This window comes from Salvelinus namaycush, chromosome 17, assembly GCF_016432855.1.
Source record: "Salvelinus namaycush isolate Seneca chromosome 17, SaNama_1.0, whole genome shotgun sequence".
NCBI lineage: Eukaryota > Metazoa > Chordata > Actinopteri > Salmoniformes > Salmonidae > Salvelinus > Salvelinus namaycush.
The window spans coordinates 23,942,397-24,086,575 of record NC_052323.1 but is presented as its reverse complement, the minus strand read 5'-3'; the positions used below and the strand labels follow the sequence as shown (position 1 = coordinate 24,086,575).

Here is a 144,179-nt window from a genome sequence, read left to right as displayed (position 1 = left end):
AGCAAGTGGAGTGTGGATGGGGGGAATAGGCATAGCAAGTGGAGTGTGGATGGGGGGAATATGCATAGCAAGTGGAGTGTGGATGGGGGGAATAGGCATAGCAAGTGTGAATGGGGGAATAGGCATAGCAAGTGGAGTGTGGATGGGGGGAATAGGTATAGCAAGTGTGAATGGGGGAATAGGCATAGCAAGTGGAGTGTGGATGGAGGGAATAGGCATAGCAAGTGGAGTGTGGATGGGGGGAATAGGCATAGCAAGTGGAGTGTGGATGGGGGGAATAGGCATAGCAAGTGTAGTGTGGATGGGGGGAATAGGCATAGCAAGTGTAGTGTGGATGGGGGGAATAGGCATAGCAAGTGTAGTGTGGATGGGGGGAATAGGCAGAGCAAGTGTAGTGTGGATGGGGGGAATAGGCAGAGCAAGTGTAGTGTGGATGGGGGGAATAGGCATAGCAAGTGTAGTGTGGATGGGGGGAATAGGCAGAGCAAGTGTAGTGTGGATGGGGGGAATAGGCATAGCAAGTGTAGTGTGGATGGGGGGAATAGGCATAGCAAGTGTGAATGGGGGAATAGGCATAGCAAGTGTAGTGTGGATCGTAAAGACATGTTTGAAGAAAGAGTACGTTGCAAACAAAATATTCATTTTGAAGTTTCACAAGCCTTTGTCCAGCAGTTCTGCATAATGTTCATTTTTGGTACTCCTGTGTTTTTGAGAAATGTTTGTCCCTCTAGAATTGCCCAAGAACCACGAGCATCACTTTGATCAGTAATGAGGACGTGACAATGAAGTGTCTGACTTTCCTCTTGTCTGCTATTGTTCATGTGCAGATTCTCTGGATAAATTAATCTTTTAATCTTTTCAATCTTTTTGTCTCCTTTATAAGAGAAGAGAGACTTAAAACAACGTTCACGTTCCATTAGAAGTCCAAACAAGATGGAAAACTTGTTTCAGTTAATATGAACTTGTTTCAGTTAATCAGCATGATTTCAGAATTCAGCTACTTTTTATTTCTAATGTTGATATAATGGTCTCCCTTTACCAGGCCGTATCTGGGTATGAGTATAGCTTTGCAATTACCCCTTTTAGTTAGTTTGTTACACAAACATAGGAATCATTCCCCGGCGCCTTGGCTATCGGGCGTCAGTTTGATCAGCAGGACGCTGTGTTGAAAGTGATAGCTTGTGTCAACGGGGATGAAGGCTTGTTTTTACATTCTTCTGACCTGAGCGCATTTCAAAACGTTCTCTATACCCACGTACCATTCACTGTAATCATTCTCAATTCATTTCAACTGCAGACGTTTGCGTTCTTCAGAGATTTACCATAGTTTATGAGGGTATGTCAGCCAGCGTGGCAAAGACATTCTCCTTGAGTGGAAACTCTGTGTTGATGTGGTTTGTAGCTTCCACTGTGTGATTTGTAAGATCTAAGTGATACTCCTTCAGGATGTGCTATACATGTCTGGGAGAGGGATGAAAGCTGTCATATGGTGGAAAGTCAATTAGTTAGGCTTTATAAACATGTTGTACCAAGTTAAGCACAAACCACAAAGTAGAGTTCACTCAGCCCTCATCTCCTCCTCTTAATAATGTATGGAATAGTCGAATGATGTAGAACAGTAAAAAGTATAAGTTAGTGTTTTGCTGTAAACGTTTATTTGTCAAAGGGACACTGTCAGCAGGAACCTCGACACAGTGAAAGATGACAGGTTTTTTAACCTAAGGCTTCAGTTTTTGGCTGACTGTTGACTTTGTAGTATGGGTTGCATAAGGTAGTCTCACATTCCACAAAGGGTTTTATAGTACAGTGTAGTACAGACTGTTTATCTGTGTTTTGTCCATGCACATAAAATAAGTGTAAACAATCTGTAAAAGTGTTTTGGCAGTGTTTTGGGCTTTTGTTTGTTGTTTGGCAGGCTGCAGTTTGTATCAATATGATTTGTAATAATATCCATGTCCTGTATATTACCCATCTTCTTAACCTTATGTTAGATGTAGGGGGATGTCAATATATGTTCCCTGCTTCTCTAAACTAACTTTCATTTCTCCGTAACAGGAACCTCAAACCTGAACCCCATTGCTTTTACGGAGCCTTTATATGTTGAAATGATTTGGACGGAACTGGAGAGAGGGAGTTCAAAGTGCAAGAGCGGGAGTGTCGGTTTCAAAGGGAGCGTGGGGCGATCGATATGTGAGATATGTTAATTCTGTAAAGCCCCGTCCTGGCCTTGATGTTTGCTAGAGTTACACTGAAGCAGCTGGGATGATGAGCGGGAGAGTAGAAGAGAAGAGACAGAGACACACGTCGCAGGCAGCGACCACCTCCGAAGACAACTGTGAATCTCCTAATTTCACTTCCCCTCAGATATGTCTCAGGAGGGCTGCTCTTACAACTCAAAGAATAAAAAGTTAAACTGAACAAAAGCATAGCTAGAGACTAAATGAAATCGAGATAGACCTGTGTGGACATAAGTGTGTCCCTTCCCCATGTGCACTGTCCTCTTTGGTGTTAGTGAGAGGCTCCTGTAAGACAGACAGACAGACAGGCATGTGAGGTGGAATCCAGTCGGTTCCCTCCTTGAAGTGAATCCATGTGGGACCTGCCTGGACAGATCATCTTAATGTGAGGGGGTTGGATCAGTCCATCATCCTAATGTGAGGGGGTTGGATCAGTCCATCATCCTAATGTGAGGGGGTTGGATCAGTCCATCATCCTAATGTGAGGGGGTTGGATCAGTCCATCATCATAATGTGAGGGGGTTGGATCAGTCCATCATCCTAATGTGAGGGGGTTGGATCAGTCCATCATCCTAATGTGAGGGGGTTGGATAAGTCCATCATCCTAATGTGAGGGGGTTGGATCAGTCCATCATCCTAATGTGAGGGGGTTGGATAAGTCCATCATCCTAATGTGAGGGGGTTGGATCAGTCCATCATCCTAATGTGAGGGGGTTGGATCAGTCCATCATCCTAATGTGAGGGGGTTGGATAAGTCCATCATCCTAATGTGAGGGGGTTGGATCAGTCCATCATCCTAATGTGAGGGGGTTGGATCAGTCCATCATCCTAATGTGAGGGGGTTGGATCAGTCCATCATCCTAATTTGGGGGGGGTTCAGCGTTCCATTGTATCTTCTCCAGTCCACCCATAAACCCATTTTAGGCAAATATTTGGTTTTCATACGTGACCCTGAGTAAATGAAGTGTTAACATGATATGAAGCAGCCCCTGCACACAGGCATGAGGGAAATGTGCTTTCCAAGTGAGGCAGAAACCAAGGTTTGAACAGTGAACAAAAAAAGTCATTTTAGTACGGATATACACAGAACATGATACTAACTGCAGGTTTCAGAACTTATAAAATGCATCGCACTTGACATTTATGAGCAACTGGATGGACCACTTGTACTCAGATATGTTATTTTAGTGAATGTTGACATTATATTTGTACTTAGTAATGTTCATGCTCCAAGGATCTGTTCTTTATATTCATTTTCAAAATGTTCATCTCAACAATCAACCGCACCATCAATTCCAAATTGTTCAGCAGAGTACGATAGCGTTCCATTACCATTTAAAGATACATTAAAGTAATAGACAGAGAAACTTAACAGTAACCCTGGTATAGCACATTTCAATAGTGAATAGGAATCGGTTTGCAATGTTTCATGACAAAAGATCCATCACATTAAACATTAATCATACTGTGTATTTGAACTATGATAAAGAATAAATCCATCCAAAACCACAAATTCCTATAATTTGGAGTGTTAAATATGTGCAAACAATATTTTTTGTCATTATAATAAGGTTGGTAGCAACATTGTGGAAATCAGTTGCAGCTCAAGTTGACCACAAAAGCCACAATGCAATACCCTCTCTATGGGCTGGCTAGCTAGCTAGCAAACTATCAAACATAGCTACACAAAATAATACCAAAGTCAATATCAGCATGTGAAGTAGCTAGCTAGCTGTAAAATGGCCTAAACAAACTGCACTCAGTTTAGGAGTCTACAATCTCACCATGGTCAACCTGCAGATCTATGTGCCTCGCAGAATGGAGTCTGACATTCGCAACGGCCATGCAATGCACCCTGGACTGAAAAGGCAGACGAATAGGAGAAATGTGGTAGACCCTCTGTTAAATTACAAATTTATCTAGGTAGGAGTATAGCAAAAAATATGATCAATGGCTCATTCGAGAGAAGACAACCTCCCGCGTTATGACATCGGCCAGTATTGACACCTGACATGTATGATAGAGGTTTTCGCGATCTGAAAGTCGTATTCTTATTAACTTCAAGTGTAGTGAGAGCAGCTTTATCGCAATGCAAATACCAGACGAAATTGGAAAGTGTTTAGCCATCTTAACCAGTGGTTCCCTACCTTTATCAGTTACTGTACAACCAACTGAATGTTGCTCTGCCCGGAGTACCACTGAAGTACCCCCTTGTGCATTTTACCAGTAGGTCTATGGTCTCATGAGTCTTCTCAAGTACCCCCTGTGGATAGGCCATGTATCCCCCAGGGGTCCTAGTACGCCTGGTTGGAACCGCTGATCTACACTACTATAGGTGGATTTCTTCCTCTCACTAATACCAGGAGACTGAATGATGCCTAATCAGACATTACCTCCCCCTAGTGGTTATACCTGCTGCTTCTCTCTTCCACACACAGAGCAACCCTCCAACACTGCCAGGTATAGAAACCACAAGCCCAAAGTGGTTCTGACAGGGTATGTCAGGGAGACACTGACCAGTGGCCTAGTTTTACAGAGTATGCACGGCACACCAAAAACAGCTTCCATTCTCTTACCATAAGTGGAACAACAAAAGGATATTTTTCTCCAGAGAATGACAGTCAAGGACAGTATGTGTGTGTGTCCCAGCTGTGTGTGCTGAACACGGCGGCCCACGGGACTCTGTACACACTGGAACCTGAGGTGCAGCAGGTCCTCTTTCCTTCCCCTCACACAGGTGACCACAGTTAGACTACAGAGCCCGTTGATGGCAGGAGATCAAACCGACGTGAGGAAGTACAGAGCTCTGCTTGGAGTTACAAAAACACACACACACGTAAGCTGTGTTTTTCTTTTGTCTGAAAGATCGCAGTAGAAATCACTGAAATACTTGTCTGTTAGTGTTGACTTTGAACATAGAGAGCTGAATCTGTTGCTGAACTGCTCGGTTTGTTTCTGAATTTAGAAGGGACATATACTGTGGTGTTTTAGGGGGTCCGAATGACTTCTTATAATAGCAGGTGTTTATCTTGGGGTCCCTAACAGTCTAAGTAAGGAAAAGTGTTAGCTATTGCTTAAATTCCCATTCCTGACTGAACCACTGCCATGTTGAACTAGACTGGCTCTCAGAATGTTTCTCCAGATACTGATGTAGGTACATCTGTATCATGTTGTTTTGATTAAATGGAACCCATCCCCAACCTATCTGTTTCACATTCATATGCTTTTTTAAATACATTGCATTCTGGACAATGGACTTATCATACCAACATTGCGCTATTTCTTGCTAGTGCTGTAGCTGTTCATTTGTTGACAAACCCCTTAGACATCGACCTACGTGTCAGTTGGCAGCTCCTGGCTGTTGCAGGGGAGCTTCAGAGCAGCTGGGTCCAGACTCATAGGACAGTGGTACTGGGTCCAGACTCATATGACAGTGGTACTGGGTCCAGACTCATAGGACAGTGGTACTGGGTCCAGACTCATAGGACAGTGGTACTGGGTCTAGACTCATAGGACAGTGGTACTGGGTCCAGACTCATATGACAGTGGTACTGGGTCCAGACTCATATGACAGTGGTACTGGGTCTAGACTCATAGGACAGTGGTACTGGGTCCAGACTCATATGACAGTGGTACTGGGTCCAGACTCATAGGACAGTGGTACTGGGTCCAGACTCATATGACAGTGGTACTGGGTCCAGACTCATAGGACAGTGGTACTGGGTCCAGACTCATAGGACAGTGGTACTGGGTCCAGACTCATAGAATAGTGGGTCCAGAACAGATAGACCAGGAGTCAGACCAGAAGGCCAGATTGTGGCTAGTTTTGACCCTCGGACTCTCCTGGTGCTGAGGTCCCAGAGAACCCTGGACTGAGGCAGGAAGTCGCGTGGTCCAAGTCGTTCCCCCCTCTGTGCCGGTAATCCCTAAAAGAGAAGAGGAAATGCTTAATGCCGGGTCAGTCCTCTGCTCGACAGAATAAGGCCTCCCTAAATCTGCCCTGCAATTCCTCACCGTGGACCCCTGCCAGAGAGCAAGGCATCCTGGGTAATCGGCACATGCAGATGGATTACCTTATGGAATGGTCTGAAAGCTGGAAACTATTCACAGAACAATTCACAGTTTAAGCATGTTCATATTTGTTCATATAGCTCAGAAATTGCAATGCGTAATCACATTTAGTAAATAGTATTAGTCATAAACGTTGTTGCCTTGGCTCAGTCTAAAATAACTTTCAAAGGAGCAACTATTAGGTGGACAGCTTAGTGAAAAAGAATGTTTAAAAAGATTCACTCTAGTTTCATGTCTCTTTCATGTTGAAGACACTCGCTCTACAAAAAGGGAGATGGAAAGGATTTGTGGAGGGCCTCTGCGAATTGAGTTCTTAGGCAATGCAAGCCAAGCATACATAGTCTGGCCATTAAAACCAATTAAAACTCACACACTCAGGAAATGTTGTGAAATGTCAACATCTTAATAGCGCCGAATCAGTAATGTTTAATGAACTTTGAAAATGTTAAAAATGTTTGACTGTAAATATCCTCAACAGGTTAATCTGTCAGCCTCTCTGTGTTATTCATTCCTTTGTACGGGTGCAGTGGCACTAGGTAATGTAGTAACGCCACTGCTCGTAAATCTCCCCCTCCGTTTAGAGACAGTCGTTAATACAGACCTGTGTAACAGCACCAAATGGTAATGGTTTCCATAAGCTAGGCCCTGGAATTGTGTAAATCAGATTCTCAAGAGAGCTGGGGGTGAAGGCTGTAGCTAGCATTGCACACTGTCAATCCTCTGGAGCTAAGTCTTTGTGTGTGGAGCTGGAATAACAGTCCCTCTCGGGTTTCACACACTAGTTTCTGCTCAAAAAGCAGAGAAGATGACAGAGTAATTAGCGTGGTTTTGGGAGAAATATTATTTGTTTAGATCTGGGTGTTTAGTTTGGGGTAATATTCTGTCCAACCATTTTATTATCTGGCCTTGTACATCAATCTAAAACATGTTGTTCTGAGGGGTTCAAGCCACAATTGAACTGTGAAGAGTTAGGCTTGGCCAGTGAATAAGAGAGGACAGTAGACACTGACCCACCCACCCTCTCGCTACCAGACTAGACTGTCCAGACTGAGATCCAATGTCTCTGAATAAAAATGACTGAAGGACATGACCCTGTTGGAAAACAGAGGCCTACACTAACACTGGACTCAGGGATTCATATTTCGGAGGACTGAGCACCGTGCCCTCCAGAGCTGCCGCCTAGCTACTCTGCAGACATTAAAACAAATACACTGTGGGGTTACACAAACAGGCCTGTCACAGGGCACCCAGTCAGTGAATGTGTGAAATGTAGCACGCTGTTGTGCCATTTTCCCCAGAAGAAAGGGGAAAGGGAGTTTGTTTTATTGAGAAACCTGACTCCCCTTATACTGCATGTCTTTGTTTGACTTTCTATGAATCAGGAAGAGTTTTTGATGGGCGGGCCGCAACGGGTGAAGGCAGATTTTCTGCAGCCATGCTGTTTAGATATACTGTATATCAGAAGGCTAATGGAGGGTATATTACTGTAATTACTGTAGGACATGGAGGGTATATTACTGTTGTGCATGGAGGGTATATTCATGTACTTACTGTCGAACATGGAGTGTATATTACTGTAATTACTGTAGAACATGTTGGGTATATTACTGCAGGACATGGAGGGTATATTGCTGTAATTACTGTAGAACATGGAGGATATTTTACTGTAATTACTGTAGGACATGGAGGGTATTATGGTAATTACTGTAGGACATGTTGGGTATATTACTGTAGAACATGGAGGGTATATTACTGTAGGACATGGAGGGTATATTGCTATAATTACTGTAGAACATGGAGAATATTTTACTGTAATTACTGTAGGACATGGAGGGTATATTACTGTAGGACATGGAGGGTATACTACTGTAATTACTGTAGGATGTGGAGGGTATATTCCTGTAATTACTGTCGGACATGGAGGGTATATTACTGTAATTACTGTAGGACATGGAGGATATATTACTGTAATTACTGTAGGGCATGGAGGGTATACTACTGTAATTACTGTAGGATTTGGAGGGTATATTACTGTAATTACTGTCGGACATGGAGTGTATATTACTGTAATTAGCAGTGGCTTCTTCCTTGCTGAGCGGCCTTTGAGGTTATGTCGATATAGGACTCATTTTACTGTGGATATAGATACTTTTGTACCTGTTTCCTCCGGCATCTTCACAAGATCATTTGCTGTTGTTCTGGGATTGATTTGCACTTTTCGCACCAAAGTACGTTCATCTCTAGGAGACAGAATGCGTCTCCTTCCTGAGCGGTATGACGGCTGCGTGGTCCCATGGTGTTTATACTTGTATATGGGTGTGGTTCTCAATCAGAAGCAGCTGTCTATCGTTGTCTCTGATTGAGAACCATACTTAGGTAGCCTTTTCCCACCTGTGTTTTGTGGGTAGTTGTTTTCTGTCTTTGCGTCTGTACCAGACAGGACTGTTTCATTTCGTTCATTCTCTTTGTTATTTTGTTTAGTGTTCTGTTTTAATAAATTAACATGAACACTTACCACGCTGCGCTTTGGTCCGATGATTCCTCATCTTCAGACGACGAACGTTACAGAACTACCCACCACCAACGGACCAAGCAGAGTGGTATGGAGGAGCAGAGGGTTCAGGACTCCTGGACTTGGGAGGAGATATTGGACGGTAAGGGACCCTGGAGACAGGCTGGGGAATATCACTGCCCAAAAGAAGAACTGGAGGCGGCGAAAGCTGAGCGCGGCGATATGAGGCAAGGCAGCGCAGCAGGCACGAGAGGCAGCCCCCCCAAGGGCACACGGGGAGATTGGCAGAGTCAGGCGATAGACCTGAGCCAACTCCCCATGCTTACCGAAAGCAGCGTGATACTGGTCAGGCACCGTGTTATGCGGTTAAGCGCACGGTGTCTCCAGTGTGCGCTCATAGCCCGGAGTGCTATATGCCAGCCCCCCGCAAGTGCCATGCGAGAGTGGGCATCCAACCAGGGCGGATTGTGCCAGCTCAGCGCGTTTGGTCTCCGGTGCGCCGTTTCGGCCCAGGGTATCCTGCGCCGGCTCTGCGTACTGTGTCTCCGGGGCGCTGGGAGGGTGCAGTTCGTCCTATGCCTGCGCTCCGCCCGTGCCGGGCGAAAGTGGGCATTGAGCCTAAGGGAGAGGTGTGAGTGTTAAGCACCAGATCTCCAGTGCTCCCCCACAGCCCGGGTTCGACCTGTGCCTGCACTCTGGAGGGGCCGGGCTAAAGTGGGCTTTCAGCCTGGAGGAGTGGTGCGAAGGCTGCGCACCAGGGCTCCAGTGCTCCCCCACAGCCCGGTTCATCCGGTGCCTCCTCTACGCACCAGGCCTCCTGTAGGTCTCCCCAGCCTGGTGGGCCCTGTGGCAGCCCCACGCACCAGGCTGTCTCTGCGTCTCCTCCCTCCAGAGTCGCTCTCCAGTCCGGACCCTCCAGCGACGCCCTTCAGTCTGGACCCTCCAGCGACGCCCTCCTGTCCGGAGCTGCCAGAGTCGCCCTCCTGTCCGGAGCCGCCAGAGTCGCCCTCCTGTCCGGAGCCGCCAGAGTCGCCCTCCTGTCCGGAGCAGCCAGAGTCGCCCTCCTGTCCGGAGCCGCCAGAGTCGCCCTCCTGTCCGGAGCCGCCAGAGTCGCCCTCCTGTCCGGAGCCGCCAGAGTCGCCCTCCTGTCCGGAGCCGCCAGAGTCGCCCTCCTGTCCGGAGCCGCCAGAGTCGCCCTCCTGTCCGGAGCCGCCAAAGTCGCCCTCCTGTCCGGAGCCGCCAGAGTCGCCCTCCTGTCCGGAGCCGCCAAAGTCGCCCTCCTGTCCGGAGCCGCCAGAGTCGCCCTCCTGTCCGGAGCCGCCAGAGTCGCCCTCCTGTCCGGAGCCGCCAGAGTCGCCCTCCTGTCCGGAGCCGCCAGAGTCGCCCTCCTGTCCGGAGCTGCCAGAGTCGCCCCCCTGTCCGGGGCCTGCTGCGAGGGTCCCCAGTCTGGGGTCGGCGGCGAGGGTCCCCGCTCAAGAGGCACCACCTAAGTGGGCCAAGCCTAAGGTGGAGCGGGGTCCACGTCCCGCACCAGAGCCGCCACCACGGATAGATGCCCACCCAGACCCTCCCCTATAGGTTTAGGTTTTGCGGCCGGAGTCCGCACCTTTGGGGGGGGGGGGGGGGGGTACTGTCACGCCCTGACCTTAGAGATCCTTTTTATGTCTCTATTTTGGTTTGGTCAGGGCGTGAGTTGGGGTGGGCATTCTATGTTTTGTGTTCTATGTTTTCTATTTCTGTGTGTTTGGCCGGGTGTGGTTCTCAATCAGAGGCAGCTGTCTATCGTTGTCTCTGATTGAGAACCATACTTAGGTAGCCTTTTCCCACCTGTGTTTTGTGGGTAGTTGTTTTGTGTCTGTACCAGACAGGACTGTTTCGTTTCGTTCATTCTCTTTGTTATTTTGTTTAGTGTTCTGTTTTAATAAATTAACAGGAACACTTACCACGCTGCGCTTTGGTCCGATGATTCCTCATCTTCAGACGACGAACGTTACACTCCCCCTCTTTCTCTTTCCTCTTCCTCTCATTTCCTATATTCTCTTCTCTTCCTCTCTCTTCCTATCCTCTTCCTCTCTCCTCTTCCTCTTTCCTCTTCCTCTCATAACCTATTTTCTCTTCCTCTCTCTTCCTCTCTTCTTCCTCTCTCCTCGTCCTCTTTCTCTCCTTTCTTCTCTTCCTCTCCTCCTCTTCCTCTCTACTTTTCCTCTCCTCTCTTCTCCCCTTCCTCTCTCCTCTTTCTCCCTTCTTTCCCTCTCTTCCTCCACTCCCCTCCTCTCTTCTATTCCCCACACCTTTTCACCTCTTCCTCTCCCCTCCTCCCCTCCTCTCCTCTCATTTGGAGGCCCAGTACTGTAAGAGTGCTTAACCATGTATTCTTTGAGATCAAACTGTCCTGCCGCCGGCTTCAAAGAACTGCCAGCTCTGAACATGCCGGTCATGTGTTGGAGTTGGAGGGAGGAGCAGGGGAGAGCGTGGTGTAAGCAGAATACCATCCAGCAACTCAGGTTACCAGTTCGTCAGATACAACCATCCAGCACTGCACAAAAAGAGCCAACAGGATGCTGTCTTCATTTTCTTCTATTTGCATTTAAAATATATTCTCAGTCCAAATGGCTGAATTCAAAGACGTTGGCTCCAAATCAATGCATGTGGCACCCGCAGGTGGTCCAAGACTGTTCTTGGCTCGCTCTTTTCACAAGCATCAGATTTTTCTTCAGCGCAGGCCAGCCAGGCCAATATTAGCACATATAGCCACTGAGAATAGATCAGTCACTTATCAGTTTTGACAAGTTGGCATTGGTTTACCCAGTCCTACCTGATGTAACGTCTGATTCTTGCATCTCTGATGAACGGCTCCTCAGAATATATCCACATCTTGAAGTGGTTTCATGACGTTCAGTATGGCCGATCTGTTTAGCATTGACTCATAATTGTTAGTCCATCACTCTGTGTCTCCTGGAGTGAGGAGGGGGGTGGCAAAGCCTTGAGCAGGACCAGTCACAGAGATGATCTGTGGTCTTCATCATCCCATGTTACTTCAGGCTGGATTCTGGTTCTGGCCTAATCCCACTACTACATCCACAGACACATTAGAGCATATTGGATCACTGCTAGAGCTGTGAATTATAAAACTGTTTTATCACTGGGAGGATGTTATTTCCCACTGACACTGATGCTATGCTAACTCTATCTGTCTGTCTGTCTCTCTCTCTCTTTCTGTAGAGGACGCCAGCACTGGGAGGGACGGAGCAGGAACAGCGGGAGACCCAGAATACCCCACTGACCTCTCAGGGAAACTGGGTAAGACACTGAGCACTGTCTCCCTCTCTCTGACGTTTATCTCTGGTTTCATCTGACCCTAGATCATTTAGAAAACATGGCATTGTCTTAGTGATGGGTATGGTGTGGCCCAGTCTCTAGAGGGGGGGTGTAGTTCTAGTGTGTCTGGCCACACCTGGCACCACTCTGCCCTGTGTGTGCTGCCCTGGCACCCCCCCCCCCCCCCCCCCCTCACCAGCAGGGTGCTGTTTGCTTGGGTAATTACCTCTGTCAGGCCAGAGAGCAGGCTATTTGAATGAAGTGTGATTGGGGAAATATTCCATCCTCTCCCCTCTCTCTCTGTTGGCTGCCCCCTTTGACCAGTCGTATCAAACTGGAGTCCACTATTGTATTTTCTTTTCTCATGTTGACCCTGCCTCGACACAGTTCAGATACAACTGCTGAGTGAAACTTTAAAGGGGAAAGTGTTGGTTTTGTCAACGTGACCCTTGGCGGGTTATGTTATGCTGAATAGTGCCGCCACACCAGAAATACTGTTTGACCCCAAATGGAAGCCCCACAACATACCCTTAATATTTATTTGTTCAGTGTTAGAAAAATAACGTTGTCAAACAAACATACTCAACCTTAATTATTTTCAAAGTCCTCCAGCGTGATTCATTGCGATATTTAATAGCTGTCTGGTGTGCATTGTGCATACCATTATAAACTGATCCTGTGAAGTTTATCCTTTTTCTCAACAACACTATTTCGTAAACAACCCTTTCTTTGATCGCAGTCCGACCACGCTTCACGCAGCCAGCCAAGATGAGGAAGCGCGTGATCGCCCGGCCGGTGGGCAGCTCAGTACGGCTGAAGTGCACGGCCAGCGGGAACCCTCGTCCGAACATCGTGTGGCTGAAGGACAACAAGCCGCTGACCCCTGAGGAGGTGGGCGAGGGCCGTAAGAAGAAGTGGACCCTGAGTCTGAAGAATCTGACCCCTGAGAACAGCGGGAAGTACACCTGCCATGTCTCCAACCGGGCTGGAGAGATCAACGCCACATACAAAGTGGAAGTCATCCGTAAGTTTGGTCACTTACTTACAGTATAGATGTATTGTTTTTTGGTTGATTTATAAGCTTGGGTCATTGTTGAAGTTTGATTAGCATTGAGGGTAAGGGGGATACCTAGTCAGTTGTACAACTGAATGCCTTCAACTGAAATGTGTCTTCTGCTTTTAACCCAACCCCTCTGAATCAGAGAGGTGCAGGGGGCTGCCTCAATCGACATCCACATCTTCAGCGCCCGGGGAACAGTGGGTTAACTGCCTTGCTCAGGGGCAGAATGACAGATTTTTACCTTGTCAGCTCGGGGATTCGATCCAGCAACCTTTCGGTTACTGACCCAACACTCTAACCACTAGGCTACCATCTAGGGTTAGAGTAGGGTATTAATACAGGGGGTTGAGTTTGAAGGTTGGGTACTAACTCTAGTTTACTGGTCAGATTGGTTTATAGTTGAGTTTTGAGGATGGGGTTTGGGTTTAGGTAGGTAATGGTTGGTTGAGTGTTGTGAGGTTGGGTTAATCCTGGGCTGATGTGGTATGGTGAGCCTCAGCCTCCCTCTCTCTCTCCTCTTGACCATCTGCTTAGCATTATATCCCAGCTGTGTGCTGACTACAAAAACACATGTTTCTACCAAACCCAGAAGCGGAGAGGAGGAAGCGAATAAAACTTGTGCTTGCTTGTGTCAAATGTGGCATTTTCTCCCTCAACCTCAGCCTATTCTAGCCACAGCACAGAGAACGAGAGGAAAGCGCTGAACATGGTAATAACTTTTCTGTTCATTTGAATAGTATGAATACGCTCTATACATTTCTTTCCCGTTATAGAGCGGACAAATTCCAAGCCTATCCTGACCGGCACCCATCCGGTGAACACCACGGTGGACTACGGCGGTACAACCTCATTCCAGTGTAAGGTCCGCAGTGACGTCAAGCCGGTGATTCAGTGGCTGAAGAGGGTGGAGCCGGGGGACGAGAACAAGTACAACTCCACCATCGAGGTGGGCGACCATGGCTTTGTAGTGCTGCCCACGGGAGAGGTGTGGTCCAGGCCAGACGGCTCCTACCTCAACAAGCTGCTCATCACCCGCGCCAAGGAGGAGGACGCTGGGATGTACATCTGTCTGGGTGCCAACACCATGGGTTACAGCTTCCGCAGTGCTTACCTCACTGTCCTGCCAGGTGAGTGGAACACCCTGTTACAACTATATAACACCGTGCTTAACCATAACATCCGGTTACAACCATATTATAACACCCTGTTTAACCATAACACCATGTTACCACCATATTATAACACCCTGTTTAACCATAACACCCTGTTACAACTATATAACACCGTGCTTAACCATAACATCCGGTTACAACCATATTATAACACCCTGTTTACCCATAACACCCTGTTACAACTATATTATAACACCCTGTTTAACCATAACACCCTGTTACAACTATATTATAACACCCTGTTTAACCATAACACCATGTTACCACCATATTATAACACCCTGTTTAACCATAACACCCTGTTACAACTATATAACACTGTGCTTAACCATAACATCCGGTTACAACCATATTATAACACCCTGTTTAACCATAACACCATGTTACCACCATATTATAACACCCTGTTTAACCATAACACCCTGTTACAACTATATAACACTGTGCTTAACCATAACATCCGGTTACAACCATATTATAACACCCTGTTTACCCATAACACCCTGTTACAACTATATTATAACACCCTGTTTAAACATAACACCCTGTTACAACTATATTATAACACCCTGTTTAACCATAACACCCTGTTTAACCATAACACCCTGTTACAACTATATTATAACACCCTGTTTAAACATAACACCCTGTTACAACTATATTATAACACCCTGTTTAACCATAACACCCTGTTTAACCATAACACCCTGTTACAACTATATTATAACACCCTGTTTAACCATAACACCCTGTTACAACTATATTATAACACCCTGTTTAACCATAACACCCTGTTACAACTATATAACACCGTGCTTAACCATAACATCCGGTTACAACCATATTATAACACCCTGTTTAACCATAACACCCTGTTACAACTATATAACACCGTGCTTAACCATAACATCCGGTTACAACCATATTATAACACCCTGTTTAACCATAACACCATGTTACCACCATATTATAACACCCTGTTTAACCATAACACCATGTTACCACCATATTATAACACCCTGTTTAACCATAACACCATGTTACAACCATATTATAACACCCTGTTTAACCATAACACCATGTTACCAGCATATTATAACACCCTGTTTACCCATAACACCCTGTTACCACCATATTATAACACCCTGTTTAACCATAACACCCTGTTAAAACCATATTATAACACCCTGTTTAACCATAACACCCTGTTAAAACCATATTATAACACCCTGTTTAACCATAACACCATGTTACCACCATATTATAACACCCTGTTTACCCATAACACCATGTTACCACCATATTATAACACCCTGTTTAACCATAACACCATGTTACCACCATATTATAACACCCTGTTTACCCATAACACCATGTTACAACCATATTATAACACCCTGTTTACCCATAACACCATGTTACCACCATATTATAACACCCTGTTTACCCATAACACCATGTTACAACCATATTATAACACCCTGTTTAACCATAACACCATGTTACAACCATATTATAACACCCTGTTTAACCATAACACCATGTTACCACCATATTATAACACCCTGTTTAACCATAACACCCTGTTACAACCATATTATAACACCCTGTTTAACCATAACACCATGTTACCACCATATTATAACACCCTGTTTAACCATAACACCATGTTACAACCATATTATAACACCCTGTTTAACCATAACACCATGTTACAACCATATTATAACACCCTGTTTACCCATAACACCCTGTTACCACCATATTATAACATCCTGTTTACCCATAACTCCCTGTTACAACCATGTAACATCCTGTCACATTCACAACCAAACAACATGTGATGCACCCATCATCCACAACTGTTAAACTGAAGTTGTTTTAATAATGGTTATATTTTCTACTGTATGTATTCTCCATCAGGTTTTAATAGTGACTTTTGACCAAGCTGCTCATAACTCCCCATATTTCCTCTTCTCTCCCCTCCAGACCCAAAGCCTCACCACACTCCCATCCCCACAGCTACCTCCCCCAGCCTGCCCTGGCCTGTGATCATCGGCCTCCCAGCCGGGTTGGTGTTCATCCTGGGTACTGTCCTGCTGTGGTTCTGTCAGTCCAAACGCCACTGCTCCTCTGGAGGTGTGGTCACCACCCAGGCCCTGACCGCCTCACAGCGCCCGCCCCCCCGGGTACCAGCCTGCCCACCCAGCGGGGACAAAGACTGCCTGAGCTACTACATGACCCAGCAGCAGCAGCTCCTCCTGGCCCAGGGAGGCAGCGGTCTGGCGGTCCCTAAAGTCTACCCAAAGATCTACACAGACATCCACACACACACCCACTCACACATGGATGGGAAAGTGCACCAACACCAGCATATCCACTACCAATGTTAGCTGCCACTGTCCCGACAGGCCCTCATGTCTGCAGTGTTGGGTCAGCTCCCACCACCTCCCCTCCACATGCCCAGTCCTGCTTTCCTCCTAAAGACCCAGCCAAACAGTCTGAGCTGGGGTGCTGCACACAAACCCTCTTACTGCTAAATAATGTACTGTAGTGAAGGCCCTGGGGAACATGGACATAGTCAGGACAGATAGCACCCTCCATGAGGTACAGAATAAGGGACATGGAAATGCGGTTCAGGAATCCCACATGAACTAATGTGAGTCCAAATGGAGCAATATTTCACACAGAACCCCACTCTGCAGAGAGATGGCAACATTTGTTTCTCTAGTCTGGTTCAATCTGCACAAACTCACAGTGACTGAAATTAGTGAATGTATAGAGTTAGCTCTGTCTCATTTGAGAGTCTTTACTCTGTAGGAAAATAACAGCATTTCCTGCAACACCTCTCTGGCCTTCATGTGCAGTGACTGTGGAAGGGTCTAAGAGGATTATGTATATTAGCTCCACATTTTTGTCAGATGCACAGCCTCAGCAAGCACCAAAAGGAATACGGTGCAATGTAAAATGTTCACAGATTTTATGGATTGCCGTTGGATTGAATCAGAATCCAAATGTGCCTTCACATCCTGAGAAGGTCAGAAGCAGGTCAACCAACAGAGACACAGCGGATTGAGTCAACAAAGATTGCATGTATTTTGTTTCTCAAAAAGGTTTTGTTCAAGGAAAAGGACCTGCAAAGCATTACAGTCTTTTGTCTGTTGTATGTGTACGTGAATGGAAAATTATTTATGGGTAATAGGAAATGGTATGAAATCGTGTAAAGAACGTTAGAATTCCTAAGGCCGATCATATTGTCACTATCCTAAAAAAGATCCTAGATACTGAAATATTCAGAATTACAGCAACGCATACAATACTGTGTTCTTCTCGTTATTACTTGGGTTTTACAGGTCACTGACATGTGGGCGTCATGGTCAGTGGTACTGTTGGGCTGATACAAACCGCAGGGGCACCCAATCACAAAAGGACTTGTTCAACTTTTGAATTCTCAGGTGGCCATCTTTCTTTTTGTCTCTTGTTCTTTGGGTGTGTATTGGGTATAACTCTGACCACTAAATGAAACTGTGGAATATGTCTTTGACTGCTCATGTAATGGAACCCTTTTCAAGCTTTGAGAAGAGAAACGGAAAGCTTCCCAAAAATATGTATGATTGCAGCATTGTCTGTGAAAAGTGTCCTCAAACTGATTGTTCAGTTCTGTGTTTTACCCCAGTATTTGTTGTGTCAAAGCTAATGGACTGCCAGATTAAGAATTCATGCACTTATTCCAAGTATGTTGATCAAAGTAGTGTTAAAGTTCATCTATTACTTTCAGCCTTTTGGGGGGAAATCTAGAATCATGGAATATCCCCTGTTGAATTGACCTACAAATTGAAATCCTAAGTAATTGTCTAGACTCAAAAATAGATATATATTTATACACAGTGCATTCTGAAAGTATTCAGACCCCTTGACTTTTTCCACAATTTGTTACATTACAGCATTTGTCTAAAAATCGTTTTTCCCCTCAATCTACGCACAATACCCCATAATGACATAGCAAAAACAGGTTTTAAACATTATTGCACATGTATACTTTATCATTTTTTATATCACATTTACATAAGTATTCAGACCCTTTACTCAGTACTTTGTTGAAGCACCTTTGGCAGTGATTACAGCCTTGAGTGTTCTTGGGTGTGACGCTACAAGCTTGGCACAACTGTATTTGGGGAGTTTCTCCCATTCTTCTCTGCAGATCCTCTCAAACTCTGTCAGGTTTAATGGGGAGCGTTGCTGCACAGCTATTTTCAGGTCTCTCCAGAGATGTTCAAACGGGTTCAAGTCTGGGTTCTGGCTGGCTGTGTGCTTAGGTTTGTTGCCCTGTTGGAAGCGGAACCTTCGCCCAAGGATCTCTCTGTACTTTGCTCAGTTCATCTTTCCCTCGATCCTGACTAGTCTTCCAGTCCCTGCCGCTGAAAAACATCCCCACAGCATGGTGCTGCCACCACCGTGCTTCACAGTAGGGATGGTGCCAGGTTTCCTCCAAACGTGACACTTGGGATTCAGGCTAAAGAGTTCAATCTTGGTTTCATCAGACCAGAGAATCTTGTTTCTCATGGTCTGAGAGTCCTTTAAGTGCCTGTTGGCAAACTCCAAGCGGGCTGTCATGTGCCTTTTACTGAGGAGTGGTTTCTGTCTGGCCATTACCATAAAGGCCTGATTGGTGGAATGCTGCAGAGATGGTTGTCCTTCTGGAAGGTTATCCCATCTCCACAGAGGAACTCTGGAGCTCTGTCAGAGTGACCATCAGGTTCTTGGTCACCTCCCTTACCAAGGCCCTTCTCCCCTGTTTGCTCAGTTTTGCCAGGCGGCCATCTCTAGGAATAATCTTGGTGGTTCCAAACTTCTTCCATTTAAAAATGATGGAGGCCACTGTGTTCTTGGGGACCTTCAATGATGCAGACATTTTTTGGTACCCTTCCCCAGATCTGTGCCTTGACACAATCCTGTCTCAGAGCTCTACGGAGAATTTATTCGACCTCATGGCTTGGTTTTTGCTCTGACATGCACTGTCAACTGTGGGACCTTATATAGACAGGTGTGTGCCTTTCCAAATCATGTCCAATCAATTGAATTTACCACAGGTGGACACCAATCAAGTTGTAGAAACATCTCAAGGATGGTCAATGGAAAACGGATGCACCTTAGCTCAATTTAGAGTCTCATATCAAAGGATCTGAACACTTATGTAAATAAGGTATTTCTGTGTTTTGTTTTTAATAAATTTGCAAAAATTTCTAGAAACCTGTTTTCGCTTTGTCATTATGGGTTATTGTGTGTAGATTGATGAGGGAAAAAATGTATTTAATCCATTTTAGAATAAGGCTGTAACATAACGAAATGTGGAAAAGGTCAAGGGGTTTGAATACCTTCCGAATGCATATACACAGTTCTGTGAAAAAGTCCCCCCCCCCTCTCTAATTTTCTCTACTTTTGCATATTTTTGATACTGAATGTTATCAGATCTTCAACCAAATCCTCATGTTAGATAAAGGAAACCTGAGTGAACAAATAACACAACAATGACTTAGTTATTTCATAAACAAAGTTATGCAACACCCAATGCCCCTGTGTGAAAAAGTAATTGCCCCCTTACACTCAATAACTGGTTGTACCACCTTTAGCTGCAATGACCACAACCAAACACTTCCTGTAGTTGTTGATCAGTCTCTCACGTCACTGTGGAGGAATTCTGTCCCACTCTTCCATGCAGAACTGCTTTAACTCAGCGACATTTCTGGGTTTTCAGGCATGAACTGCTCGTTTCAAGTCCTGCGACAACATCTCAATTGGGATTAGGTCTGGACTTTGACTAGGCCATTTCAAAACTTTTTGGACATTTTCATGTAGACTTGATTGTGTGTTTTGGATCATTGTCTTGCTGCATGACCCAGCTGTGCTTCAGCTCACAGACGAATGGCCTAACATTCACCTGTAGAATTCTCTGATACAGAGCAGAATTGACGGTTCCTTATATTAAGGTACTTGCCTTACCGTCAATCCAGGCCCTGTGGCAACAAAGCATCCCAAACTATCACGCTACCACCACCATGCTTGGCTGTTGGTATAAGGTTCTTACTGTGGAATGCAGTGTTTGGTTTTCGCCAGGCATAATGGGACCCAGGTCGTTCACGAAATTATACTTTTGACTCATCTGTCCATAGAACATTCTTCCAAGAGTCTTGATGATCATCCAGGGGCTTTTTGGCAAACTTGAATCAACCTTTTGGACGAGATGAGTGTCATTATATCCGGCGAAAACCAACCACAATCAAGTGTACATGAAAATGGTTTAAAAGCAACAAATTTGAAGTTTTTGAATAGCCTAGTCAAAGTCCCGACAAATTCCAATTGAGATGTCTCAGAACTTGAAACGAGCAGTTCATGCTTGAAAAACCGTCAATGTTGCTGAGTTAAACCAGTTCTGCATGCTAGAGTGGGCCAAAATTCCTCCACAGCAATATGAGAGATTGATCAACAACTACAGGAAGCATTTGGTGGCAGTCATTGCAGGTAAAGGTCGCACAACCAGTTATTAAGTGTAAGGGGGCAATTCATTTTTCACACAGGTGAATTTGGGGAGGCAGGTAGCCTGCTGGTTAGAGCGTTGGGCCAGTAACCTGAAAGGTTGCTGGATCGAAACCCTGAGCTGACAAGGTAAAAATCTGTCGTTCTGCCCCTGCACAAGGCAGTTAGCCCACTGTTCCCCAGTAGGCTGTCATTGTAAATAAGAAATTGTTCTTAACTGACTTATGTAGTTAAATAAAATAATAAAAAATTTAGTGTTGCAATACTTTGTTAAATAGATCAAATAAGTGTCCATTTTTGGGGTATTTGTAAACTCAGGTTCCCTATTAGGTTTTGAAATCTGATTCAGTATTGAAAATATGCAAAAATAGAGAAAATCAGAAAGGGGGCAAATACTTTTTATTTATATATATTTATATATATATACACACACACACACACACACACACACAGTATATCAAAAGTCAAAAGTTTGGACACACCTACTCATTCAAGGGTTTTTCTTCATGTTTACTATTTTCTACATTTTAAAATAATAGTGAAGACATCAAAACTATAAATAACACATATGGAATCATCTAGTAACCAATAGAGTGTTAAACAAGTCAAAATATGTTTTAGATTTTAGATTCTTCAAAGTAGCCCCCCTTTGCCTTGATGACAGCTTTGCACACTCTTGGCAGTCTCAACCAGCTTCCCCTGGAATGCTTTTCCAACACTCTTGAAGGAGTTCCCACATATGCTGAGAACTTGTTGGCTGCTTTTCCTTCACTCTGCAGTCCAACTCATCCCAAACCATCTCAATTGGGTTGAGGTCGGGTGACTGTGGAAACCAGGTCATCTGATGCAGCACTCCATCACTCTCCTTCTTGGTCAATTAGCCCTTACACAGCCTGAAGGTGTGTTGGGTCATTGTCCTGTTGAAAAACAAATGATAGTCGCACTAAGCACAAACCAGATGGGATGGTGTATCGCTGCAGAATGCTGCTGTGGTAGCCATGCTGGTCAAGTTGCCTTGAATTCTAAATTAATCACCAACAGTGTCACCAGCAAAGCAACATCACACCACCTCCTCCATGCTTCACGGTGGGAACCACACATGCAGAGATCATCCGTTCACCTACTCTGCGTCTCACAAAGACACGGCTGTTAGAACCAAAAATCTCATATTTGGACTCATCAGACCAAAGGACATATTTCCACTCGTCTAATATCCATTTACCCCTTTTTTCTACCCAATTTTGTGGTATCCAATTGGTATTTACAGTCTTGTCTCATCGCTGCAACTCCCATACGGACTCGGGTGAGGCGACGGTCAAGAGCCATGCGTCCTCCGAAACACAACCCAACCAAGCCACACTGCTTCTTGACACAATGCCCACTTAACCCGGAAGCCAGCCGCACCAATGTGTCTGAGGAAACACCGTACACCTGGCGACCGTGTCAGAGTGCACTGTGCCCGGCCCGCCACAGGAGTTGCTAGTGCGCGATGGGACCAGGACATCCCTGCCGGCCAAACCCTTCCCTAACCCGGACGACGCTGGGCCAATTGTGCGCCTCCCCATGAGTTGCGGCAAGCTGCAAAAGAACCTGTACTCGAACCCAGAATCTCTAGTGGCACAGCTAGCACTGCGATGCAGTGCCTTAGACCACTGTGCCACACGGGAGGCCCCTTTGCTCATATTTCTTGGCCCAAGCAACTCTCTTCTTCGTATTGGTGTCCTTTAGCAGTGGTTTCTTTGCAGCAATTTGACCATGAAGGCCTGACTCACACAGTCTCCTCTGAACAGTTGATGTTAAGATGTGTCTGTTACTTGAACTCTGTGAAGCATTTTTTGGGGCTACAATTTCTGCTAATGAACTTATCCTCTGCAGCAGAGGTAACTCTGGGTCTTCTTTTCCTGTGGTGGTCCTCATGAGTGCCAGTTTCATCATAGCGTTTGATGGTTTTTGCAGCTGCACTTGAAGAAACTTTAAAAGTTCTTGAAATGTTACATATTGACAGACCTTCATGTGTTAAAGTAATGATGGACTGTCATGTCTCTTTGCTTATTTGAGCTGTTCTTGCTGTAATATGGACTTGGTCTTTTACCAAATAGGGCTATCTTCTGTATACCAACAATACTTGTCACAACACAACTGATTGGCTCAAAAGCAGAAATGTACTTTTAACAAGGCACACCTGTTAGTTGAAATGCATTCCAGGTGACTACCTCATGAAGCTGGTTGAGAGAATGCCAAGAGTGTGCAAAGCTGTCATCAAGGCAACGGGTTGCTTCTTTGAAGAATTTCAATAATAAAATATATTTAGATTTGTTGAAAAAAATGTTGGTTACTACATGATTCCATATGTGTTATTTAATAGTTTTGATGTCTTCACTATTATTCTACAATGTAGAAAATAGTACAAATAAATAACCCTTGAATGAGTAGGTGTGTTCAAACTTTTGACTGGTACTGTATATCAATGTCTACTTTAATTTAATTTCATAAACAATAATTATAATTTTTTTTCTTTGCAATTGGGCATTATGTAATTTTTTTAATTAAATAGTACCTCATCAGTGGATGACATTTTGTCTTATAGTTACAGTGTAAGCTATGTAGCAAACATGTGTCAAGTGTAAAATATTTATATGTGCCATTCAGATATTCAAAACATTATTGGTAAAGTTTCTTTAGGCAATCTTGTACAGTCTATTGTCTTTTAGGTTCAATATGATTTTTGTCACATGGAAACGTTTTAATCATTTTATCAACGTCATTAAAATGGTAGTTAATCTTTGCAATTTGTGTTTTATATGAAGCTGTGCAATGAATAGTGCTGTTTATGTGTACAATTCATGCATGCATGTCAAGTGACTTGTGTTATATAAAAATAATAGAGAACATCATAAAATCAGTCATCAACAAATAGTCTAGAGGGACAGGCCACAGACAGCCAAGAGGGACAGGCCACAGACAGCCAAGAGGGACAGGCAACAGACAGTCAAGAGGGACAGGCCACAAACAGCCTAGAGGGACAGGCCACAGACAGCCTAGAAGGATATGCCACCGACAGCCTAGAGGGATATGCCACCGACAGCCAAGAGGGACAGGCCACAGACAGCCTAGAGGGACAGGCCACAGACAGCCAAGAGGGACAGGCCACAGACAGCCAAGAGGGATATGCCACAGACAGCCTAGAGGGACAGGCCACAGACAGCCTAGAGGGACAGGCCACCAACAGCCAAGAGGGACAGGCCACTGACAGCCTAGAGGGACAGGCCACCGACAGCCAAGAGGGACAGGCCACAGACAGCCTAGAGGGACAGGCCACAGACAGCCAAGAGGGACAGGCCACAGACAGCCTAGAGGGACAGGCCACCGACAGCCAAGAGGGACAGGCCACAGACAGCCTAGAGGGACAGGCCACCGACAGCCAAGAGGGACAGGCCACAGACAGCCAAGAGGGACAGGCCACAAACAGCCTAGAGGGACAGGCCACAGACAGCCTAGAGGGACAGGCCACAGACAGCCTAGAGGGATATGCCACCGACAGCCAAGATGGACAGGCCACAGACAGCCTAGAGGGACAGGCCACAGACAGCCAAGAGGGACAGGCCACAGACAGCCAAGAGGGATGGGCCACAGACAGCCTAGAGGGACAGGCCACAGACAGCCTAGAGGGACAGGCCACAGACAGCCAAGAGGGACAGGCCACCAACAGCCAAGAGGGACAGGCCACAGACAGCCTAGAGGGACAGGCCACCGACAGCCAAGAGGGACAGGCCACAGACAGCCTAGATGGACAGGCCACAGACAGCCAAGAGGGACAGGCCACAGACAGCCTAGAGGGACAGGCCACCGACAGCCAAGAGGGACAGGCCACAGACAGCCTAGAGGGACAGGCCACCGACAGCCAAGAGGGACAGGCCACAGACAGCCAAGAGGGACAGGCCACAGACAGCCTAGAGGGACAGGCCACCGACAGCCAAGAGGGACAGGCCACCGACAGCAAAGAGGGATAGGCCACAGACAGCCAAGAGGGACAGGCCACAGACAGCCAAGAGGGACAGGCCACAGACAGCCTAGAGGGACAGGCCACAGACAGCTTAGACGAAAGGGACAGGCCACAGACAGCCTGGACTAGAGGGACAGGCCACAGACAGCCAAGAGGGACAGGCCACAGACAGCCTAGAGGGACAGGCCACAGACAGCCTAGAGGGACAGGCCACAGACAGCTTAGACGAAAGGGACAGGCCACAGACAGCCTGGACTAGAGGGACAGGCCACAGACAGCCTAGAGGGACAGGCCACAGACAGCCAAGAGGGACAGGCCACAGACAGCCTAGAGGGACAGGCCACCGACAGCCAAGAGGGACAGGCCACAGACAGCCTAGAGGGACAGGCCACCGACAGCCAAGAGGGACAGGCCACAGACAGCCAAGAGGGACAGGCCACAAACAGCCTAGAGGGACAGGCCACAGACAGCCTAGAGGGACAGGCCACAGACAGCCTAGAGGGATATGCCACCGACAGCCAAGATGAACAGGCCACAGACAGCCTAGAGGGACAGGCCACAGACAGCCAAGAGGGACAGGCCACAGACAGCCAAGAGGGATATGCCACAGACAGCCTAGAGGGACAGGCCACAGACAGCCTAGAGGGACAGGCCACAGACAGCCAAGAGGGACAGGCCACCAACAGCCAAGAGGGACAGGCCACAGACAGCCTAGAGGGACAGGCCACCGACAGCCAAGAGGGACAGGCCACAGACAGCCTAGAGGGACAGGCCACAGACAGCCAAGAGGGACAGGCCACAGACAGCCAAGAGGGACAGGCCACCGACAGCCAAGAGGGACAGGCCACAGACAGCCTAGAGGGACAGGCCACCGACAGCCAAGAGGAACAGGCCACAGACAGCCAAGAGGGACAGGCCACAAACAGCCTAGAGGGACAGGCCACAGACAGCCTAGAAGGATATGCCACCGACAGCCTAGAGGGATATGCCACCGACAGCCAAGAGGGACAGGCCACAGACAGCCTAGAGGGACAGGCCACAGACAGCCAAGAGGGACAGGCCACAGACAGCCAAGAGGGACAGGCCACAAACAGCCTAGAGGGACAGGCCACAGACAGCCTAGAGGGACAGGCCACAGACAGCCTAGAGGGATATGCCACCGACAGCCAAGAGGGACAGGCCACAGACAGCCTAGAGGGACAGGCCACAGACAGCCAAGAGGGACAGGCCACAGACAGCCAAGAGGGATATGCCACAGACAGCCTAGAGGGACAGGCCACAGACAGCCTAGAGGGACAGGCCACCAACAGCCAAGAGGGACAGGCCACTGACAGCCTAGAGGGACAGGCCACCGACAGCCAAGAGGGACAGGCCACAGACAGCCTAGAGGGACAGGCCACAGACAGCCAAGAGGGACAGGCCACAGACAGCCTAGAGGGACAGGCCACCGACAGCCAAGAGGGACAGGCCACAGACAGCCTAGAGGGACAGGCCACCGACAGCCAAGAGGGACAGGCCACAGACAGCCAAGAGGGACAGGCCACAAACAGCCTAGAGGGACAGGCCACAGACAGCCTAGAGGGACAGGCCACAGACAGCCTAGAGGGATATGCCACCGACAGCCAAGATGGACAGGCCACAGACAGCCTAGAGGGACAGGCCACAGACAGCCAAGAGGGACAGGCCACAGACAGCCAAGAGGGATGGGCCACAGACAGCCTAGAGGGACAGGCCACAGACAGCCTAGAGGGACAGGCCACAGACAGCCAAGAGGGACAGGCCACCAACAGCCAAGAGGGACAGGCCACAGACAGCCTAGAGGGACAGGCCACCGACAGCCAAGAGGGACAGGCCACAGACAGCCTAGATGGACAGGCCACAGACAGCCAAGAGGGACAGGCCACAGACAGCCTAGAGGGACAGGCCACCGACAGCCAAGAGGGACAGGCCACAGACAGCCTAGAGGGACAGGCCACCGACAGCCAAGAGGGACAGGCCACAGACAGCCAAGAGGGACAGGCCACAGACAGCCTAGAGGGACAGGCCACCGACAGCCAAGAGGGACAGGCCACCGACAGCAAAGAGGGATAGGCCACAGACAGCCAAGAGGGACAGGCCACAGACAGCCAAGAGGGACAGGCCACAGACAGCCTAGAGGGACAGGCCACAGACAGCTTAGACGAAAGGGACAGGCCACAGACAGCCTGGACTAGAGGGACAGGCCACAGACAGCCAAGAGGGACAGGCCACAGACAGCCTAGAGGGACAGGCCACAGACAGCCTAGAGGGACAGGCCACAGACAGCTTAGACGAAAGGGACAGGCCACAGACAGCCTGGACTAGAGGGACAGGCCACAGACAGCCTAGAGGGACAGGCCACAGACAGCCAAGAGGGACAGGCCACAGACAGCCTAGAGGGACAGGCCACCGACAGCCAAGAGGGACAGGCCACAGACAGCCTAGAGGGACAGGCCACCGACAGCCAAGAGGGACAGGCCACAGACAGCCAAGAGGGACAGGCCACAAACAGCCTAGAGGGACATGCCACAGACAGCCTAGAGGGACAGGCCACAGACAGCCTAGAGGGATATGCCACCGACAGCCAAGATGGACAGGCCACAGACAGCCTAGAGGGACAGGCCACAGACAGCCAAGAGGGACAGGCCACAGACAGCCAAGAGGGATATGCCACAGACAGCCTAGAGGGACAGGCCACAGACAGCCTAGAGGGACAGGCCACAGACAGCCAAGAGGGACAGGCCACCAACAGCCAAGAGGGACAGGCCACAGACAGCCTAGAGGGACAGGCCACCGACAGCCAAGAGGGACAGGCCACAGACAGCCTAGATGGACAGGCCACAGACAGCCAAGAGGGACAGGCCACAGACAGCCAAGAGGGACAGGCCACCGACAGCCAAGAGGGACAGGCCACAGACAGCCTAGAGGGACAGGCCACCGACAGCCAAGAGGGACAGGCCACAGACAGCCAAGAGGGACAGGCCACAGACAGCCTAGAGGGACAGGCCACCGACAGCCAAGAGGGACAGGCCACAGACAGCCAAGAGGGACAGGCCACAGACAGCCAAGAGGGACAGGCCACAGACAGCCAAGAGGGACAGGCCACAGGCAGCCTAGAGGGACAGGCCACAGACAGCTTAGACGAAAGGGACAGGCCACAGACAGCCTGGACTAGAGGGACAGGCCACAGACAGCCAAGAGGGACAGGCCACAGACAGCCTAGAGGGACAGGCCACAGACAGCCTAGAGGGACAGGCCACAGACAGCTTAGACGAAAGGGACAGGCCACAGACAGCCTGGACTAGAGGGACAGGCCACAGACAGCCAAGAGGGACAGGCCACAGACAGCCTATAGGGACAGGCCACCGACAGCCAAGAGGGACAGGCCACAGACAGCCAAGAGGGGCAGGCCACAGACAGCCTAGAGGGACAGGCCACAGACAGCTTAGACGAAAGGGACAGGCCACAGACAGCCTGGACTAGAGGGACAGGCCGCCGACAGCCAAGAGGGACAGGCCACAGACAGCCAAGAGGGACAGGCCACAGACAGCCAAGAGGGACAGGCCACAGACAGCCTAGAGGGACAGGCCACAGACAGCTTAGACGAAAGGGACAGGCCACAGACAGCCTGGACTAGAGGGACAGGCCACAGACAGCCAAGAGGGACAGGCCACAGACAGCCTAGAGGGACAGGCCACAGACAGCCTAGAGGGACAGGCCACAGATAGCCGGAGCAGACATATAACACATATTAGGAGATTAGAAACAAATAACTCTTAAGTACACAACATTTACACATGGGAATAGGGATCATTAAACACAAGTACATGTGCTATTTAAAATGCATGTTGCTGTTAAAAAGATAGGGGCAGTCAGAGCAACTAATTTAGCTGTCTGTCAGTGTTTTTGTTCTAGATGATAGATGAACAAGTCTTGCGTGCGGACTCAGGGTTGAGAAGCTCTCAGCGGAGTGATTGAAGCAGATGACACACACCTGTGCTGTTGACAGACATCGGTGTTGAGTTCACAGCTGCTCAATGAGGATGACAGGGTGAGGAGCAGGCATCAATGAGAATTGTCTCATTCTGGAACACTCAGTGACAGTATGTAGCCTCGCTAGTTCAGCCTTCAAAACAAGACTTTTGTTGATTGACAATAAAATATACATTTTGGATAATTGTGAATGGGGGCTTTAAATCCAAATCACTAATATATTGATACTATATATTAGTGATACACTATATATTAATACTAATGGTGGACATGCTTTAATTGTAATGTTTAAGAATCAATAGTGCTGAAAAAGAGAGTGTGTGAACCCTTGTACCAGATTATTGGGCACTTGTGCAACTACCAACTGTATTGTGATGATGGAAAAGTGTCCAGAGGTCTTTACTGGTGCTCACTGAAAGGAACCGTCAGATGAATGAAGTCGGCGTCCATGAAGGACACACCTGTGAATATCTGGCTGAGAATAATTCCCTCTGTTTGCATACCTCCGTCTTTTCAAATTGATATTCAAAACAACAAAACCACCATTTAAAACTGGAGAAATAAAAACCACACAAAAAAGCTAAAGAGGCTGTGGTTTCCCCCAGATGTTTACCGTGCTGGTGAAGAGAGGGGATGCAGAGTGAGAAAGGAAATCTTTGTGATGGGAAAGAGGCCAAGGCCTCTAAAGTCTGCCACGGAGCCGTGACAAAAGCAGCCTAATCTCAGGGTTGTCTTTCAGACTTTCTTTACACATCCTGCCAAGCTGTCTGACAGGAAAGGACTTCCACAGCCCGGCTGACATCACTCAAGCATGGGTTGGAGTCAGGGCCTTCAAAGGCCCTTCACATGCGGGATGTCTGTGTGTGACTAAGAGAACATGAGTGGGCCGGCCAGTACCACCCCACCCTTATCCTCTTTTTACTCATAGACCACCATAGAGGCTATTTCGACTCTCCCAAATGTATCAAATACACAATTTAGATCTTTATCCTTAAAAGCTGTATTCAAATTCATCCTAAAACACAAGTTGTATTCAAATTCACCCTTAAACAAAAGTTGTATTCAAATTCTCCCTTGAACAACCTCTTAAGGATCAGACCCTTTTTTTAAATTTTCACCTAAAATGACATACCCTAATCTAACTGCCTGTAGCTCAGGGATTGAAGCAAGGATATGCATGTACTTGACACCATTTGAAAAGAACACTTTGACGTTTGTGGAAATGTGAAATTAATGTAGGATAATATAACACATTATAGATATGGTAAAAGAAAATACAAAGAAAAAAACAACCTTTTTTGTATTTTTTTTGTACCATCATCTTTGAAACGCAAGAGAAAAGCCATAATGTACTATTCCAGCCCAGGCGCAATTTAGATTTTGGCCACTAGATGACAGCAGTGTATGTGCACATTTTTAGACTGATCTAATGAACTATTGCATTTCTGTTAAAAAATGTGTTTCGAGACTGCCCAAATGTGCCTTTTTGATATATATTTTTTAATTTCACCTTTTTTTAACTAGGCAAGCAAGTTAAGAACAAATTCTTATTTACAATGACGGCCTACCAAAAAGCTAAAGACCTCGGGGGCTGGGATTTAAAAAAATATATATATAACATATAAATATAGGACAAAACACACATCATGACAAGAGAGACAACACAACACTACGTAAAGAGAGACCTAAAACAACAACTTAGCAAGGCAGCAACACATGACAACACAGCATGGTAGTAACACAACATGACAACAACATGGTAGCAAAACAACATGGTAGCAGCACAAAACATGGTACAAACATTATTGGGCACAGACAACAGCACAAAGGGCAAGAAGGTAGAGACAACAATACATCACGCAAAGCAGCCACAACTGTCAGTAAAGTGTCCATAATTGAGTCTTTGAATGAAGAGATTGAGATAAAACTGTCCAGTTTGAGTGCCTAATTGGTTTATTAATAACCTTTCAAGTTCATAACTGTGCACTCTCCTCAAACAATGGCATGGTATTCTTTCACTGTAATAGCTACTGTAAATTGGACAGTGCAGTTAGATTAACAAGAATTTAAGCTTTTTGCCAATATCAGATATGTCTATGCCCTGGGAAGTGTTCTTGTTACTTACAACCTCATGCTAATCGCATTAGCCTACGTTAGCTCAACCGTCCCGTGAGGGACCCACCGATCCTGAAGTAGTTTTTAAAATAAAAGTTGTGTTGAAATCAGAGGCTGTCCATGGGAGTCTAGTGGATTATAGTGCGAGCCACTGACCACTGGTTCACATCACAGGTAGCTGGTGTCATGAAGACAACTGAGCCTGAAGCATATTTACCTGACGACTCATCCTGAATTGAGATTCACTGCTCTACTGATTTCTCTGTACATCATTGAGAAGAAACGTTAGTGGGCGTGGCGTTTGGACAGAGCAGTGTGGATGGGTAGCCAGGCAAGAACCATATCACTCTTCTACAGAACTTGAGACAACGTATTCTGAACAACAAGTGTGGGCAAAGAGAATCATTTATTTTTGAGATAAGTCTTTCTGTAATTATACCTGTCAACCACCTAAATTGTGGTTGACAAGAACAACATGCCTTGTGAGAATATCCAATTTAAGACTGGAGCATATTAAATGTAATTTCATTTTATCAAGCAGATGTATGCCTCTATGAGAGGACACACTGTGAGTGTTAAATAATTGTGCCCACCATTAGAAATTGTTTTATTTTCCTTGGTGAAGTGGCACGACTCATTTGTAAGCCCTGCAGCCATCCAGGAGAGAGAGAAAGCACTGATTTACATTTCTCTCTCTGCCTCTCTTTGACACAATGACAGCTTGCCCCAGGGCTGAATTTCACTCTCACTGGACCCCAAACAGGAAATTATACCAAATCCCAGTGAAGCACAGGAGTTCATGCACATTTCTCATATACAATAGTGTCTGTTCACACCTGATGCCTTTTAAATTGTGGTCATTCACAACCATGAAAAGCTACCGAAACGGCGCGTGTTGCTGTGGGCAACAGAGGAAACACAGATTATACAAAGATACCTGTCTGGACAGGCACATCACGACAAGCTACGCAACTGGGTTCTCCTTTTGCTCTCAGTAATGGTCACATGCTTACAGCTCTAATATTTATCTTTGTTATTTAACCGATTGGTTGAGTAAAATCTTGCAACTGTAGCCAGTGCTGTGGAAAAGAGAGAATTTGGCAGTGTTATGGGCTTGTTGTGAGGTTTATGGAATGGCCTGAAAACTGGTACCAAATTAGACAGGTCCAGATTATGACTCTTGACAGTATTGTCTTTGAGTCAGAAATGCCACTACACAGGGCCCAATGGGGTACAGCATGCCCACGTCTGTATTCTCTCGTTTTGGTAATCCAACTCTATGGTCTGACTTACACTTTCGACACACTCGTTTTCAACTCCTCTTTATTGCATGTCTCGTAATGAAGTGAATAATGTACTCTGTGCATCTCTACAACACAATTAAGGCATTGTTCAATCTCAGCTGAATATAAATTAAACACACGTGTCCATGAGGGGGATTCAGTGATGGGCTCATCAAGCTGTAGTCAGCCATGTGTAGGCCCTATGCCTACAGCCTTTAGATTGACGGTTTTTACAATGAAACGCTCCGCCGTGCCTGCTGTGTGGGAGCACATACATTCTGTTTCTGCTCTCGCTTGGCACAAGGGAAAACTCTTTGACTAATTTAGATTTAAAGCCATATTAGGAGTTTACCCATGGTTTAAATCCACACAGATTTAGCCCAGAAGCAAGAGGGGATAGGGTTTTGCCTAACCCAACATGATAGCCTGTTTTCTACCTCTGAGTGAGCTAACGATCACCAGGTGTGTGTGTGTGTGTGTGTGTATGTGTGTGTGTGTGTGTATTTATGCATGTGGTAGTGTGTGTAGGTGAAAGTATATCTGCCTGTGAGAATGCACATGTGTTGGGGGGGTCATATGTCCATGCAACATATGCATGTAATTATATGTGTTTATACAGTGCCTTCGGAAAGTATTCAGACCCCTTGACTTTTTCCAAATTTTGTTACGTTACAGCCTTATTCTAAAATGGATTAAAATAAGTTTAAAAAATCAGACAGACAATACCCCATAATGACAAAGCGAAAATTTTACCAAATTAAACAAATATAGAAAACAGAAATAGAGCTCAGGTTCATCCTGTTTCCACTGATCATCCTTGAGATGTTTATACAACTTGATTGGAGTCCACCTGTGGTAAATTCAATTGGACATGATTTGGAAAGGCACTCAACTGTCTATAAAAGGTTCCACAGTTGACAGTGCATGTCACAGCAAAAACAACACCATGAGCTCGAAGGAATTGTCCATAGAGCTCCGAGACAGGATTGTGTCGAGGCACAGATCTGGGGAAGGGTACCAAAAAAATTCTGCAGCATTTAAGGTCACCAAGAACACCGTACCCTCCATCATTCTTAAATGGAACAAGTTTGGAACCACCAAGACTCTTTCTAGAGCTGTCCGCCCGGCCAAACTGAACAATCGGGGGAGAAGGGCCTTTGTCAAGGATTGGCGAAGGTTCACCTTCCAACAGGACAACAACCCTAAGCACACAGCCAAGACAACGCAGGAGTGGCTTCGGGACAAGATTTGAACCCGATCGAACATCTCTGGTGAGACCTGAAAATAGCTGTGCAGCAACGCTCCCCATTCAACTTGACAGAGCTTGAGAGGATCTGCAGAGAAGAATGGGAGAAACTTCGTAAATACAGGTGTGCCAAGCTTGTAGCATCATACCCAAGAAGACTCAAGGCTGTAGTCGCTGCCAAAGGTGCTTCAACAGACTACTGAGTAAAGGGTCTGAATACTTATGTAAATGTGATATAAAAAAAATAAAAGTATACATGTGCAAAAATGTACATGTGCTATTACATTTTTTTAAATGATAAATTAGCACCATTTTTAAAAAAACCTATTTTTGCTTTATCGTTATGGGGTATTATGTATAGATTGATGAGGGGGGGGAAATTATTTAATCAATTTTAGAATAAGGCTGTAACTTAACAAAATGTGGAAAAAGTCAAGGGGTCTGAATACTTTCTGAATGCACTGTATGTGTACAGTGCAGAACACCGCTTGTGGCTCCACTGCACTCATCACAGGGGGCACAACACAGGGATTTAGCATGACTCATTTTGAGTGGAAAGTCAGCTGCAAATCAATGTGAATGGAATTTCCATTCCCTGAAATGTTATCAGAGTATAATTACTTTTTTGGGATTCCCTAATCATATTTCTCTATGTCCAAACTGAGAATAGGTGGTACTTTGAAATGTTCTGCCAAGGGACCTGTACATTAAAGTAATGTACAAATAGTTTTAGGCTGAATTCTAATAAGACAAACAAGGAGGGTCATTTTGGTTCATCGGCCCGCAGGAGACTTTGTTCTGCCAGGTTAGACCCATGTTCCCGCCATGCTTCCTGTGTTTCATCATGCTTCATTTGCGGCCCACAGCTGCCTGAGTTCACGTAAATGAATGAACGGTCCCCATCTCCCTCCACAGCTGTCTTCAGGGTGTCATCATTCCATGTCATCATGTCTGTTAAAAGCGTTAAGGAAACATTGAAACCACAGGAAATAATCATAGTGTGCTTCCAAGGTCTCCTCTATCTTTGTCCTGAAAGGTAGCAGGTCACTGGTAGCAGATGGCTGATTCAGAAGGGATTGGGAAGTGTAGCGTTCTGAGTCTAACTGCCCTCTTACTAAGGTGTTCCAATCCAACACTCACCCTGCAATCTACTTTTGCACGCAAACCACCGCTTTTGCCCTGTGCAAGTCTGTAAATCCTTAAAGTAGTTATGACAGCCAAAACCTGTGCTTGTAAGAAGTAATTTCCTGCCCTTGGGGCTCGAAGCAATCAAGAGGCCATGGAGGTTGTTCTAATCATGTGTCATATCTGCCATGTTAGACAAGCTATTTGAAGAAATAACACAATTATGTTGCCCACACCTCTTCACACGGTGCCTTTGTGATTAGTTGACCTTGAAAATGCCTCGGAGGGACAGGCAGGCAGCAGCAGGCCCCCCAGAGACAGCAGAGAAGAGAGTAGAGCTGGTCCTGTCCTGGGTGAGTCATGCTGGAGGCCAATGGAACGCTTGGCATTGTCTGGGACTCACTGTGGGTGTTAACTAATTGTACTGCAAATCACAACCTCTAAACATGCCAATCAGATGAGTGGTTTGTTAATGATTAATGACTCAGTGGTACAGAGGTTACAGTACAGGTTTTGTGATTTCAGTGTCTTATTGGTCAATTAATTATTGAGAGATCAATTTGATTGGTTTGTTAAATTTTATTTGTTACTGTGACAAGTAATACTGTAATACTGTATGTAATCCATTACAATGACAATATACACGCTACACTGCACACACAACCAACAGACCACAGCTTCCAAACTCTTCTTAACCCTGTGTGAAGGGGGCTCAATTTCTGAACAACACTTCCTATTCCACAGCTCATCTCTCCATGGTGGACAGTTCAACCATTGCCAGGTGATTTGATACTCTAGCTAAGTCACTCGTGGAGGGCATTGAAGTGGATCAGAGACGTCTCCTTGTGCCGTAGTGATGGCTGGCTTTTGGCGGTGTTACGGTGGAGGGCAGGTGACCCCCAGAGAGGACATGACCAGAGAAGACATGGAGGAGTGTCTGTAGGCTGACGGGGGCTTGAACACGGGCGTCTCCCACCCTGTGTTCCTACGATACGGCAAGTTAGGGGTCATCTGCAACTCCGCCAGGCGGCTGGGAGGACAGAAGGCAAGGCATCAAAGTTAATTTATTGTGTCATGGCACATTGGTGTATAAATGATTAAGTTATGATAATGACGTGAGTATAACAAGTTAGACCTGACAGTGGCCGAGCGAGCTGAGTGGTTGACTAGGGTGTTCTGATTGGTCGATCGATGGGGGACGGTACCTAAAGATGCAATATTTAGAATTCACACACCACAAGTTCAGCAACACCCTAAATATTGTATGCTAAAACTCAGATATAGTGCTTCCAGACTCATAGCCGAGTCTACAAACACAAACAAGAACGAAAAACCTTATTCAGATACAACAGACAGAAGTTGAATCCATTGAAGCATTGTGCTGTTACGTAAGCAGTGAACAGCTCCACAGGTATCTATCTGGCTGTCTGTGAGTAGAGCAGAGTAGAGTAGCAGACATACCCATCCGGCCGTCCTGTGGAGGGCTGATCAAGGACAACCTCTGGACACTTCCAGAGAGCTCCGGCTGTTCAGGGAGAAAAAAACATTTCCATTTGCACAAACATACGTCTCCATCATTAAAACCAGTTTCAGTCTGCCGTAGACCTCATCACTGGTATTAAACATCAAAGAATGATTTGGCGTCAGGGTATACATGGCTAGTATTCACTCTCAAAACGAAATAAGTATACTATTAATATGAACCGGAGACATATTTAGATACAAATAATCAAAATATTTGTCTCTGATTTTAACCATATTTGGTCAATTGAAAAGGTTCACATACTTTCCTAAACAGACCTCTGTTATCCACCTCCATGTTTTCTGCCCTGAGGGGAAATCACATAACATGACATGTCACATTTCATTCTCATAGAACCCGGGAAGAAAGATTATGGAAATGCTCACTCAGACATAGTGTTCACAAGCCTGCCCAGCTTATTCAGGTGAGACTGGTGTGGTACTGCAGGGCAAAGCCAAACAGCAGCTAGGGTGAATGAAGTCAGGATATACACAGTTTACATTGGAGGATCCCCTTTCTCCCCTGCAGCTCAGGGCTGTTGTGATAGAGGTCTGGAGCAAAGGGCCCCACAGAGAGCCCAGTAGACAGACACATGCTCTGTCTGTCAGCTAGACTAGTCTACAGCATGCTGACTATAAATCAAACCGGGTCAGGACGACCGCAGAACGCAGCACGTCATGTCATATTTTATGTCAAACCATCAGAAAACAGTTACACGATACATTAGCTTGTTCCTGGATATATACTATGTACTGGCATCTATGTTCATTTAGGCTAAATATTTGTAACCTTTAACTTAAGGGTTCACATTTTTTTGATATGTGTAGGCCTAATGCAGATTTCCTAAGATGTAATACTTACAGACTTGTAGTAGATGAGAAGCGAGAGAGGGACATGGGTGAGTTGAATGGTATCTGCATTTGATCTGATTTGATTTGATGTGAACGAGCATTGTGAGAACTACGGTTCAGCTGTGATGTAGAAGCTGCTTTTGCACTGTACAAAGAGAGAGAGAGGAATGTGATTAATCTCCAACCATGGTCATTAAGAGTTGGTCTGAATAAAAAATATGTTGATAACAAATGAGTCCCCTCCATGGTCTCATGTTTGAAAAACAAAGATGACAATAGTGACACCTGGTGAGTAGAAAGCAGTAACACACATAAAGATATTGATACCTTTGATGCTGACGAGTGCTCTCCAGCTTGGCAATATAGGCATTCTGCTCTGTAATTTTCCTGGTAAATATAAGAATGTTAAAGTCACACTAAGCAGTCGTTAATATGTGGTAGTGAATTCTGCTATGTGATGTCTAATGATTTACATTCTTACTTGGACATTTGCTGCATTTCTTGCTTCATCTTGAGTAAAACTTCTTCTAACTTTTCATTCTAAACGGGTTGAAAAATAAGGAGCACAGATGTTTCAGATTATAACACCAGAAGAGAGAGGCTACCATTAAACTCTTTGGTATTATTAAATAGTAGTAGAGGTACAACTAAATGTCCTCCAGCCTCACCCTCTGCTGGGAATGCGCCAACAACCTCTTTTGGTGCCTTGCCTGGAATAGTAACACCTAAAAGAGTAGATACATATGTTGTTTTTATACATGCAGTACAACCTTGAGGTGGTTAAAATGATCACTATAAATAGGCTAATATCTTATGTGCCTATCCTATTATGAGCATCAAGAGAAATACCTTGCTTATCTCTGTTAAGTGTTTGGTTGCTACAGAATTGATGTCAGAGAAGAGGGCCTTTACTTCTGCACTACTCTGTGAAAGTAAAGATTGTAAAGTTTAGGTTATCAAATAGATTTCTTTGTGAGCCTCGCCAGATAATCACATCTATAAGATACTGTATCACTGCTTACTTTGTCTGAGAGAGGAGTAACTTGACATTTTGCGTTACATATCATGCACTCCCCTTGATTGGCTGAAAGAAAATGTACAATGTGGTTATTGGAACAAGCACAATATTTTATACAGAATTATGCTTTCAAACTGCATGACGGTTTTTTGTGCGGCCAAATTGTTTCTGTAACATCAGACAACGACCAGCAGAGGTCCGTGTGTTCAAGTTTAGCCTGTGTATTCTAAAAAAGACAGAATTGCTGCAAACCGACAAGTAGGCTGAGCTTCATGGAGGAACATATATTTTATCATATAGCATCATACGTAAGGTAGTATGATATGTTGAACGTAATTAATTTAAAGATACATAACAGGGTACATTGGCACAATTAAATAGACAGACAAAACTTGCTACCTTTCTGAAAACACACGTTGCAGATGACATGACCACAGGTGGTAACAGCTAGTTTGCGGTCAGGACCCGGGAGGTTGAAGCAGGAGTTACAGCAGATCCAGTAAGACATTTTCTATAGCTAAGAGATTAACGTTAGCCAATGTTAGATAGTACAAAAATAACATAAAACTACGACATAGTTATAAATTCAGACATTCTATCTTCTTGCTTTTAAGTCGCAGAGATCAGCCAAAATAGATTGATGGCTACCAATTTGGACTATAAAGACGAACTAGCTAGCTAGCTAACGTTAGCTTGCGTGTTAACGCCCCCCCCCCCCCCCCCCCCCCCAAATAGCTAGCTACAGTAGCTTTTCTTACTTAGCTGCCCCAGAAACAGGTATCTACTAAAAAGTAAATTATATTTTACTGAAGAAAGGTCCACATCTGACTTACATGATGGAACTAGTTAGCAAACTCACAAAACTTTCCGTGTCGTTTTCTGGCTTTAGCAACTGTAGCAATTAACTAGCCCGGCTACCTTCTGATTTTCGGTTTGTTTGCATGTCAGATCGCTTTCTGATTGGCTGGCTACGTCATTATTTACATTTTGGTGCGTTCATTGGAGAAAACAACTTGGGATAGTTGTGTAAGATGAAACAAACACATTTTATGAATTCATACATTGTCTGTAGAAGGATGTACAGTAAAGTAGATGCCTCCTCAGCACTGATCTTAGTCTAGTTTGGAATAGCAGTTGACTCTAGTGGCCACTTTGCATTGTACTGCAAGACATCATTCCTGCTTTAAAGTTCTTATCAAACCAACTTCTTTGCAATCAGGAAGTCTTTCAGTCTTTTGATTTGCCAAAATCCAACTGATAGTTGAATGGAAGTCTACACAACAGCCCACCACAAAACTTTCCCATTGGTTTCTTCACTGATCTGGCAAAACGTCTCATCTAGTTCCTGTGAATATGAATAAAAGGACTGGTGAATAGTTCATTCTAGACTGTTAAAAGGACAGGCCTAGTAGCGCAACACAATATTTGTTGTTTTCATGTATTGTACTATAGGCCTAGTTCTGATCAAAATAATAGTCAGCTTTTTTCTGAAACTAGACATTTGGAAAATGACCCTTTTCATAACAAAGTGTGTTTGATTATTTCCTTGTGTTGATGTTTAGCATCTGGTCTCTTAGGGGGTTCAAGTTGTACTCCATGGTCTGAGCTTTGTCTTTGTGCCTCAGCACTGGGGTCAACATCAAAATGAATCCTCTGCATTGGAAATATCAGAACAATATTCAGATATGGTTGTGGAGCAACACAGTCCAGCAGACGCAGTGCATGGTGTGGAGGAACTCACAAGCCTGTCACCGGCGAAAATGGAAAACCTTAGATTTGAGTTGGACTGCATGCACAACCAATGTGGGCCAGAAGCGTGGGATGTGAATTAGAATTTTCCAAATCTGTAATATGTTTTTTAAATTAATATCTAGAAGGAAAATAAAAATGACATGGTGGTCTGGATCACAGTGATAGTGAGGCCAAGAGGAGGGGAGTTAGGGTTCTTTTTCCCAATACTCCAAAAGAAAATTACCTGAGAAAAACACAACACAGACAGCTGATATTCCACATGTTTTATTAATCTAATGTGCTTAAAATTGCTTTGGAGTAAGCCATTATTACAGAAAAAGTAGAGATGATTTTGCAAATTAAGCGTGCAAATACTACTAGAATACTACTGACTTGCCTAGTTAAATAAAGGTTAAATTAAAAATGTAATAGAATATCAAACAAATGCCATATGCCTCCTGGTTGACTTTATCATGATCTCTGCTAACCCAATTAACTTTTTTATTGGTTGACTTTATCATGATCTCTGCTAACCCAATGAACTTTTTAATTGGTTGACTTCATCATGATCTCTGCTAATCCATTGAACTTTTTAAATGGTTGACTTTATCATGATCTCTGCTAACCCAATTAACTTTTTAATTGGTTGACTTTATCATGATCTCTGCTAACCCAATGAACTTTTTAATTGGTTGACTTTATCATGATCTCTGCTAACCCAATTAACTTTTTAATTGGTTGACTTTATCATGATCTCTGCTAACCCAATTAACTTTTTAATTGGTTGACTTTATCATGATCTCTGCTAACCCAATGAACTTTTTAATTGGTTGACTTCATCATGATCTCTGCTAATCCATTGAACTTTTTAATTGGTTGACTTCATCATGATCTCTGCTAACCCATTGAACTTTTTAATTGGTTGACTTCATCATGATCTCTGCTAATCCATTGAACTTTTTAATTGGTTGACTTCATCATGATCTCTGCTAACTCATTGAACTTTTTAAATGGTTGACTTCATCATGATCTCTGCTAACTCATTGAACTTTTTAAATGGTTGACTTCATCATGATCTCTGCTAATCCATTGAACTTTTTAAATGGTTGACTTCATCATGATCTCTGCTAACTCATTTAACTTTTTAATTGGTTGACTTCATCATGATCTCTGCTAATCCATTGAACTTTTTAAATGGTTGACTTCATCATGATCTCTGCTAATCCATTGAACTTTTTAAATGGTTGACTTCATCATGATCTCTGCTAATCCATTGAACTTTTTAAACCACCTGCCCATAGAACTCACCTATCAACCATGCAGAACAATGTCCTCCTCTCCACCTGCCCATAGAACTGACCTGTGATCAGCATGTTACCTGGAATTTCCTTGATGAGGCACTTTTGCTAATATTCACCCAGATCAAAGTACATAGCAGCCATCAGTGCCAGGTAACACAGCACCCACAGCCCAATGCCCCTCACATTCATTTTCACACGCAGTATGTGACAAAGTTAAAGGAGTATAATGAGCCTTATGGTTGCTAGTGTGCAGGCGACAACTCTGGTGTGAGGAACTGACACCTGCTGTTGCTGCGACCGGCCATCCAAACTGCGTCTGAGTGGGTACCCAAGGTCAGCAGAGAAACTGATAAGCCTGACCAGTAGTAGAAGCCCACATGTACTGATAAAGAAACATGAGATTGTTCACTTATTAACTAGTGTGCACTGTACCATCATGAAACCTACACTCTTAGAAAAAATGGTTCCCAAAAGGGTTCTTCAGCTGTCCCCATAGGAAAACCCTTTAGGGTTCCATGTAGAATCCTCTGTGGAAAGTGTTCTACATGGAACCAAAAAGGGTTCTACCTGGAACCAAATGGGTTCTACCTGGAACCAAAAGGAGCTCTTCAAAGGGTTTTCCTATGGGGACAGCTGAAGAACCCTTTTAGGTTCTCGATAGCACCTTTTTCCCCTAAGATTGTACTCGCATAGTATCTGCAAAGACTGTCCTTCTACATCAAAAGCCAAGAATCTGTCTATTTTTCCTGTTACTTTTCCCAGTAATTTTCCATCATTTGTCATTGGTTTGAAATAAGACCAACACTTGAGAAACAAGCAGAAATATATGAAGCGAAAGGCACCAATGGCCCAGATGTAGGCAATGATTGCTATTTCTTGGAATTTTTCAGAGTCAGTCTATTTCTCAGGTTTTCGGTAGCTTAGGGGTTTTCTAGGGAAGAGCTCATTTGTACTACTTTGAAAGACAGTTTGTTATATCTTATCCTGCGACATGGCATGATGAAGTATGTCAGGTATGACTAATGAAAGCTTTGGCATAGATAGCAAACAACATCAATGAGTAACAAAGATTTTAATGACAGGGACACTCCTTTGAGATCGTTGTGTTTTGTAGGCCTATTTTATGCTGTGGTGTATGCTGTTGTGTAGCATGATGTATTTTGTTGATTGTATGAAATATTGTTGCTTTACATCAATTAAAAATAAAATTGCAATCAACTTACATGTATTTACAGTTTATTGGACTTACAAAGAACATACATACAGACAGACAAACATCAACAAAATTCGGTGTACTGTTTTTTAGAAGGAGGTACATTTTCTCAGAAAAGTACCCATTTTGCCATTTCTCTCTGATTTTGACAATATCTCAATAGCACGATCGAGTGTGAGATTTCTACTGCTTGATACTGTACAGTACAGGTCCAAACCCTGTAAATAAATATATTCTCTGTAGTAGAGATCATCATGGAAAAGAGTGCTTTATCTGTAAACACACATCTGGTCTATTGTAAGTAATGGAGCCTTCTATGAGGTTTTGGGGTTGACTGCCATATCGTCAGTGGTGTAAAGTACTTCAGTAAAAATACTTTAAAGTACTGGAGAAATTGTTGTAGGTTTTTGGGGGTGTCTGTACTTTACTTAACTATTTATATTTTTGACAACTTTTACTTTAACTTCACTACATTCCTAAAGAAAATATTGTACTTTTAATTCCATACATTTTCCCTGACAACCCAAAGTACTCCTTACATTTTGAATGATTAGCAGAACAGGAAAATTGTGAAATTCACACACATATCAAGAGAACACGTGGTCATCCCTACTGCCAATGTTCTGGCGGACTCACTAAACACAAATGCATCTTTTGTAAATAATGTCTGAGTGTTGGAGTTTGCCCCTGGCTGTCTGTAAATAATGTCTGAGTGTTGGAGTTTGCCCCTGGCTGTCTGTAAATAATGTCTGAGTGTTGGAGTTTGCCCCTGGCTGTCTGTAAATAATGTCTGAATGTTGGAGTTTGCCCCTGGCTGTCTGTAAATAATGTCTGAGTGTTGGAGTTTGCCCCTGGCTGTCTGTAAATAATGTCTGAGTGTTGGAGTTTGCCCCTGGCTGTCTGTAAATAATGTCTGAGTGTTGGAGTTTGCCCCTGGCTGTCTGTAAATAATGTCTGAGTGTTGGAGTTTGCCCCTGGCTGTCTGTAAATAATGTCTGAGTGTTGGAGTTTGCCCCTGGCTGTCTGTAAATAATGTCTGAGTGTTGGAGTTTGCCCCTGGCTGTCTGTAAATAATGTCTGAGTGTTGGAGTTTGCCCCTGGCTGTCTGTAAATAATGTCTGAGTGTTGGAGTTTGCCCCTGGCTGTCTGTAAATAATGTCTGAGTGTTGGAGTTTGCCCCTGGCTGTCTGTAAATAATGTCTGAGTGTTGGAGTTTGCCCCTGGCTGTCTGTAAATAATGTCTGAGTGTTGGAGTTTGCCCCTGGCTGTCTGTAAATAATGTCTGAGTGTTGGAGTTTGCCCCTGGCTGTCTGTAAATAATGTCTGAGTGTTGGAGTTTGCCCCTGGCTGTCTGTAAATAATGTCTGAGTGTTGGAGTTTGCCCCTGGCTGTCTGTAAATAATGTCTGAGTGTTGGAGTTTGCCCCTGGCTGTCTGTAAATAATGTCTGAGTGTTGGAGTTTGCCCCTGGCTGTCTGTAAATAATGTCTGAGTGTTGGAGTTTGCCCCTGGCTGTCTGTAAATAATGTCTGAGTGTTGGAGTTTGCCCCTGGCTGTCTGTAAATAATGTCTGAGTGTTGGAGTTTGCCCCTGGCTGTCTGTAAATAATGTCTGAGTGTTGGAGTTTGCCCCTGGCTGTCTGTAAATAATGTCTGAGTGTTGGAGTTTGCCCCTGGCTGTCTGTAAATAATGTCTGAGTGTTGGAGTTTGCCCCTGGCTGTCTGTAAATAATGTCTGAGTGTTGGAGTTTGCCCCTGGCTGTCTGTAAATAATGTCTGAGTGTTGGAGTTTGCCCCTGGCTGTCTGTAAATAATGTCTGAGTGTTGGAGTTTGCCCCTGGCTGTCTGTAAATAATGTCTGAGTGTTGGAGTTTGCCCCTGGCTGTCTGTAAATAATGTCTGAGTGTTGGAGTTTGCCCCTGGCTGTCTGTAAATAATGTCTGAGTGTTGGAGTTTGCCCCTGGCTGTCTGTAAATAATGTCTGAGTGTTGGAGTTTGCCCCTGGCTGTCTGTAAATAATGTCTGAGTGTTGGAGTTTGCCCCTGGCTGTCTGTAAATAATGTCTGAGTGTTGGAGTTTGCCCCTGGCTGTCTGTAAATAATGTCTGAGTGTTGGAGTTTGCCCCTGGCTGTCTGTAAATAATGTCTGAGTGTTGGAGTTTGCCCCTGGCTGTCTGTAAATAATGTCTGAGTGTTGGAGTTTGCCCCTGGCTGTCTGTAAATAATGTCTGAGTGTTGGAGTTTGCCCCTGGCTGTCTGTAAATAATGTCTGAGTGTTGGAGTTTGCCCCTGGCTGTCTGTAAATAATGTCTGAGTGTTGGAGTTTGCCCCTGGCTGTCTGTAAATAATGTCTGAGTGTTGGAGTTTGCCCCTGGCTAAAAACAAGAACATGGTGCCGACTTTTACTCAAGTAAAATTTTACTGGGTGACTTTCACTTTTACTTAAGTGACGTTCTATACTTTTACTCAAGTATGATGATTGGGTACTTTTTCCAACACTGCTGATCATCTGTAACAGGGGTGTTCAAATCTTACCCTGCAAGGTCTGAAGTATTGCTGGTTTTCTGTTCTACCTGATAATTAGTTGGCCCCACCTGGTGTCCCAGGTCTAAATCAGTCCTGGATTAGAGGGGAGGAATGAAGAAGAAGAAAAAAACAGTGTAACTGGCTTCCAGGTCCAGATTTGAATTTAAGAATGATTTTTCAGACTCATGGCTAGCTACCGCAGAAAACCCAATGACATAGGGAAACATTAATCACAAGGAAGAACTAAGGGCAAAGTTTCTAGACAACCTCTTCACTCCTCAGGCTTCACAATAATTGCATGTCTGTGACCCATTTATAAATCTTTCCCAGTCAGTGGTGGCTGGTGCCACTTTAAATTGAAGTACGGGCTCATAGTAATGGCTGGAATGGAATGGTATTACACTTGTTTCTAATGGTTAGATACTGTTCCATCTATTCCATTCCAGCCATTACTTTGAACCGTCCTCTCCTCACCAGCCTCCACTGTTCCCAGTGAATAGGCTAGGAAGCCCAGCGAGAAAAGGGTCAATTTCTACAGCTTGGGCTTCTCCAGTGGAGATGACGGACGCATCTTTCGTACTCTTTGTCGTCTTGCATGGCCTCTTCTTTTCTGTTTCGTACTCTTGCCGGCCAGTCATAAGCAGTTATCAGGGATACATTTGTTCTCCTCTTCCAGTGGGGGGCAGACTACCCCATTGTTTGCTGGTTGTAGGTGAATGTAGCGAGTTCTGTGGCGCACGCCTGAGTCTCCGCATTTGCCTTTGCACAGGCCCCAGGGTGACCATGCAGACACCTCACAGTCTAGAGGGGTGGAATCTAGTGGGAAGGACACCAGATATACTCTGTTAGTAATATGCATTAAGACATTATTTTAGCAATCCATAGAACACTTGAATTGCAAGAGACCAGAGACCTGTAACACATGCGCGTGCAGCAGTAGGGGTTGATATGATTTCAGTGACCCTTTCTCTAGCTAGGCTCTAGGGCCCCTCTGTGTGTGTGTGTGCGTGGTGGTCTGCTGGAGTTATAACATGCCACACAAGGATAAGGATAAGCCTTCAGGCATAGGTTAAAATGACTGATTTAGCTAAGCCACCCAACACCATTTCATACGAAAGGGGAAGACTTGATTTATTAATCAAGTTAATTTGCTCAATCAGAAAAAATTGTTATAGAATATTTCCAAGTGCTATGTCAAATATAGCTGTAATACTGTAGGAAACAGGACATTTTATGATTGTATAGAATATACAGGGTAACCAAATGTATTTCGTATGTATGCCAAAGTAAATCCCAATGTAAGGAAATTCTTTAAAATAAATGTTTTTATATATCCAAAGCTCGTAGCGGTACATTCCTGGCTACGGTTGCTAAATCTGGATGAACTTTTATTGAATAATTAAATTACAGAAACTTGACTTTGTATGTTTTAAACATCCTGTGGTTTGCCTAGCCCCCCTCCCCCCTCCCCCCCATGTTATGAGCCAGTAAAATGTTGATATCTATCACAGATTGAGGTTATTTTTTGGGAGAATTAGAGAAGCAGGAGGATGTAACGTGGAAATAAAAGCAAGGCTGGACTACTTGACATCAGTGCTGAGAGGCAGGAAATGTCCAATGCCTTTGACCTCCTTTATCCTGTGTGTTGCCTGGTTGCCATGGGCACAGAGGAACAGCTCTTGCTGACTCCAACTCAATGCTGGCGCACAACGGATCCGATTACCGCAAGGCTTTACTTTACTCTTTATGTTTTGCCAGATGGCCAGTGCCAATTCTTTGCTCTCTTCTTTCATTTTAATGGGGTTAAATTGAATAAATCTTGGTTCATAAGATGATGATTACGTTAAAAACAATAATTGATCAAGTTTTTTTCTATAAGAGAGGTAGGATTGCAGGATAGCAAGCGATAAATATTAGTTCACTGTATTTGTTTCTTAAATGTTTCTTGCTTACTTATGAGAGAGTCCTCAATCTCATTGCCAATCTCATTGCCAGTCTGGTTGAACTGGGTGGGCTCCATGGGTATGCTGAAGATCTGGTTGTTCTTGGTCTTTGTGAGGGTGACCTTGCCCATGGGTGGCAGATTCTTCAGACGGGGATAATAGAAAGAGTTGGCAGGATGGCTTGGAGAAGATGACGTTATCTGGAAAGGACAAAATCAAGTTGTGTTGTCAACAGCACTTCTGGTATTGATTACCGAAGTTGATATAGCATCATCAGTTACCTACAGCATGGACATGATGATCAACCATGGGCTCTTTTAGATGTACCTGTGTGACTTTGTCCTGAGGAATGGTCTCAAAGTTGGGAGAGGAGAAGGTGAAGCCACTGTCAGTGCCTGCATCGTAGGGGTACAGCTCCAGTGTGACACTCTCCTTCCACTGGTCTCCCTCACACAGGTCAAAGCTGTCCACTCCCAGGAACCAGTCTGGGCTGGGAACTATCCGCACTATGAAGGATAGCTGTAGAGAGAGGGGGAAGTAGGATGGGTTATGTGTGGATGTTTCTAGGAGTCCGTCTAACAGTAAACTCAAATTTAGTGCAGACACTCAAAGGATCAGCGGTCTTAATCTGCTCTTCATTATTCCGTACTCTCATCTTTACAGAGCTTTCCTCAACTACAGTTCCAACAGAGACTTCCAACAGTAAGAATAATTTTTTTTGCTGACATCTTTTATTGAATACCCCGAGGCCAATAATAAGAAACTGGTCCCAAATGCTGGTCCCTGAATGTTGTGTAAAAACATATATGTACAATACCGTTCAAAATTTTGGGGTCACTTAGAAATGTCCTTGTTTTTGAAAAAAAATCTAATTTTTTTGTCCATTAAAATAACATCAAATTTATCCGAAAAACAGTGTAGACATTGTTAATGTTGTAAATGACTATTGTAGCTAGAAACAGCAGATGTTTTAATGGAATATCTACATAGGCGTACAGAGGCCCATTATCAGCAACCATCACTCCTGTTTTCCAATGGCACGTTGTGTTAGCTAATCCAAGTTCATCATTTTAAAAGGCTAATTGATCATTAGAAAACCCTTTTGCAATTATCTTAGCACAGCTGAAAAGTGTTGTTCTGATTAAAGAAGCAATAAAACTGGCCTTCTTTAGACTAGTTGAGTATCTGGAGCATCAGCATTTGTGGGTTCGATTACAGGCTCAAAATGGCCAGAAACAAATAACCTTTTTCTGAAACTTGTCAGTCTATTCTTGTTCTGAGAAATTAAGGCTATTCCATGCGAGAAATTGCCAAGAAACTGACGATCTCGTACAACACTGTGTACTACTCCCTTCACAGAACAGCTCAAACTGTCTCTAACCAGAATAGAAAGATGAGTAGGAGGCCCCGGTGCACAACTGAGCAAGAGGACAAGATGCTGGCCTTCTAGGCAGAGTTCCTCTCTCCAGTGTCTGTGTTCTTTTGTCCATCTTAATCTTTTATTTTTATTGGCCAGTCTGAGATATGGCTTTTTCTTTGCAACTCTGCCTAGAATGCCAGCATCCCGGAGTCGCCTCTTCACTGTTGACTTTGAGACTGGTGTTTTGCGGGTTCTATTTAATGAAGCTGCCAGTTGAGGACTTGTGAGGCGTCTGTTTCTCAAACTAGACACTCTAATGTACGTGTCGTCTTGCTCAGTTGTGCACCGGGGCCTCCCACACCTCTTTCTATTCTGGTTAGAGCCAGTTTGCGCTGTTCTGTGAAGGGAGTAGTATACAGCGTTGTACGAGATCTTCAGTCTCTTCGAGACTACGCCAGAAATCAAGTATATTGTCATAGAGAGATTACTATGTAAAACCTACACCACATATTCTAAACCCTGTACCAACTTTTAATATAAAAGGTTTTTTTCAAGTAAATAGGTGCACATTCAGAGAGGTATATTAGATAGATGGACATTGAGAGAGGTATATTAGATAGATGGACATTGAGAGAGGTATATTAGATAGATGGACATTGAGAGAGGTATATTAGATAGATGGACATTGAGAGAGGTATATTAGATAGATGGACATTGAGAGAGGTATATTAGATAGATGGACATTGAGAGAGGTATATTAGATAGATGGACATTGAGAGAGGTATATTAGATAGATGGACATTGATAGAGGTATATTAGATAGATGGACATTGAGAGAGGTATATTAGATAGATGGACATTGAGAGAGGTATATTAGATAGATGGACATTGAGAGAGGTATATTAGATAGATGGACATTGAGAGAGGTATATTAGATAGATGGACATTGAGAGAGGTATATTAGATAGATGGACATTGAGAGAGGTATATTAGATAGATGGACATTGAGAGAGGTATATTAGATAGATGGACATTGAGAGAGGTATATTAGATAGATGGACATTGAGAGAGGTATATTAGATAGATGGACATTGAGAGAGGTATTTTAGATAGATGGACATTGAGAGAGGTATATTAGATAGATGGACATTGAGAGAGGTATATTAGATAGATGGACATTGAGAGAGGTATATTAGATAGATGGACATTGAGAGAGGTATATTAGATAGATGGACATTGAGAGAGGTATATTAGATAGATGGACATTGAGAGAGGTATTTTAGATAGATGGACATTGAGAGAGGTATATTAGATAGATGGACATTGAGAGAGGTATATTAGATAGATGGACATTGAGAGAGGTATATTAGATAGATGGACATTGAGAGAGGTATTTTAGATAGATATTGAATGCTCTGTGAAGATTGAGAAACTTACAAAAGAGTGCCTTGCAAAGACCTCGAACTCTGAGGTCATCTGGCCCGTTCCCCCAACCAAGGCCGGAGCAGAGAACAGTCCGTAGACACTCTGGATGCGTTCCCCAGCCGCCTCCACCTCCTTCATCAGAGTCCAGGCCTCACCCTTCTCAGAGAACTCCCTCACCCCGTTGCTTGCAAACTCATTCCGCTGCCAAATATGATAGTCTGAACTGTGGGTCACCCCTTGAATGGAAGAATTGCACATATTACATGGATTGTTTCCCCCAGTTTGTGTAGCTCTTAACTAGCAGCTCAGAATGTATTTAAAATGTCTGCTTTTCAGGCACACTGTAAACTAATAATAATGGATTGGATGCATATACCGCTTTTCCAGGTGCTCAAAGAGTTTTAAATTATAGGGAAAATCTGGAAATCTGCAATGCACGTCTACTACCATACATTTACCAGATGTCTATGTTTTATACATGAATATAGGAATCTACAGTATAGGATTACTATTACAGTATTAACAAAGGGAGTCAGATCACAGGCTAATAACAGTACATTTTATTTTATATATTTTTTGTCATTAAGCAGACGCTTTTATCCAAAGCGACTTAAAATATCAATTAGGGTTAAATGCTTTGCTCAAGGGCACATCGACAGATTTCTCACCTAGTCAGCTCGAGGATTCGAACCAGCAACCTTTCGGTTACTAGCCCAACGCTCTTAACTGCTAGGTTGCCTGCCGCCCAAAAAGTATTTCACTTACCAATGAGAGGGGACCACTGGGCAGGGGGGCGGTAGATTGGGTACTGCTTAGGGAAGGAGGTTTGGCTCCACATCCCTGTAAATGTCAGGCTGTACTTGGCAGTGGTGTCTGCCGTGCACACCGGGTCTATGGTCACAGGCATGGGGTGGACACTCCCAAGCAGGGTTAGGGTCAGGCTGGCTAGCCAGTGCACCACACTGCTAGTGCTGCTCACGTTCATGTCTCTTTCCATGCTTGTTACTGAGCTGGAAAAGAGATAGGGGAAGGAGGGGCATTTCAGGTTCTGCACCACTTGACTGGGCAACCAACCATATTCCTTCTGTGTTGGTTTAAAGTACGTGGTCCATATGACTGATGAGGAAAGAATTTTGGCCTTAAAACATTTCCACAGTTCCAGACTCAAACACTCGCTTAGCCTAAACACAGTGCAACAATGAGTGTGAAAGTGAAATGGGAAACAGAAGCAGGTCAGATGCAGGCTTGACATCAATGTAGATGTTTATATTAATATCTGCACTGATAGAATTCTAAGGTGTTTGCAGTCTATACACGATAATTCGTCTTCATTCATTATTATTGCGTTTGAAATGTACCTGTAGGCATTAGGCTACATGAGTATGAACATTCACAGCTAACCTACTGACAATGAAAGCCTAGGAATGTAACAGCGGCGACATTAAGTCTGACAATTCACATGTGTACGCATTCATGAATATAAATAAGCTTATGCCATTAGGATCATCATGCATTCATAGAACACTTGTTCACAACATTTAGATGAGTGACAAATAGCTTTTGCTTTCCACACATAACACCTACAGTACTCATTGCACGCATGCTTGTCAGATCCGCTCTACACAAAGGTCCATTTGACATTCAGTAAGGCAGTGCTTGAGACGACAGAGGAGTGGGTACTTACTGAGTTTGCAGATACAGATGTGGTTATCGTTGAAGTTGAGGAGTGAAACTTGTGCCTGGGCTGTCTTGAGGAGGGACTGCGAGACCTGAACGCTTCCCTCAGCTATTTATGCCTTCCAGAGGTCTCCTCAGTTGAACAATATCAATAACCCCTGCCCTGACCCCTCCCAGCTTCACTGATGCATGCTCCACATTAGCGCTCTCTCCTTCCCTCCTTTTTTCCTTCCCTCCCTCCCTCTCTCCCTCCCTCCTAGTCCTCCCAGGGTGTGAGTGAATAGATCATAGTTGGAAACAAGGGGATATAGTTTTTTCCTAAAAGGGTCTAGTCTACAGTGTGAGTGGAGCTGGAGCAGGGACCACGCCTGCCTATGCAGGGCCTCTTGATTTTTAGGCCAGCAGAGTTGTGGGGAAGTGGCTTGGCCGGCGGACAACTTGGCGATGGGATAGGGATGGAGAGACAGCCTGAGCCGGCAGCGCTTCTAGCCCACATTCAGGCTAACAGCTCCAGCCTGCTGCTGTAATTGCTTTCACATGCTCATGTTTCACCTCCACTGCTCCCTCTGCCGCTGCGGCTGCCGCTGCTGCCCTCCCACTCCCACTCCTTGCTCTTTAACGCCGAGACTAGGGTTATTTGTGAGATTCTGTTGATTAAGTTCCAGAAGTTCAATCAGAAGTGCACATGCAGTATACATTCTGTCGTAAAATCTTGCAAGCAAGCGATTTATTTCACATCAATGTGAGTGAGGTAAGTTAATTGATTATCAATTATCTAATTTAACTGATTATCAATATTCAATGTGTTGATATTTGATTGTACCATATGCACACTGTATTTAATGATGGTAAGGGCTCAAAGTAATGTGCATTGTCTGCTAAAACTCTGTAAAACTGATGAAACATCTGTAACCTTATTATGTTAGGACGTAATAAATACCAGTCAAAACATGGCATGACCGCAGGTGTAGGTCAGGAGTGGCAGAGGAAAATGAAATGTCTACTGAAAGAAAGGAGGGGATACAAACAAAGTGTGGTTGCAGCTATAAACACGGTGCCATGGCCCTCTGACTGTGAGAGTGGTGGAGAAACGTTTAGAGGGGTCTCCCCACAACCACACCTGGACAAAATATTGACTGACTTCTCTGGCACTTTTCTCTTTTTCTCTACGGCACCAAACATTGCCCTTAGCGCTTGTTAGGCAATAATCACCTCCAATTTCCGAGTGTAATTTCCTTGTTCTGTCACTTCCATCAAAATATCAAACCATAGCTTGACGGTAATGGAAGCTGCAGACAGGCAGCAGGTGGGATATACGCCAATGTGGGGATATGCTTTACATGTTGGACCCTTGTATCGGAGACATCTGCCAAAGTTGTAAAATCCTATACAACTTGCTTAATGAGACTCTCGACGTCTGTGAAAGCTCTACTGTGCCTACACATATTATTTTAAATCTATGTTTGAATAAGCATCTGTTCCAGTGTTGATCTGTGTATTTAGAATAGCAGTTATAAGATTAAGTTTGTTATTAAGTTTCTTCAAGCTTTTTGCATTAATTGAGCCAATGTGAAAGATTGTATTAAGGTTAGGGTTAGCTAAAAGGGTTAGGGGAAGGGTTAGATAACATGCTAAGTAGTTGCAAAGTAGTAAGTAGTTGAAAATGTGCTAATTAGCTAATATACTAAAGTTGTCCCTGATGAGATTCGACCTATGGGTTGCTAGACGTTTGCATTATAGACCTACCCTTCTACCCCGACCAACCACCCTCCTTTCATTTTGCCTTAAGTAACCTTCTGTCTTATGTAACCATACCAAACCTAACATATCGTACTAATTTGAGTGTCCTGGATTTATGTTAACTATGTTACGTCTAGTCTATGAGACCAGGCTGGAGAGAGACATACATCATGGGAGGATGAGAGGGGGTTCTCACAGACGGACAAGTGGGAGAAGAATTAGAGATACATAGAGACAGGTCTGATATTCTGATTTTCATGCACCAACACATTTAATTTAGGAATAGAAATTAAGGTTATAATAATGTAGGATACTGAATACATAGCTAGATCAGTGCCAAAACTCAATGAACTATTTAACCAAACACCTAACCTTAACCCTAAGCCCTAGCCTAGCTAACATTAGCCAGCTAGCTAATCTTAACATTAGTCACCTAGCTAACGTTAGCCACAACAAATTGGAATTCGTAACATATCATACGTTTTGCAAATTCGTAAAATATTGTACGTTTTGAAAATCCGTACTGAATGGAGTGGAATTATGCAAAATGCTCTGAGACCAGGTTGCTTTCTCAGGCTCTGTTTCTCCCGTTGAACACAGGTTCTCCTCTATTGACCCACTAAGTGAGAGCCCGCTGGTATTTCAATCATCCACCTCTCCCACCGTGGGAGTCGTCTGACTTCGGCCGGAGGTATAAAGAACATGATTTACAGGGCCTCTCCAAAATAAGAGAGATTTGTTTTCCAGCATGGGTAGCCCTTTTTACAGGGAACTTCACCCTCTCAAATGTTGGTTTGATATATAGGCCTTTGGCACTGACACAATGCGGTTAAATTTCATTTTGTTAAAGTGCAAAATCCATTTCCTCAGCAGGATTTGAAAACAGTAAACCCCTATTTGGCGTAGTCACCTGTGTTTTGTTTACAGGCCACTTCCCAGATGGACCTGGACAATCTACAGAACCAGACATCAAGATGGTATGATCACATGTGGGAACCACATGCACCAAGCATGAAGTATGACACAATTTAAAGGTACTGTAGTATTATAGACAGTAGTGAGATAGAATGTGATGCAGGCTAACATAGTCCTGTGGTGCTCAGATAACTCAGCTGATTACATTAGTGCTGTGACCTGGATTCAGTTAATAGATGCCCATCAGCTAGGGGGCCTTGCAGAAAGAAGGTAACAGTGGTTCCTTGCCAGACACATCCCCATGTCTGTTATACATTCATGTTTTTAATAGAAATAAATCAATAAAAAGGATCTGTTTCAATTTGAGTGAGAGTTGCACTTACTCAAATTCGTAAAATTCGTAAAATATTCAGACCCCTTGAATTTTTCCAGAATTTGTTACGTTACAGCCTTATTCTAATATTGATGAAATATTTTTTTCCCATCATCAATCTACACACAATACCCCATAATGACAAAGAAAAAACAGATTTTTTTAAATGTTTGCTAATTTATAAAAAATAAATGAAATATTACATTTACATAGGTATTCAGACCCTTTACTCAGTACTTTGTTGAAGCACCTTTCACAGTGACTACAGCCTCGAGTCTTCTTGGGTATGACGCTACAAGCTTGGCACACCTGTATTTGGGGAGTTTCGCCATTCTTCTCTGCAGATCCTCTCAAGCTCTGTCAGGTGTAATGGGGAGCGTTGCTGCAAAGCTATTTTCAGGTCTCTCCAGAGATGTTAGATCGGGTTCAAGTCCGGGCTCTGGCTGGGCCACTCAAGGACATTCAGAGACTTGTCCTAAAGCAACTGCTGTGTTGTCCTGTTGGAAGATGAACCTTCACCCCAGTCTGAGGTCCTGAGCACTCTGGAGCAGGTTTTCATCAAGGATCTCGCTGTACTTTGCTCCATTCATCTTTCCATTGATCCTGACTAGTCTCCCAGTCCCTGCCGCTGAAAAACATCCCCACAGCATGATGCTGTCACCGCCATGCTTTACCGTAGGGATGGTGCCAGGTTTCCTCCAGGCGTGACACTTGGCATTCAGGCCAAAGATTTCGATATTTTTTAATTTATTTTTTCCCCCAATTTCGTGGTATCCAATTGGTAGTAGTTACTGTCTTGTCTCATCGCTGCAACTCCCGTACGGACTCGGGAGAGGCGAAGGTCGATGAGATGCCATTCACTAGGTAAACACATACAGTATACCATTCACTAGCTAAACACAGACAGTATACCATTCACAAGCTAAACACATACAGTATACCATTCACTAGGTAAACACAGACCGTATACTATTCACTAGGTAAACACAGACCGTATACTATTCACAAGCTAAACACATACAGTATACCATTCCCTAGCTAAACACATACAGTATACCATTCATTAGCTAAACAAATACAGTATATCATTCACTAGCTAAACACATACAGTATACCATTCCCTAGCTAAACACATACAGTATACCATTCACTAGCTAAACACAGACAGTATACCATTCACTAGCTAAACACATACAGTATACCATTCACTAGGTTAACACAGACAGTATACCATTCACTAGCTAAACACATACATTATTCCATTCACTAGCTAAACACATACAGTATACCATTCACAAGCTAAACACATACAGTATACCATTCACTAGGTTAACACAGACAGTATACCATTCACTAGCTAAACACATACAGTATACCATTCACTAGGTAAACACGTACAGTATACCATTCACTAGGTTAACACAGACAGTATACCATTCACTAGCTAAACACATGCAGTATACCATTCACTAGCTAAACACATACAGTATACCATTCACAAGCTAAACACATACAGTATACCATTCACTAGGTTAACACAGACAGTATACCATTCACTAGCTAAACACATACAGTATACCATTCACTAGCTAAACACATGCAGTATACCATTCAAAAGCTAAACACAGACAGTATACCATTCACTAGCTAAACACAGACAGTATACCATTCACTAGGTAAGCACATACAGTATACCATTCACTAGGTAAACACGTACAGTATACCATTCACTAGGTTAACACAGACAGTATACCATTCACTAGCTAAACACATGCAGTATACCATTCACTAGGTAAGCACATACAGTATACCATTCACTAGGTAAACACAGACAGCTTTCAGTGTGGTGTACTCTCTGACACTCAATGCTGGCAAGAATATGGGTCTTTCGGTGCGGTCTTTCAATGTCAGGTCCTTAAAGTCGTGAAACTATTGCTCAAAACCCAAAGCTAGCTCTCTTCAAGGATCTTTGAAGCACTCTGTTTTTAGAGGGTAACTCTAAACTCTTTAGCGGGTAACTCTAAACTCTTTAGAGGGTAACTCTAAACTCTTTAGCGGGTAACTCTAAAAGGGGTTTATTTTGTTTTGATAGGTGCAAGCGTTTTTTACGAAATACTCTCAATGGACTACAATGCCTTATTTTCTCACAGGTTATTACAATAGAGACCATTTCTCATTTGTTGACAGTGGAAGGGGCTTGGATGGTTGAGAAAGATGACTCTTGTTGTTTTCCGTGCTGTCAGTGTAGTCAGTTTCCGTGCTGTCAGTGTAGTCGCTGGCATTCTCAGGTCTAAATATTTATGAGAGCAGATGGAAAGATTATCATAGAGACAGTTTCATTGCCTTCCCTCATCGAGGCCAATCAACTAACAGTCTACAAAAGATGTTGAAATACATCCTTATATAGGATGTTATTAAAGTATGGCAAAGGATTTGAAACCTTAATTTGAAACTGTTCGCCCTGAGCTTTGTGTGTGTAAACAAATGCCAATGAAATTAACAAACAATTAAGTTTGAGTTATAGCAGAGACATATTTCATCCTCAGGTCACTAGAAAATAATGTTTTGTTTATGTTCAAAAAGTCTATCTTATGTAATATACGCAATAATAAAGTTAAGCCTGGTGTTTCCAATAGCATTACTGCATTTCCATTGGACTTACAGAGGATTTTAAGTCAATTTTACTGAAGTGTAAGGTCAATGGACTGGGAAGGAACATGTTGGGAAGGAGAACATACAACTGACCATTGGTTGATGCCAAAGATTTCCACTCCACTTTGGTCATTAATGTTCATTTGTAAATTATGAAAGCAGCCACGCTGGTAATGGACAGCGAAGGCCCTGGTGGACTCGGGGGAATCTAGCTGTCATATTGAATCAAGACCTCAGTTTGTTTGACATTCAGCAGGTCCAAGTATGGACGGGAAAACTTGACTTATGTCAGAGAGGCAATGCATTGCTTTAGCATGTCTACTGAAAGGCAAGGAAGGTTGTGATTAAGCATCACTTCCCTTAGAGAGCAAGCAGAATGATCTGAGGATGCCCAGATTGTGTCTTAAGAAATACACTTGATGTTGGGGTCAAGTTGAGCCCAATTGCAGGCCTCCAGAAATCTTCTTCTGGTCAGCTGCCCTCCACTCTGGAAGTCATATGCAGTCATGGAAGTGATGAAAGTCCTGGCAAAAATCCCCTTGGACCAGATAGTTGGAAAAATATCTGACATTAATATGTTTATGATGGATTAAAGCAAGTACCATCTGAATTTATTATTTTGTTATTGCTTGAAACTACTTTGATTTTCTCAAACAATACTGCTCTCCAGATGTTTGAATAGGTTCTTGGAATCATGAGTCAATTTTAAGGGGAAATAATGGTGGTTTTGCTTTGGAAAAGCTTGGGAATTGCAACTAGCCTACATGGGAATCAAAACAGTGCATTTAATACAAAAGGCATGATTCACATGTAGTCTAGGTGCAAGCCCATCGGTGCTGACAAGTCATCATTCAGATTATAGCTAAGAAAATCTAAATTGAGTATTGTGAAGGCTAGAACTAAAAGAAAGGATGTTAGCAGGCATTTAAACTCTTCCGTCAATAAAAGACCAGTGTCTTTCTGAGGGAATTTCTCAAACCATTTCTGTAGATAAGCTTGTAAAGATACCACCGAGGTCCTATTAGCCAAAATGTTGATGGAAACCACATGGCACACAACAGCTCCCATTCAAATCACAGGTGGACAACAGAAAGTGGGTCAATCTCCTCAGTCTCGTTTCTCAAAACGTGACCGTTAACGATGAAAATAAAAATACAGCCTAAATGTTTGCATAGCCAAACCGGACTGTTCTTAATTGACACATAAAAATCCTTCCTCTGTTTTAGTAGTCTTTTTAAAATCACATTTTATTGGTCACATACACATATTTAGCAGATGTTATTGTGGGTGTAGCGAAATGCTTGTGTCCCTTGCTCCAACAGTACAGTAGTATCTAACAATTTTTAGGCCCCATTCCACTCTTTTCCAATGTTCAAGTTGAACACCTTGACCAATTGTCTGTTTACCTTACATTCCAACGGTTGCTCAATATTATATGGGTCTACAAAAACAATTGCACACATAGTAATGATTGATGTAAGTGTTATAGAGTGAATTACCCAGTTATAAGCTTGTCTTGGTTAAAAAAAATATCAAAGCACTCAACCTTTTTAAGTTTTATTTAGTTAAAATGTAGACAATTGGCTTCTGTATACATTTTTGCTATGTAGGTGTTGAAACTAGGTTTAAGACAGTACCCTTCTTTTCAAAGTGGAGCACAGTGATTTTATTGTGAGCTGAGAGGAGGCATCCAAGTTGCCAAGGGCGTCATGCACCCAAAAAATCTGAGGGGGCACAAAGTAGGTGGGGAGGGTCTGTAAGCAGTGGTGGGAAAAGTACTAAGTATATTTAAAACCAGATGCTTTTAGACTTTTACTCAAGTAGTATTTTACCCGGCAACGGATACTTTAGTAATTTTCAAAGTTATTTTTACTTTTACTGGTACAGTGGTGGAAAAAGTACTCAAATGTCATAATGTTATTTGAGTAAAAGTAAAAAGTAAATTCTATACATCAAATTCCTTATATCAAGCATACCAGACGGCACGATTGGGAGAGCGGGACAGTACCCCCCCCCCCCCCCCCCAGAGGCCACCCGGCGTCCCACCTGGGTGAGCCTGACGGGTTGGCCGAGGCATGGGCGCTGGTCAAGCTGGCTGGGGCGTAGAAGCACGACGAACGGGCAGAGGCGTGGGAGCCTGACGATCCGGCTGAAATGGGAAAGCCCGACGATCCCGCTGAGGCGTGGGAGCCCGACAAACCAGCTGTGGCGTGGGATCCTGATGGGCCGGCTGAAGCAGGACGTGGGGTGGGCGCCTGCCGAGCCCACGGAGGCAAGACGACCTCTCGAGCCAGCTAAGGCGTGGAAGCCCGATAAGCTAGCTGAAGCACCCCCGGTTCCCTCGGTGACGGCACCTGGACACGACGTCACCATCCAAAACTCCCTGATGCTTCTTTTAGTGGTGTCAGCATTCTATAAGGATCGACGCTGGTAGACGAGAAACAGGTACAAGGAGTGAACATAGCAATGGACATGGAACAGGTCAGGACAGCGTCTGGACATGAACACATAATGACAATAATGCTGACACAGGGAACAAACGGGAGCAGACAGTTATAGACATGGCAATCAACAAAGGGAAGGAATCCAGGTGAGTCCAATGAGTGCTGCTGCGCGTAATGATGGTGACAGGTGTGCGTAATGAAGCACACGAGCACCAGAAAGGGAGAGTGGGAGCAGGCGTGACAGTATTTGTGTTGAGTGAGACCGACAGATCAGAGGCAGTAGGGATGACAATGCGTTATATTGATAGGTGAATGAACCCTAATTCTGTTCTGCCTGAGCATTCGAAATGTAACGAGTACTTTTTGGTGTCAGGAAAAATGTAGGGAGTAAAAAGTACATATTTTATTTAGGAATGTAGTAAAGTAAAAGTTGTCAGTAAAATATAAATAGGAAAGTAAAAATACCCCAAAAAACTACTTAAGTAGTACTTTAAAGTATTTTTACTTAAGTACTTTACACCACTGTCCATAAGTTGGATCATTTTTCAAACACCTGAAAGACCTTTTTCCTGCAATCTAAAAACATAGTCATTATGCTTAATTCTATGTCAAAAATATGTTTATTTTTCTGCCTAGCTAAGCATACCTCTGACCGATGTTTCTTCTTATTTTTTAAGAAACTAAATATGATTCTCTGCAACTCTGCTAAAATCTGGGTCAAAATTGAAAGGAATGTGAGTCTTATTCAGTACATTTAGATATTGCTTGCTTTTCAAAGTCTACCAACCTTACCATTAGCCATGCCAGCTAAGACAGTTAGACAAGCTAGCTACTCTAACTTGATTGATAGTGAAATGGCTGAAATGGCTTCTTGGTATATGTGTAAATATTTGAATGAACATAACAAGATTCAACAACTGAGACATAAACTGAACAATTTCCACAAACATGTGACTAACAGAAATGGAATAATGTGTCCCTGAACAAAGTGGGATCAAAATCAAAAGTAACAGTCAGAATCTACTGTGGCCACCAGCTGCATTGAGTACTGCAGTGCATCTCCCCCTCATGGACTGCACCAGATTTGCCAGTTCTTGCTGTGAGATGTTACCCCACTCTTCCACCAAGGCACCTGCAAGTTCCCGGACATTACTGGGGGGGAATGGCCCTTGCCCTCACCCTCTGATCCAACAGGTCCCAGACATGCTCAATGGGATTGAGATCCGGTCTCTTCGATGGCCATGGCAGAACACTGGCATTCCTGTCTTGCAGGAAATCACGCACAGAACGAGCAATATGGCTGGTGGCATTGTCATGCTGGAGGGTCATGTCAGAATGAGCCTGCAAGAAGGGTACCACTTGAGGGAGGAGGATGTCTTCCCTGTAACGCACAGCACTGAGATTGCCTGCAATGACAACAAGCTCAGTCCCGATGATGCTGTGACACACCGCCCCAGACCATGACGGACCTCCACCTCCAAATCTATCCCGCTCCAGAGTACAGGCCTCGGTGTAACGCTCATTCCTTTGACGATAAACGTGAATCCGACCATCACCCCAGGTGAGACAAAACCGCAACTCGTCAGTGAAGAGCACTTTTTGCCAGTCCTGTCTGGTCCAGCGACGATGGGTTTGTGCCCATAGGCGATGTTGTTGCCGGTGATGTCTGGTGAGGACCTGCCTTACAACAGGCCTACAAGCCCTGAGTCCATCCTCTCTCAGCCTATTGCGGACAGTCTGAGCACTGATGGAGGGATTGTGCGTTCCTGGTGTAACTCGGGCAGTTGTTGTTGCCATCCTGTACCTGTCCCGCAGGTGTACTGTTCGGATGTACCGATCCTGTGCAGGTGTTGTTACACGTGGTCTGCCACTGCGATGACGATCAGCTGTCCGTCCTGTCTCCCTGTAGCGCTGTCTTAGGCGTCTCACAGTACGGACATTGCAATCTATTGCCCTGGCCACATCTGCAGTCCTCATGTCTCCTTGCAGCATGCCTAAGGCACGTTCACACAGATGAGCAGGGACCCTGGGCATCTTTCTTTTGGTGTTTTTCAGAGTCAGTAGAAAGGCCTCTTAGTGTCCTAAGTTTTCATAACTGTGACCTTAATTGCCTTCCGTCTGTAAGCTGTTAGTGTCTTAACGACAGTTCCACAGGTGCATGTTCATTAATTGTTTATGGTTCATTGAACAAGCATGAGAAACAGTGTTTAAACCCTTTACAATGAAGATCTGTGAAGTTATTTGGATTTTTACGAATTATCTTTGAAAGACAGGGTCCAGAAATAGAGACGTTTCTTTTTTTTTAGTTTAGTTATGAGGTTTCAAGATTGGGAACCTATCTGGGCTAGCTAAGGCCAACTTCATAAATTTGCTAAGTGGACAAAAAAAAAGCAAATAATTTGGAGGGGAAAAATGTTTACTGGAACAGTCTGAGGCGGCACGTGCCTCTGTGCCCCCTATGGGCTTGATGCCTCTGCAAGTGAGCATATTCTCCTGCTCCTTTTGGGCATAATAACGCCATAACCCACTTTGGCAAGCGAAAACCCAACACTGCATATGGATCTATAACCCAGTGTGGAGAGAACACTTTCCGTTTAATGTCTTGTATATTTCTCTTTCTCTCTGCCCCAACTCAACCAACTGCAGCTCTGCCCCAACTCAACCAACTGCAGCTCTGTTCAGAGAGAGCTGGGAGGAAGTCTGGGAATCCTGTCAGGCAGCGTCTCAGTCACCGCTTGAACTCATTTGTGAAGGCTGGGCCTACCACGCAGGCAGCTTCTCAGTCACTGCTGAATCCATCTGTGAAGGCTGGGCCTACCACGCAGGCAGCTTCTCAGTCACTGCTGAATCCATCTGTGAAGGCTGGTTCTACCACGCAGGCAGCTTCTCAGTCACTGCTGAATCCATCTGTGAAGGCTGGGCCTACCACGCAGGCAGCTTCTCAGTCACTGCTGAATCCATCTGTGAAGGCTGGGCCTACCACGCAGGCAGCTTCTCAGGCACCGCTGAATTCATCTGTGAAGGCTGGTTCTACCACGCCGGCAGCGAACACATCCATATGTTACAAGCACCATATAAATAACAAATTGTGATTTAAGTGTTGAGAGGAGCCAAATGTTTGTTGGACGGGTTGACATTAAAGAGGAAGAACGTCAAGGTAGGAAACCAATCAAGCCTGGACTCCATCTGCTTTTAATGCTCTGAGAGAAACATCTTCCAGCTGCTCTTCAGCCTTTTCCATGGATTGTAATTTAGAGTGCAAAAAACACACAGCTCTTTCCGTTGTCCATGCCAGCAGCCCAACCCAAGTCTGTTGGGGGGGGGGTAGTTTAGATAATGTAGCTGGCAACTGTTGCCATGTCTTACAGAATATACCATGATTGTTAGTAGTGTAAATTGTTAGCCATAAGTGAGAAATTTGTCAGATTTCTTTCTAATTTATATTGACATTCACATATAATTCCCTGCTAAAAAGAGTAACCGTATTGCCTCAAAGAAAATCTAACAACTGAGTTGATTGAGTATGCTACTCAACATGCCTCTTATACATTGAACAAAAATATAAACGCAACATGTGAACTGTTGGTGCCATGTTTCATGAGCAGAAATAAAAGATCCCAGAATGTTTACACACAAAAATATTATTTCTCTAAAAGGTTGTGCACAAATCTGTTTACATCCCTGTTAGGGATCATTTCTCTTTTGCCAAGATAATCCATCCACCTGACAGGTGTGTCATATTAAGAAGCTGAATAAACAGCATAATCATTACATAAGTGCACCTTGTGCTGGGGAGCAATAAAAGGCCACTCTAAAATGTTCCGTTTTGTCACAACACAATGCCACAGATGTCTTAAGTTTTGAGTCTCCACTGCGATTCTCTACCTCTAACCCTACTACAGGGGCTGAGTCACTGGCTTACTGGTGCTCTTTCATGCCGTCCCTAGGAGGGGTGCGTCACTTGAGTGGGTTGAGTCACTGACGTGATCTTCCTGTCTGGGTTGGCGCCCCCCTTGGGTTGTGCCGTGGCGGAGATCTTTGTGTGCTATACTCGGCCTTGTCTCAGGATGGTAAGTTGGTGGTTGAAGATATCCCTCTAGTGGTGTGGGGGCTGTGCTTTGGCAAAGTGGGTGGGGTTATATCCTTCCTGTTTGGCCCTGTCCGGGGGTAACATCGGATGGGGCCACAGTGTCTCCTGACCCCTCCTGTCTCAGCCTCCAGTATTTATGCTGCAGTAGTTTATGTGTCGGGGGGCTAGGGTCAGTTTGTTATATCTGGAGTACTTCTCCTGTCTTATCCGGTGTCCTGTGTGAATTTAAGTATGCTCTCTCTAATTCTCTCTTTCTCTCTTTCTTTCTCTCTCTCGGAGGACCTGAGCCCTAGGACCATGCCTCAGGACGACCTGGCATGATGACTCCTTGCTGTCCCCAGTCCACCTGGCTGTGCTGCTGCTCCAGTTTCAACTGTTCTGCCTGCGGCTATGGAACCCTGACCTGTTCACCGGACGTGCTACCTGTCCCAGACCTGCTGTTTTCAACTCTCTAGAGACCGCAGGAGCGGTAGAGATACTCTTAATGATCGGCTATGAAAAGCCAACTGACATTTACTCCTGAGGTGCTGACTTGCTGCACCCCGACAACTACTGTGATTATTATTATTTGACCATGCTGGTCCTTTATGAACATTTGAACATCTTGGCCATGTTCTGTTATAATCTCCACCCGGCACAGCCAGAAGAGGACTGGCCACCCCTCATAGCCTGGTTCCTCTCTAGGTTTCTTCCTAGGTTTTGGCCTTTCTAGGGAGTTTTTCCTAGCCACCGTGCTTCTACACCTGCATTGCTTGCTGTTTGGGGTTTTAGGCTGGGTTTCTGTACAGCACTTTGAGATATCAGCTGATGTACGAAGGGCTATATAAATAAATTTGATTTGATTTGAGGGAGTGTGCAATTGGCATGCTGACTGCAGGAATGTCCACCAGAACTTAATTTAATTTTAATTTCTCTACCATAAATTGTCTTTGTCATTTTAGAAAAATGTGCAGTCTGTCTAAACCAGCCTCACAACCGCAGACCATGTGTATGGCGTTGTGTGGGCGAGAAGTTTGCTAATGTCAACGTTGTGAACAGAGTGCCCCATGGTGGGGGTGTGGTTATGGTATGGGCTGTCATAAGCTACGGACAACAAACACAATTGCATTTTATCGATTGCATTTTGAATGAACAGAGATACCATGACGAGATCCTGAGGCCCATTGTCGTGCCATTCATCCGCCGCCATCACCTCATGTTTCAGCATGATAATGCACAGCCCCAAGTCGCCAGTGGTGGAAAAAGTACACAATTGTCATACTTCATTAAAAATAAAGATACCTTAACATAAAATGACTCAAGGAGAAGTGAGTCACCCAGTAAAATACTACTGTGGTAAAGGCCTAAAAGAATTGAGTTTTAAATATACTTAAGTATCAAAAGTAAATGTAATTCCTAAAATATACTTAAGTATCAAAAGTAAAAGTATAAATAATTTCAAATTCCTTATATTAAGCATAGCAGACGGCACCATTTTCTTTTTTCTTTTTATTTACGGATAGCCAGGGGCACACCAACATTTAGACATAATTTACAAATGAAGCATTTATGTTTAGTGAGTCCGCTAGATCAGAGGCAGAAGGGATGACCAGGGTGTGTGAATTGGACCCTTGTCCAGTCCTGCAATGCCGTCAAAATGTAGCGAGTACTTTTGAGTGTCACGGAAAATGTATGAAGTAAAAAGTACATTATTTTCTTTAGGAATGTAGTGAAGTAAAAGTAAAAGTTGTCAAAAATATTAATAGTAAAGTAAAGTATAGATACCAAAAAAACTACTTAAGTAGTACTTTAAAGTATTTTTACTTAAGTACTTTACACCACTGCAAGTCGCAAGAATCTGTACACAATTCCTGGAAGAAAATGTCTCAGTTCTTCCATGGCCTGCATACTCACCAGACATGTCACCCATTGAGCATGTTTGGGATGCTCTGGATCAACTTGTACAACAGCGTGTTCCAGTTCCTGTCAATATCCAGCAACTTCGCACAGCCATTGAAGAGGAGTGGGACAACATTCCACAGACCACAATCAACAGCCTGATTAACTCTATGCCAAGGAGCTGTGGCGAGCCGCATGAGGCAAATGGTGGTCACACCCCTACTTTTTTTTTATGGTGTCTGTGACCAACCGATGCATATCTGTATTCCCAGTCATGTGAAATCAATAGATCCACATATGAACTGTAACTCAGTAAAGTCTTTGAAAACGTTGCGTTTCTATTTTTGATCAATATAATTCAGTGCATATCTTTCTACGTTCCAACAGATACACATGGAATTCATCAAGATCAGAGGTTTTCATGTAACATGCCTTTTTAAGCAAGATGAATATGATTTTATTTCTGTATCCTTGAGACCAAATTTGTTTATTGAAAATCATAAGAATAATGTAGTGGAAATTCAGACAGTTACAATAGCCTTGAACCTTGCGTCTACTGTCCCATCTAGTGGAGGTATTTGGTAATGCATCCATTTTCCTCCTATTTGAAAAAGCCTGTCATATCTAATTTTAGTAATCTAATCACACTGTATAGGAGAGCCTAGAAGCCTGGCACACAAGACTAATCATATCAGAACTTGGACAGAATGCCAACGGACAAAGACATAACATTTAACCTTTCAACAGGGACTTTTATTTATTTTTAAAATAATTCATACAAATGCATACAGTCACAAACATCTCTTTTTGGATATTGATTAACCAAAAATAATGATATTTATAATATATAGTATGTATACTGTATATTGCTAACCTACTACTTCACCAGAAGAGAGGCAATGTATGTCTGCTACTAATTGTGCAGCTGGGAGCTGCTTCTCTTCTCAGACACGTTACAATCAAGTCACACTGACACGGGCAAGCAGTACGTCAGGTATGCACAAGACAGGGGGGTCTTCTCTCCCAAAATGCACAGTTTTAACATTTATACAGAGGCTGAAGACTACAGAACAACATGCCCCTTAAACTGAAAGAACAAATGGAACTTAAAGTATTTTTGCTAATATTGACCAGAGGCAGGCGGGTAGAAAAACAAAGCACTATGTGGTGTAGAAGAAAAAGAACTAGGGAAACTCCATTTCCTGAGAACCTGTGCAAAAGCTGCCTCTTTTGGGGCTTGTTGGGAAACATATAAAACAAATATTCTATTGTCTTTTTAAAATCAGTTGGTTAGTTTTCACCCTTGTTTTTCTTTTAGACTGCACTACAAATAATTGTTTTCATATTTCTAAAAACTGTACACAAACAGTTACAATCATGTTATAATCAACTACTTCTGCTTTAACAAGAACCCATAGGACACAAAAACAGACATTCGCCCACGTTACTTGGACAAACTATAGTCTAAACAGTAGGATTGGCTTTAAAGGATATTTTTCTCTTTTCGAATCCACAATATTATTCAATTTTTTTTCTACACAAAAAAAAGTTTCAAAAAGACGACCGACTCCACTATGGTTGGACCAGATGAACTGTAATGGACCTCTGTGAGTCTGTCTGTTTCATGGCAGCTGTTTAGAACACATGATGCTTCAGTTCCATTCCTCTTTGGGGTGATGAAGACCAGGAGAGTTCTATGGTTGGACAGAGAGCTCTGTGGGGCGGGGCTACAACTGGTCGTTGGGGTGTTGATCTCTGTCCAACTCCGCTTTGCCTGGCTGGCCCGGCGAGGGGGCGCGAGGGGGGTGGGCGGTGCTGGACAGGCTATGTGCGATGGGCACGGCACTAGGAACGATCCCCTCTACAGGCGGAGGGAGCCCCCCAGAGGCCAAACTCACAACACCAGGAGGGTATCTGGGAGGGGAGGATGCCCAGAAAATGAGTCACCAGCATCCACAAATAACACCCAACATTTTATTTTGGCCTGTAGCAAAATATGCATACAGTGCCTGTATCTACATGTTATTCTGTACCAACAGTGGATGTATCAGTGGGGCAAAAAAGTATTTAGTCAGCCACCAATTGTGCAAGTTCTCCCACTTAAAAAGATGAGAGAGGCCTGTAATTTTCATCATAGGTACACTTCAACTATGACAGACAAAATGAGAAAAAGAAATCCAGAAAATCACATTGTAGGACTTTTAATGAATTTATTTGCAAATTATGGTGGAAAATAAGTATTTGGTCACCTACAAACAAGCAAAATTTCTGGCTCTCACAGACCTGTAACTTCTTCTTTAAGAGGCTCATCTGTCCTCCACTCGTTACCTGTATTAATGGCACCTGTTTGAACTTGTTATTAGTATAAAATACACCTGTCCACAACCTCAAACAGTCACACTCCAAACTCCACTATGGCCAAGACCAAAGAGCTGTCAAAGGACACCAGAAACAAAATTGTAGACCTGCACCAGGCTGGGAAGACTGAATCTGCAATAGGTAAGCAGCTTGGTTTGAAGAAATCAACTGTGGGAGCAATTATTAGGAAATGGAAGACATACAAGACCACTGATAATCTCCCTCGATCTGGGGCTCCACGCAAGATCTCACCCCGTGGGGTCAAAATGATCACAAGAACGGTGAGCAAAAATCCCAGAACCACACGGGGGGACCTAGTGAATGACCTGCAGAGAGCTGGGACCAAAGTAACAAAGCCTACCATCAGTAACACACTACGCCGCCAGGGACTCAAATCCTGCAGTGCCAGATGTGTCCCCCTGCTTAAGCCAGTACATGTCCAGGCCCGTCTGAAGTTTGCTAGAGAGCATTTGGATGATCCAGAAGAAGATTGGGAGAATGTCATATGGTCAGATGAAACCAAAATAGAACTTTTTGGTAAAAACTCAACTCGTCGTGTTTGGAGGACAAAGAATGCTGAGTTGCATCCAAAGAACACCATACCTACTGTGAAGCATGGGGGTGGAAACATCATGCTTTGGGGCTGTTTTTCTGCAAAGGGACCAGGACGACTGATCCGTGTAAAGGAAAGAATGAATGGGGCCATGTATCGTGAGATTTTGAGTGAAAACCTCCTTCCATCAGCAAGGGCATTGAAGATGAAACGTGGCTGGGTCTTTCAGCATGACAATGATCCCAAACACACCGCCCGGGCAACGAAGGAGTGGCTTCCTAAGAAGCATTTCAAGGTCCTGGAGTGGCCTAGCCAGTCTCCAGATCTCAACCCCATAGAAAATCTTTGGAGGGAGTTGAAAGTCCGTGTTGCCCAGCAACAGCCCCAAAACATCACTGCTCTAGAGGAGATCTGCATGGAGGAATGGGCCAAAATACCAGCAACAGTGTGTGAAAACCTTGTGAAGACTTACAGAAAACGTTTGACCTCTGTCATTGCCAACAAAGGGTATATAACAAAGTATTGAGATTCATTTTTGTTATTGACCAAATACTTATTTTCCACCATAATTTGCAAATAAATTCATTAAAAATCCTACAATGTGATTTTCTGGATTTTCTTCCCTCATTTTGTCTGTCATAGTTGAAGTGTACCTATGATGAAAATTACAGGCCTCATCTTTTTAAGTGGGAGAACTTGCACAATTGGTGGCTGACTAAATACTTTTTTGCCCCACTGTATTACCTGTATGCCCCATTGACCTCAGGGTGACTGACAGCAGGGGTCATACTGGCCCAGTGACTAGTCTGGCTTAGGAACTCTTTATTCACACAGTTCTTCAGGCTGTCTGGAATACGACCTGGAAGCAGGAAACAGTCACCGATGAAGCACAATGTGCTTATTGGGGAGTTGTTATTATTAGAGAGGGGTGCCTGACACAAGAATCCACCCGAGAATACCCATGCTTAGTGTAATGGTGTTACCTGAAATGGCTCGGCGGATCTCCCTGGCTGCCTCCTCTCTCATCTCAATAGAAGCCTGTTCACTGTACCAGGCAGCGTGGGGAGTACAGATGAGGTTTGGAGCATCTTTCAGAGGGCCCTGGTTGAAACTGAGACAGAAGAAACATGGGAATTTATTGTTAACATCACTTCAACACAGTGTCATATAAATATCAGTAGAATGAAAACAGTAGAAGAATTTAAAGTTAGCTCACCTGAAGGGCTCTGTCTCGTGGACGTCCAGGGCCGCCCCTCGGATCCTCCCCTCTTTCAGGGCCTGTGCCAGGGCTTTCTCCTCCACCAGCCCCCCTCGGGCCGTGTTAACCAGGAACGCACCCTGGCGCATCTACAACACACCATATAAAATATGTAGACCGTGCAGGACACAACTGTAAAGGACATGCTACATTGGTCTTCTTAGTAGATTTAAATCCCCCAGTGCAGTGACATGGACCCAGTAGGCTTCTGTGCGTGAGTGTCTATATATTTCTGTCTGTGTACGTGCATGTGCGTGTCACGGCCCCGACCTGTTTGATGGTAAAGTCGTTGATGAGGTGGTGGTTGTGCTCGTTGAGGCTGCAGTGGAGGGTGACACAGTCGCTGTGGAAGAGCAGGTCCTGGAGGGTGTTGACGCGCTGCAGGCCCAGGGCTCGCTCCACCCCGTCAGACAGGTACGGGTCGTAGAATATCACATTAAACCCAAAGGCTTTGGCTCTCAGTGCTACAGCCTGACCAACACGACCTGAGGACAGACAAAAACAGACATTTGAGTAATAACCAGACAAGTAAATAGTTACAGCAAAGAGATACAATAAAGATGAATTCCTTACACATTCACTATGCCTGTTTTGTAACAAATCACAGCTCAAAATGGGATACAGAAAAGCCATCGAACTCTACTAAACAAGCCCATATTTAAACAACCATTTCCTATTCATTATACCGACAATGTTATCTTCAGCTAACAGCCAGTGAAATACAATGTACAGGTGCAGGATCTTAATTTGAGCCAGTTTACTACAGCAGGAAAATAATCATGCAGCAACAAGAAATGTGAATTATTATGTGGATTATAATTAATGGAAATGTTTGTAGGGGTTGATACATTTTTCGTAAGGGAAAATCAAGTCTGAAATGTCAACGTGGAAAGCCTTTTTAAACCTCAAATACACTACAAGTTTTAAATGTCCTGCATTGGAGGAAAATTATCCTGCAACAGGGTGATCAAATTAAGATCCTACATCTATAATATAACATTGTACAGTAATATCTCACACTAACCGAGGCCGATGATGCCAAGTGTCTCCCCACGGATCCGCGCCGCCCCAGACGCCACCTCCCTGATCTGCTCCACACTCTGGACCCGGGTGCCCTCGCGCAGCGCCTGGTGGAGCCACGTGGTCCGTCTGTACAGGTTAAGGATGTGACACAGTGTAGAGTCCGCTGTCTCCTCCACCGATGCTGCTGGCATGTTACACACTGCTATCCCTATTGGAGGACAGGACGAATGTAAACAGCTGAATATGTATGAACTTTCCAATTTGTAAGTCGCTCTGGATAAGAGCGTCTGCTAAATGACTTAAAATGTAAAATGTAAAAGCTACTCCTAATGTAAGGTGGGTATAGACCTACAGTACCAGTCAAAAGTTACAACACACCTACTCATTCAAGTGTTTTTCTTTATTTTTACTAGTTTCTACACAGTAGAATAATAGTGAAGATATAAAAACTATGAAATAACACATATGGAATCATGTAGTAAACCAAAAAGTTTTTAAACAAATCAAAATACACTGCTCAAAAAAATAAAGGGAACACTTAAACAACACAATGTAACTCCAAGTCAATCACACTTCTATGAAATCAAACTGTCCACTTAGGAAGCAACACTTATTGACAATAAATTTCACATGCTGTTGCGCAAATGGAATAGACAAAAGGTGGAAATTATAGGCAATTAGCAAGATACCCCCAAAAAAGGAGTGATTCTGCAGGTGGTGACCACAGACCACTTCTCAGTTCCTGCTTCCTGGCTGATGTTTTGGTCACTTTTGAATGCTGGCGGTGCTCTCACTCTAGTGGTAGCATGAGACGGAGTCTACAACCCACACAAGTGGCTCAGGTAGTGCAGTTCATCCAGGATGGCACATCAATGCGAGCTGTGGCAAAAAGGTTTGCTGTGTCTGTCAGCGTAGTGTCCAGAGCATGGAGGCGCTACCAGGAGACAGGCCAGTACATCAGGAGACGTGGATGAGGCCGTAGGAGGGCAACAACCCAGCAGCAGGACCGCTACCTCCGTCTTTGTGCAAGGAGGTGCACTGCCAGAGCCCTGCAAAATGACCTCCAGCAGGCCACAAATGTGCATGTGTCAGCATATGGTCTCACAAGGGGTCTGAGGATCTCATCTCGGTACCTAATGGCAGTCAGGCTACCTCTGGCGAGCACATGGAGGGCTGTGCGGCCCCACAAAGAAATGCCACCCCACACCATGACTGACCCACCGCCAAACCGGTCATGCTGGAGGATGTTGCAGGCAGCAGAACGTTCTCCACGGCGTCTCCAGACTCTGTCACGTCTGTCACATGTGCTTATGTGCTCAGTGTGAACCTGCTTTCATCTGTGAAGAGCACAGGGCGCCAGTGGCGAATTTGCCAATCTTGGTGTTCTCTGGCAAATGCCAAACGTCCTGCACGGTGCTGGGCTGTAAGCACAACCCCCACCTGTGGACGTCGGGCCCTCATACCACCCTCATGGAGTCTGTTTCTGACCGTTTGAGCAGACACATGCACATTTGTGGCCTGCTGGAGGTCATTTTGCAGGGCTCTGGCAGTGCACCTCCTTGCACAAAGGCGGAGGTAGCGGTCCTGCTGCTGGGTTGTTGCCCTCCTACGGCCTCCTCCACGTCTCCTGATGTACTGGCCTGTCTCCTGGTAGCGCCTCCATGCTCTGGACACTACGCTGACAGACACAGGAAACCTTTTTGCCACAGCTCGCATTGATGTGCCATCCTGGATGAACTGCACTACCTGAGCCACTTGTGTGGGTTGTAGACTCCGTCTCATGCTACCACTAGAGTGAGAGCACCGCCAGCATTCAAAAGTGACCAAAACATCAGCCAGGAAGCATAGGAACTGAGAAGTGGTCTGTGGTCACCACCTGCAGAATCACTCCTTTTTTGGGGGTGTCTTGCTAATTGCCTATAATTTCCACCTTTTGTCTATTCCATTTGTACAACAGCATGTTAAATTTATTGTCAATCAGTGTTGCTTCCTAAGTGGACAGTTTGATTTCACAGAAGTGTGATTGACTTGGAGTTACATTGTGTTGTTTAAGTGTTCCCTTTATTTTTTTGAGCAGTGTATATTTATTTTATGAAGGGATTATAAAGAGCCACCCTTTGCCTTGATGACAGCTTTGCATACACTTGGCATTCTCTCAACCAGCAACACCTGGAATGCTTTTCCAACAGTCTTAAAAGGAGTTCCCACATGTTGAGCACTTGTTGGCTGATTTCCTTCACTCTGCGGTCCAACTCCTCCCAAACCATCTCAATTGGGTTGAGGTTGGGTGATTGTGGAGGCCAGGTCATCTGATGCAGCACTCCATCACTCTCCTTTTTGGTCAAATAGCCCTTACACAGCCTGGAGGTGTGTTTTGGGTCTGATAGTGGGACTAAGAGCAAACCAGATGGGATGGCGTATCGCTGCAGAATGCTGTGGTAGCCATGCTGTTTAAGTGTGCCTTGAATTCATTCTAAACAAATCAGACAGTGTCACCAGCAAAGCACCATCACACCACCTCCTCCATGCTTCACGGTGGGAACCACACATGCAGAGATCATCCGTTCACCTACTCTGCGTCTCACAAAGACACGGGGTTGGAACCAAAAATCTCAAATTTGGACTCATCAGACCAAAAGGACACATTTCCACCGGTTTAATGTCCATTGCTCGTGTTTCTTGGTCCAAGCAAGTCTTCTTCTTATTGATGTCCTTTAGTAGTGGTTTCTTTTCAGTAATTCGACCACGAAGGCCTGATTCACACAGTCTCCTCTGAGCAGTTAATGTTGAGATGTGTCTGTTACTTGAACTATGTGAAGCATTTATTTGGGCTGCAATTTCTGAGGCTGGTGGCTAAGGAACTTATCCTCTGCAGCAGAGGTAACTCTGGGTCTTCCTGTCCTGTGGCGGTCCTCATGAGCCAGTTTCATCATAGCACTTGACGGTTTTTGCAACTGCACTTGAAGCAACTTTCAAAGTACTTGAAATTTTCCGGATTTACTGATCTTCATGTCGTTTCTCATTGCTTATTTGAGCTGTTCTTGCCATAATCTTCTGTATACCACCCCTACCTTGCCACAACACAACTGATTGGCTGAAATGCATTAAGAAGGAAAGAAATTACACAAATGTACTTTTAACAAGGCACACCTGTTAACTGAAATCCATTCCAGGTGACTACCTCATGAAGCTGGTTGAGAGAATGCCAAGCATGTGCAAAGCTGTCATCAAGGCAAAGGGTGTCTCAATCTTTTTTGGTTACTACATGATTTCATGTGTTATTTCATAGTTTTGATGTCTTCACTATTATTCTACAATGTAGAAACTAATAAAAATAAATAAAAACTATTGAATGAGTATGTGTCCAAACTTTTGACTGGTACTGTATCAAAAAAACACTTTTTTTATTATGTAGATCTGAGCAATTGCACTTTATTTAAATGGAATATCATAACATGCAGAAAATAATAGAAGATTTGACCTAGTGACCAGTTCACAGCCTGTAAGTCTTTAGGTGGACATCCGTATCAAGTTGAGAAAGAGCACAGCAGGATCTCACCTAAATCTCCAGCCGACTTGATATCGATGTTGTCAAAGCCGCTGCCTATGCGGACAATGATCCGCAGTGCCTTGAATTTGTCAAGGTCCTCCCTCATTAGTGTGATGGTGTGGTACACCAGAGCTCCTACAGCCTCGTTCAGTACCTGCCAACACAACGCTCTCAGGTTTAGTACATCAGAGCTCCTACAGCCTCGTTCAGTACCTGCCAACACAACACTCTCAGGTTTAGTACATCAGAGCTCCTACAGCCTCGTTCAGTACCTGCCAACACAACGCTATGAGGTTTAGTACATCAGAGCTCCTACAGCCTCGTTCAGTACCTGCCAACACAACGCTATGAGGTTTAGTACATCAGAGCTCCTACAGCCTCGTTCAGTACCTGCCAACACAACGCTATGAGGTTTAGTACATCAGAGCTCCTACAGCCTCGTTCAGTACCTGCCAACACAACACTCTCAGGTTTAGTACATCAGAGCTCCTACAGCCTCGTTCAGTACCTGCCAACACAACACTCTCAGGTTTAGTACATCAGAGCTCCTACAGCCTCGTTCAGTACCTGCCAACACAACGCTCTCAGGTTTAGTACATCAGAGCTCCTACAGCCTCGTTCAGTACCTGCCAACACAACACTCTCAGGTTTAGTACATCAGAGCTCCTACAGCCTCGTTCAGTACCTGCCAACACAACGCTATGAGGTTTAGTACACCAGAGCTCCTACAGCCTCGTTCAGTACCTGCCAACACAACACTATGAGGTTTAGTACATCAGAGCTCCTACAGCCTCGTTCAGTACCTGCCAACACAACACTCTCAGGTTTAGTACATCAGAGCTCCTACAGCCTCGTTCAGTACCTGCCAACACAACGCTATGAGGTTTAGTACATCAGAGCTCCTACAGCCTCGTTCAGTACCTGCCAACACAACGCTATGAGGTTTAGTACATCAGAGCTCCTACAGCCTCGTTCAGTACCTGCCAACACAACGCTCTCAGGTTTAGTACATCAGAGCTCCTACAGCCTCGTTCAGTACCTGCCAACACAACACTCTCAGGTTTAGTACATCAGAGCTCCTACAGCCTCGTTCAGTACCTGCCAACACAACGCTATGAGGTTTAGTACATCAGAGCTCCTACAGCCTCGTTCAGTACCTGCCAACACAACGCTCTCAGGTTTAGTACATCAGAGCTCCTACAGCCTCGTTCAGTACCTGCCAACACAACGCTATGAGGTTTAGTACACCAGAGCTCCTACAGCCTCGTTCAGTACCTGCCAACACAACGCTATGAGGTTTAGTACATCAGAGCTCCTACAGCCTCATTTAGTACCTGCCAACACAACGCTATGAGGTTTAGTACATCAGAGCTCCTACAGCCTCGTTCAGTACCTGCCAACACAACGCTCTCAGGTTTAGTACATCAGAGCTCCTACAGCCTCGTTCAGTACCTGCCAACACAACGCTATGAGGTTTAGTACATCAGAGCTCCTACAGCCTCGTTCAGTACCTGCCAACACAACGCTATGAGGTTTAGTACATCAGAGCTCCTACAGCCTCGTTCAGTACCTGCCAACACAACACTCTCAGGTTTAGTACATCAGAGCTCCTACAGCCTCGTTCAGTACCTGCCAACACAACGCTCTCAGGTTTAGTACATCAGAGCTCCTACAGCCTCGTTCAGTACCTGCCAACACAACGCTATGAGGTTTAGTACATCAGAGCTCCTACAGCCTCGTTCAGTACCTGCCAACACAACACTCTCAGGTTTAGTACATCAGAGCTCCTACAGCCTCGTTCAGTACCTGCCAACACAACGCTCTCAGGTTTAGTACATCAGAGCTCCTACAGCCTCGTTCAGTACCTGCCAACACAACACTATGAGGTTTAGTACATCAGAGCTCCTACAGCCTCGTTCAGTACCTGCCAACACAACGCTATGAGGTTTAGTACATCAGAGCTCCTACAGCCTCGTTCAGTACCTGCCAACACAACGCTATGAGGTTTAGTACATCAGAGCTCCTACAGCCTCGTTCAGTACCTGCCAACACAACGCTATGAGGTTTAGTACATCAGAGCTCCTACAGCCTCGTTCAGTACCTGCCAACACAACGCTATGAGGTTTAGTACATCAGAGCTCCTACAGCCTCGTTCAGTACCTGCCAACACAACGCTATGAGGTTTAGTACATCAGAGCTCCTACAGCCTCATTTAGTACCTGCCAACACAACGCTCTTAGGTTTAGTACATCAGAGCTCCTACAGCCTCGTTCAGCACCTGCCAACACAACGCTATGAGGTTTAGTACATCAGAGCTCCTACAGCCTCGTTCAGTACCTGCCAACACAACACTCTCAGGTTTAGTACATCAGAGCTCCTACAGCCTCGTTCAGTACCTGCCAACACAACACTCTCAGGTTTAGTACATCAGAGCTCCTACAGCCTCGTTCAGTACCTGCCAACACAACGCTATGAGGTTTAGTACACCAGAGCTCCTACAGCCTCGTTCAGTACCTGCCAACACAACACTCTCAGGTTTAGTACATCAGAGCTCCTACAGCCTCGTTCAGTACCTGCCAACACAACGCTCTCAGGTTTAGTACATCAGAGCTCCTACAGCCTCGTTCAGTACCTGCCAACACAACGCTATGAGGTTTAGTACATCAGAGCTCCTACAGCCTCGTTCAGTACCTGCCAACACAACGCTCTCAGGTTTAGTACACCAGAGCTCCTACAGCCTCGTTCAGTACCTGCCAACACAACGCTCTCAGGTTTAGTACACCAGAGCTCCTACAGCCTCGTTCAGTACCTGCCAACACAACGCTATGAGGTTTAGTACATCAGAGCTCCTACAGCCTCGTTCAGTACCTGCCAACACAACGCTCTCAGGTTTAGTACATCAGAGCTCCTACAGCCTCGTTCAGTACCTGCCAACACAACGCTCTCAGGTTTAGTACATCAGAGCTCCTACAGCCTCGTTCAGTACCTGCCAACACAACGCTCTCAGGTTTAGTACATCAGAGCTCCTACAGCCTCGTTCAGTACCTGCCAACACAACGCTATGAGGTTTAGTACATCAGAGCTCCTACAGCCTCGTTCAGTACCTGCCAACACAACGCTATGAGGTTTAGTACATCAGAGCTCCTACAGCCTCGTTCAGTACCTGCCAACACAACGCTATGAGGTTTAGTACATCAGAGCTCCTACAGCCTCGTTCAGTACCTGCCAACACAACGCTATGAGGTTTAGTACATCAGAGCTCCTACAGCCTCATTTAGTACCTGCCAACACAACACTATGAGGTTTAGTACATCAGAGCTCCTACAGCCTCGTTCAGTACCTGCCAACACAACGCTCTCAGGTTTAGTACATCAGAGCTCCTACAGCCTCGTTCAGTACCTGCCAACACAACACTCTCAGGTTTAGTACATCAGAGCTCCTACAGCCTCGTTCAGTACCTGCCAACACAACGCTATGAGGTTTAGTACATCAGAGCTCCTACAGCCTCGTTCAGTACCTGCCAACACAACGCTATGAGGTTTAGTACATCAGAGCTCCTACAGCCTCGTTCAGTACCTGCCAACACAACGCTCTCAGGTTTAGTACACCAGAGCTCCTACAGCCTCGTTCAGTACCTGCCAACACAACGCTATGAGGTTTAGTACATCAGAGCTCCTACAGCCTCGTTCAGTACCTGCCAACACAACACTCTCAGGTTTAGTACATCAGAGCTCCTACAGCCTCGTTCAGTACCTGCCAACACAACGCTATGAGGTTTAGTACATCAGAGCTCCTACAGCCTCGTTCAGTACCTGCCAACACAACGCTATGAGGTTTAGTACATCAGAGCTCCTACAGCCTCGTTCAGTACCTGCCAACACAACGCTATGAGGTTTAGTACACCAGAGCTCCTACAGCCTCGTTCAGTACCTGCCAACACAACGCTCTCAGGTTTAGTACATCAGAGCTCCTACAGCCTCGTTCAGTACCTGCCAACACAACGCTCTCAGGTTTAGTACATCAGAGCTCCTACAGCCTCGTTCAGTACCTGCCAACACAACACTCTCAGGTTTAGTACATCAGAGCTCCTACAGCCTCGTTCAGTACCTGCCAACACAACGCTATGAGGTTTAGTACATCAGAGCTCCTACAGCCTCGTTCAGTACCTGCCAACACAACGCTATGAGGTTTAGTACATCAGAGCTCCTACAGCCTCGTTCAGTACCTGCCAACACAACGCTCTCAGGTTTAGTACATCAGAGCTCCTACAGCCTCGTTCAGTACCTGCCAACACAACGCTCTCAGGTTTAGTACATCAGAGCTCCTACAGCCTCGTTCAGTACCTGCCAACACAACACTCTCAGGTTTAGTACACCAGAGCTCCTACAGCCTCGTTCAGTACCTGCCAACACAACACTCTCAGGTTTAGTACATCAGAGCTCCTACAGCCTCGTTCAGTACCTGCCAACACAACACTCTCAGGTTTAGTACATCAGAGCTCCTACAGCCTCGTTCAGTACCTGCCAACACAACACTCTCAGGTTTAGTACATCAGAGCTCCTACAGCCTCGTTCAGTACCTGCCAACACAACACTCTCAGGTTTAGTACATCAGAGCTCCTACAGCCTCGTTCAGTACCTGCCAACACAACGCTCTCAGGTTTAGTACATCAGAGGACAGTTATACAGCACCCTTCAATAAGAGAAATATAACTAAACTAATGTGTCTTTCGAATGCATAGTAATTCATTAACCATAGCGGTGTCGTTGTTCCATAGGCCCTGACAGGCCCTACTATTATTTGACCATGCTGGTCATTTATGAACATTTGAACATCTTGGCCAATTTCTGTTATAATCTCCACCCGGCACAGCCAGAAGAGGACTGGTCACCCCTCATAGCCTGGTTCCTCTCTGGGTTTCTTCCTAGGTTTTGGCCTTTCTAGGGAGTTTTTCCTAGCCACCGTGCTTCTACACCTGCATTGCTTGCTGTTTGGGGTTTTAGGCTGGGTTTCTATACAGCACTTTGATATATCAGCTGATGTAAGAAGGGCTATATAAATAAATTTGATTTGACATGGGCTCTCCATTGGGCTCTTGTAGTGGTAACCCATCTATTCTCACCACGTTTGACGTTTCATTTCATGATCAGCCCAACTGCAGCTAGTACCATACGCTCTGCCACTTCTCCCTTTATACGCTGTGTAAAGCCACCATGTAGCTCAATTAAACTGAAAGGGGATCTTTTAATTAGGCAAGGAGCTGGGTGGTTATGGGCCTGTGAAAGGGAATGAGGAGAGAATGTGGGTGCCATCTGTTTCTCCAGGGCCAGGGAGAGCTCAAAGATTCAGCCTGCCATACATTCAGAACCAGAGCAGGAGAAAACACACACTGGGAATCAGCACTACAGGAAGTATGGATGGCCAATTTTCCTCTGATGTTCAATTTTGCTTTGTTGCGCTGGGTGGGAGAAACACTGGATATAATCAAGTCTTATTATATTATTATTATTTTTCACCTTTATTTAACTAGGCAAGTCAATTAAGAACACATTCTTATTTACAAATGGCTGCCTACCAAAAGGCAACATAAATTAAAATAAAAAAGATACCAAAAAAGTCTATTGTACTGTTCTGTTAATTAGGGGGATTCAATTTATTTTAACTGAAAAATGTATACTTGTCAGGCTTATTTCTGTCATTGTAAATTAGTTGTTTGTGTCATTGTTTTTAGGACATTGTTGATTACGGTGTTTGAACAAACTTGTTTAACAGCACAGGGTCTTGCATATAATATGGTAAACAAATACTGTTTTTAGGCCAGGGAGTCTTTTTTAAGTCGAATTAACTTGAAACTGGTAGCATGTAAATGAAGCTGAGCAGACAGATAACATGTAGAGCATGGCAGGACCTTCTCATGGATCTCCTGGGTGGACTGGGCATCACAGAAGGCCACAGTGGCCACGTCTTTCAGGATGGGCATCTCTATGGTGCAGTCACGCCCGTCCAGCAGGGCCACCAGGGGCCGGGGGTGCATGGGCCCATTCATAATTGGGGGCCGGATGCCTGTAGACAGAGAGGATGGGTAAACATACTATATTTGACATCATAGTCTACTGTTAAGGACCGCTCACAGACAGGAAGTCTGGAAAGAGGTATGTCTACAGTACGGGTTGTGATATGACATGGCAGTGTGGGCAAATTGCAGCTGTGTTTATGATCTTGCTTACTATTTTCCACCTAAAACCACCACAAATCCAGTTGGTATGTTAATGATTCCCATGCGAGTAAACAAAAATCCAAAAAGGGGTCTCTTACTTTATTTGGGTTTCAGAATTATTTGCGGTTTTTAATAAGTCAATATTGCATCCATGACTGGAAATCCATTTAAAATGTCATAGGTCATCTTCATGCATGTTTCTGAAAAGCAGCCAGGAGCAGACGCTAGCCTTTCATAGAAAATTAGTCACTAAATGAGAAACACCCCCTGATGGTGCAATTCATCAAATTAGCCATTCAAATTACAGTGAGAGTGGTAACTAAACTTTAAATGACATTTAACCAACTGCCATGCTCGTATCAACTATAAAATGACTAAACCACTTCAGTGAGAAACCAATTTAAAGAGCAACTGTGTGGGTCAATTGCACTACAGTTCACGCACAGAATAATGCAACAGGTAATCCTCTGTGCATCAAATTGTTAGAATATGTCACATTTTCTACACTGATGCTACTTATTGTCCCAAATAATCTGTGTTTTAACTGTACATCCACTTGTTTTGGAAGATAACAGTAACAAGGGGATGTAGTATACTATACTACACAATTCAGTCTTCTGGATTAACACTGGAATTAGTCCAAATATGAGCACCAGTTCTACATGGTATTCCACCTGCTCTAATAAGGGATTCATGTGAACACATCAACAGGGAGAAATAGTGAGAATGGAAAAAGATCCACATCATCACTTTACTGACACATTTACAGACTCCGTTCTAACTGGAAGAAGATATCTTTCATTCCAGTGGAGGATATGACCTTGTGAGAATCAGTAGGAACGACCCTTGGGTCCAATATTCTAAACAGTGTCTCTCGTGGCCTAAGGATTGTCCCTCTTCCGTCTGCTACAGTGAACAGTCATCTATGCTCATAGTCAAAGCTACTTCCTGAAAATAAGGTCAGCACCTCAGAAAGCCACAGTTGTGTTCTACAAGGATATCAGAGCTGTCCTCTAACATGCACATGTGAAATGCTTCAAACATAGCTCTATTTTATTTATTAGACCATTTTTTTACAGTGAGCATGCCAGGAATCAGCCCATTCGATTTCAATACAGCACAATAAAATCTATATTTGCATTCATATTAAAGGTAGCATTGTAACTGTAACCACCATAGGGAGAGGGAAAATAGTGCACCTGTGAGCAGCTCGAGCTGTGTGATTTATGATCAGAGCCAATCTGGCACAAACATGGCGTAACCGTCTCTACCCACTGCTGTTCCCACAGGAGATCTCCCTCCCAGATGAGCCAGGGGAGTGTAGACACACCCTCTCCTTCAGCTCACTCCCTCATCAGCTACCAGTACACACACACACACCGATACACACGCAAGCGCACGTGTGCACACACACACAGGCAAACACAATCACACAAGCACTCTCTCACGTACACAGATCACTAAGCCCCGTCTGGTTGGTCTACAACACATTTTTCAGTCATGTTCTTCAAAGATGACAAAAATGCTAAAAAAAAATGAACAAACAATGCATGTTTTATCACCACTATCATGACATTCCATGGCCATAATGATATGTGAGCTTTGTATTGTGGTAATTCGGCCAATTTGAGCACCCCAGGGGTGAATTGGTGTGTCAATTTTAATGAGATAAGACACGATCCTTTGATCACAGAATCAAAGACTCCTACGAGCCCAGACATGAATAATCATACAAAGATCAATCATGAAGATCAGACAATACCCCCAATGTAGACAATATGCTGCTGTTGTGAATACAAGAAAACAAAATGTCCAAGTAACAGACACCAGTATGAAAACATGGAAGTATTCACAATAACAGCATCAGTACTAAGCACCTACAAAGCTGTTTTCTGTACTTCCTGAACCTGAAGTATTCCCCTAGTAGACTGTTCTAGAATCAAAGTTTCCTTCTCCCCTGAAAGGAAAATGAGGAAGCAAGTCAAGGCCGGAACTGGAAATACCGTTCCCCACTGCACAATGAACAGGAAATATGTGCTGTGTGTGTCCTTGCCTCACATTTTTAGAGGGAAATGGTACTGTCCTTCATACCACAGGAGGCAAATCGTTCCCTGGATCAACACAGAAAGGCTCTAACCCCCTCACACACACATCTCCTCTGACCAGGTCCAAAACAGCTAAACAGAAACATATTCGGGAGTGGAAAGCAAGTTATTACAGTATTGTAAGTGGCTGAATGGGAGAGATGAAAGATAATGGAGAGAGAAAGAGAGAGAGAGAGAGAGAGGGGAGGAGGGAAGGAAGAGGGGGGAGGGGAAGGTAGAATACTGTACAGCACACTGAACACACAGATCTGTGTCCACACCACACAACGCAAATCACAGTTAACATTTGGTCCCATGCACAAAAGGAAAGGTAAATGTTTACCTAAAGGCAAGCCTTTGTTCAGCAAATGCGAGCTTCCCATCTTTTTCCCCAAAAAAGGACATTCACTTCAGCAAGACATCATAAATCCACAGCATATGGCGGATACTTGAATGTTCTTCTTCCTTTTCCCCCTCAGTGACAAACATACATATGCTCCCCCTTTTTTTACTTCCCTTATGCTCCCTCACTCTCCCTTCCTTCCTCACTTTCTATTTCGACTATCGCTCTCTGTCACACGCGCGTGCACACAGAACGCAAGTGTCACTGCATTTATGGGAGTGGGAGATCGAGAGAGAGAGAAAGCAGCCGCGTGAGTGAGGTGGCTGAAAGAAAATGAGAAAAGAAATGGGGTGGAGCTAAGGCCACACGAAATGTATCTTTTGTTTTCCGAAAGAAGGCCAAATGTAAAGTGTTATGCAATAACAGAAGATAGGCTATAGCCAACAGAAGAAAAACAAACGCCCTCAAATAAAACGTGTAAATTAAAATGTGATACATGATAACTTTGCTGAGTTTCAATTTACAGTGTATGGTGTACATTTGCTGCATATCAACACAAAGATGTGTAATAACATAATAATGACATGATTGACTTGTTTGTGTTTAAGATTTAAAACAATCACTATAAAACCTACACATCTTTAATTATCAATTGTGATTACATATTTGAAATAAGTTACTATATGGTTTCTTAGTAAATATGATTAAAACCATAGATATCTTGACTCACTGTTAATGACTCTACTGTGTGTACAGTACATGATGTACCTAAGGTGTCATTGTAATTCATGCTCCTGAGATGGTCAGTAACTACATGTGACAAACAAACACAAAAAACTCTTATTTAAATGACAGCTCCAGTGTGTCACCGGTGATTATCCAGAGCCACAAAAGTCTGAGTCTCTATGGTAAAATAATGAGGTAAATACTTTTGGATTTTTGGAAATACAACAAGGTTAATTTGATAGCACATTCTATTATCAAACAAATACTGTGTCCCAAAGCTCTCTATGCTGGTTCACACCCTGGCCAGTGATAGTTCTTATGTTGCCATTTTTAAAGATCTATTCACCTGACCACTGCAAAGCAAGTATTTTTTTCTGCACAACTTCTTACAAGTGAATGCTGGAATGTAAACAGATCTCCACTTGTGCTTGAGTGGAAAAGACTTAAGTGGGAGACTTTTGTTTTGCGACTTCATTCCAGCAGATCTAGCACAGCATGTCCTCTAACATGTGTCCCATCCAGGCTACATTGCTGTATCATAGGGCTAGATAACTCATCTGAGCTGAATTAAAATATCCCAGAAATGTTTCATACGCACAAATAGCTTGTTTCTCTCAAAAGGTTGTGCACAAATTTGTTACATCCCTGTAAGTAAGCATTTCTCCTTTGCCAAGATAATCCATCCACATGACAGGTGTGGCATATCAAGAAGCTGAATAAACAGGATGATCATTACACAGTTGCAACTTGTGCTGGGGACAATAAAAAAGCCACTCTAAAATGGGCAGTTGTGTCACACAACACAATGCCACACATGTCTCAAGTTTAGAGGGAGCATGCAATTGGCATCCTGACTGCAGGAATGTCCACCAGAGCTGTTGCCAGATAATTTAATGTTAATTTCTCTACCATATGCCGCCTCCAACGTTGTTTTAGAGAATTTGGCAGTAGGTCCTATCGGCCTCACAAACGCAGAGCACATGTAACCATGCCAGCCCAAGACCTCCACCTCCGGCTTCTTCATTTGCAGGATCGTCTGATACCAGCCACCCTGATGAAACTGATGGGTTTGCTGATTAAACTATAGGTTTGCACAACCAGTCTCTGGGAAGCTCTTCTTCGTGCTCGCCGTAAGGTATCTGTGACCAACAGTGCAAACCTGTATTCCCAGTCATGTGAAAAATGTACTAATTTCCTCATATGAACTGTAACTCAGTAAAGTCTTTGTAATTGTTGCGTTTCTATTTTAGTTCAGTGTACGGGCATGTTGGCACATTGCATCTGCCAATTAAATAGCCCCAGATACAAATATTCCTTTGTGGATCATTTAGCAAAGTAACATCTAAACACGAACAGAGCTGGGAGAGAATGGAACAACAGCTGACTATAAACACAGAGTGTGATACAATCTGGAACCGCCACATAACACATGAAACAGTGACTCATTGAATACGGAACACAGAAAACACAAACACAAATATCTTGAACGACAATATGGCATCCACTGTTATATCACAGAACTGTACATGAAATAAGACATGCAGTAGAGGGGAGAGAAGAAGATGTGAAGGGTAAAGAGAGAAGGACAGAGGAAAGGAGGGGAGAGGAAGATGCCCCAGAGAAAGATTACACTGTCTGAGCCAATGGTCTGAGCACAGACTGCAGCCATCTCCCCAGCACTCACTGCAGCGTAGCTAATGGTTCTGCACCTTCACATCGGATTCCACCAACAACCAGAGAGATGCACAGGCCAACCAAAGCACTGGCCACATTTAGTTTGATAACTGACAGCAAGTCTAATGTCGTCTTTTAAGTTGCAACGGACCTATGTGAATGGTATACTGTAAATAGCAGATGCTGGTTATATTTGTGGAACTAGCCAAATGTATAATTGGATTGGTTATGCTTTTCTGAGAGAGAGAGAGAGAGAGAGAGAGAGAGAGAGAGAGAGAGAGAGAGAGAGAGAGAGTCAATAAAGCACTATGAATTGAATTGGGGGGGGTCCAACAGACCTATCTTTTCAATTAGGAGAATTTAAAAGGTGTGTGGAAAATCAGAAACCTGTGGTGTAGGACTCAGTGTTGATTGCTTCAAAATTCTTTGCTCCTTGTTCTTGAAAAAGCACAGGCGTATCAGTGTAAAATGCACTACTGACTCCTAGTAATAACACCGAAAAATCTCCCACACACACACACACATTATCTCTCAGTAAAGAGGGCTGGGAATGGCATCACAATACAGTTCAAAGTATTAGACCACTGATAAACACACAAAAACACCATACTACAGTATCTACAACTTCTTATCTCCATACTTCCCCCCTATGCCCCTCCCCTCTCAGTGCCACTCAGCATACTCCCCCTCGCTGAGTGAACACAACGCTGCCCTGTATCCTGACCTAGTGACCTGGACAACCACACACGGCACAAAGGAACCACAACATGGGGGTGGACGATCACAAACCTTGCATCACCCTCTTCTGTGTCTCAAATCCAGACTGTGCTTGTGCTTGCTAAAACATGCGGCAGAGCATTGGCCAATCATAGGAGCTATGTGACAGCCAATCAAGGTTGGCTGCCTCTGGATAGTAGCCAATCACAATATGGATCATTACTCAACTAGACAGGCTTGGGGGAGGGCTCCTACAGGAAAATAAATCTGAGCATGCAGTGGAGAGAGGGGGAGGGGGAAAGAGAAAAGGGAGAGGGTGTATGGGGAACAAGAGTCAGTAATGGCTGAGTGAAATATTTTTCAAATGGCACGTTGGATCACACAATAGAACCTTTTGCCGAAAGGAATTCTTCATGATGTTTTATGCACATTCAAAATATAGATCATATACATAAGGAGGTGGTCTACTGTTAATTCTTATATCTTTAGACATTGACAGTGCACTGCTTAAAGTAATGTGTATCTTTATAGATTTGCCATTGAAACCAATTACATATACTTACATGTTCAGGTAGATTTGGTCTTCTTTTTAGCTCTGGAAAATAAATAATTTCTGATCATCAGCATCTGTTGCCATTGTCATGTGATTGTATCACTGAGAAAGAATGGCATAGTGCAAACAAACTGAGTCTGAGTGGATTGTGATCATCATTGATAATAAGTTCTGAGAAGGACAGCTTGGAAAAATTGTCAAAAACTCCAGCCACCCAAGCCATAGACTGTTTTCTCTGCTCCCGCATGGCAAGCGGTACCAGTGCACTAAGTCTGCAACCAACAGGACCCTGTACAGCTTCTACCCCCAAGCCATAAGACTCCTAAATAGCTAATCAAATGGCCACTCTGGACTACCTGCATTGACCCTTTTTTACACTAACTTTCATGCACATACACTACACTGGACTCTACCCACACATACTTACAGTGCATTCAGAAAGTATTCAGACCCCTTGACTTTTTCCACATTTTGTTATGTTACAGCCTTATTCTAAAATTGGTTATGTTGTTTTTTCCCCTTCATCAATCTACACACAAGACCCCATAATGACAAAGAAAAAACAGTTTTTGTTTTCTTTGCAAATGTATATTTTTTTTTAAAGAACTGAAATATTGTATTTACATACATTTTCAGACCCTTTACTCAGTACTTTGTTGAAGCACCTTCGGCAGCGATTACAGCCTCGAGTCTTCTTGGGTATGACGCTACAAGCTTGGCACACCTGTATTTGAGGAGTTTCTCCCATTCTTCTCTGCAGATCCTCTAAGCTCTGTCAGGTTGGATGGGGAGCGGCGCTGCACAGCTATTTTCAGGTCTCTCCAAAGATGTTCGATCGGGTTCAAGTCCAGGCTCTGTCTGGGCCACTCAAGGACATTCAGACACTTGTCCCAAAGCCACTTCTGCGTTGTCTTGACTGTGTGCTTAGGGTCGTTGTCCTGTTGGAAGGTGAACCTTCACCCCAGTCTGAGGTCCTGAGCGCACTGGAGCAGGTTTTCATCAAGGATCTTGCTCTACTTTGATCCATTCATCTTTCCCTCAATCCTGACTAGTCTCCCAGTTCCTGCTACTGAAAAACATTCCCACAGCATGATGCTGCCACTACCATGCTTCACCTTAGGGATGGTGCCAGGTTTCCTCCAGACATGACGCTTGGCATTCAGGCCAAAGAGTTCAGTCTTGGTTTCATCAAACCAGAGAATCTTGTTTCTCATGGTCTGAAAGTCCTTTAGGTGCCTTTTGGCAAACTCCAAGCGAGCCTTTTACTGAGGAGTGGCTTTCATCTGGCCACTCTACCATAAAGGCCTGATTGGTGGAGTGCTGCAGAGATGGTTGTCCTTCTGGAAGGTTCTCCCATCTCCACAGAGGAACTCTGGAGCTCTGTCAGAGTGACCATTGGGTTCTTGGTCACCTCCCTGACCAAGGCCTTTCTCCCCCATTTGCTCGGTTTGGCTGTGCGGCCAGCTCTAGGAAGAGTCTTGGTGGTTCCAAACTTAATCTGTTTTGTACCCTTCCCCAGATCTGTGGCTCCACACAATCCTGTCTCGGTGCTCTACGGACAATTTATTCAACATCATGGCTTGTTTTTTTCTCTGACATGCACTGTCAACTGTGGGACCTTATATAGACTGGTGTGAGACTTTCCAAATCATGTCCAATCAATTGAATTTACCACAGATGGACTACAATCAAGTTGTAGAAACATCTCAAGGATAATCAATGGAAACAGGATGCACTTGAGCTCAATTTTGAGTCTCATAGCAAAGGGTCTGAATACTTATGTAAATAAGGTATTTCTGTTTTTTATTTTTAACTCTGCATTGTTGGAAAAGGACCTGTAAGTAAGCATTTCACTGTTAGTCTACACCTGTTGTTTACAAAGCATTTCACTGTTAGACAAATAACATTTGAGCTTCAGTTCATGACTTACAGGTCATGTAATGCCCATTATTCAATAAAAATATATGACTTCACTTACTTAATACATCTTGAGCAACTTTAAAGGCATTTTGAAATGACCATTTAACATCAAGATATCTTACATTGTACCTACTAGGCTTGTGTTTTGTCAACAGTGTCATTCCTGTAAGCCACCAACAGATAGCTCTCTCACCTCTCGCTGACCTCGCAGTTGTTCTTAAAACCCCTGCCGCATGTACAACCACGTATTCGAAAATAAGTTTAAAAAAGAAGCTTGCTTGGGCCCAATTTCATTAAACAGACTTTTTTGGGATAGTATCACCCTCTATCAGACATTTTTCTACACACTATCCCCCCCCCAAAATAGTATTACTGACGACACCAGCACACTAGATGGCTGTAGTGAGCATACGTATTTTTTGCACTGCAAGTAAAATCCTAGAAATGCACAAATGAAGATGGCGGTGCAAGAGACAGCTGCCCAACTATCCATGGCGCTGAAGGTTCAAGAGTATCCCACTTTGAAGGTTTGAAATGGCTTATTTGAGTGAAAATCAAGACTAACCGATCGTGATGCAGGCATGAGCTTCAGATTTGTCAAACTATGCGCTAATTCCGATCATTTGGCTGGCCATTAGCTATCAAGCTAACTAACGTTAACGACGTCAGGCAGGGGCAAGTTGGTTCAAAACAACGGGGCAAATGTTAGATTGAGGTTATGAAAATACTTGGTCAGATACAACATCCCAATCCAGTAGTTGATTGTCAATTATCGAGAAGATTGGTGGTTATTCGCAAACGTGGTTAGCAAAAGATATACACATTTGCCACGTATCTTATGCTAACTTGCTAGCCAGCTGATACCTGTCGTGTCGGCTAGCTAGCTTTAGCTGGTTCTCTGTCCATATTCCGTGGCGTGTGAAGTCAGCAATTCATCACACTGCACGTGATAACGTTAACATGAATTGGATTGCCAGCTCGTGTGTGAATACGTTTCCTCTGTCACTGACGCAGATTTCAAAGCTAACAAATTTCTAGCTTAGATCAATCTAACTAGTTATTCACGTTTGTTTCCAAATTCACCATAGCTAGCTGTTAGCTAGTGTTGTGTCCCTATGAAATCAACATGCCATGACAAGGATGGTTCCTCACCAGCTGTGTGAAGTACAGCGTCACCAAAAATATTCAGATGTCGCTAGCATGCAAGCTAACTAAATTAGTCGCAAATCCAAAGCGACATGAATGCTAGTCAGTTGATCGTTTAGAACTGTATAATTATGGTATTTATGGTCAGTGGACTAGTTAGTAGCTATTGCTAGTTGTTTTTTAAAGCTAGCTAACAAGCGCAGTGTCCTCAAATTACTACCTCGACAATATGGCTGAGAAGATCGAATTTGCAGCCATATCACACTGCGACACTTATTGTTATGTGGCTGCTGTATGTTTGCTTTCTTAGTCGCCATTTTATCTGAATACTCGTTTAATTAAATTGGGATTGTAAGAGTACTTGTACGCCATTTGAGTGGTTGTTACGTTAATTCGCATAATAGGACTGTGATGATTGATATTATCAGAGCTGAGGCCTTAGTAGCTTTGGGACACACTGTCGGGAGTCTGTGTATTGGTTGGACCCCCTGAGTTGTGAATCATTCTAGTGGGTGGCAACGGAAAATAACCCTACCACAATATATCCGGCTTAACCAAAGAAACATTTACTTTCAACAAAAGCATTTGTATAATCTCTAGGAACTCTACTTACCAGATGTAATTTGACCCGTGCTATGAAATAAATGTCTGAATCCAACTTTTGTCCGACCCACGCCAGATTTAGCTGTAGGAAGTCTCGCGTGAAGTGCGTGGTCTAATTGCAGCCCTCTAACTCAACGGGAATATGGTGCTGTAAGGACAAAAGTTGGATTCAGACTTTTATTTAATAGCGAGGGACATATTCCACTTTACATCTGGTAAATAGAGTTCCTAGAGATTATACAAATGCTTTTGTTGAAAGGAAATGCTTCTTTGGTGAAGCCGGCTATATTGTGGTAGGGTTATTTTCCATTGCCAGCCACCAGAACAATGCACAACTCAGGGAGTCCAACCAATATAGACTCCAGATGTCCCAAAACTAAGGCCTTAGGTGGTTGGTTGGAATCTGTTATACACCTTCCTAATATTGCATATCAGAACACCCTCAATTTGTTGGCGCATGGACTCTACAAGGTGTCAAGTGTTCCACAGGGATGCTGGTCCATGTTGACTTGGCTGGATGTCCTTTGGGTGGTGGACCATTCTTGATAAACACAGGAAACAGTTGAGTGGATTTAACAAGTGACATCAATAAGGGATCATACACCACATGACCAGAAGTATGTGGACACCTGCTTGTCGAACATCATTCCAAAACAACCATGGGCATTAATATGGAATTGGTCCCCCCTTTTAGGCTATAACAGCCTCCACTCTTCTGGGAAGGCTTTCCACTAGATGTTGGAACATTGCTGCGGGGATTTGCTTCCATTCAGCTACAAAGCATTAGTGAGATCGGGCACTGATGTTGGGCGATTAGGCCTGGCTCGCTGTCGGCGTACCAATTCATCCCAAAGGTATTCGATGGGGTTGAGGTCAAGGGTCTGTGCAGGCCAGTCAAGTTCTTCCTCACCGATCTTGACAAACCATTTCTGTATGGACCTCGCTTTGTGCACAGGAGCATTGTCATGCTGAAACAGGAAAGGGCCTTCCCCAAACTGTTGCCACAAAGTTGGAATTACAGAATCGTCTAGATTGTCATTGTATGCTGTAGTGTTAAGATTTCCCTTCACTGAAACTAAGGGGCCTATCCCGAACCATGAAAAACAGCCCCAGACCTTTATAGTTGGCACTATTAGGGCTGTGGTGGTCACACAATTTCATCCGCCGGTGATTGTCAAGCAAATAACTGTCGGTCTCACGGTAATTGACCGTTAATTAACATAAACACATTTAGCATCTCCTGGCTTCCACACATAGCCTACAAGCCATTTTAAAAAGTCTTAATAAATTCATGTAATATAGCCTACCCCTTCACAATAAATCCATTATTTATTTTAGACAGGTCTAAAGACGCATGATATGAAGAAAATGTAGTCTATTTCAGAAGAAACAGATAGCATACTCTGCGGCCTGGATTGCTGCGTTGTGCCCTTCTCCCTGAGTGTTTCAGTCATGTGATCAGGTCTTTCTCACAGGCTGCAAGTGAAGACAGAAACATCAGGGGCGCAACTGCGCGCGTCCTTATCCAATTCTGAGGTGCATATTGAAGATATTGGAAGAACTGTCCTCATTTACTTTATCAGCCAACAAGATGAGTAGGCCTAACAAACAGTAAAACACTAGCCTATGTCAGTCTACTATCCCCCATAGTACTAAAGTCGACCTATTCTGTGCAAGAAATAAATATTTCAAACATAGTCTGGGGCAGTTGTGGGATGCGATAGATCCCAAATGAATACAACCACTAGCATCAAAAAAAAACGTTTTTATGCAATGTGGCTAACGCAACAGATCAGAACGTTTAGCTTAAAATGTTGATAAACTATTAGGATATTTCTTCACATGGTAGTAGGCTATAAGCGCGAATATTCCATTAGCGGAAAACACCATTATCAAAAGTGACCGCAAATACAATTATGCATGTAATGCTTTTATTATAAAGGTGCATTTTTAATGGTGAAAATGATATTCCCCAAATGTGAAACTCACATGCTGCTTATATATGCCAGTTAGGCTCTACACCCCTTGTAAAGCAGGTTAATGTGCTTAATTTTAAGAAGTTATTTGGCCACTTTAGTTGTGATACAAACCTTATTAAAACATAGGCCTGTGGGCTAGGCTACATGAGGTGTGCGATTATGATTTGAACAAGTTGCAAAAAAAGGCATTGTTCCTTATGCTGGGCATCATTCACAAGTGATAATATATAATTCACAAGTGATAGACTAATATTGTCACCCATTAGACTATTCTTGATTTAATCTTGTCTTTACATATACTAAATAATATATGTGTGAAATTTGTTATGATTTAGAATGAACCATTATTATTCACCTGTATCGAAACGGGCAGCGGGAAAAAAATACTTGTCATCTATGCACTTAAATAGAGAATGGAGGATGCTTTTCCCTGTGGTTTATTTTCATGCCAGCCAGGTAGGCTATACTCCTGTTGGAAATATAAGCAATGTTCTTAATATTAGGAAAGTTGAGAAATAATATAGTAGGCCTAGCCTATAGAAAGCTGATGGGAACCTCTTTTTATTAGCGGCCATCACTCTGTTTTCTCCCGCAATTGCATAGCCTATAGAAATGTTGCGCAAAAGTGTTTTGATTCGATTTTCGAATACATTTGCATTGATGACAGGGTGATTAGAGGGACAATAGAGTACTGAGTACCAGGCCGTTAGCAAGTTTGGTAGGCTACTAATGACCAGCAGCATCAGAGCTTGGAGAAGCCTAATTACCGTGACTAATTGGTCATGTGGAATTTGACTGCCTTTATGAATCGTGACCGCCAGTGTGGCTGTAATACGGTCAACGCAACAGCCCTAGGCACTATGCATTGGGGCAGGTAGCTTTCTCCTGGCATCCGCCAAACTCAGATTTGTATGTCGGACTGCCAGATGGTGAAGTGTTATTCATCACTCCAGAGATCACGTTTCCACTGCTCCAGAGTCCAATGACGGCAAGCTTTACACCACTCCAGCTGATTCTTGGCATTGTGCATGGTGATCTTAGGCTTGTGTGCGGCTGCTCGGCCATGGAAACCCATTTATAACAGCACTTACAGTTGACCGAGGCAGCTCTAGCAGGGCAGAAATTTGACGAACTGACTTGTTTGAAAGGTGGTATCGTATGACTCTGCCACGTTGAATGTATGCCTGAAGACTGCATGGCTGTGTGCTCGACTTTATACACCTGTCAGCAACGGGTGTGGCTGAGATAGCCGAATCCACTAATTTGAAGGGATGTACACATACTTCTGTGTATATATATATATATATGTGTAGTTTTCATCTGGTCGTGTCTGTCAAGGAAAAAGCAGATGTTCATAATGTTTTGTACACTCAACTAGAGGTTATGGATCAAATATTTGGATACTTCAGCCAAATAATGAACCCTAAATGGTCAAAATGGATGACTGAAACCACCTCATGTAGCTTTTGCATTGATCATATGTACAGGTACCATATGAAACTCTGAACAAGCGCTTCAGAGCTGCACAGAAGAACATTGACCGGGAGACGAGTCACGTAACCATGGTGGTGGCAGAGCTGGAGAAGACCCTCAGCAGTTTCCCAGTGGTGGATTCTGTGGTGTCCCTTCTGGATGGGGTGGTGGAGAAGCTCAGTGCCCTGAAGAGGAAGGTAGTTGCCCTCTGAACAGTTAGCATTGAAATGTTGCTGTGCAGAGATTTTTTTATTTATTTACAGTATTCCTCGATCAACCCCAGATAGTTTAGCTACCAATATTTCAGCCAACTTTACGTTTGCAAATTTCTTAAGTACTTGTTAAATCTTGTACATGTTTATTGAGTGATTTCAAAACAATGATTTACCAACATAAGTTAATCAAAGCAGTAAAATGAAGAGGATCCAGCAGAGCAGAGCTCAAGTACTACATGCAGTAAGTATAGAACATGTGAATATTGGATAGGCTGCTGAGTCCATCCAGGCAGAGGATGAGAGTGCTAAGCTGTGTAAGCGGAGGATTGAACACCTGAAGGAACACAGCAGCGACCAGCCAGTGGGCGTCAATGTCTGGAAGAAGAAACGAATGGACCGCATGATGGTAGAACACTTGCTGCGGTGTGGCTATTACAACACAGCGGTCAAACTGGCACGGCAAAGTGGCATTGAGGTGCGTCCCACTTCTCTTCGTCAATATGCATACAAGATTACGTGGATACTATTTATAGTTTCTTATCCTTTACAGTAAAATACTTTGGTAGTATCTCCAATGGCTGCTAGTATTGTAATTGTTTAGAGAACTATATTTTCTGTGCTGTCTCTATTTCACATGACCCCTCTTTCTCCCTGTCCTTCAGGACCTGGTCAACATTGAGATGTTCCTCACAGCCAAAGAGGTGGAGGAGTCGCTAGAGCGACAGGAAACCGCCACCTGTTTGGCCTGGTGTCATGACAACAAATCACGCCTCCGCAAGATGAAGGTAAGGCAGGAGATTATGCCATGTCTGTTAGTAGATCATGATGTCTCGTACATTATATGTACATATTAACTCATTGATGCTTCTCCTTCCAGAGCTGTTTGGAGTTTAGTCTGCGAATCCAGGAGTTTATCGAGCTCATCCGACAGAACAAGCGCATGGACGCCGTCAGGTAGGAAACCGTTTCTGCTGACATTGCACATCCTGTAATAAAATATTCAGGTTAACATTGAGACATATTTAAAGTTCAAATGAGAACAATCATGATCCATGTTTTTCACAGACATGCGCGGAAGCACTTCAGCCAAGCAGAGGGGGGTCAGCTGGACGAGGTGCGGCAGGTGATGGGTATGCTGGCGTTCCCCTCAGACACCCATATCTCCCCTTATAAGGTAATACCATAGTAATGCCCTAGCCTGTAGTGTGCATATTCCTTTGTGTATGTCAAATACTGTAGGCCTGTGATCAGGTCTGATCATCTCTTTGTCCGTCAACCCTCACAGGATCTCCTGGACCCTGCCCGCTGGAAAATGCTGATCCAACAGTTCAGATACGACAACTACAGATTACATCAGCTGGGCAACAACTCTGTGTTTACCATCACACTCCAGGCTGGCCTGTCTGCTATCAAAACTCCGTATCTTTTCTGGTCACCGCTCTGTGCTCCTTAGTTTAGCTGTTTCAACCAGTAACATGTGGTGCTCTGTCATCTGCTTGTTTTGGTGATGCACATTGTCTCCTTTTGGTTGTGATGGCCAGGTCTCTATAATTACTTTTCTAAAACTGCACATCAAATTCAAGGTCTTCAAAATATTTGGCTCAATGTGTTCTGCCAAAGACCTCCAGCTGTTAAGTACTGGAATGTAAAGTGAAAGATACAGTTTTAGCCCTTAATCTTTCTGCTCGCAGTCAGTGTTATAAGGAGGATGGCACCTCTAAAAACCCTGACTGCCCCGTGTGCAGCAAGTCCCTGAACAAACTGGCCCAGCCCCTACCCATGGCACACTGTGCCAACTCCCGTCTGGTGTGCAAAATCTCTGGGGAGGTGATGAATGAGAACAACCCACCCATGATGCTGCCCAACGGCTATGTTTACGGATACAACGTGAGTCTCTACATCCCACACATTTCATCTTTACAATGGCAATGGAGTAATTGTTATTATTCATGTTAATCATTTCTCCTTCCTGTAGTCTCTTCTATCCATTCGTCAAGATGACAAGGTGATCTGCCCCAGAACCAAAGAAGTCTTCAGCTTCTCCCAAGCTGAGAAGGTGTACATCATGTGATGTGATGGATACACCTTGACTATGACCAGCGGGTCCAGTCTGAGTGCAGTGGATCCCCCAGCAGAACCTCTAGCCCCTGCCCCAATGGCAATGCTCCACCATGTGACTGAGCCGAAATCACCCCACAGCCCACCTACCGACCTCTCGTCCTCGACCTGCCAAAACTGCCTCTCACTATGGAGAATAGTCCCAAATCACCTTGGGCAGATTTGTGAAATTAGACTAATTAACAGACTTTTGTTTTTAAAGTGTTGATGTTTTGACTTTTATTTTAACCTAGAGTCCAATCGGTAGTGTGGCACGTTAAAACTCTGTATTGCTCCAATATCATAACAGGAGCTTCTGCCCTTTACCTTAGTTAAACCAGACTTACTTCAGATTTACAGGCTGACCACATTGGTATTTGTGACATAATGGCACTAATTTCATGATGCGCACAAGTTACATCATTTCTATGTAGCCATGTTGGGGGGGGGGGGGAATAAATAGAAATACTTTGAAATTGGTCATCTTGTGTTTGTCCCCCCTGTGAAATCTGTGATTGCAGATCTGGGACGATACACTCGATCTTGTAAATACTAGAGAATTGATCATTTGTGTACAGATTCAGGTCTCTCAAAATGTTAATGAGAAACATTTTAAGAACTCCATAGACCTTCCACTGATCAGGTGTGAACAAGCACACTATTGTTGCTTGAGGTACTTCATGGCAACCTTGTACACTGACCTACAGTATACTCTGTACACTTTTGAGGAGCATAGTGGATTTGTCTTGGGAACATGCCAGGTCTTCTCACCACCTGAAGAAGACTTGACAAGTGGTCCAACATAGAGCTTACAAAATACTTATCTTTTCCAGTGTTTTGTAATAACCAGTGGTCTTCCTAGTTTGTGTGTGTGAAGATTGGAGATGCATAATTGTTTCCTCACCCACAAATGGATGGGTTAATTCATCACTTTTTATATTGATTTAGTTATACAACTCTGATATAGTCAATCCAAAATACTCAATTATTCTATCTTTAGTTTCATATTTTTCAATGATTAACATTGTGCATTGTAATTAAAGAGGATAATTATTATATATTTTTTGCTCTTCATTTTTTATGATCTAGTGCTGATTTTTAAGACATTTTGTATGACTAACACAAATTGCTGCAGATTTCACAAGGGGCTAGTTGGTCCAAATTGTTCCTTGAGATTACAGAGGGTAATCTTACCATATGTTTCAGTACCTACCATCAATCCCACCTTTTTTTCATCTTGGCTGGTTGCTTCTGAACTGTTTAGTATTGTTATTGTGGAGAGACCATTTAGAAACTGAGCATGCATGTTTATATTGGTAGGATAGATTGATTGTTCAAAAACGATTGCTGATAAAAGAACTCAAATTGGTTCCTGTCTTTCTTTCTCTCCACCCAACACATCTCCATAAACATTGGTGTGCTACTTTATCAGACTGAATATGATAGTGAGTGATGAATAGTGGTTTGATCCATGGCATATATGTAGTCTGAGAATGGAACACTGACATAGATTGTCCTTATAGTATTAATATTCCTACTATTAAAGAATGGTCATTTATGACAATTGGGTTGACAGCTTATGTTTAACGAACCACATGGAAACTTAGATGTCAACGGGTTGAACCATTGACAGTAATAGACTAAGGATTGAAGATGAACATGTTTATTTGCCAAAACGTTCTCGAACGTTGCAGATAGTAATGCCATAATTAGAGCCTACAGGATTTCTTGTATAGAGGCATGTTTGTTCTACATAACACATTTCTATCTGAACGTTCCAACACGTGTTACAGAGCTTCTAAACCCAGAGGCGCAACACGAGAGACATCCGTGAACGCTTGCTAAACAGACCAAGCCAGAGTTTCGGTTTTGAGAAGTCAATGAGAGAAAGTGGAAAATTCTTCCTTATTTGTCCATTTTCTCTCAATCTAAAGCAAAACCTAGACTCGATCCAATATCGTAAGTAGTTGAACATTGTATTACTCCAACCACGTGAAAGTGACAAACTGACACGTTTTCATTTTCGTCAAATCAAGTATATCGAAGTCAACGTCGCCATCACATCGCCTACAAGTGTGATCGGGGATATCTATTGGAGAAGCAGTTTCTGCCTATCTTCATACCAAATATTTTTTATAACTAAACCAATGGTTTCCAATGGGAATAAATTAGTCATAGTGGGCAGAACAAGCAAGGTGGGCAGAGCCAAGCACGAGCTAGCGAGATCCTATTGGCGCGTTCTAGCATACATCTGCATATTTCCGTTAGGGAACGCCTCCTTTGTCAAGGGCGCGTGTGCAATTCGCCTTTGCACTCCTAAACTTTTGCAAAGGGTGAAGTCTACAAAACTTACTACCACATGTGGTAGTGAGTGTAAACGCGAAGCGGATGCTTCACATTTATACTTCCGGCCAAATATCTGTCTCATTGTTCAATCTGTGTTCATACGTACTGTATTTGGGTGTGTCCTTCTTTTCTTCAATGATATTTTGTGGCGGATGGCATCCAATATGTTGCATTTTACCGCCACCAACTGGACTGGTGTATAAATCCATTATACTTTGTGACACAAAATGAGGAAGAAACTTACCCTACCCTTATTAAAAATCCTCCACCATATTCCACTAATATTAACCCGTTATGGTCCTACACCAGGCAAACGGACACCGCCACTCAACACACCCTGTAACTTCTGAAGTCAGAACTCCAGTCATTCCAATAAAAGTTATACCCCATGATCTTCAAGAATAGGATTTGGGAATATGGAAGTATAGATTAGCCAAATTGTTTTACCTGAGCATGACCCCAAAACTAAGGACTTATTAGCCAGCCCTACTCTGTTGTTTATGATTTTGTTGTCATGGTCGACTGATTGGGCTCATTGATTCAAGTTGAAAAAATAAATGGTGTGCTCATGGAATGGCATGCTTTGAGCACTACTGAAAAGTGCTATTTACATGTGAAAAATGAATGCCATATGCTGCATTTGCTATAGGCCTATTGTTTACCTTTTAGTTGGCGACACTTTGATACCAATTTGATACCAATACTAATATGCAGCTGTTTAAAAGGTAAATCCACATGTATAATAATAACAAAACACCAACCCGCCTCTGTTTTGGTAAAAAGCTGAGGGATGGGCAGAAATGTAACCACTCTCAGATTAATAGACAGAGCTATGGATGCAAGGACTGACCATCCATGATATCAGCATGATTATTTTAACCATGTTATGAGGCTATACAGTGTTTGTTACATTTACAATGTTTACAAACTTTGGAAAAAAACAAGCTTATATTTTGGGTTCTGGGAGTGTGACAGTTAAACTCAACTCATGAGGCATTTATAAGTTACATTCTTCAATAATCAATGGATATATATACACTGCTCAAAAAAATAAAGGGAACACTAAAATAACACATCCTAGATCTGAATGAATGAAATATTCTTATTAAATACTTTTTTCTTTACATAGTTGAATGTGCTGACAACAAAATCACACAAAAATTATCAATGGAAATCAAATTTATCAACCCATGGAGGTCTGGATTTGGAGTCACACTCAAAATTAAAGTGGAAAACCACACTACAGGCTGATCCAACTTTGATGTAATGTCCTTAAAACAAGTCAAAATGAGGCTCAGTAGTGTGTGTGGCCTCCACGTGCCTGTATGACCTCCCTACAACGCCTGGGCATGCTCCTGATGAGGTGGCGGATGGTCTCCTGAGGGATCTCCTCCCAGACCTGGACTAAAGCATCTGCCAACTCCTGGACAGTCTGTGGTGCAACGTGGCGTTGGTGGATGGAGCGAGACATGATGTCCCAGATGTGCTCAATTGGATTCAGGTCTGGGGAACGGGCGGGCCAGTCCATAGCATCAATGCCTTCCTCTTGCAGGAACTGCTGACACACTCCAGCCACATGAGGTCTAGCATTGTCTTGCATTAGGAGGAACCCAGGGCCAACCGCACCAGCATATGGTCTCACAAGGGGTCTGAGGATCTCATCTCGGTACCTAATGGCAGTCAGGCTACCTCTGGCGAGCACATGGAGGGCTGTGCGGCCCCCCAAAGAAATGCCACCCCACACCATGACTGACCCACCGCCAAACCGGTCATGCTGGAGGATGTTGCAGGCAGCAGAACGTTCTCCACGGTGTCTCCAGACTCTGTCACGTCTGTCACATGTGCTCAGTGAACCTGCTTTCATCTGTGAAGAGCACAGGGCGCCAGTGGCGAATTTGCCAATCTTGGTGTTCTCTGGCAAATGCCAAACGTCCTGCACGGTGTTGGGCTGTAAGCACAACCCCCACCTGTGGACGTCGGGCCCTCATACCACCCTCATGGAGTCTGTTTCTGACCGTTTGAGCAGACACATGCACATTTGTGGTCTGCTGGAGGTCATTTTGCAGGGCTCTGGCAGTGCTCCTCCTTGCACAAAGGCGGAGGTAGCGGTCTTGCTGCTGGGTTGTTGCCCTCCTACGGCCTCCTCCACGTCTCCTGATGTACTGGCCTGTCTCCTGGTAGCGCCTCCATGCTCTGGAGACTACGCTGACAGACACAGCAAACCTTCTGGATGAGCTGCACTGCCATCCTGGATGAGCTGCACTACCTGAGCCACTTGTGTGGGGTGTAGACTCCATCTTATGCTACCACTAGAGTGAAAGCACCGCCAGCATTCAAAAGTGACTAAAACATCAGCCAGGAAGCATAGGAACTGAGAAGTGGTCTGTGGTCACCACCTGCAGAACCACTCCTTTATTGGGGGTGTCTTGCTAATTGCCTATAATTTCCACCTGTTGTCTATTCCATTTGCACAACAGCATGTGAAATTTATTGTCAATCAGTGTTGCTTCCTAAGTGGACAGTTTGATTTCACAGAAGTGTGATTGACTTGGAGTTACATTGTGTTGTTTAAGTGTTCCCTTTATTTTTTTGAGCAGTTTATAATGTATAAGTCCAAATATGGATGTAGCAACTACAGATTGCCACTTTAAGTCAATCAAAAGTGTGCAAGTTTGAGCATGTGTCCATTATGCCAATGGATAATTTTTTTTATCAGCATAAATTAGATTGAGCAAAAAAGCCCCACATTTATTCAATAGGCTTGGATCCACACTATTCAGCTGTTGAAGAGGGCATTTAAAAAAAAACAATGATCTATAGGCAGCTTAAACTTCTTGAATTGAACCATTGTTGGGTTCAAATACACATTTAGATTTGTGAACAGCCATCCACAACAACCACAATCTGTAAGGCGCAAATAGCTAAATGAGAGAGCAGCAGTGTGATTCACATCAATGCGCTATGTAGATATCAATAATAAGCAGTGGTGTAATGTACTTTTAAAAAATACTTTAAAGTACTACTTAAGTAGTTTTGGAGGATATCTGTCCTTAACTATTTATATTTTTGGAAACTTTTACTTCACTACATTCCTAAAGAAAACAATGTACTTTCTACTCCATGCATTTTCCCTGACACCCAAAAGTGCTCGTTACATTTTGACAGGAAAATGGTCCAATTCACACACTTATCAAGAGAACATCCCTGGCCATCCCTACTGCCTCTGATCTGGCGAACTCACTAAACACAAATGCTTTGTTTGTAAATTATGTTGGAATGTGCCCCTGGCTATCCGTAAATAAAATAAAAACAAGAAAATTGTGCCGTCTGGTTTGTTTAATATAAGGAAGTTTAAATTATTTATACTTTTACTTTTGATACTTAAGTACATTTAAAACCAAATACTTTTAGACTTTTACAAAAGTAGTATTTTACTGGGTGACTCACTTTTACTTGAGTCATTTTCTATTAAGGTAAATTTACTTTTACTCAAGTATGACAATTGAGTACTTTTCCCACCACTAATAATTTGTGATATCCGTATCGCCGTAGACTACACCACTGCTGTCAGCCTTACCAAGCGTTTATTCAAATTTGATCGTCTTTGGATGCCGACCGAAGTCGCAACATTGGAAGACATAGCTCAGAATGTAGCCTACAAAAGCCTATTGCTGCTCTTTTCCCGCGATCCATCAAATACATTTGGTGTGTCATCATAGTGGTCAATGACTTGTGGTCAGACTCGCTCAGGTGGAACAAACTTAAATTTGCGCCTTTTTTCAATGCTGATTTGAATGTCATTGAGAAAACAGAAAAGTTACAAAGATTGTTTTTCGCAAACATCCTCTGAATTTATAAGTAATCCTCGAAGTAATGATCTAGTTTTTCAAAAGCATCTAATCTGATAATGTTTTTGCTGGTAACGTAAAATATTAGTTACCATTTTTTTGTAATCCCTTACATGTAACGGATAACATGTAATCAGTTACTCCCCAACCCTGCAAGTACTTCTCTGCAGCTGCCACCACTACATCTATTTTCTGTGATTTACGTTCCATTCCTGCAGTACAGTTAATAACCATTGCTATGAACGCTAAAACAACCTGAAGCATCTATCATAGGGATCCTCTCGGGATATTGTGTCCTACTGAAGGCGCAGAAAATTCCTGACCGGAAGTCACTGTGTTTTGTTTGAAGCAGCTGATTGGCTAGGGCTGGGCGACGCATGCTCAGCATGACAGGCATTTAGGAGGAGCTAGCTAGCTGTCTTTGCTACAGACCTTGCTACAGTAGCTAGAAGACCAGACACTGTAGCAGCCAGCAATGTCTTTCATAAGCTTACAATTATGAATTATGATTAAATACGACTGTCGTGAATTCTTCATAAAATATTTTGAAAGGGAGTCTATGTGGACGTACTGTACTGGAGTTAGTATGTGTCTCGCTCGTGAAGTGGTCTTTGCCTACGTATTTGCCAGCTAGCATATAGCTAGTTTGTTTTATCTAGTCTCTTTAAATGCCATTAGCTACCACTTTAATTCAAGTATACCCAGGGGTGTCACCGTTGGCTTAGTTAGATACATTGCTTTTTACATTTGTGCTAATTTGCATACTACCGTTACTGTTCGTGGTTTATCTCCCAGCGCTTCAGGTAAAAGGATGGAACACGCACAACGAGATAAGTTGTCAGAGCTCGTGGAAGAGTTGACCACATCTGGGGAACCACAACTAAATCCAAATAAACTGAAGGAAGTGAAAAAGATATGCAAGTAGGAAGTTCTTTCCTATAGTTAATTTACTTATTCCGCTTCAACTTTACATACAAATGAGTACAATTTTAATTCTGTCAAACACAACTTCTCCTCTAACAGAGTTTCCAACGACTACATTGAGCACTTCTACCACCTGACCATGACGCAGCTGGCCCAGGAGCATGCCGAGATCCGCCTGTCAGCCTTCCAGATGGTCAGTGAACTCTTCACACGCTCACACCACTTCAGGGTCCTGCTGGTGGACAACTTCCAGGAGTTTCTGGACCTGACAGTGGAGACGGACTCAGATGAGCCTCTGCCACCACCCAAAGAGGTGGCCCGAAAGCTGAAGACCATTGCCATCAAAACTGTGCAAGAATGGCAGGCCACTTACGGAGAAGCCTATAAGAAACTGGCCTTGGGCTACCACTTTCTCAAGCAGGTTAAAAAGGTAAGAAGGATGATTACCCGTATTATATAATTTTAAAGGTCACAGTAAAACAAGTAAATGAAGTGCTGTTTTGCAATAATCTTGTTTGTTTGTGTTCCTTTCAGGTGGACTTTCATGATGTTCAGGCCAGAACACTAGCTGAGAGGAAACGAGAGGAGGAGAGACAGAAAAGACTGGAGAGGATTTATAAAGACAAAGTTGAAAAGGCCACCAAGGAAATGGAAGGTGCACACCTTACATATTATTACTATTGTTTTTATTATCATTATAATAATTATATTGTATCACTTCCTTTATACACCAGGTTCAGGGTTTTCATGCATTGAGTGTAGTTAATGTCTAACTTTTCTGTGTTGTTGTTGCTTCTTCTCAGATGCCTCAGAAGAGATTGAAGAGTGTCTTACAGAGATAAACAACTGCATGAAGTTGCTTCTGCCTGTAGAGTTTGACTTCAGTGACCTAGATACCTCAACCCCAGCCAATAATTCAACCGTTTCTGTCTCTTCTGTGCCTAATGAGAAGACTAGCACCTCCAGTGACCTAGACGAACAGCCCTGTTGTAGTAAAGACCTGGAGCTCCAGAGGGAACCCAAGAATCCAGAGACAAGTACAGCAACGACAACCAATGAGGAGAAGGAGGAAGAGGATCCTAGTGATGAAGACAGCGATATGGAGGATGTTCTGGAAGAAGATGCATTCATACGCAACACAGGACTCATATCTCACAAATACAGCCTGGACCTGAACCTCTCCACAGGTGAGTAGTCACTCACATCTATAGGAACCCACGTAACCTTTAACCTCTCCACAGGTGAGTAGTCACTCACACAGGACAGTTAGACCTATAGGAACCCACGTAACCTTTAACCTCTCCACAGGTGAGTAGTCACTCACACAGGACAGTTACATCTATAGGAACCCACATAACCTTTAACCTCTCCACAGGTGAGTAGTCACTCACACAGGACAATTAGACCTATAGGAACCCACGTAACCTTTAACCTCTCCACAGGTGAGTAGTCACTCACACAGGACAGTTAGACCTATAGGAACCCACGTAACCTTTAACCTCTCCACAGGTGAGTAGTCACTCACACAGGACAGTTACATCTATAGGAACCCATATAACCTTTAACCTCTCCACAGGTGAGTAGTCACTCACACAGGACAGTTAGACCTATAGGAACCCACGTAACCTTTAACCTCTCCACAGGTGAGTAGTCACTCACACAGGACAGGTACATCTATAGGAACCCACATAACCTTTAACCTCTCCACAGGTGAGTAGTCACTCACACAGGACAGTTACATCTATAGGAACCCACATAACCTTTAACATAATTCTCGAAAGAGTTCTAATCAACACTTCAAAAAGACTACGCTGAATAAGAAGTGCTGCTTTTTTAAAATGTGCCAGACAGGGAAGGAATGTCACCTTTCAGTACTTTTCCTCAATCCCCACAGATTTAAAGTTAAAGGAGACAGAGGAAAATGAAGCAGTGGTGAACACCATGAAGGACCTGCACAAACTGCTCAGCACTAAACACCTGCCTGTCGTCCAGTACTGGGTTCAGGTAGGGCTTCAAATTCAACTGATTTTCAAAAACAGTGGGCTGTGCACATCATTCAAATCAAATTGTATTTGTCACATGCTTATTAGTAAACAACAGGTGTAGACTAACAGTGAAATGCTTACTTAAGAATCCGGGTTCGATCCCAGGCAGTTTCTCAGCCGGCCGCGACCGGGAGACCCATGAGGTGGCGCACAATTGGCCCAGCGTCGTACAGGTTAGGGGGGGGTTTGGCCAGCCCGGGATATCCTTGTCCTATCGCTGTCTAGCGGCTCCTTGTGGCGGGCCGGGCGCATGCACGCTGACACGGTCGCCAGGTGTACGGTGTTTCCTCTGACACATTGGTGCGGCTGGCTTCCGGGTTAAGTGAGCAGTGTGTCAAGAAACATTGCGGCTTGGCGGGGTCGTGTTTCGGAGGATGCATGGTTCTCGACCTTCGTCGCTCCTGAGTCTGTACGGGAGTTGCAGCGATGGGACAAGACTATAACTACCAATTGGGTATCACGAAATTGGGTAGAAAAAGGGGCAAAAAAAATAATCATAGTGACACACTATGGAATAAATACCCAGTGAATAACAATACAGAGTAAAACTAACATGGCTATATACAGGGAGTACCAGGTAGTAATATGGCTATATACAGGGAGTACCAGGTAGTAACATGGCTATATACAGGGAGTACCAGGTAGTAACATGGCTATATACAGGGAGTACCAGGTAGTAACATGGCCATATACATGGAGTGCCAGGTAGTAACATGGCTATATACAGGGAGTGCCAGGTAGTAACATGGCTATATACAGGGAGTACCAGGTAGTAACATGGCTATATACAGGGAGTACCAGGTAGTAACATGGCTATATACAGGGAGAACCAGGTAATAACATGGCTATATACATGGAGTACCAGGTCGTAACATGGCTATATACAGGGAGTACCAGGTAGTAACATGGCTATATACAGGGAGTACCAGGTAGTAACATGGCTATATACAGGGAGTACCAGGTAGTAACATGGCTATATACAGGGAGTACCAGGTAGTAACAAGGCTATATACAGGGACAACCAGGTAGTAACATGGCTATATACAGGGAGTACCAGGTAGTAACAAGGCTATATACAGGGAGAACCAGGTAGTAACATGGCTATATACAGGGAGTACCAGGTAGTAACATGGCTATATACAGGGAGTACCAGGTAATAACATGGCTATATACAGGGAGTACCAGTACCTAGTCGATGTGCAGGGGTACGAGGTAATTGAGGTAGATATGTACATATAGGTAGGGGTAAAATGACTAGGCAACAGGAATAATAAATGACAGTAGCAGCAGCCTATGTTTGTAAGTGTGTGTGTGTGTGTGTGTGTTGGGGTGTCAGTGTGAGTGTGTGGTTCCATAATTGGTGCACTGGTACCACTTGCTGTGCGGTAGCAGAGAGAACTTGGGTGGTTGGAGTCTTTGACAACTTTTTGGCCCTTCCTCTGACACCACCTGGTATAGAGGTCCTGGATGGCAGGGAGCTCTGCCTCTGTGATGTACTGGGCCGTACTCACCACCCTCTGTAGCGCCTTGCATTAGCTTTGAAGTTGCCGTACCAAGCAGTGATGTAGCCAGCCAAGATGCTCTCTATCATCAAACATGGATAAACCAAAATAATGGTCCTTTAGGACCTGTGTACATGTTCCAGGACAGCTTGATAGTAATGTTGATACTATTTAGGACCTGTGTACATGTTCCAGGACAGGCAAAAAGTTGAATACTTTCTCCCAAGGTTTTCACCAAGGCGGGTGTGCCAGAACCGCTCCTCAGACGTGCCATAGACTTGAAGTCGTCATTGGAGAGAGCTCTCCAGAAACATGAAGACCTGCACATTGACTACAAGGCCAGGCATCGCAGAGTGGTGAGTACAATGAAAACATTATTTAGCAAGAAGGGCAGGTGTCAAGAAATATAGTAATTTGCAAGAAATCCAGATCATATTTTTCTTTGCATGCATTCGTCCTTTTTACTGTCCAGTTGTTGATGTGACTTCTCAGCCTGGTTGCAAGTATATATTTTTACCAGCAGAGGGCACTATTTCACAACGTATTACCCACAGAGAGGAAGAAGTTTGCCACTTGCCATACTTTTTTATTTTTATTTAACTAGGCAAGTCAGTTAAGAACAAATTCTTATTTTCAATGACGGCCTAGGAACAGTGAGTTAACTGCCTTGTTCAGGGGCAGAATGACACATTTTTACTCTGTCAGCTCGGGGATTCGATCTTGCAACCTTTCGGTTGCTAGTCCAACGCTCTAACCACTAGGCTACCTGCCTCCCCATACGAGTAGGGAAAGGGGGATACCTAGTCAGTTGTACAACTGAATGCATTCAACTGAAATGTGTCTTCTGCATTTAACCCAACCCCTCTGAATCAGAGAGGTGGCTTAATCGCCATCCACGTTTTCGGTTCCCGGGGAACAGTGGGTTAACGGCCTGGCTCGAGGGGTTGACAACTATCAGTACGGTACTGAGGATCATTTAACAAACGTCAGTGTGCAGATATCTGTGTGTGGTCTCTATTATCCACAGGTAAAATCATTTTTTAAATACAAGTAAGTAGATTGCACTAATGCAGTATGCATCAATTGCTGTGTTTTTAATACAGACATCTTTATCCTCTTCACTTTTACATATTTATGTTCAGATCTTCTCTGAAAACTGTGAAATCCCACATGTTATTGTTATTGATTTTCTCATTGGAAAAAGTGAGCGGCATCATTGACAATGTTGTCCATGGCCTCAATACCATTAACACCTGAAGGCAAAAGTCCCTCAAATCTAATTCCATGTTCAGCACTTCTGTAATGTCTTTTATTTTAAATAGTTTCAGGGCCTGGAAGTGGAAGAACCACAGTAGTTGTATTAAAAAAATGAATAGTTGGACATTTGTGCGAGGTATGATAGCGGTATTGAAATGGAACGCATCAGGCTGAGATTAGCACAGCGAGAGAGAATGGAGAGGCAGGGCTTTAGGTATTAATAGACAGAACCATTTCTCTCCCTCTCTGGAATACTACGCATACCTAGCAGTTATGAGACTCATCATTATGACACCTGATGTCCCTTTTTAACTGGGCAGGGAGAGCGAGCGAGAGCGTTGCGTTTGAGGGAACGCGGAGAAGTGACAGTGACAGAGCGCCATACTGCTACCTGTAAAGGTTTATCACTGTCAGACAACATTTCCAATGCCGTGTGATAAAGCAACAACTTAAAGTCCTTTATCATAATTAGTTTTTCCTTTTTACCCTTAAAAGCATTTCATTACTGTATTCGCTTTATCGGGGCTCTGACAAGGATGTGATTGCTTTTTCGACTCAATAAACCCGTGCTGATTGGGAGTAAAATTGAGAAATCCAAAAGGTAAAGATGGTAGTTTAGCTGCTTCTCACTCCACTGACATAAAAACATAGACGTGAAGTCAAGGAACAAAGTAATTACCAAAACAACTCAACCCTTAATAGCCTTGTAGTTAGTATATTTGTATGGCTTCAGCCTGCAGGACTACATTACATTGTACCTCCTCACAGTTGCATAACATAACACAGAAACATTTATGAGATCCAATCATGGATTTGGTTAATTTATGTTACGTTTTAATTATATGTTGCGTTAATTCTCTATCGGGCTTCAGTGAGTACAACAGAAAGCAAAGTATGCTTGTTTTAAACGTATCCATGAAAACTGCTTTAATTAAAATGTACTCTTGACATCAATTTGATATTTGATTGAGCAATCCATACTCCATGTAGGACCCACTTCTCCATCCTAGTCCTATTGTAAATGAAAGGGCCAAACCTTAACCCACATCCAGACTGAGTGCCTGCTGTACTGCAGTATCCCTCTTCCTCCAGCAGTATCCCTCTTCTTCTAGCAGTATCCTTCTTCCAGCAGTACCCCTCCTCTCTCTCTTTCTGTCTGCTGGCAGTGGCACCCATTTGATAAATGGAAGAGGTGGATGTGTCTGACACCAGCACTCTGCAGCTGGCTGGATCTCATTTAAGCACCTTTAATTATTGGTCACTGAGGTTTATGGTAAAGAAGGGAGTATTTGTAAAGCAGGCACCTTTTCAACCCCCTCCCCACACATTGAACATGCAGCATGGGATGAATATTGCGTTGTTTACCCAGATAAGGCATCTTATCAGGACCAGGAGGAAGAGCAGTAATTGATGTCTCTCTGTTTTTCACATTGGGAAACTGGAGATAAACAGAGAGAGTCTTTCCCCCTGCCTGTTCTGTGCTTCATCCTCACCTGATCAGGCCGTGTGTACAATATCTACAGACTGACTGGTATTAATGTTAGCACCACTCCACACTCTGTCTGGGAGCTAACGGAGAGGCTTGGCAGGCCTAGTCTGTCTTCACCCTCTGCACTCCTGATCCACACTGACCACTGATCTGTACAGGGTTCAGTCAAGCACATGATCACTCATTTGAGATCAGTAAGCAGGATAACTGTTGTTATATCCCCGAATGTCATTATCTTTATGATGTTCAGAGACTGGGCCTATTTAATGTGAACCACTTTCAGCATGCATTTATCTAGACATAGTTCAAATATATTCATCAGATGGGCTAAGTAATAGTCTCATCATCCTATGATTGCGCCCGTGTCACGTCGCTGGTTGGCCCACTCTGCCTGTTCCAGACGTTCAGGATAAAGACATTGGGGAAGCTGACAGTGTCGTTTGGAGGATGTAGACATATATAACTTCATCTGTCAGGTGACCTGGCGGTCCCCTCCAGGATGAGGTCCCGGGGGAGGCCCCTAAGGGGCCCTCATTAGTGTATCCCCCAGACACCCAGTCCGGTAGTAGGTCTGGAATATGGACCATTTACTATTGGCTGGTACCTTTCTCCACGTCCCCAAAGCATCCCTCAGTCCCCCTTCTGTTTGTCTTCATGTCAGATCCTCTCCCTCCCGTTGAATCTTATTTACCCAATAGGCCTTTTCTCACTTCATTACTTTATGACAGAAACTCTTTTTATCAAATGCTGCTACAAAGTACCACATAGTATTTGGACATGGCTCTTGACCACAGAACCAATCGAATAGTAGCTAGGCTATATATGCATGGTGGAAATACTCATTAACATCAATCACTATGTGACTGGAAATGCTTTCCAAGACCAAAGCACATTTTGCGTCAGGCTACATTTTCTTATGTAAAGAAAGTAAATGCGTTTAAATGATTCTTGCATTAAAGCCTTTACAATCTTCACAGAACACATTCTCCCTCCACAGTAATGCATAATGTAATATACTGAGGAGATGGTGTCTGTCTGTTTGTCTGTGGACTTGTGTGTTTCTGAGACTGAATGCTGTCTTACAGCCACAAGGGACAGCCTGGCAGTGAGGGGCATTACATTGTCTGCATAGACAATGGAGGACAACTTAAAGAGTTTTTCACCTCCAGCTGTCTTGAGTGTGTCCTCCGACCGACCGACTCGCAGCGCTTAATTCCATTCCCCTGGCCGGGCATTCCCCTGGCCCAGCCGCCTTGCTCCAGCAGCCCATACACCTGAGTTATTGGTTTGCTGTAATAATTACCTTCCAGTGAGAGTGGATATTAGCATATAAATAGCAGATGAACGAAGGACCATCACAGCTGAGTACATAACATTTTTGGTTTATAAGATTGAATGGGTTTTTAAATGCATAGCCATCAAACTTGCCAAAAGACAAATGAAGTTGAGTTGAGTTGTCTGACGTTGCCTCCTAAGATATTTTTTTTAAAGGATAACAGACTTAAGGAGTACACTGGAGCGGGCGCTTCCCAGGGCACAAAGTCATTGAGATTGCTTACACAATTAATTAGACCATAGAAAATATATTGGAGGGCACAGGGAGCACTTTAGCCCCCTGAAGGGTGTTTTTTCCAGTAAGTGGTGGATATATAACCAGAACCTCACCTACACCTTTCACTGGGGGAAGGGACGGAGGTTTGGACATGGCCAATCCATAGTTCACCCTGGATGTTTCAAGCCAAGTAGCGCTGGGAAGGAATGACACGGCAAATAGCACTGGGAAGGAATGGCACGCCAAGTAGCACTGGGAAGGAATGACATGGCAAATAGCACTGGGAAGGAATGGCATGCCAAGTAGCACTGGGAAGGAATGGAACGCCAAGTAGCACTGGGAAGGAATGGCACGCCAAGTAGCGCTGGGAAGGAATGGCACGCCAAGTAGCACTGGGAAGGAATGGCACGCCAAGTAGCACTGGGACGGAATGGCACGCCAAGTAGCACTGGGATGGAATGACATGGCAAATAGCACTGGGAAGGAATGGCACGCCAAGTAGCACTGGGAAGGAATGGCACGCCAAGTAGCACTGGGAAGGAATGACATGGCAAATAGCACTGGGAAGGAATGGCACGCCAAGTAGCACTGGGAAGGAATGGCACGCCAAGTAGCACTGGGAAGGAATGGCACGCCAAGTAGCACTGGGACGGAATGGCACGCCAAGTAGCACTGGGAAGGAATGGCACACCAAGTAGCACTGGGAAGGAATGGCACGCCAAGTAGCGCTGGGAAGGAATGGCACGCCAAGTAGCACTGGGAGGGAATGGCACGCCAAGTAGCACTGGGACGGAATGGCACGCCAAGTAGCACTGGGAAGGAATGGCACGCCAAGTAGCACTGGGAAGGAATGGATCATATTCTTATTTAATGCGCCTGCTTCTGTCTCTAAAATATATCATGGACACCTTTGCAGATTTTAAATTAGCCTAATTAGGGAAATGTGTATAATTTGATATTTTTTGGAATTAAAAAAGAACACCCATTTTCCTGATTGAATGACATACAATTATTATCTCTGAAATACAAAGGAATAAATAAGTAACAAATAACACCGCAGTTGTAGCCTAAAGCTGCTGTATTTGCTATGTAGACCATTCAAGGGAAGATATCCGTATAGTTAGATAATATTTTTTATTTTAAGTTAAGGGAACTGTCCTGGAGTATTTTGTAAGAGGGAGAAAATGTGATTTTCCTTATACGTTGTACAGGATAGGAAAAAGGTCTGTTTTTAAATGCAAAGGTGGGGATAAGGGATAGAGCCCATGTTTTAGATAGGCTTGTGTCAGCAAAATGTTTCTCCTCCCCATGCACACCCCTGTATAAGAGTTACAACGCTGCCATCTCAAGATTGCAGTCCTGATTTTATCACTGCAGAATTAAAACTAAAAGAATGTCTGACAACCAGGAATTTCTAGTGGGCTGGTAATATTATTCCATGGTGTTTTAATCTATCAACGGAGAAATAACTGCTTTGGATTAAAGAAGACAACTGGTATAAACAAAATAGCAATCTCCTTTTCCACAATTGCTAGCTATTGGAAATGAAAGACTGTACCTGGGCCTGGAGTAATGTAGAACGTTTGTGTTGCGTTGTGGATTGCACTTTGTCTCCTTTTCCCTGAGTTTGAGGGTGGAATCCGCTAAGTCAGAATAGAGTTTTTAAAGCGATCATTTCTATGGTAAACATTAGGTTGGGGGATTTGGCTGTCTCGTACCTTACCATTGTGGTAACACTTTACACTGTGTCATGACACGTTATAACAAGGTCATAACCATGTCATAACAGCTGACATAACTTGTCATAACCTGTAATAATATGGTATTACCACTGTCATGACCCATATATTTACACCTTTTGTGACATATATTGCATTTTATGGCTGGTTATGACACCTACATAAAAGGGTAAAACCCACATTTATTCAAATTAGTTTTTTCCCTGTCAAGAAGTTTCCTTTCGTTTGAAAGTTTGTTTCTTAAATCCTTTGTTGTTGTCATATTTTAAATAACTTGTAGATAATACACTTCATGACACTGTCATGAAGCATTATGACCATCCTGTGTCACTTTACTTGGACTTAAAAAAAAATACACTATGGCACTGTCAAGAAGCATTATGACCATCATAATCATATAAGCCAGATAGGCCTATCATGTACATGCCTTTATATCAGTCAAAAAGAGGGTGTCTTGTCCTCCTTCTGAGATCTCCTCCTGCATTCATACCAGTCATCAGCAACAGAGCATTGGGGTAGGCGCATGTCTGACATCAATGTGTGCGCAATTACAATGTTAATTTAATATGGTCAATTTCAGAAAATGTTATATAACATAAACATACTGTTGACATGTAGGCTATGATGTAATGGAATGTTTTGCCTTGTGTGGTAGGTTTTGTAGGTTTTTACACTCTTCTGTAGGTGTCATATAACCAGCCATAAAATAACGCAATATATGTCACAACAGGTTTCAATATGTGTCATGAACATATTATGATCGCTTAAACAACTCTATTCTAACTTAGCGGATTCTACCCCCAAACAGGGAAAGGGAGAGAGAGTACAAACTAAAGTGTTACCAAATCCATTATTATATTAGAAACCATTATTATATTAGAAACCATTATTATATTAGAAACCAGTATCACATTCTATGAAACAGTGGAAAATATCCTTAATTTCTTCAAGTATCATTTCAAAACCATACTGCTCTTTTGCTTTCTTTCTCTCTCTATCTCTCTCTCTCTCTCTCATATCAGTAATTATGAGTTAATTACTATTTAATCTGATATTGTTGTAATATTATGGGACAATTAAATTGGTCTTTGTGTCTCATAAGCGCAAGTGTCTGTTGTATTAAGTGCAGGGCGAAGGATGAGCCACTTATTCACCACCATCTAGCTGGCCTGTCTGAGCAACGTGTACATTACTGTGGCGCCTGTCTGAGCAACGTGTACATTACTGTGGCGCCTGTCTGAGCAACGTGTACATTACTGTGGCTCCTCTCTGAGCAGCATGTACATTACTGTGGCGCCTGTCTGAGCAGCATGTACATTACTGTGGCTGCTCTCTGAGCAGCATGTACATTACTGTGGCTGCTCTCTGAGCAGCATGTACATTACTGTGGCGCCTGTCTGAGCAGCATGTACATTACTGTGGCTGCTCTCTGAGCAGCATGTACATTACTGTGGCTGCTCTCTGAGCAACATGCACATTACTGTGGCTGCTCTCTGAGCAGCATGTACATTACTGTGGCTGCTCTCTGAGCAGCATGTACATTACTGTGGCTCCTCTCTGAGCAGTATGTACATTACTGTGGCTGCTCTCTGAGCAGCATGTACATTACTGTGGCGCCTGTCTGAGCAGCATGTACATTACTGTGGCTCCTCTCTGAGCAGCATGTACATTACTGTGGCTCCTCTCTGAGCAGCATGTACATTACTGTGGCTCCTCTCTGAGCAGCATGTACATTACTGTGGCTGCTCTCTGAGCAGAATGTACATTACTGTGGCTCCTCTCTGAGTAACATGTACATTACTGTCATACCGCTCAGGAAGGAGACGCGTTCTGTCTCCTAGAGATGAACGTACTTTGTTGCGAAAAGTGCAAATCAATCCCAGAACAACAGCAAAGGACCGTGTGAAGCTGTTGGAGGAAACAGGTTCAAAAGTATCTATATCCACAGTAAAACGAGTCCTATATCGACATCGCTCAGCAAGGAAGAAGCCATTGCTCCAAAACCGCCATAAAAAAGCCAGACTACGATTTGCATCTGCACATGGGGACAAAGATCGTACTTTTGGGAGAAATGTCCTCTGGTCTGATGAAACAAAAAGCAAACTGTTTGGCCATAATGACCACCGTTATGTTTGGAGGAAAGAGGGGAGGCTTGCAAGCCGAAGAACACCATCCCAACCGTGAAGCACGGGGGTGGCAGAATCATGTTGTGGGGGTGCTTTGCTGCAGGAGATACTGGTGCACTTCACAATATAGATGGCAACATGAGGAAAGGGAAATTATGTGGATATATTGAAGCAACATCTCAAGACATCAGTCAGGAAGTTAAAGCTTGGTCGCAAATGGGTCTTCCAAATGGACAATGACCCCAAGCATACTTCCTAAGTTGTGGCAAAATGGCTTAAGGACAACAATGACAAGGTATTGGAGTGGTCATCACAAAGCCATGATCTCAATCATATAGAAAATTTGTGGGCAGAAATGAAAAAGTGTGTGCAAGCAAGGAGGCCTTCAAACCTGACTCAGTTACACCAGCTCTGTCAGGAGGAATGGGACAAAATTCATCCAACTTATTGTGGGAAGCTTGTGGAAGGCTACCCGAAACGTTTGACCCAAGTTAAACAATTTAAAGGCAATGCTACCAGATACTAATTGAGTGTATGTAAACTTATAACCCACTGGGAATGTGATGAAAGAAATAAAGCTGAAATAAATCATTCTCTCTACTATTATTCTGACATTTCACATTCTTAAAATAAAGTGGTGATCCTAACTTACCTAAGACAGGGAGTTTTTACTCAGATTAAATGTCAGGAATTGTGAAAAACTGAGTTTAAATGTATTTGGCTAAGGTGTATGTAAACTTCCGACTTCAGCTGTACATTACTGTGGCTCTTCTCTGAGCAGCATGTACATTACTGTGGCTGCTCTCTGAGCAACATGTACATTACTGTGGCTGCTCTCTGAGCAGCATGTACATTACTGTGGCTGCTCTCTGAGCAGCATGTACATTACTGTGGCTGCTCTCTGAGCAACATGCACATTACTGTGGCTGCTCTCTGAGCAGCATGTACATTACTGTGGCTGCTCTCTGAGCAGCATGTACATTACTGTGGCTCCTCTCTGAGCAGCATGCACATTACTGTGGCTGCTCTCTGAGCAGCATGTACATTACTGTGGCTGCTCTCTGAGCAACATGCACATTACTGTGGCTGCTCTCTGAGCAGCATGTACATTACTGTGGCTGCTCTCTGAGCAGCATGCACATTACTGTGGCTGCTCTCTGAGCAACATGCACATTACTGTGGCTGCTCTCTGAGCAACATGCACATTACTGTGGCTGCTCTCTGAGCAGCAGGTACATTACTGTGGCTGCTCTCTGAGCAGCATGTACATTACTGTGGGGACTCTCTGAGCAGCATGTACATTACTGTGGCTGCTCTCTCAGCAGCATGTACATTACTGTGGCTGCTCTCTGAGCAACATGCACATTACTGTGGCTGCTCTCTGAGCAGCAGGTACATTACTGTGGCTGCTCTCTGAGCAGCATGCACATTACTGTGGCTGCTCTCTGAGCAGCATGCACATTACTGTGGCTGCTCTCTGAGCAGCATGTACATTACTGTGGCTGCTCTCTCAGCAGCATGTACATTACTGTGGCTGCTCTCTGAGCAACATGCACATTACTGTGGCTGCTCTCTGAGCAGCATGCACATTACTGTGGCTGCTCTCTGAGCAGCATGCACATTACTGTGGCTGCTCTCTGAGCAGCATGTACATTACTGTGGCTGCTCTCTGAGCAGCATGTACATTACTGTGGCTGCTCTCTGAGCAGCATGCACATTACTGTGGCTGCTCTCTGAGCAGCATGTACATTACTGTGGCTGCTCTCTGAGCAGCATGTACATTACTGTGGCTGCTCTCTGAGCAGCATGTACATTACTGTGGCTGCTCTCTGAGCAGCATGCACATTACTGTGGCTGCTCTCTGAGCAGCATGCACATTACTGTGGCTGCTCTCTGAGCAGCATGTACATTACTGTGGCTGCTCTCTCAGCAGCATGTACATTACTGTGGCTGCTCTCTGAGCAACATGCACATTACTGTGGCTGCTCTCTGAGCAGCAGGTACATTACTGTGGCTGCTCTCTGAGCAGCATGCACATTACTGTGGCTACTCTCTCACATTACTGTGGCTACTCTCTGAGCAGCAGGTACATTACTGTGGCTCGTCTCCCTGTTGAAAGCGATAACAGGGAGTAATTTAGACCTCATCCAAAGACAGTTTAGACCCTAATCTGCCATATTCAACACCGCTCACATGCGGTAATGAAAAATAAAATGAGAGGGGCAATAAGAGAAATAAAAAGCAAGCTTTGATCTACCTGTACTACTTGACATAAAGGTAATCATGAAAGCAATTAAGCTGAATAAATGGAAAGGCGTGCGTGAAACAGTGGCTCATACGTGGCGTGCCCTAGACAAACCAAGGACATGAGAATTATGGGTAATATTTTATGAAAATGACCCCTATATTTAAATGGCATTCTGTTATGCGTTGTAGCGCAGGGAATGGTTAACTACCTTTTTGAGTAAATTAAAAGGCATAAATTCTGTTTAGCGGCGATGCTGGCTTCGCTTCATCCCCCAGGCAGAGCAGAACAGAACAGCCTCCCTTAGAGAGGGGAGGAGGAGGAGGAGAGAAAAAAGCCTTGGGTTGCTTTTCACTTTTCATAAATTCCCCTGCTCGGATTCTATACCCCAAAAATAATTTGCGGCCAAGGCAGCTCATTGTTATTCCGCCATGATTGATGGTGGTCATTTACTCTCCTGGGGAGTTAAGTGCCCCTGTCATTCCTGAAGAGCGTAATTGGGAGGTTCCACAGGTCAGCGCCGGTGACAGTTTTCTCTTTTGATTAGTGTTAGAGTGATAGCAAAACGTACAGGCTGGGTGATAGATGAGCATGTGCAGGTAGAGGCTCCAGGCAGAGGAGAGGAGGAGACCATCACCTCCCCTCCTGTCCTGAACCATGCACACCACCTTCTTTGTTCTCAGCAGCATCTTCTAACAGACAGGCAGACATGGACACGGTGGCCACTCATCTATACCAGCATCAGTTTAGTTTCATCCAACTCATGCCCTGTTGTCTGAGAAGTGGGACGTAATAAATAGTCAAGTACACAGCCTGAGTAATCAGACTTGGGGGGTTTATTTGGTAGTGATTATGGCTGGAAGCCTAATACCTAGGCCGGTGGTTACCACCTAGTCCTCTCAGCTCTTGTTGAGTAGATCTCCCGAAAGCGATTGTGTTGAGGAAATACAGCTGGCTGGCTCAGAGGTGAGAGCCCTCCATATCGCTTGGTGACCCGGACTTTCTCTGACTAGCCTGTCTCGGGTTCCTTATCAGCTCCGCACACAGACACCTCTCCCACACCTGTGAATCAGGGCCACAGTACACTTATCGCTCCATCTGTTGGACAGCCTATTGCTTCCAACAGTTTTATTTCCTCTTCTTTCAGGAATAAAGGATAGGCTAAGATTTGGGTATTAGGTGAGTGGATTGGCCAGAACAGAGAGGTGCTTATGTGCAAACTGGGGAAGGGTGGGTAGTTGAGCAAATGTATCTAAAGGTTAACAACAGCCTTTAGATACCTTTACAACTAATACATGTTGTCTTTTCAGATCATTTGTAAACTTTTAAGTTGTCTGTTTGAAAAGCACTACCTTAGTCAATCATATTGTATCAATTACAGTTACTGGTGAAAAATAACTAAGTTGCCTCCTGGAGAAACTCTATGTAAATCTCCCTCTCTGTCTCCCTTAACCTCAATGACAAAATTAACTAAACAAGCGCTGTTATACGCACTGACAATTAGATGGCACAGTGGTCAAATAAACCACTACGTCAAAAGGAAGCGGAAAAAAATTGGATGTGGTCAAGTGGAAATTCCATTAAGGCTTTGAATTAAAATGTGAAGACGTCCCACGTTACTGCCGAGTTAGCCGTTCGGGCGCTGTAAATCTTGTGAACACCCTGAGGGCCGTGGGGGATACCATTTGAGTGATAATCAGCAACCGGGGAACTGCTGATGAGGTCCTAATTCCTCTGTAACCTGTCTGCAAACAAACACAGAGACAGCAGGGAGGAGAGGGGGTAGGGGACTTGAGGAAGACGGGGGACTTGAGGAAGACTGGGAGAGAAGAGAGTCTCGGTTTACTTCTAGTGATGTAGGGGCATGGAGAATACGGACGGTGCTGTTTGATTATTGTGGTCCTAGGAAGAGGCCTAGTTTTATGTTAGGCAAGTAAGGATAGTCTTTCTCATGTATTGTTAGCTTATAATAAAATGTCTAACTAGCTACATTGCCATTTAGTAGTTTATTTTATTTTTAACCTTTATTTAACTAGGCAAGTCAGTTAAGAACAAATTCTTATTTACAATGACGCCCTACACCGTCCAAACCCGGACGATGCTGGGCCAATTGTATGCCGCCCTATGGGACTCCCAATCACGGCCGGTTGTGATACAGCCTGGATTCTTCCAGGGTGTCTGTAGTGACGCACTAGATGCAGTGCCCGCACTAGATGCAGTGCCTGCGCCACTCGGGAGCCCGAATGGTGAAGCGGTCCTTTCCATAGTCAGTCAACCATGTTGAGCTGACCCTGTACTTACAAAGACACCCTCTTCCCATCCACTAGATGAAAGCGCCGGAGGGCAGCAATGACGACGATGATGACTTTGAGGAGGTTCCGGAGAAGGAGGGTTTTGAACCCCACATTCCAGACCATCTACGGGAGGAGTACGGTGAGTTTGCTCAGCTGCAGAGGACCAGGGGCAGGTGCATACACAACAGGGTCACAGCCATACAAACAGCATCTGAGAAGAGCATAATGAAGAGTAATCCCAGTAAGCTCTCACCCTCGCCTCAGGATATCACCACACACACATCACATACTATTGATTGGATTGGTTCAGATAAACATGAGGAAGGTGCCAAAGAATGCCTCTAAAAGCTGGTTTGTTTGTAGAGTGATTGTTTAAAGCCCAACGTGTGCAGTGTTGGTAAAGGTCGTAGGTTAGGACTCAGGCACGTTCCTGGCTCAGGCACGTTCCTGGCTGGTTTTAACTTCAGATGTTCAAAAGTACTTCAGCATTGTACTCAATTATCCAAACTGCTCACCAATGGTAAGTAACATAATTGCTAATTTACCTGTGCTAAATCCCCTTATATGATTTATGACCAATGTTCTATAAAATGTCTTCCATCGCTGACAGCAAACCGGTTTGTTCCAGTTCTATAGCCAGAAGTTCATTTTCCCAGTCTGTGTAATTGCTAATGGCCTCAAGATTGATATATGGTTGCAAGGCTGTAACAAAACGTGCCATGCACAGAGGTCAGAGGTTGTCTGTAATGCAAGTGGGTTATAACAGCCTTGTCTCCAACTGACACTATGTCATAATAGTTGACAAAGGGGCCATCTGCAATTGCTACATCCATTTTTTTACTTTCAAATTAGTGATATACACCAATTGATTCTTGAAGAATATAACTTAAAAATGCCTCATGCTTAGTTCAATTGTCATACTCCATCAGAACCCAAAATATAAGCTTGTTGTCTTTTTTTGTAAGCAATGCAAACACTGTATAGCCTCAAAACATGTTTAAAACTGTCATTTTGTTCTCAGGGATGGTCAGTCCTCGCATCCGAAGCTCTGTCTATGAATTTGAGTGGTTACGTTTTTCCAGCTCCATCCCTCAGCTGTTTACCAAAACAGATTCGGGGCTGACCGCTTTGTTGTTGTTTGAACTGAAGATTTCTCCTTTTATACCTGCTGGCTAAAGAAGTTCAAATTGAATCCTTTCTGGACATGTGATCATCTTGTTTCAATATACATTGAGTGCTCAGATTCAGCCTTAAGGTAGCCTAGTGGTTGGAGCGTTGGGCCAGTAACCGAAAGGTTGCTAGATCGAATCCCCGAGCTGACAAGGTAAAAATCTGTCATTCTGCCCTGAACAAGGCAGTTTAACCCACTGTTCCTAGGCCATCATTGTAAATAAGAAACTGATAATAACTGACTTGCCTAGTTAAATAAAGGTTAAATATAAATAAATTCATGTTTTGGGTTCACATGACATTTTCCACCTAATTCCTCGTCATCACATTTTCAAACGAAACTGACCATGTCACTTTAATTAGATTTGTTATCTGATTAGCCCTAAAACCGTCCTCCTTGTGTGTTGTCCAATGCCTTGATTGGTTTATTTAATGTTCTTAAAGTGAATAGGAACCAGTCTACAAAGTCTGTAGCATGGCCGGGCAGGCTACTTTGATGAGTGATCTATGAAGTGATCTGTGGAAGCCATGGAAAATTAACAATGCAATGCTGTTAATGAGCTCCTATTAGCCCAGTGCTGTAATTTACAACATCCACCTAGCCTCAGTCTCTCTGTAGGGGGGGGGTAGACCACAGGGAGTGGGGAGGGAGAGAGCATGCTCCCTAGTCTCTGTAGGGAGGTTAGACCACAGGGAGTGGGGAGGGAGAGAGCATGCTCCCTAGTCTCTGTAGGGGGGTTAGACCACAGGGAGTGGGGAGGGAGAGAGCATGCTCCCTAGTCTCTGTAGGGGGGTTAGACCACAGGGAGTGGGGAGGGAGAGAGGATGCTCCCTAGTCTCTATAGGGGGGTTAGACCACAGGGAGTGGGGAGGGAGAGAGCATGCTCCCTAGTCTCTGTAGGGGGGTTAGACCACAGGGAGTGGGGAGGGAGAGAGCATGCTCCCTAGTCTCTGTAGGGGGGTTAGACCACAGGGAGTGGGGAGGGAGAGAGCATGCTTCCTAGCACAGCCAGGCTGAGGTGAACTCACACACACACTCACAAGATTCTTTGTGACTTACATAAGGGATATTTCCTCATTAAATTGGAAGCAGTCCTCCTGGGGGTAAATAATTATGATTTGGTCCCAGAATGAATCTGGCAAAGTAGTGTTTTTAGTGGTACTAAATGTGATGTATTTAGTACCCGTGTTTTGACTGGATCTCTATTGATTTCGGCTTGAGGACTTTAACGGCACGTTGTAGATGTTTCTCCTGGCTGCTTTAGATGTTTTCTCAGATACCTCAGGGATTTAGTACACATGAAGCCAGTCCAATGGAACAAGTCAAAATACAAGATTCAGTTTTAGGACAAAAATAATAATATTTGTAGCCCTGGTGCAATCAACAGTAAAAAATACAAATAAATTAAAGGTAGCTACTCTATTAGAAAAAATATTTTAAGAAAGTAAAATAGAGAGAACATTTTTGTGAATTTGCACAAAAAAAATCATTTTAACTTATCAGACCAATCTATCAAATACGTCAACCCGTTTCTCAGAAAACAACTCTTATTTTCCTCTTGAAACCAAGCTTTGATCCAAAGAGAGAGAATGAGCTTGGCCTTTCCCTTTCTTTCTCTCTGTCCTCTTTCTCTCTCACTCCTCTTTTTTCTCCATTCTCTCCACTGCTCTTTTATCTATCCCTTTATCCCAGCAGTCCTGTCAGGACGTTATCTCTTTCTCAAATTTACATTTTAATTACAAGGCCTGCTGAACTCAGGAAAATCAATATAGCCACCATTGGCAGCCCAGCGCCGTGTCTCCCTGCTGCTAGACCTCTCTATGTACTATTATTGATTTATCTCTTTAACACCTGCAACTTTATTGCTTCAGACAAATAGCTACCATTTTGGTCAATTTGAACAGAAAAAGAAAGGATTTGGTAGTATTTCACAATTCCTCAGATGGGGTCTTTGCACAGAACGATGCAGTAAGTCAGAGCGATGGAGGACTCTTGGATTAACCCAGGGATAGGCCTACGTCATGCAGGGAATGGGCTCTGATGAGGAAGAAGACTTGTGCCTGTGACCAACATTATATTCTCTTTTATTGTCCTTTTCCCCCTTTTTCTTGTTGGGGGGAATTGTTTAGGTATATTATTTTCACACATACATTTGTGTCATTAATAATGTTTATTAATTCCAAATTTTCTAATGTATATGTAATGGATTTTCTAATGGATTTTCTAATGTATCTGGTCTGTTACTAGGAGAGGAGATGAAGATGAGGTTAGATGCTTACATGCGTAGCTGTAAGGTAACTCCCACTTTGTCCTCTGCGAGGTAACAACTGCTCTTTAAACATTTTTTATTTATTTGTTTTAATAAGTTTAAGTTGTCCCGGTATGGGGCTGGGGCAGGTGCGGCTTAGAGCAGAGCTGTGATCTCTCTTCCAGCTTTAAGCTCAGTCTGACCCTCATCGAGCCCCTCTACAGCCCCTCTCTGCCCACCCAGGAGGTAACGCACAGCGGCAGAGCATCTCCTCCACCTCTCCCTGCCCTGGCCTTCACTTCATAACTGTGTTAACATTACCTACAGCAGGGTGGGCAACATCTCCAGGCTTCAGGGCCAGATAGGGATTTAGACATTCAGCGGACGGCCAGTGTGTTTAAGAGGAGAGTCGTATGTTTTCCAAGAGGCTAGGAAAATAAGTAGCTGTTCCACAAGACTATCTGAGCTGAGCAGTGAGCACACAGCACTAAAGCAGTAGAATGTGCTTGATAAATCCGTACATATAAAAAGTATTTGGAAGTTCTTGATGTAATATGTAACGTATGGACACTGGTCATTCCAGGTTTAGAGCCGTCCCCCTCTACCTCTGTGGCCAGTAAGAAGCCGGTACAGCCTCCAGTGACGTGTCCTGCAACAGGAGCCTCTCACACCCTCTCCAGACCCAGGAAGAGAGCCACTGACGAGGAGCAGGACCCTACCTGTGCAGCCGCCACACTCCGCCTCTTCAAGCAGCGCCTCCTACCCCAGCCACCTAGCACCAGGTGACCCCTCCCTGCTTCACTTCATAGCTCTAGATGTTTATTGCACTGTTCTATATCAACTCCCTTGTGTCGTTCCACATTAATTGGAAATATGTCTGTCTCGACCAAAGAGAAGAACCACAGCCTCAACGACTTGTGACTGCTGTTTTCCATCTCTCTCTAGCTCTGCAGCAGGAGGTCATGTGGACCCCACATACCAGGCTAGTGACCCCAGTGAGGACAGGGACAAAGCTCCAGTCATCCCCTTCGGTCTGGACCTCTACTACTGGGGAGAGGAGCAACCCACTGCAGGCAAAATCATCAAGTACATACAGACTCCCAACTTCCTCCATGACTAACATGCTTTATTAAGTATACGTTAAAATGGAACTACTGCACAGAACTGAACTTTTCACTAAGTTTTCATTTGGTGTTGATATGGCCACTAGAGAGCACTATTGTATGTTCAGAGTCACTGTAAAGCTGTTATTAGAGATAAACAGTGTTATAAGTTCTGAAAAGAGACTCTCCCATAATAATTCTGACTAAATTCTCAGCTAATAGCTATAACATTGCTACAGATTGATATTAGTAAAGAGCAGGTCCGTGTACATGGACAGTTCTTCACACCCCTCCCTCTATCCTGGTGTCTAGGAATAGCTCCCAGCACCAGTTCTGGGTTCCCAACGAGGTAGAGGAAGAGGTGGAGAATAAGGAGCTGGCTGCCCAGATGAAGTCCAGGTACATCACGTTCGCTGGCCGCTTCCAGCCCGTCAAGCACAGGTGCAAAACCCCCATGCCCAACGGAGCCCTCTGTGAACGCCAGGACCGAGTCAAGGTGAGCGTTTAAGTTTTTGGTGAAAGTATTACAATTGTCATTGTAATTTCTATTTTTGTATATATTCTATTGGTAATACGTTTAGATACCAGTAAGTGAGGCTTTCCAGTTAGTCAGAATTAGAGTGAAAGTGACGTGTAGAGGATCGTTGTTGAGGCCACGAATGTCTGATTCCCATAGTGTCCTTTCCATGGGCTGATCATCCCACGAGACGAGCTGGGAAAACCCACCAACCCAGAGGACGTTGTGCGGCTGGAGAAAGAGGAGTGGAAACGTAGAGAGGACCAGCCTGGTGAGGGACATAAGAGGGGTCCTATTAGACACTTCAATTCCAAAAAACTACAACTGAAAAAACCCTTTGTGTAATTAACTAGCTCACAACAGACACTGTAATGAAAGTAATATGCTAAAAGAAATCTGATGGCGTTGATAGGTTCCCTTTCATAAAGGTCTTACCAATATCTGCCCTGTGCAGTGGCAGCTCTCTCTGGTCTAGTCTGTGGTAAAGAAGGAGAGATAATGGAAACACTTCCTGCTTCTGACTCCTGCCCCAGAACTCTCCATCACTCCCAGACCCAGGCTCCCTCAAAACTGTCCATCACTCCCAGGCTCCCTCAGAACTGTCCATCACTCCCAGGCTCCCTCAGAACTATCCATCACTCCCAGGCTCCCTCAGAACTATCCATCACTCCCAGGCTCCCTCAAAACTGTCCGTCACTCCCAGGCTCCCTCAAAACTGTCCAACACTCCCAGGCTCCCTCAAAACTGTCCATCACTCCCAGGCTCCCTCAAAACTGTCCATCAGTCCCAGCCTCCCTCAGAACTATCCATCACTCCCAGCCTCCCACAGAACTGTTTATCACTCCCATCCCATCACACAAAGGACAGGAGCAAGACGGCACCAGAGTCAGGGAGCCAGGGGTTCTTCCACAGCACGGGGATGAGGACCTTTTTAGTTCAGGAAAAGATGAACTGATGGAATCACAGTCATCATCAATACCCCTGATAATGGACTGCTGTTTCTGGCTCTGGGCTCTCTCTTTCTCTCTCCTGGAGGCCGCACTAAAAGCCAATTAAGGGTGTGTTGGCTGCTGCCAGCGGGGCGTCGGATGTGCTTTCTCTGCCTGCAGTCACTTGTTAACAAACAGGTATCGGGGCCAGCTGACTCGGGCGGCCGCTGGCCACTGGCTTGTGAAATAGCATCTTTTGTAACTAACTACACTATTGATCCCCCACTCCATCAGCGCTGTAGACTCATCCAGACGCTGCCACACAGTGTGTCTCTGGCTCTATGGCCACAGTGGCTCAGCTCAGCACAGCAGCATGCCGGCCCACCAGGCCACCCGCCAGGCCACCCACACCAGCTCTATAAGGACCTGCAGAGATCCATCAATCCTCTCTGCCTGCCTGGTCACTCCACTCACTCTCATAGGGCACTATTGATTTTTACTCTTAATGCCCTCAAATAGTTTCTTAGTGTGGCCCCACACACTCATGGGTTGTATTTTAGATTCTATATGAACTAACCGATGTCAGGGTCTCTGACTGTTGTCAGGCAGAAAGAGAGATAGACCCTGGCTTGTAGACATTGCAGCACTTTTATCTTTCGATGCCAATTCTATCCTAAATATTAACTCCATTGTCAAACCATTCCATACTCTCAAAATAGGTTTGGTCAGGCTGTGATAGATGATCAAGTTAACGCTGTTAAAATTGCATGTCTGAGAGAAACAGTTACAGTTCATGATCAGTCTTTGGCACATTAAGGTATAAGAAGATTTTAATTAGAGTTCCCAATTATAGTCATGACAATTTGTTAATTTGCTATGTGACTCACGATGGCTCACACTGGATTTAGTAATAAAGTTAGCCAGAATATTTGATTAATGATACTCCAGGCTTGTATTGAGGAGTTATTTCAACACAGTTATTATAGCAGCTATTTTCCACACTCCAAAACCCCTAGGTTATTCCCCTGAAATTACATTTACATCAGAGAAATCGTTCAAAAAGCACAGTCTCAAAGAGTGTATGTTTATTTTTGGATAACAGCAGAGTCCGTAGGCACAGGTCAGGACTGCTCCCGAGGCTCTGTCTGTGTGGAGTGTCTTTCCAGGCTCCCAGCTGTCTGTGTGGAGTGTCTTTCCAGGCTCCCAGCTGTCTGTGTGGAGTGTCTTTCCAGGCTCCCAGCTGTCTGTGTGGAGTGTTAGTCCAGGCTCCTGAGGCTCTGTCTGTGTGGAGTGTCAGTCCAGGCTGCCGAGGCTCTGTCTGTGTGGAGTTTCTTTCCAGGCTCCCAGCTGTCTGTGTGGAGTGTCAATCCAGGCTTCCGAGGCTCTGTCTGTGTGGAGTGTCTTTCCAGGCTCCCAGCTGTCTGTGTGGAGTGTCAGTCCAGGCTTCCGAGGCTCTGTCTGTGTGGAGTGTCAGTCTAGGCTCCCAGCTGTCTGTGTGGAGTGTAAGTCCAGGCTCCCGAGGCTCTGTCTGTGTGGAGTGTCAGTCCAGGCTCCCAGCTGTCTGTGTGGAGTGTCTTTCCAGGCTTCCGAGGCTTTGTCTGTGTGGAGTGTCTTTCCAGGCTTCCGAGGCTCTGTCTGTGTGGAGTGTCTTTCCAGGCTCCCAGCTGTCTGTGTGGAGTGTCTTTCCAGGCTCCCAGCTGTCTATGTGGAGTGTTAGTCCAGGCTCCCGAGGCTCTGTCTGTGTGGAGTGTCAGTCCAGGCTCCCGAGGCTCTGTCTGTGTGGAGTGTCTTTCCAGGCTCCCAGCTGTCTGTGTGGAGTGTCAGTCCAGGCTTCCGAGGCTCTGTCTGTGTGGAGTGTCAGTCTAGGCTCCCAGCTGTCTGTGTGGAGTGTAAGTCCAGGCTCCCGAGGCTCTGTCTGTGTGGAGTGTCAGTCCAGGCTCCCAGCTGTCTGTGTGGAGTGTCTTTCCAGGCTTCCGAGGCTTTGTCTGTGTGGAGTGTCTTTCCAGGCTTCCGAGGCTCTGTCTGTGTGGAGTGTAAGTCCAGGCTCCCGAGGCTCTGTCTGTGTGGAGTGTAAGTCCAGGCTCCCGAGGCTCTGTCTGTGTGGAGTGTAAGTCCAGGCTCTCGAGGCTCTGTCTGTGGAGTGTCAGTCCAGGCTCCCGAGGCTCTGTCTGTGTGGAGTGTAAGTCCAGGCTCTCGAGGCTCTGTCTGTGGAGTGTCAGTCCAGGCTCTCGAGGCTCTGTCTGTGGAGTGTCAGTCTAGGCTCCCGAGGCTCTGTCTGTGTGGAGTGTAAGTCCAGGCTCTCGAGGCTCTGTCTGTGGAGTGTCAGTCCAGGCTCCCGAGGCTCTGTCTGTGTGGAGTGTAAGTCCAGGCTCCCGAGGCTCTGTCTGTGTGGAGTGTAAGTCCAGGCTCTCGAGGCTCTGTCTGTGGAGTGTCAGTCCAGGCTCCCGAGGCTCTGTCTGTGTGGAGTGTAAGTCCAGGCTCCCGAGGCTCTGTCTGTGTGGAGTGTCAGTCTAGGCTCCCGAGGCTCTGTCTGTGTGGAGTGTGTATGGAGTGTCTGTGGTGGGTGGACGGCCACAGCTGGAGTGGACGCGAGGCTGTTGACAGAGAAAAGGCCCCTGCTGCAGGGGCTTCAGACAGCTTAACTTAATAAGGGCTCTCGCTCTCCTCTCATCCTGGGGATAGGAATAAAAGCACACAAAAGGCAGGACTTAACCACAGAGGGATCACAGGGCTCATGTAATAGGGGGCTTTCACCATCCCCACCCGACCCTGCCTGCCACCCCAGTGGAGACGAACACCCCCCACTCCAAATTAATTTGTAACTAAAATTGGTGCCCCTTTTTTACAGGCTCTCACATGTCGCTCTCAGGGGTGATTGAGGAGAGCCCTAACGCTGGACCCAAAATACCAAACATTTTTTCAATTATTTTCTCGTTTGTTGTTGTTATGAGGCTGAGTTGATGGTGCAGTTAACCTATTCCATCAAGGTCAGACGTAGCTTTGGAGCGGGCCATCACAGCCATGATTAATCCTCCATACCATCACCATCCTCCTGTAGGACCTTGGAACACATACTGTCTGTCTGGGCCCTTGGGCTGGCAGTATGTCTCTGACTCGGTCTCTTACAGCCTCATCAGGTCTTCAACACTGTGTTGTCTGTAGGAGTCATTTTAACATTGTCCTTTATTTAAAACCATAATTCAGTGTTTTGTTGTCTTTTCAATTTGTCCTGTATTTGAATGTTTGGACATGCTCGTCTTCTGGTCCATCCAAGTGTTGGGAGTAAATGGATGTTCATGTTTAGGTCTACCGTGTGATTGGATGTCTGCTGATACACACCATGTTTAGGTCTGAGTGTCTACCGTGTGTGATTGGGAAAGGGGGATACCTAGTTAGTTGTACAACTGAATGTATTCAACTGAAATGTGTCTTCCGCATTTAATCCAACCCCTCTGAATCTGAGTGTCTACCGTGTGTGATTGGATGTTGGCAGACTACACACCATGTTTAGGTCTGGTAATGTAAGTTTATTTGATTGTTTAGACTGGCGGGACCCTGAGCTGATGAGGGACATAGAGCTTGCCACTGGGGAGGACCTGGGGTCCTCCAAAACCTTTGGGAAGGGCAAGAAAGGCAAGGGGAAGGGCAAGAAGAAGAAGTACCCCAACCTCAGTGATCTGAAGAAGGGTGTTAACACTTCACGTTCCAGACTAGAGAAGAAGGTTTTCAACCCGTAAGTACTGCAACAAGTGGCTGTCTCTTGTGTTTAACTTAGAGGAAGTATTACCCCACAACACAAGTCATCTCTAACACAATGGATACATGACCTTGGACTCACTAGACGTTGGGTGTTTAATAGACGATAGATGTATTATTTAAAAATATATACTGTAACCTTGTTGCACTTGGCTTAATCGTCCCATGTGTAACTATTTACTTGTCCGTGTACTGTATAGTTTCAAATTCCCAATGTGTATTTGAGAGGACTAATGATTATTCAAACCTCACCTTAACACTTACTGTAGGATAACTGGTGTTCATGATAGGACGTAACCATTATTAAACACCGGTAATTCTAAACATTTCCTACTTTATTTTTCAGGAGCTCCATGAGGCGAGTGACAGACGTCATGAATAAAATGGACAAATTGAAACACGCAAAGTTTGCAAACCAATTTAATTATGCACTGAATTAACAGGAAGTTGAGGAGGCCAGTGGATTTATAATCCTCATGTACTGTACTGGTAGAAATGACTATGGAGACTTCTACTACATTCACATCTCATGTCCATGTAACAACATCATGTTGAATTGCGTCACATTTATGCTTTCTATTTTGTAAAAAAAAAAAAAAAAAAATCTTTGCCAATCTTTGTCACCAGTTAGCTATTTACACTTAATGTAGTCCCCCTTTGGGATTTTCAATGGCAGAACTCTTTTTACAGCTTTTTGCACTGTAACTATTTTTCCAATATCTCTTTTGTAATTATCACAACCATTGAGTGCTTAATGTATCAATGCTATTATGTGTAAGTGGTAACCAAATGTTTAACTGTTGTGACAGGCAGCTTAACAAATGTTTAACTGTTGTGACAGGCAGCTTAACAAATGTTGCTCTTGACTCCCATACAGTTCTGTGTCTGAGTTTGAAAGCACTGTAAGGGCTTATAGAAACTTCTATAGGTTGCCAATAGCTGCCCTGTATCGGACCTCTCTGGACTGGTAGAGAAATACAGCCTGTGAATCAATATGAATAATTAAATATTCACCTGACAAAATATCTTCCTTTTTTTTAATATATATGTTTTCTCTGTTGTGTAGTAGTATGATGATGATAGTGAATGTGCTTGTGTTGGATTAGTGAATGTTGATGGCAAGGAAGGATATCTTCAGGCCCTGTTGGCTGTTTTGGGTCAGGCAGGCACCAATTGGGCAGGTCTGGTGGGAGGCATTAAAAAGTGAATGTTGAGCTTTGATTGCATCAAGGTACTGTCTACTAGTCATTGGGAGCACATTAAACGAATTGTTTGCACATAAGCTGTCGTTCTTTAATATTGAAATGTATTTAACATTCCTGGGATAAAAGTTTACCTCATTCAGTCCAAGGTGCCAGCTGCTCAAATATTATTTGATGAGCCCCAATTTGTGCCTTTTTTCTATTTGGGCCTGTCAGCCGAATTTTCTTGCATTATTGTTTACATAACATCTGAAAATCTACTTTATAAAAATGTTTAAAAATAAGAATCCCCTTCTAGCTCCCTACATCACTGGAAAGTTGCCCAGGGATTCAACATGCGGTTGGAATGTCATATTTTTAATGACCGAGCAAGTGTCTGCTTGAGTCATGCATTTAAAAACAAGAATTTCCTGGTAAAAAAATCATAATAATAACCTACAAATTCATAGATATTGTTTTACTCTTTTAGATGTTTTGTTTAGCTTATGTCTACGTTCACTAATATATCTATGCTAATTGTCATATTATTAAATAAAATAACTGATATCAATATCCTCTCGTTAATATTATTTAAGATGATAATTACACTATTGCCTAGGAAACAATTCAAACGAAAGTAAGATTATTTTTTCTGCACAAATGTCGCGCAGTGCGCTGTCCACTGCAATGGGAAATACAAATGAATTTAATGATTTGACTGCAAAACGTGTCGAATATAATATTTACATAATTAACCTTTTAAAAATTACATTTTGTCCAACATAATGCTCCAAGACTCGGACTTGATGAAAACAGCTGCCAGATAACAAGAAATACCCTTCGTTTGGCTATCCTACTTTCTGCAACGGTCGGGTATGTGCGTCACAATTTCAATGCACCCCATGCACTAAATAATTCCACAATCTGTACATTTGTTTGGACTTTCTACACAGGCTATATTAGGCTAAGTCGTTTCATGCTTTTGCGTTTGGCCATACCTGCATGTGAAATTCTAGAACGATTCCAGGATCGCGTTCCATCATGGCTGGCATGTGCCATTTCATCACCATTTTGGAGAGCTGGTTAGGGACAGAGGACAGACTATTCCTATTTGAAGCGAAGTAGTCATCAGGTCTAAAATAATATAAATAAATGCTGTATCCATGTCACTTTCGTCCTCACAAATTCGACAAAACTATACTTTAGAATAGACCTAACTTGCATCGATAGCGCAAAAGTTGCACCATTGCGGCTGGAATGTCATATTTTTTATGACGGAGCGAGTGTCTGCTTGAGTCATGCATTTCAAAACAAGGGCTTGTAAGTAAGCATTTCACCGTAAGGTCTACTACACCTGTTGTATTCAGCATTTCACCGTAAGGTCTACTAAACCTGTTGTATTCAGCATTTCACAGTAAGGTCTACTACACCTGTTGTATTCGGCGGATGTGACAAATACAATTTGATTGACTGGATAGTTTTTGCACTTTTAAAGTAGCCCTAGGCCTATTCAAATGCACCTCCTTATCCCAGACGGCAAAAACATTTGAAAAAGTTGCTGAAATACAATGTATTTTGTTAGGCATCTAATTATTAATTCGTTCAAATATTCCATAGCCTAAATTGTGTTTTACGCACAAGCACATTAGGTTATTGGGAATGTGGCATGATGTTCTTAATGTTTTAAAGTCAAAACCCTTAGAAAGCGTATGTCCGAGAAGACAGTCTAGCCTATAATGTTGTGAAACAAGTTTGTGTTTAAATTACCAGTGATTGTTTTTCCTCATCAATTATCGAGTCAGGGAGCCGTTGTCAAATTTCTTATAAATAATTCCCCAAATCAATAAATCGAAGTAGAGACATGCTGAATAAAATTGTATACCTAAACACCATAGGCTTATGCAACGGGTACAATAGCCAATAACCGACAATTTATAGGTAATTTAATTCAATTAATATAAGTTATGCTATAGATATTAGCTATGGCTGATCCATCAATAAGCCTATGGGCTATGTATTTTTCAAAAACTCATATTTTTTCCGCGCAAGAGTGTTATAGAAAAAGTTATAGCTTTCATTTCGACGAAAATGCAACTTAGGTCCTAATAACATCGGTTGCCCCAAAAACTTATAAGTGGAGTTAACCATTTCATTAAAAAAGGGTGAAAAGACACTGTGTTCAGTTCCAAAATGTCCTTAAATTTGGTGGAAAGGGGAGAGAAAAAAAATCGACTAAAAGAAGATTTAATCTATTTAATATTCGTATTAAAGTAGCTTATTCGTTTGTAAATTATAGCCTATTGTTTTATTTTACTTTGTCTTATACTATAAAAGACGAGTCCAGATGAAATGAGCATTCATTAGAGCCAAATATTCTCAGGTAGATTAACTATAGGCCTATATAATAAATGAATAGGGAAACTTATATGAAAATAATCATATTAAACTTTCACAGTTTAGTTACACAGTAATTACAATATGTCAAGCCATTCCAGATGTAAATGAACGATATTTATATACATCATGTAGGCCTATTTTTTCAACTCTAATATGTATGAACTGCATTCGAAATTAAAAGCTAGACATATATTTGTCAACATCTGTATGTACATTTTGACCCCGAGTATTCACATACTATCAAAATGAAATCAAAAGTCAAATACAACAAAATCTTCTTTCCTTGGTAAAGGTTGATTTTCTTCGAGCACTTGTCCTTGACGAAACAACATGAAATGTTCAGAGTTCTTCCCATCTACAGCATCAAGTGCATTTAAGAAGTCTTTAGTTAAGGGCATGTCTTTAGTTCTCTAAAACCATACGTTTAATATGGTTATTAAATTCATATCTAATTGGAGTCAATTATTTTGATAATATCGGTGAATTTTAGACGCCTCCGAAAACATGATGTTTGGGCGCAAAACTCTATACGTATCTCCATATCTTTACAGGTGGGAAGTGTAAAACGCAGGCGCTCCGTAAGTCTGAGATCCTAACATGAAAGGTGACAGTACCGCATGACTTGGCAGAAAGGGTAATTGGGTGGTGCAGACTAGCCCGCCTGGTCCGTGACCTGGGTAGCCCGTGTGCATTGACAGATGGCTCATGGGAGGAGACGAGCTGAGTGGACTCAGGCTCCCTAGTCCATTGCTCTGGCCGTTCTGGCCCCCGCCCGTCGGGGCGCTGGTATCTGCGCCAGGGTTTTGTTTCTTCCACTTGGTCCGTCGGTTCTGGAACCAGATTTTGACTTGAGTTTCAGTCAAACTGAGTGACAGTGCCAAATTGAGCCTCTCACACACAGAGAGGTATCGGGTGGACTTGAATTTGTTCTCCAGTGCAACAAGTTGTTCGTAAGTGAATGCTGTCCGGGCCCTTCGGGGCTTACCCGACTTTGAATCGGAGCCAGAGCGCTTTCTCTTCGGCTTTCCTTGATTACTTTGTCCATTCGACCCTGACTGTTGAGTTTGCTGTCCACCAGGACTTCTTGGGCTCTTGCTCGCCTGGTCGTCGTCATCATGGTGTCCCAGTTCCCCCTCCGCGTTTCCAGTTAGGGCGCTGCTGCTCTCCTCACTACACACGTCATCCTGCATCTCGCTGTCAGAGTGGGAGCCTCTTTTGAAATCATTCTCGCATTCGTCGGATCTGTAGGCACACATGAACCCCTCCTCTAGGAAGAAAAAAAGACACATGCCATTGAGTCATTTCAAAATAAGAATCACATTAAGTCCAAGTCAATTAGACTGACAATATTCAATAACTTGACAGAGACTATATTGACTAGCCTAATTAACATAGGATTTGCTCAAGAAAATATGAAGTGATGAAAAATAACGCCAGCTAATGGATAACCTTTATCCTTTCACCTTCCTAAAAAGTGATTGATGGAGGTGTAATGTTGTTTTTATGTCCATGTTGTGTATTTATGTAGCCGAGCCTAATACCGTGTCAATCGCGTAAGTATTTATTACATTTGACCTAAATAATACGCTGCGTAAAAATGGAAAAGGACACAAACAACGTAATTCATGTTAACAATTGTATGTTAGGCTAACAATGAAATAGTGAAAACTGCGTTTGATATGGTCTACTTTCAGACACCTTTATGAAAATTACTTGAGGAAGCTTAATTATTTTGGAAAATATGTCATATAATTTAGTAGGTCATATATTCTAACATTAAATAGATATTCAAAATCCATTTATGTTATTGTGGAGTGGGTAACAGGTGCGCTATCTCGCATTATTAGCTGGGTGCTCTGCCATATGTAAGCTATACAAATATAGAGAGTCGCACACTCATATATATATATATATAAACTCCCAGTAATTTATTGGGTAAAAACATGTGACAATGACTTCCAATGAAATCCCAAGTTCAAGAACATTGGTAAAAGGCGGAATTACACTTTTTTTGTTGGGACACAATACGTCACCTCAGGCTAATGCGTTTCGGCAGTTATGCCTTGATCAGAGCATCAAGAGACGTGCCAAAGCCATTGTTTTTATGCAAGTGCCTAGGGGATAATTAGCCTATAATTGCCCACGCCTGTGTGAGGGTGGTTTGCATAGTGGTATTCAAAATATTAGTCAACAAACAATTGTTACAATATATAGGCCTTTACAAATACAAATATCCAAATGCACAGATCAGCAGAATTAATTCGACAATTAGCTTTTAAGTATCATGATGACATGTAGGAACAATTTGAGATATTTTGGCGTTACTTCCTACAGCACAATAAAGCCTGCAAAAATAGATGCTTTGTGGTCTAAAAAATAGACGTCTGGATAGAACGATTGTGATTGAATGTAGGAAAATATAGCCTACATACCAATGACAGCGCAGCCATATAGTCTACAAGTATGGCCTGAATGATAAATGATCGTTTAGACCTCGAAGATGCATGGTATTTAATCTATCAAGCCATTTACATTAGGCCTAAACTGTTCAATAAGGATATTGTTTGTCAAACCTTTAAGGTTTGTTTGGTTTGTTTTTAAGAGATGCAAGTTAAATAAACAAAGCCAATTATTTTCAGGAGTACCCCACAACATTCAAATGCAGGCCACTTTTACGCACAAGCCCCATTTTATGACAAAACAGTGCAATACGAACATAAAATAAAACGAATATTTGCATCAGCCTACTTTTGAATTATTTAATCAATACTCATACATATTCATTTTCCCATCAAGGTCTGGCTAAAGCCAGTTTGTGTGATCGTCTACTGTTGGCTTTTACGTTTAAGCTATAGCCCATGTCCCTGTTGGAAAGGGTTTTAATGTTTATATTGGCAGCATAAACAATATCTCACTAATCCACATCATGTCTTCATGTTCAATAATTTTTATATAATATTAAGAACAATGTTTTTTTGTCAGTTGGTTTGCTAAGTATGTCTGCTTTTTTAACCAGGTAGTACATAACAAATCACCCGGACAACATGATAACCGCATTGTCCTCTCCTCTGACTAGGTTAGGTTCTATTTAAATGCATAGCCATTAATGTGGTTACGGAGATCAATGTAGGCCTATCTAATTAATGAAATAATTGTTCCCTTTTTTTAGTTGAAAAATGACAGTGGGGGTGATGTGTTTATCTTATAGCAGCAGAGACAATCTTAATCGTGTGTCTTCTTTCTGGGATCAATATCTAGCCTAATAAGTATAATAGGTTTTAATCGTGTAATTATCCGAATTTTGACCCTATAATTTAGTTGTTGAAGGAGTCAGGCAAGCTGCCTGAAAGAGATATACTCAATTCGATAATAGGATATCGACCTAGCCGCGTTCTGCATGCCACTCTGGGGCGATTTTCGCCATTATCCTGCTGCATCTTTAACCTCGCAAAGCACCTTAAATTAAACGTAATCGAAGGATTTTAATTGTTTTTTCTTTAGTTATTACAAACCTTTTTTCTCTGGGGTAGCCTAAGGGACTAGGTGCATGCATGGAATATTACATATCCATTACATATCCTGTAACCTTTACCTCAGATATGATCATATTTATTTCTGAGTTAAAACTTATGAGCGAAAAAAGCGTTCCAGAATATAGAATACAAAGTTAGATGTGAAAAATACAAACTGAGGAACTCCTGGATCTGAAACAACTTGCAGGTCCCTCTAGCTTCAAATACATAGGCTAACCCAGCGTTTCCCAAACTCTGTCCTCGGGACCCCAAGGGGTGCTCGTTTTGTTGTTTTGCCCTAACATTACACAGCTGATTCGATTATCAAGGCTTGATGATTAGATGATTATGTATATCAGCTGTGTAGTGCTAGAGCAAAAAAACTCAACTTTACTCCTTGGGGTCCCGAGGACAGAGTTCGGGAAACCCTGGGCTAGCCTATAAGGCAAACACTCATCAAGTTCTCTGTCTCGTTATGATCGACACAAATAGGCTTGACGTGGTTTTACAATAATGTCACATATGTCAGTAGGCCAATTGAGCAACTTTCTAAGACATCTGTGTAGCCAACAAGAGCCAAATGTAGGCTACCTAAGATGTCTATTTCAAATCGGATTTTTCAGAGATATGCACAGGCCTACAGCATAACAACAACACTGTTTGAAAATACAATACAAATATACAAAAAACTAAAGATACAAAAATAAACTTACTTAGTCCTGTAGATTTTTGACATGTGTCATAGTCGTCTGCATAAGACTTCTGCTCTACATCATGATTCGAGTCATCACCTCCACGGTTCTCTGTCCCGAAGGCGAATTCGCTGCCTGTCCGGTTAGGATTTGGCTTTTTGCTCGTAAATTTATTTGGGTCCAAAATGTCCAAAACCGAAAATGAAGTGGTCCGGTGAAGCATTGGCATTGCTACCGGAGCCGGCTCTTGACGTGGAGAGTTGTTTCGACTGTCCGCTTGCAGTATGTCTCTACCCCCGGGGCAGGAAAACACCGACAGTGCGTTGGCAGAGAGCCGCTTCTCGCCGTGATTGTCCATGCTTTCCGGAGCGGCCACGACGATCACAGCTGTTTGGGCAGTCACACCGGACGCCAGCGGAGCAGCAACTGAGACGTCTCCCACCTGAACCTTTTCCCTGTTCATGACTTCCCTATCAGAGCTTTAGCACCAAGACAATCAACTTAAGCTTCTCTTACAACCGAAGAAGACATACTAGCGCATGCAATTTGAGAAAAGTAGGCTATAATGTCTGGTGCAATATTCCTGCACAGCTTGCGTTGCCAGACAGACCCCCTCTACAGCTGCACTACTCTGGTCTTTGTTACTCACGGCTGACAGCCAGGAGGTGATGGTTGACTGTTGGATGTTGGTCTCCCTTGCTCAACTACTTTTTGGGGTTTGAACCATCCCCTCAGGACCCTCCAACGTTTATGTCATGCACGCACACCTCGCTCTCGCGCCACCTCCCACCCTCGGTCAGTCGTAGCCAAAACTTAGACACAAGCTACGCCTTATTTATGCATTCATATTCAACTGTGGGTTGTAATTGGCTACAAATGAATCCCATGGCTCTAATAGCCTATTATCTCCGTCTGCGCGCGTGAGGGGTAACAGTGGCGCACTGAGAGTGAGGGATGATATGGTTCCTGATATACTCAATTTCATCTGAACTCCTGAACTGCATGGAAAGGCTCTAAATATGCTTCTTTTTATTTCCTCCCTCGCTTATATGGGCCACTTTGAGGTTGTGAGAATTATTGTTTTAATAAATATTTCCAAGATAATAATGCCATGATCTAACTTTTCCTCAGTATTGAGTGATCCAATGCAAGTTAAGGTTTACAATGTAAAATCGGTAAAAATCAACGTCTAGGGAAGGCTATTATTATTATTATTATTATTATTATTATTATTAGGCTTATTGTTATTATGGGATTATTGTTAGATGAAAAAGTTCAGATGAGAAAGATTCGTTATCTTTAATGCAAATTAAAGGGCACTTTCCAAAACTCAATTATGCATTGAATAAACTCAGTAATAGCCCTTTCAGTGAAATATTGATTTCTAATCTGAGATGTCATTATTATGCCAGAACAATAATGGGCCTAGACCAAAGAATTGGATTTTGATTTAAAACACTACGTGTTTATTCTAATCTTGAACTTAATATTCCATTTACTTTCATTTTATGCACTCCTTAAACAGTAGCCTATATTATGACAGACTTTATCGTAAAGAGAAAAAAGAAAAAGAAGTGTGCCAAGCCTAACAAAATTGGATTTCCTTCGTCTGGGGGCTGATGACACATACAAGGTCAGTTTCTTTGCAATTACCGCGGGCAATGATCCTTTGGAAAGTAGAAATTAAAAGTTGGGGAAAATAATGGGTAAAACAATCAGCTGTAATTTTGGTAGGGATGAACATGATTATCCTATCAAAAGGGCAAGCCCAGGGGAGTTGGCTGGGACCCAGCCCTGCCCTCCACTCCGCTGCTATAGGAGACTGTCTGCTGCTGCAGACTCCAGTGCAGGGTATTGCGGCCAAGCTGTAATTGAACAGCTGTTAGATATTCTTTCATCTGATCTATGCTGTGTCCTAACAGTGGTTTGAATAGTCTTTCTTTGACGTTTCTTTATGTTTTCGAAGTTTATATGGCAAAATATGCTCACAATTGAGCACTTTATTGGATAAATATAGGACAAGTTATATCTTAGTTATTGTATTTTTTTAAAGTCTGGTGATAGGCCTGTTTAACCTAAACACGTAGTATACAAAAAAAAACGTTTCTCCCTGATATCTCTTTGAACAGATTTTCTAATAATGAGGTTGATGATAACAGAATAACAAACGATAGCTTAATAATGATTAAGCAGAATCATCATCATCATATAGGCCTATTTGACAGCGCTTATTCACTGTTTCATCTAAACTGCTGCCCGCAATGCTGTCACCTTGAGTTAACCCAGATTATCTTCATCAGTGGCACGCCAGCCACCACTGATATCTAACAATTTATAAAACATTTGTTTTTACTTTAATATTTTGTCGTTTATTTTATCCTTAACAGAAAACCTAGGCTATTTTCATAGTCCCACGTAGGCCTGTGACACGCATTAATATTTCCCTGCGGTCCAACCTCTTGAACCTACACAATTAATTATATTGCAGCATCCGCGGGTCCTGTTGTCCCGTCAAACAGATTGAGGGGAGGTAGTGCCATAATTACAATTTCCACGTTGCCTCAGTGTCCATTCTCCAAATTTAGACGTATAACGCTCGATAATTTGCATGTAAATAGTGTCTTTCAAGAGCTCCCTTTTGCAACACCCCGCGAGCTTGTATAGCCTACTCGGTTCAGCCACTGAACTTTCGAAGATGGAAGGGCCATGACGTCGCGTGAATTACAGACAGTTACCTGTCAATTATCCGCGCGTTAATCACCCAAATTCAATCTCACGAAAACAGACTCTCTCTTCAACAGCAAAATTAGTAATCTGTCAACATGAAAAACCAGTCTGGCCCTTCCACAGACACCCCCAACCGCTGCAATGTTACAATAACAGCTGAATTAATAATAGGGTCACGCAACACACCAGGCTCTGGCTGGGCTCTTCCATCTATGGAAGTCCCTGGCAAAATGTTCAGGTCCAGGTCAGGATCAGATTTTTGTGTAAGGAACATCAATTTACATTTGATTATAACATTAGGGGAGACTGGTGCTGGTTGTAACATGGGATAGTTGTAACACTCTCAATATCTCCAATCAGGAACAAGCTAGAATTATGTGACTCACTCTGCACATGCTCAGTTTAGTCCTCAACATTCATGAAGAAGCAAGACCCTGTGATAGACTGCACAATTTATTGACAACAGTCTGATTTTGAGGTAAGAAAGTTTTTTTTTAACCAAATTTGTTTTTGTGATGGCATCACCTGCCTTGTAGTTATATTCACCAAACTTATATCAGGTTTATAACCAGTGTGTGTAAATATATTTGATGCAAGTTAGCAATGCTAAAGTTCAACATGTAGCTAAAATTGAAGCTAGCTAATGGTTGCAAGGGTCAGACTGCCATAACTGTGACTCTGAGTGAACATGTCTGTGACTCTGAGTGAACATGTCCAACATTTACACACACACACACACACACACACACACACACACACACACACACACACACACACACACACACACACACACACACACACACACACACACACACACACACACACACACACACACACACTTAGCTCAGATGTTGTTGTTTAGTTGAGAAGGGCCATTTAATGGAGCATAAAAATAATACACATTTTATGATTTGTATTATGATTTAATTATTTTTGCCACACAAAATATGAAACAGTGCAATGTTGTTCTCATGTTCTCATTAAAGGTTTTCAATATTTCGTTGTATGTCATGATTTATGCTTGAAAACAAAAAAAATACATTTTACCCCAAGCCCTGTTACCACTGACCATGGAGGTAGGGAACATTGGAACATTTCACTCCTTGTATTTGAGAGAAAGTCACACTTTATCTGTTTGATTTAGAGAGATAACACCTATCCCAATATGTAACAGACATGATGGAAGTTGTTCGTATCACATATTGAATGTAGCAGCTCAAATGCTATTTGACTTGCCCACTGTGACAATAAGCAGCATTCAATAAGTTAGAGACTCCACATAATGACAGAATACACATAATCCATATGCTAAGACTGGTATATGAGCAGTATTTTGGTAAGATGGCTGAACCCGTTTGTCTTACCATCTGAATGAATAAAAATACAAAATCTGACACTGAAAGAGCAATGGTCAACATCCAATCAACATCCAATACCAAACATGAGGGGGGAAATCCTGAGAGGAGCCCAGGCTACCAGTGAGGGAGTCGGCATGGAAGAGAGAGAGCCTGGCACGTCTCTCTGTGGGAGTTGGCATGTAAGAGAGAGAGACTGGCATGGCTCCATGTCGGAGTTGGCATGGAAGAGAGAGAGCCTGGCACGTCTCTCTGTGGGAGTTGGCATGCAAGAGAGAGAAACTGGCATGGCTCCATGTTGGAGTTGGCATGGAAGAGAGAGACTGGCATGGCTCCCTGTGGGAGTTGGCATGGAACAGAAAAAGACTGGCATGGCTCCCTGTGGGAGTTGGCATGATATATAGAGAGACTGGCATGTAAGACAGAGAGACTGGCATAAAAGAGAGAGAGACTGGCATGAACGAGAGAGAGACTGGCATGATAGAGAGAAAGACTGGTATGGAAGAGCGCAAGACTGGCATTAAAGAGAGATAGACTGGCATGATACAGAGAGAGACTGGCATGGAAGAGAGAGACTGGCATAAAAGAGAGAGACTGGCATGATGGAGAGAGAGACTGGCATGATAGAGAGAGAGACTGGCATGGAAGAGAGCAAGACTGGTATAAAAAAGAGAGACTGACATGATGGAAGGAGACAGACTGGTATGATAGAGAGAGAGACTGGCATGGAAGAGAGCAAGACTGGCATAAAAAAGAGAGACTGACATGATGGAAGGAGAGAGACTGGCATGATGGAAGGAGAGAGACTGGCATGATAGAGAGAGTGACTGGCATGATAGAGAGAGACTGGCATGATAGAGAGAAAGACTGGCATGATAGAGAGAAATACTGGCATAAAAGAGAGAGAGACTGGCATGATGGAAGAGAGAGAGACTGGCATGATAGAGAGAGACTTGCATGGAAGAGAGAGTGACTGGCTTGGAAGAGAGAGAGGATGACATGGAAGAAAGAGAGGCTGGCATGGAGGATAGAGAGACTGGCATGATAGAGAGAGACTGGCATGATGGAGAGAGACTGGCATGATGGAGAGAGACTGGCATGATGGAGAGAGACTGGCATGATGGAGAGAGCGAGACTGGCGTAAAAGAGAGAGACTGGCATGATAGAGAGAAAGACTGGCATGACAGAAAGACTGGTATCGGAGAGACTGGAATTAAAGAGAGAGAGACTGGCATGATAGAGAGAGACTGGCATGATACAGAGAGAGACTGACATGATAGAGAGATAGACTGGCAAGGAAAAGAGCGAGACTGGCATAAAAGAGAGAGAGACTGGCATGATGGAGAGAGAGAGACTGGCATGATAGAGAGAGAGATTGTCATGGAAGAGAGCGAGACTGGCATAAAAGAGAGAGAGAGACTGGGATGATGGAGAGAGAGAGACAGGCATGATAGAGAGAGAGACTAGCATGGAAGAGAGACTGGTATAGAAGAGAGAGAGACTGGCATGGAAGAGAGAGAGGCTGGCATGGAAGAGGGAGAGACTGGCATTAAAGAGAGAGAGACTGGCATGATAGAGTGAGAGACTGGCATGGAAGAGAGAGAGACTGGCATGATAGAGTGAGAGACTGGCATGGAAGAGAGAGAGACTGGCATGATAGAGTGAGAGACTGGCATGATAGAGTGAGAGACTGGCATGATAGAGTGAGAGACTGGCATGGAAGAGAGAGAGACTGGCATGATAGAGTGAGAGACTGGCATGGAAGAGAGAGAGACTGGCATGATAGAGTGAGAGACTGGCATGATAGAGTGAGAGACTGGCATGATATAGTGAGAGACTGGCATGGAAGAGTGAGAGACTGGCATGATAGAGTGAGAGACTGGCATGGAAGAGAGAGAGACTGGCATGATAGAGTGAGAGACTGGCATGATAGAGTGAGAGACTGGCATGATAGAGTGAGAGACTGGCATGGAAGAGAGAGAGACTGGCATGATAGAGTGAGAGACTGGCATGATAGAGTGAGAGACTGGCATGATAGAGTGAGAGACTTGCATGGAAGAGAGATAGCGCTGCAACAAAGATTTAAATCACCATGGAGGGGGAAAGAATCTCACTCAGTAATGAGCTTAATTAAGGTTAATGAGCTCTGCTCTGCCTCTAGATTATTAAATTAATCTGATCATATGAATGAATCATAATTAGTACAATTATAAACTTAAACATTTTTTACAGATGAAACCATTTTTTGGTACATAGGACGCAGAATAATTATAGTGGGTATATATACAGTACCAGTCAAAAGTTTGGACACACCTACTCATTCAAAGGTTTTTCTTTATTTTATTAGGGCTGAAATCTGAGGTGCAGTTAACTCTAATGAACTTATCCTCTGCAGCAGAGGTAGCTCTGGGTCTTCCTTTCCTGTGGTGGTCCTCATGAGAGACAGTTTTATCATAGCGCTTGATGGTTTTTGAGGCTGCACTTGAAGAAACTTTCAAAGTTCAGTCCGGATTGACTGACTTTCAGGTCTTAAAGTAATGATGGACTGTCATTTCTCTTTGCTTATTTGAGCTGTTCTTGCCATAATATGGACTTGGTCTTTTACCAAATAGGGCTATGCCACCACTACCTTGTCACAACACAACTGATTGGCTCAAACGCATTAAGAAGGAAAGAAAGAAATTCCACTAATTAACTTTTAACAAGGCACACCTGTTAATTGAATTGCATTTCAGGTGACTACCTCATGAAGCTGGTTGAGAGAATGCCAAGAGTGTGCAAAGCTGTCATCAAGGCAAAGGGTGGCTACTTTGAAGAATCTCAAATATAAAATCTATTTTGATTTGTTGAACACTTTTTTGGTTACTACATGATTCAATATGTGTTATTTCATAGTTTTGATGTCTTCACTCTTATTCTACAATGGAGAAAATAGTAAAAATAAAGAAAAACAGTTGAATGAGTAGGTGTGCCCAAACTTTTGACTGGTACTACACTACCGGTCAAACGTTTTAGAACACCTACTCATTCAAGGCTTGTGTTGTGACAACGTGGGGCGGGGGGGGGGGGGGGGGGGTATTCAGAAGATAGCCCTATTTAGTAAAATACCAAGTCTATATTTTGGCGAGAACAGCTCAAATAAGCAAAGAGAAACAACAATCTATCATTACTTTAAGACATGAAGGTCAGTCAATACAGAAGTTTCTTCAAGTGCAGTCGCAAAAACCATCAAGCGCTATGATGAAACTGGCTCTCATGAGGACCGCCACAGGAATGGAAGACCCAGAGTTACCACTGCTGCAGAGGATAAGTTCATGAGAGTTACCTGCCTCAGAAATTGCAGCCCAAGTAAATGCTTCACAGAGTTCAATGACATCAATAAGAAGAAGAGA

The 144,179-nt window shown here is 43.8% G+C and overlaps 6 protein-coding genes across 9 annotated transcripts in view; 3 read left to right on the top strand and 3 right to left on the bottom strand.

The window, feature by feature from the left end:
- The window catches only part of fgfrl1a (fibroblast growth factor receptor like 1a), a 90,957-nt gene extending 73,052 nt beyond the window's left edge, over positions 1-17,905 (top strand). For both annotated transcript variants that reach the window (XM_039012506.1, XM_039012507.1), the window contains 4 exons: positions 12,043-12,120; positions 12,878-13,162; positions 13,972-14,325; positions 16,360-17,905. In XM_039012506.1, the coding sequence (XP_038868434.1) occupies positions 12,043-12,120; positions 12,878-13,162; positions 13,972-14,325; positions 16,360-16,763 (1,121 nt within the window). In that variant the 3' untranslated portion in view covers positions 16,764-17,905. The remainder of the gene's footprint in view (positions 1-12,042; positions 12,121-12,877; positions 13,163-13,971; positions 14,326-16,359) is intronic.
- A 27,575-nt stretch (positions 17,906-45,480) lies between these two features.
- Positions 45,481-50,571, bottom strand: LOC120062113 (spondin-2-like). The gene is made up of 5 exons (XM_039011923.1): positions 50,340-50,571; positions 49,587-49,810; positions 47,117-47,308; positions 46,800-46,989; positions 45,481-45,662 (listed from the first exon to the last, which is right to left on the bottom strand). The coding sequence occupies exons 1-5, from the start codon at positions 50,569-50,571 to the stop codon at positions 45,481-45,483; spliced, it is 1,020 nt and encodes a 339-aa protein (XP_038867851.1).
- A 15,498-nt stretch (positions 50,572-66,069) lies between these two features.
- LOC120062492 (C-terminal-binding protein 1) lies at positions 66,070-90,161 on the bottom strand. Of its 2 annotated transcripts, XM_039012504.1 has the most exons (10): positions 90,079-90,161; positions 86,410-86,441; positions 79,994-80,148; positions 74,095-74,239; positions 70,537-70,743; positions 69,783-69,997; positions 69,471-69,601; positions 69,238-69,365; positions 68,999-69,113; positions 66,070-67,257 (listed from the first exon to the last, which is right to left on the bottom strand). In XM_039012504.1, the coding sequence occupies exons 3-10, from the start codon at positions 80,129-80,131 to the stop codon at positions 67,071-67,073; spliced, it is 1,266 nt and encodes a 421-aa protein (XP_038868432.1). In that variant the 5' UTR covers positions 80,132-80,148; positions 86,410-86,441; positions 90,079-90,161; the 3' UTR covers positions 66,070-67,070. The 2 variants fall into 2 exon arrangements, with proteins under 2 accessions (XP_038868432.1, XP_038868431.1); XM_039012503.1 differs by lacking the exons at positions 86,410-86,441; positions 90,079-90,161 and adding an exon at positions 82,730-83,044.
- LOC120062493 (E3 ubiquitin-protein transferase MAEA) lies at positions 88,767-97,201 on the top strand. The gene is made up of 9 exons (XM_039012505.1): positions 88,767-88,846; positions 93,535-93,717; positions 94,007-94,210; positions 94,398-94,520; positions 94,613-94,689; positions 94,801-94,909; positions 95,021-95,154; positions 95,427-95,622; positions 95,711-97,201. Exons 1-9 carry the CDS (start codon positions 88,772-88,774, stop codon positions 95,804-95,806), a joined length of 1,197 nt encoding a protein of 398 aa, XP_038868433.1. The 5' UTR covers positions 88,767-88,771; the 3' UTR covers positions 95,807-97,201.
- A 5,231-nt stretch (positions 97,202-102,432) lies between these two features.
- Positions 102,433-130,205, top strand: uvssa (UV-stimulated scaffold protein A). 2 transcript variants are annotated; one of them, XM_039012502.1, is made up of 14 exons: positions 102,433-102,610; positions 102,822-102,947; positions 103,050-103,380; positions 103,485-103,605; positions 103,754-104,137; positions 104,845-104,954; positions 106,725-106,853; positions 119,233-119,338; positions 123,202-123,400; positions 123,564-123,704; positions 124,034-124,217; positions 124,398-124,509; positions 128,711-128,900; positions 129,270-130,205. In XM_039012502.1, exons 2-14 carry the CDS (start codon positions 102,838-102,840, stop codon positions 129,361-129,363), a joined length of 2,211 nt encoding a protein of 736 aa, XP_038868430.1. In that variant the 5' UTR covers positions 102,433-102,610; positions 102,822-102,837; the 3' UTR covers positions 129,364-130,205. The 2 variants fall into 2 exon arrangements, with proteins under 2 accessions (XP_038868430.1, XP_038868429.1); XM_039012501.1 differs by having other exon boundaries at positions 102,433-102,947.
- A 2,841-nt stretch (positions 130,206-133,046) lies between these two features.
- LOC120062117 (NK1 transcription factor-related protein 1-like) lies at positions 133,047-137,168 on the bottom strand. Its single transcript, XM_039011928.1, has 2 exons — positions 136,727-137,168; positions 133,047-133,768 (listed from the first exon to the last, which is right to left on the bottom strand). Exons 1-2 carry the CDS (start codon positions 137,166-137,168, stop codon positions 133,047-133,049), a joined length of 1,164 nt encoding a protein of 387 aa, XP_038867856.1.
- Positions 137,169-144,179: the final 7,011 nt, after the last annotated feature.

What these genes read in the sequence shown, in the direction of transcription:
- LOC120062493 (XM_039012505.1), top strand. Translation starts at nt 88,772, where the DNA reads ATGAAGATGGCGGTGCAAGAGACAGCTGCCCAACTATCCATGGCGCTG. An exon ending in AAGAGTATCCCACTTTGAAG is followed by an intron (nt 88,847 to 93,534) that starts GTTTGAAATGGC and finishes TCATATGTACAG; the next exon opens with GTACCATATGAAACTCTGAA. An exon ending in AAGCGCATGGACGCCGTCAG is followed by an intron (nt 94,690 to 94,800) that starts GTAGGAAACCGT and finishes TGTTTTTCACAG; the next exon opens with ACATGCGCGGAAGCACTTCA.
- LOC120062117 (XM_039011928.1), bottom strand. Translation starts at nt 137,168, where the DNA reads ATGAACAGGGAAAAGGTTCAGGTGGGAGACGTCTCAGTTGCTGCTCCG. An exon ending in TCAAAAATCTACAGGACTAA is followed by an intron (nt 133,769 to 136,726) that starts GTAAGTTTATTT and finishes TTTTCTTCCTAG; the next exon opens with AGGAGGGGTTCATGTGTGCC.
- LOC120062492 (XM_039012503.1), bottom strand. Translation starts at nt 82,769, where the DNA reads ATGGGAAGCTCGCATTTGCTGAACAAAGGCTTGCCTTTAG. An exon ending in GATCCGCCGAGCCATTTCAG is followed by an intron (nt 69,114 to 69,237) that starts GTAACACCATTA and finishes TCCTGCTTCCAG; the next exon opens with GTCGTATTCCAGACAGCCTG. An exon ending in GAGGTCAATGGGGCATACAG is followed by an intron (nt 67,258 to 68,998) that starts GTAATACAGTGG and finishes CTCCCCTCCCAG; the next exon opens with ATACCCTCCTGGTGTTGTGA.
- uvssa (XM_039012502.1), top strand. Translation starts at nt 102,838, where the DNA reads ATGGAACACGCACAACGAGATAAGTTGTCAGAGCTCGTGGAAGAGTTG. An exon ending in GGCCACCAAGGAAATGGAAG is followed by an intron (nt 103,606 to 103,753) that starts GTGCACACCTTA and finishes GCTTCTTCTCAG; the next exon opens with ATGCCTCAGAAGAGATTGAA. An exon ending in AACGCCAGGACCGAGTCAAG is followed by an intron (nt 124,218 to 124,397) that starts GTGAGCGTTTAA and finishes TGATTCCCATAG; the next exon opens with TGTCCTTTCCATGGGCTGAT.
- LOC120062113 (XM_039011923.1), bottom strand. Translation starts at nt 50,571, where the DNA reads ATGGAAAGAGACATGAACGTGAGCAGCACTAGCAGTGTGGTGCACTGG. An exon ending in TCTTTGCAAGGCACTCTTTT is followed by an intron (nt 47,309 to 49,586) that starts GTAAGTTTCTCA and finishes CTCTCTCTACAG; the next exon opens with CTATCCTTCATAGTGCGGAT. An exon ending in GATTGAGGACTCTCTCATAA is followed by an intron (nt 45,663 to 46,799) that starts GTAAGCAAGAAA and finishes CCTTCCCACTAG; the next exon opens with ATTCCACCCCTCTAGACTGT.